Genomic DNA, 130,723 nt, shown 5'->3' on the forward strand with positions numbered 1-130,723 from the left:
GTTTTTTCTCTCTCTCTCTCTCTCTCTCTCATTTTAATCATGAGCAGATTTCTTTTCTTTTTTTTTACGATTAGAAATGAAAACGCTTTCTGGGATAGCGGGTGAGGGAATGCAGCGGCAGCGTCACTATTCCTCTTGCAGAGCATTCAACCACTAGATGGGGTGCTTGTCTCTTCACACTTGCAGCACGTCACTGCAGAAAAGCCAAGAACACATTACTGTTGTCTGCATGTCAACATGAAGAACTGCAATCTTGCCGGGTTTGGGTTTGTTGTTTTTTTTCTTTCTCATAAGCCATTCTCAAATAATGCACTGCCATCCAGCTGTGAATACAAAGCATATGAGACCGCTGAGCAGCTCCTGGTGACAGGGAAATAGACTTTGCACTGTCTGGAGCTCCTTTCTGACAGGGAGCTCATCCAGACTGCAAATGTACCCGGGGAGCGAGAAAAAAAGAAATAAAACTCAATCCTTAAAGTCTTTATCCAGGCTCTGACTCATTCATATTTGTCTGGCGCTCTTCCTTACTAATAAAATGCTGCGTAGAAGCAGAATAAATACGACGCAGGGGGCTTTGGGAGTGTTCTGAGTTCTGAAGGTTCACAATTCACAGACAAAAGCCAACCTAACTGACCAGCACTGCAGCGCAAAGATCTGGTTTTGACGAAATGTCAGCGCAAAAATGGTGGTCTTTGGGAATATTTGGGAGTAATTATTATTTATTTATTGCCCCGTCACTTTTGCAAAAACATTTATTCATTAATTAACATATTTGACAGTGTTTATTTCCCTGTGTCCAGATTCAAATGAGCTTTTAAATGAGAGTACAGCCGTTAATCACAGGGAGATATTCGGCAGCCAGCTGGTATTAGGCTAAGTGCTTTGTGCCAACATAAATTTGGGAGCAGTTATTACTTTTTTTTTTTTTTTTTTTTTTTTTTTGAAAAGTCCCATGCCATAACCACTTTTAGACTTACTTTTAATCCTGTACTTGGACCAGTCTCTTTGCATTATCATTATAATTATTATTATTATTATTATTATTATAATTATTATTTTCATTATTATTATTAATTATTATTATCATTATTATTATGCAGTGGCAGCTGGTGCTGAATGTGATCATCTTCATGTTCGGAAGAGGACCAAACAAGGCTTCATCACTGTCATGAAAGCCATAATGGTGAGCTATCAGTGTTTTGTATGACATCACAAAGGGCTGAATGGCAGAACTGCAGCACCCGCTTCCTGAAAAGTGAAACCGGAAGTGAAGTGACAGTCAGACTTTCCTTATTTCTAACATATAGTTCTTCTACAACATTGGCAATTGTATTTATTTAACTTCATTCTTAATCTAAATCGTTTATTGTTTTGGTTGTCTTATGTGCAGATGAACACCAGGCCCCTTTTGTTTCTCCACCCTCCAGCACGACGGGCACATGCTGTCGCTGTCAACTCACTTGCGTCAAGGAGAGATTGGAGCTGACGTGCGGCGCCGCCGTTTCATTTCTTCCCGTTTTCTTTCTCTCCGCCGCAGCAGATGGCAAAGGGGAAATCACCCTCTGCCGGCGCGCGGTGCACCGGGGTCAGGCTTTAAGCTTCGAGGTCCGCTCCGGAACCTGGATGATTTGACGGCACTATTTTTGCATGCTGTGCGGGTCTAATCAAATATATGCAGGGGAGGAAGACGAGGGCGGGATTTGCAAAGCGGCTTGATACGACGATCCAGATTAGATGGGGGGATTTTCCCCAACAGCAGGCCGGAGCCGCACAGTCCACTCAGTCCACAACAGAGCCGCGTTCAGGGGAAGATTTAAAACCGCGCCGCCGAACGGGAGGAGGAACGGGCGACATGTTGATGTTGTACGGCCTCCTCGCTCTGACGAGGCGCGCGGCTTCCACGCGGGGTGACAACAAGCAGACAGCAGACGAAGGGGAAAAAATAATTGTTTTTGTTCCGAGCAAATACTGCAGGTGCGCACGAGAGCCTCATTCCGCCATGTTTGCGCTCCGCTTCAATTGATCGGCGCGCGGCGGATGACAAATGACTGCACTTGAAAATGACACTCGCCGAGTGTGCGAGAGTCGACGCCGGAAGGAACGCGCCGCTGAAATGCTCGGGTTGTGTCAACTGCAGCGGCGGCGGCGGCGGCAGCAAAAAAAAAAGGGAAAGAGAGAGAAGAAGAACACGATCCCCACGCAGCGCGGCCGCGTGCAGCTAAAAACAAACGCGGCCGCCCCGACGAGATGCCGCGCTCTCATCGAAATGCCTCCCGAAGCTGCCCAGATTGTGCCGAGCGCCCCGCAGCATGAATCATTAGCAGATTATGCAGATGAACGCGTTGGGTCCTATATGGCGTCGTCGTCGTCGCCGCTGATCCGTTTACAACCACCGTGCAAGGATCCGTTCGAACAAATGCCGAGGTTACATAATATCCCAAAACAATCGATGCGACATGAATAATTTAAAAGATGTGCCGGCGCAGGTTGTCCTCTACAGTAGGACAAGGTTCAAAGGAAATTACTGGGGGCCAATTTAAGCCGAGATACGAAACCACCTACACCTCCGAGGAACAAGAGCGGGGCCTCCTCGGTTCCTTTTCTGACATCTCTGAGATGTGCATGTGTGGGTGGGTTTTTTTTTTTTTTTTCTTCCTTTTTTTTTTTTACACAATCCAGCCTTGGGACAGGATTGTGTGTCATGCCACAATTGCGACTTCTGCGTTTCTCCAACACCAACACGTTACATACAAATGTGTTTTCGTTGCCACCGCACCTCCGCAGCATTCAGAGCCAGACTTGACCTCCGGCTAAATCGGGACGTTCATCAGTCTTCCTCCCGCTCCCGTCTCGCAGCGGCATGATCTTTATCTCCTCGCATTTGCCCTCTGCAGGTTGGGCCACCAGAGCAGGGGAGTCAAGTCGGAAAAAAAAACCCCGGCCACTTCCACGCCGTGTGTGTGTGTGTGTGTGTGTGTGTGTGTGAGTGTAGCAGAGAGGAGGTGGCTGCTTGGAGGCAGAGCTAATTCACTGTGACAGAAATCAGAGCAGTCAGGACCACCATGACCAAGCGGCGGGGACAGCGCACATCCAGTCAAAGCCAGGCGCCGTGGGGGACGAAGGGATGTTGGCAGCCAGTGAAGAAATGAGCGACGGAACTGATTATGAGGCATCTCAGAGGGCGGCTGTATGTTTGTGTGCCTGTTTGCAAAGGGAGGGCAGAGTGGGGGCCAAGCGATCCGTCCAGGTGAAAGTCCCGCAGGGGAGGGAAGGGAGAGTTTGAGGAGGCGTTCACAGTCAGAGGGGAATTTTACCAAAACGCACCGAGAAATGAGGCGCGGGGAAGGGGGGGGGGAGGAGGCGGGGGCGGCCTCGCCCAAAAACTCCGGAAAAAGTGGCACATTTACGTAACGTGCACCTTCCAACGGGGAGGGGGGGGGAAGCACAATAGCAACAGCGAAAAGTTCAGTCCCCCCCGGGATTGTTGGGGAAAGGTTACCGGATGACACGTGTAATATTGATGAGGAAAAGCTCCAAGGTTCTATTAATCCGCCACGCTGGAAAACACTGAAAGTTTAATGGGATGTTGTATTAATAGAATACTGCGAGAAACCTGATATTGGATATTGTTGGGAGGGGGGGAGGTGGTGGAGGAGGGGGTGGCGGGTGGGATGGGAAGCAGGGAAGGGCAGCCGCCGGCGTCATTACTTAATGATGAGAGAGAGGGAGACGCGGATGCCGGTCTCTAAATGACACATGGAAGGAGGAGGGGATTGTGGGAGATTAAGGGAGCTCTGCGCCGTTTGCCGTACACTGCAAAGCTCTGCGGGACGCTCGTCGAGCGGCGCTCTCATCCGAGGTGAGCGGGGAGGGAGAGAGACAGTAGGGGCACCTCAAACTTGCCTATAAGGAGCAGAGTGAGGGAGTGTGTACGCGTGTGTGTTTGAGTTTTGTGGGCTTTTTTTCCCTCAAGCACCCCAGGACGAGGATCTGAGGAGAAGATAAAGATTAGACTGGTGCGCGGGATCCATTGACGGGATGCGACTTCAAAGGGAGGAGGAGGAGGAGGAGGCGAGAAAAAAATAGAGCGGCAGGGTTGGAGTTTGACGGCGGCGGCGCCGAAGAAGCACTTTGCTCTTGGATTCCCGGCCCTCCGAGTTCTGCTTTTCTACTTCTGGAAAGGGCCGAAGATTAACTAAGTGAGACAAATTGCTCTCTTGTCTGGACGTGGCGTGAAATCTCTCCCACTGTCTACCCTCAAATTGGTCCCGAGCTCGCCGCAGGAAATCCTTGTGACCTGATCTCCGTCACCTGACGCCAACTGTGGCCAGAGGGACCCGCTTTTCAAGGTGAATCATGTCCCTCCCGTTCTCCCTTTATTGTGTCTTCTTGCTGGAAAGTCTTTAAAAAAAAAAAAAAAAAAAAAAAAAACCCGTGTGGTCGCTCAATTGCTTTACGCTTGTTTTCATATTAAAATGAGTCCTCTCTTTATCTCCACCTCCGGGCCACACAGTCTCAGATGAGATCATCGGCGGACGGCTTGTTAGGGGGGTAAAAAAAAAAAAAAAAAAAAAAAGGAAAAGGTATTTTAAGACCCTCGCTGTAAAATCATATTTCGTCGCAGCCTTGCATGATCGCCGCAATAAAATGCTGAATTTAATGCCACTGTTGCCAGTGAGAAATACACCCGGAACACTTGCGAGATCAATTCTGTTAACGGCGGTGGATTTCTAGTGGCGATATTCTGCCTTTTAGCATGACATCAAGTCACGAGTTCATGTTTCCAATTAACCCTGTCATCGTATTACGTCTCTGTTGCCCGACTCCGGGTGAGGGTTTAGGTGGATCTAAATAGAATTGATTTTTTTTTTTTTCTTTAATATTGCAGGACTGTTTCTCATCTGATTCTTATCTGACCACAGACAGCTGCAGGGATTTAAAATCCTTGAAGGATCTGACACCCGCAAGCATGACCTGCCAACTAAATCCAGGCTCCCTCCTCCTCCTGCTGCCGCCGCTGCTGCTGCTCTGCCTCGTCCGCGGCTCCCAGCAAACCTGCCTGTCCATGTGCCTCTGCGTGTCTGACACGGTGAGCTGCAGCTCAAGCGGCCTGTCCAAGGTTCCGCTGTCGCTGCCCTCGTTCTCCGTCACCCTCGACCTCGGACACAACCACATCACCTGGATCGCCGCCGGCAGTTTCAGGAGGATGCCCCGATTGGAAAACCTCAGGATGGCCCACAACCAAGTCAGCTCCCTGGGACCCGGGGCGTTTAATAACGCATCTGGCCTCCGGCTCCTCGACCTGTCCTCCAACAAGCTCCAAGTGGTGGAGCAGCACTATTTCCAGGGTCTGTGGAGGCTGGAGGAGCTGCTTCTCTTCAACAACAAAATCGTCCAGGTGGAGGCCAGCACGCTGATGGGCCTCAGCAGCCTGAAGAAGGCCTATTTCAGCCACAACCAGATCACCGACTTCCCCTTCTTCTCTATCCAAGACCACAGCCACCCTTTCCTCACCATGCTGGACCTGTCGTCCAACCGCATGGCTCGTCTCCAGTGGGAGGACGTGAAGGCCCTGCCCGGCCTGGTGCAGCGGGGGCTCTACCTGCACAACAACTCCCTCATCTGCGACTGCGCCATGTACAGCGTCTTCTGGCACTGGGATTTCCGGGGCTACGACCCGCTCAGGGACTTCGCCGACGAGCACACCTGCAGCATCTCCGGCGACCCGCGGGCGTCCATACGGTTCCTGCGGCAGAGCCGCTTCTTCTCCAACTGCTCGGTGGAGAAGGCCATCTCGCAGCCGGTGACCGTGCTGCTCTCCAACGTGCTGGTCTCCGAGGGGGAGCTGCTGCATCTGGACTGCCAGACGTCCCTGAGCGGCGAGGACCTCTCGTTCACGTGGCTCTCGCCCGGCAAGGGGTTCATCGCCCAGAGCGGCGTGAATGACACCCTCATTAGCGTGTTTGCTAATGGTACCTTGGAGATCCGAGACGCCAAGGTCAACGACACGGGCATGTACGTGTGCACGGCCCTGGATACTAAGCAGGCGCTGAACGCCACCCGTGAGGTGAATGTGACAGTCATTCCGCCGGCGCCGGAGTCCTTCAACACGGGCTACACGACGCTGCTGGGCTGCGTGGTCACCATGGTGGTCATCCTCATGTACCTCTACCTGACGCCGTGTCGCTGCAGCTGCTGCAAGCAGCCCAAGCCCCCCGCCATCCCCATCGCGACATACGACCACAGCACGCTGGCCTCGGTCTTCTCGCCCAGGGACGAGCACAAGATGCAGATGAACAAGCACGTGGCGTTCGTGGAGGACGGGACGGAGTGGACGCCCGAGGGCTGACGCCCAACACGTCCGTCTCGGTGATTCTGAAGGGGTTCGGGCGAAAGAAACGGGATGCGAGAAAACAGGAGAGAAAACTCAGACATTAGCTGTGGCGGGGTGGGGGGGCTGTAATGTGAGTTGTTACGGCAGAAAAGAACAGCGTGTCTCTTTCAAGACTGTCAGCTGCGGGGGGAAAAAACAGGACCTCTGAACAGACAAAAAAACAGCAATGTCTTCGCTCGCAATTCATGTCTTCTCTATCATCTGGCCGTGCTGCCGAAATGAAAGTCTCAAGTCCGGTTTGTTGCTCCCGATGTACCGACGCCTCTGAAATACAGCAAAGGCACTATCGGCTGAAAACTTTCTCCACGCTCTGCAGTGGAGGCGGAAGCGGGCCAGGAGACTCTTTCTAAGCCACTGGGCAGTTTATCCGAATCACTTTTTGCGGAAAACGTTTAAGGAGAATTGAAAGCCCCGGGATGATGCTGGTGCAAATTTATGGTTTTAACAGAGAGTGGAATGTGATGTCAGCGTGAGTTGAGTTACTGACTGGCTCTTTTGTCACAATAGCTGAAGCTTACTTTAGATATATTGCCCCTGTCTATTTTAATATTTAGCATAAAACTCTTTTCATCCCCTGAAAACTTCTGTCCCTTTTGTCTCCAAATAAAGGACGTAATCTTCCTTATCAGCCACCTGGTTTGATGATACAGTTATGTTTTAGCATCTTACCTAAAACAGCTGGAATTAAGATACAGTCGCAGTCAATGCTTTTGCGCGGACACCGTCGCTTTCAGCAAACACATTCACCGGCTCTTATCTTGCACGAAACAGAGGCGTAACCCGCAGTGATCCATCACACAAAGGCATATCTCATATACCTGTTGCATTAATCTGCCAGCTGAAAACAATGACTCTCTGTCCGCACGGCTGCTTATCTGGCAAATAGCGAAGTGCAGAAATCAGGAGTGTCAACAGATGGAAAACAAACAGCGATTGGACGGCTCTTCAAAGGCGCCATCGCTTTGATCAAACGCCGCCGAGCACTTTGAGTGCCGCTGAACAAACAGGAGCACAAAATTTGAGCAGGAGTGACAGAAATCTCGGAGCAGCGCTGACTCAAAACCCCAGGGGAAGTATTACTTTGCACAGCTTTGTTTTTTCAAAGTATTTGCGATTCAGCATGACAAGCCTGGAACGGCAAAAATTTCATACTTCATAAGCTCCCGGTGCCGCGTCGAGGAATAGGAGCCGTTTGCTCTCTTCCAGGAAGGGACATGTGTTGAACATCGAGTCGATAGCGTAAAAGACCAGAGAGAACATATGGATTTTCAGGGATGGTGGGGTGGGACTTTAAACCTGATGAGTCAAGCAGTTCCTTCAAAAGAAACAAATCAATTTCTTTAAGCCCCGGCATCCATAATGTTTTTGAATTCACGCCTTAATCTCGACACAAACACTTGTGATTGCATCGAGGTTGAATGGGATTAGGCGTAATCCCGCGTATAATGTCAAAGGGAAGCAGCGAGTAGAACCGCGTATCTCGCAAGTGAACTTTGATTATTCCAAAATCCTTGATTAAAAGCCGACTCCTCCGCAGGCCCCCCGAGGACTCCATTGTTAAGCGAGTTGAATGTCAATTTAAGGCCAAAATAGGGTGGAAATCGAAAATCAAACGGGCACCCATGCGTGAAATTGGGACAGCTCGCTCTTTGACAGAGTTTTATCACTATTAGACTCTCAGGGATTAGGAAAGGGAAGAAAAAAAATTCTCCTAGATTAAGAGAGGGCTGTATTGTGATGCAGCGCTCTGTTTAATCACACCGGGAAAGACTCGACATTTAGCGAATTTCAAAAACGCTTTCGCACGGGTAAGCAGTTCTCCAAATTCCGGAAGATTACGCAACGCGCGGCTCATGTGGCCCGCGTGATGTAACGCGGTGTGTCGGCGGGGAGGGCACGGGGGGTGGGGGGGTGGGAGTTACTGTCATGACCCGTCGTGCTCCAGAGACGGCGTACTAGAGTGCATTACACGGCGTGATGGCTTGAGGTTGAGGAGGTTTTAGGAGATTACCACAAGGATAAAAACCAGGTGCTTAGTCAATTCTGCTGTGTTTTTTTTTCTCTTTTCTTTAAATCCCCTCTCATCTGGTTGTGTTCCCTGACACACAGCTGGTTGAGGATTTATTGTTTCAGATATGATGAGAAGACAAAGTTAGGAAGTGATAAGCGTGCGACGTGAGAGTTTGATGAAGGGCTTTCTAATTTCGCAGCCTGTCCACGGGCGACCCTGGCGATGTGAGCAAACTGCTGATGTAGGGAATCGGTTCCCGGAGTCGCCCGCGTGTCAGCACCAAAATGACTGTATTTAGTTTGGGGATCCGGCGCTTTGATTTTAACCTTGTGACAGCAAATACTCGACTGATAATGGAAATCCTCAACAATGCCCCCCCCCCACCCTATACGCCCCTGCGCTCCCCCCCTCCACTTCGCCGTGTAAAAGGCACCATTCTGAGCGATGATTTCGCTCTGTCAAAAGCGTTGCACAGGCTGCCGCCCATTTGAAACGGCAGAGGTGCCGTAGCTCAAGAGGAGGGGGAAAAAGGAACGCACTCCCCTGCCTTTCGTTTGTTCTGACAATTTTCACAATAACACACAGCTCAACGGCTGCGTTTTGAAAATATCACCAGACTTTCCAGGCGATGCGGAGCTTCGTGCCTCAGCCCCACAGCGCCACATTATTCCGCACCGCTCCAACAAATTACCCAGATGTAAAGAAAAGGAACCCTTGATGCCTAAAAAAAAACAAAAAACGCCCCTCTTCAAAGCAAAACACTCCATCAGGCTTCAATTAAAGCGTGCACTTCCCTTTCCAGATTAATTGTTTTCCCGTGTACGGCTGAGCTCCGAGGGATTCGAAATGATCTTATTCAAGAATCTAATTACCGCAAACAGGGAGTTTTACTTTGAATCGCGCCGACTCGGCTGTCAACGCAGGCTATTAATGAACTGTCGAAAACATCGGCAGCCCGGAGAGGAGGCATCCAGCTGCACGTATCTGCCGCAGCACCTGCGCGCGGCTGCCTGTGCGGCACAACCGAGGAGGCCGCAATCTCTGCAAACCGACAAGGGTCCCTTTTTCATTCTAACCAGCCACTCCATTTGGAATATGCGCTTGAAAAAAAAACAGAGAAGGCTTTACTCTTTTAAGAGATAGGATGGTTGCTCCCTCAGAAAAAAAAAAAAGAAAAAAAAAGAAAAGGGCTGAAATAAATGTGGAGCGCCGCACAGCAGACAACAGACCGTTCATCATGCCTCTGCAGCGGAAAGAAAAAGAAACGCGGCGGCGCAAATTCTGTTTTCCAGACAGAGCGAAGCAGCTGGAATCCCAGCCTCAGCCTGATCGCCGGCGCGCACATTGCCCGCAAACGCTTCATTAATCAAATACGGCGCTTGATCACATTTCACCGCAAACAAGCAAAGGATGCGTTTGTGAGCTGATGCAGCGTGAGGAGGCAGTTAGGCTACCGCTGAGATTAATAAGAGATTCCATAAGAATGGTGTGTGTGGGGGGGGAGGGGAGGGTCCACAGTTTCTCATTTTCTTTCTCCTCAACGTTTTCTTCACTTTTTTTATGTCACCCCTGCGTCCGGCTTGTCATTTCTACGACCAGCTTTATTGTGTCACCGCCCCTGTTATTACGTGTCACAGTTGTCCAGTAAAAGACAGGATGACAAGATGGTTTATTATAGACATTAAACAGGGAGTGTTACCGTCAAAGACGCTACGTATCGTAGCATCGGTGTCTTGTGATGCCGGCGGTGCTTGGTACTCTAGCCTACTTACGCAGAATTGTGAATTATGAGCTGCGAAAGCTTCACATGGACATGAGTTGGCTAACTGACAGGTCAGTTAGTTCAGTCAGGACTGAAGACACTGAAAGATCGCAAAAGAAAGAACAGGAAGAACAGGGGTTTTCAGCATGATCTGATTTCTACACCATCACCATGTTAATTAAAATTAGCATACATGAGAAAAATGTTTTGGCCTTTTTTTGTAACCATTGGCAAAGGAGCTGCGTACAACCATAAATTTGATTTCCGATGGGATGAGTGCACTGGTCATGGCTAAGGTAACAGCTTCAAGGTAAATTTGAAAAAAGAAAAAAAAATCACACTTCCGAAGCGAGTATTTGCTGTCATGCTGTTACTGCCTCAAGTGCTACTCAAGGAAATGCACTATACATCAAACAGATGTTGACTTCATGATATTAGCATGCAGAGTAAACTCATCAGGAGGACTCAAACTGTTCTGTTCAGTGAGCAGTCACTTCAACCTTTGTGTGACAATATATTTGAGAAATCAGGGGGAGCTACGAAGGGGTGGGGGGGTTTAGATGTTGGTCCATTGATGTGGACAAAATTCATCCCATCCACAGCTGGATGGAAGAGGCTCCAAATACATCTTTAAAAGTATTGCTCACTCTCCAAAAATGTCAAGGGGATTCTTTCATTTTGTTTAGTCTTGAGTTGCTTTTCTGTTTTCTGTTTTCTGTTTGTTTGGTTTTTTTAAAAAAAAAGGAAAAAAAGAATAGGACCAAACCAAATATTAACCTGGCAGCAGCACAATTCAAATAGATGATGGAGGGGGGGAGCCAATTCGCCTCTTCTTTTTTTTTCAATGAATATTTGATGCTTATGTTTTTTTCCTTTTTTGAGTTGATGCCGGTGTATGTGAATTCTTTATCTATATGGCCTACCTGTCTATATCTGTCCTTTCTACCTCTATTCTTTATTATTACATTTCTGTATTCTGAGCATGACGTGACAGCATCCAGAAAACTTGCAAACCCTTGAGGCCCCTTTTTCCTCCCTGTTTCAAAAACTGTTGCTAATTCTCAAAGGCCAGTTAATCTGTTCCATTGGACATGAACTAAGTTGCGTGGCTGGAAAACATTGTGTTGTGGTTAGCACAAAAATGAAGTGCAACAATAAACAGCAGGTTGACCTACGGGTAGTGGAGTTCATCGTGTTTATCGTGTCTGTCAATATAAGGAAGGAAAACAAAGACGAAGTGTTGAATTCAATGAAAAAAAAATGTGGCAAAGAAATTGCTATGGGTACTTCAGTTCCACTGTTGATACCACTAGGCGGAACTGGTGGAATAGAGGTGGCAGGCAGGGACAGCAGGTGCAAAGACAAAATACAAAAACAAATACATTTGTGCTTTGTTGCATAATAGCACCAGTTTCAAAAACAAAGAAAAAAAAGCAAACAACTAAACATAAATTTGATCAGAACGAGGAGCCAGTTTCTCATGCGTGCTTGACTGAGGGCTGTATCGGCCAATCACGGCTGAGATGTTAACTGGTGTGGTCTGGACACAGCTGCCACATAGAAAATATTCAGTGTCTGAAGTCACTGTTCTTGAACACAGCCTTGCTGCTGTTCCGTTGTTGCAGATGATGCATAAAGGCCAAAAAAATCATGGGGGAAGAATACACCAGTAGAGCAAATGTGCTGAATCGGGCCTGATTGTGGGTCGCATCCGGTTCGACCTGCTTCCTTCACCACTTCCAGTTTCCTACCAGTGGCCGAAACATTTATGAGCCACTTTCCCTTTGTGTTGCTGAATGAAACCCAAGCCGATCCGGGCAGCTGGTGGATTCAGGAAGCTTTGCTGTGATCATGTATATCGCCCTCTGGAGCTCATCCTATCTTCCACCTGACAGGATGTTCCAGAGCAGTGACTCCCTTGGCTTCGCCGCGCCTCGCTGAGGTCAGATACATGCTCCAGTTCTTCTGTCCGTCCGGGAGGTTGGGACCAGCGCTTGACGCGCTTCGAGGCAGTGGCGAGCGTGGCTGCACTCTGCAGCTTCACAAGCGATCAGGGCAGGTCTGTACAAAACTCATCAGAGTGGCAAGCTTCTGTGACCTCCAATGATCGTGGAGAGAACCGCCTTCGTCTGCGCAGCACAAAGGATGAAGGTTGCGCTGAAAGAATGCCAAAATAATCACAGAGAGAAGCCCAGAGCTTAGTAATTAAAATGAAAAAAAAGTCCTCCAGCTGAAATTATTCTCCAAATAATAACAATAATAAACAAACTGGATGTTTCCTCATCTACCCAATAATTTTGTGTGTAAACTTCAAATGTGCACGCTTTGGTAGCTGGTGGGGGAGGTCAGCCACACTGGACCACACTGTGGCCATCAGATTTTATGTTACAGCACAAGCTTCAGACAAGTAATTTATATAGCCTATAGAATTTTAAGACTCTGAGGTCAGTGCGAGTCATTTGGTCAAGTTCTGTTTCGCTTAAACTGCTATTGCCTCCAGAGATTGAGCCCATTAATGAATGACCATAAACCAGGTCCTGAAACACTGATGAGCCAGCGAAGCGCAGAAAGAAACAAAAGAGCAAACAAGTAAAACGGTTCATCTCCTTTCAAAGGCCGCCAATTAACTCTGCTTTATGTATGAAAATGAAAACTGATAACAGGGCGGTGAGGGTTGAGTTTGCTGTCAGAAGGCAGGGAGAGGCACTCTCCATTTGAAACGATAAACTTTTAAAAAAGATACGTAGTGTTCAGTTACCGCGTAATAGCATGCACTTTCCATCTGCTCCTGCTTTCCATCCTCGCTCGTGGTGGTGAGCCAAACAATTATCAGTCAATTTTGTGGTTCATTTAGTGTTGTGGATCACTGCAGCATTTGCGGCATATTGTTTTAGCATAATTGCTGCAATTTAAAAAACGAAAAAATGAAATTGCTTTGGTTCACAGTCACTGTTCTTGTCAGCCTGTGTTCCTGTTCCCTCTTTTCAGCTCTAAACTAGCAAGTTCTTGCTAGCTAGCGTGAAGAGGGCAAAGGATTTAGCCTCATCTCTGACAGAATGATACATTTCCGTTAGTTAGAATGGTACTAACTAAATAACGTTGAAAAGACAGTTAGGTCGTTACTTAACTTGTTTACTCATACATTTTCCTCCAACTGTTCCCATCGTTTGTTTAAATGGGCAACTGTAAAACTGGTTGTCTGCGCCATTCTGTCAGTGCTGAACCAGGTGGGTTCTGCTGCCCTCTAGTGGCTAAAAAGTATACAAATTCACCGGCAAAAGCTGCTTATTCCCTGCCTTCAACAATCGCACTGATTATATAAAACTCATCATGTTATTTCTTCAGCGGCTTGTTTACATTCTTTCAGTGTTTTTTTTTATTTATTTAAAATTCCGTCAATATCATTAAACAAATGTGATTTCAAACATTATTTAGGTAAGGTTCTTTTGAGATAGCCCTTCACACATGTCGTATGGTTGGTATCCCAGTTGTAAACATATTGGCAAGGTGAAATACGAAGAGGATGCTGGAGACAAAGTAAACCCTTTGCTCTGGGGATCTACACTGCGATAAGATTTATACAGAAACAAATTTCAAAGACACCAAGGCACACGAAATCAATTGCACAAGTGGAATAGCTCTCTGGAGATTGCTAACCTATTTACAGCATTCAGAGGGGAAATGGCGCCCTCTGGTGTTTACGTACGTTGACGCTGATTATTTGATACCTTTCTGTTGCTGCCAGAAAATAGTCATTGAAAATGTACAACACATCCACATACAGGATATAATTTGACCTATTCATTCATGTCAGAAAATATAGATTTTTCTTTTTTTAAAATATATATATACTTTGATTTGGTACATTCCACGTTTAGACTATTAAATATGAGATACTTTGGATGTTAAAATAAAAAGTATTAAATTAAAGTAAACTGTGTGTACTTGAGTGCGGACTGTGCTCTCACATACCCTGTATATACCCTCCCCAGGTAGGGTATGTGAGACCACAGTCCGCACTCAAGCACATTGATCATGTTGCCTCAAATTGAGTCAATGTGAGTTTGACTTGGAGAAAGTCAAAGTCACATTTGTCAGAATGCCAGCCCTGTAACCTGATTGGGTGGAGTCATAGCAGTCTGAGAGGAAACCTCCTGGGTTGAAAGTGCTGATGCCCATCTAGTTTGTGGGATTTGAACAGAGAGATGGATGTTTTTCCAGAATGTTGGGCTGCGGTTTGCGGTGGCCTGCTGCTCCGGAAGCGGAGGACGAAACTATCTTTGGTGGAGGCAGCTACCGAGGTTTCCTCTCCTCCACTTCATGGTTCTGCCTGGAGGCGGGTGGCTCACCGTCAGAGAGTCTAGAGACATGTCTTCCTCCTCCACACACTCATCTTTCAGTACCAGGAGTGCAGGGGAGGACACCAAGAGGAACGTAAGGGAGAAAAGGTATAATCTATTCCAACTAATGGAAATATGTGCATTCGCATGCATATAATTGACTGTGCACAGTCATGCACAGTCAATTCTGATTTCTGCTAACAGAGATTAACAATCTTTGACCCTTGAAATAATGCTGCGTAGTAGAATCATACTGCAAGAAAAGCTTTTGTTGTTGTGTCCTACGATTGACATTAGAAGAAGAAGAAGAAGAAGAAGAAGAAGAAGAAGAAGAAGAACTTTATTGATCCCACAATGGGGAAATTTGCATTTGCATTACTCACCTACAGAGGGCGGTGTAGGAAGCTTATAAACTGATGGGCAGACAGATGGATCTACTCTGAGGTGGATAAGGTAGGTAGGTTCAGAGAAAGGTTCAGAGGCCCCATGGTGTTGGTGTCCGACCTTTGAAAGAAGAAATCCCCATCATCCTCAGGCATTTACGACAGCAGCGAAAATGCCAGGTTTTTGATTTTTGATTTTAGGATAACGTGTGAGTTGTAACTGCAACACTTTTTGCATCTCTGGTTCTCAGCTTTGTCCAGAGAGTCTCGCAGATTGGAACTTCTTCAAGGACACCAGAGCTGGAATCTGCAAGATCACAAGGTTTTACAAAGTAAATTCCCTGTGTCAACCTTTCATAAAAATGAAACATTAATCATGAGTCACTGTTTAAAATTCATGATTCCGTTCACCCTACGAACAGATTGGAACATGAGCAATGTGAAGCAAGGGGTCTGCACCCTGTGTGTGTGTGCATGCCGTGCAGGCTGTACTCACTGCTGCCGAGACTTTTCAAGCACTACTTTTGTGACAGACAGGAGAAAACGTTGTCAGAGACAAGCAGATGAATGTGTCCTTCGCCTTTACACTTACAAGTGCTGACTGACTGACAGATACAGGAGGAGCCGAGCACCGACATGGAACAAACGGTGACAGAAAGGAGCTTGTGTAGTCTTTCGCATTCAAACAGCGCAGTTGTATTTTTACCTTGGCGTGCCGGTGAAATACACATCTTTAAATGCAATGCAGGGACTTTTGGTCCAAACAGGAATTAAAACAGAAACAAGTAGATGTTTATTAGTGTTATGTTAATCCTAATGAACTTTACTTGCTTTTGCGAGCTATTTTGGAATCCTTTTTGAACCAATGTACATATGCCATTTTTGGCAAATTAGTCAATTTTCACCAATAAATTAAATATTGATTATTTATATAAATTAAATAATTTATTCTATGTGAATAATAATAATAATAATAACAATAATAATAATAATAATAATAATAATAATAATAATAATAATAATAATAATAATGGATACATTATATTCATTGACAACTGGCTTTGCTTCTCTAGTGCTGTAACATCATTTCGTCTTTGGACAAGCAATAGTTGGATCATAAAAACAAACTTACATGCTGTGTATGAATACATGGCTACTTCACAATCTTGGGACATTCCTTCACCTTGATCTGCCTGCAGATGGTTCTCTCCTGCTCATTACTCTGGGGGAGTCTTTAAAGATCTCCACCAGACTGCTGAACACCCTCCGGCTTTAACTGGCTAATGGGGAACGGCAGCCAGCAGGCCCAACTCCCATGCTGGGTTCTGAGACAAGGAGGATTAAGTTTTGGCATTGGACTCCTGTGCAGGAGTGGTGATGTGAGATTAGCTGCTGTCACCTGAAGAGGTGAAGAGGCGACTTGTGCAGTTGAGGGCGAGGATGGGATCACCACGGGTATGGTGGAGATGCTGGGTGTGACGAACATTGAGAAGCAGCTACTGGGAAACCATAGTAGAGATTAAAAATTCATTCAAATTAAAGCTGCAAGCAGCGTTAGCCGAGGCGGTAGAAACTGAAAATTTTCATCAAATGAAGAGAAAATTGCAACTTCCGACCTAAGGACCCAGCCTACGAATGACGCATCCTACGAATGACGCATCCTTTGAAGGACCCATCCTACGAACAACGCATCCGTTGAAGGACCCATCCTACGAACAACGCATCTTTTGAAAGACCCATCCTATGAACGATGCATCCTTTGAAGGACACATCCTGTGATTTATTCAGCGCTAATTTGGCCCTCTGAACATGCTCCAAAACTCACCAATTTTTGCATGGCTGTAGAAAGTGGTGAAAACTTTCATCAATTGAAGAGGAATTTGAAACATTTTACCGAAGGACCCATCACACATCCTACGACGGACCCATTCCACAACGGATGCATCCTTTGAAGGACACATCCTACGAAGGACGCATCCTTTGAAGAACACATCCTACGAAGAGCGCGTCCCACGAAGGACGCATCCTTTGAAGGACGCATCCTATAAAGGACACGCCCTACAAAAAAATGCAATAATAAAAATAATAAGAAGGAACGGAGGCCGGGTCCTTTGTAGCCCGATTCCTTCATAAGACAAAAACACCTTCTGTTTTTTTCATGTGTGCAGAGTTATTAACAAGAGCCGATTAGACTGTGTTGTGAAACTAATATATTCATTGTGACTCTGGAGGCAACGGGTGTATAATTTGAAATGGCAGAAAAATTCAATTACTCCAGAGACAGCTGCAGTCCCCCTCACCTCTGCTGGGCTCCCCGTTGCTGAGTGCATCTGTGTGCCGGTGCTTGTTAACGCCGCCCTTCTCGTCTCCCTCAAACTTCCTCTTCAGGTTTTATTTGTCCCAGGCCCCGTCCTGCCCACACTCCTTCCCGGGATTCTTCACGAGCACCTTCTTGTGAAGATGAATCATCTCCAGCAACCGTTTCATCTTGTCCTTGACGTGCTCATTTTGGGAAACCCGCAGCTCCTGAAGGGGCTGCAGCTGCAGCCTCTCCTGCTGCCTTCTCTCCAGGAGTTTCACTACTCCAGGAGTATGTATATATGTATATATATATATATATGTATATGTATATATGTATATATATATATATATATATATATATATATATATATATAAATATATATACATATACACACCGGATATATATATATATATATATATATATATATATATATATATACATATATACATATACACACCGGTAAACATCCAGGGAGCGGACATTGAGATTGTGGAATCTTACAAGTACCTGGGTATCCACTTGAACAATAAACTGGACTGGTCACTCAACTCTACTGCACTCTACAAGAAGGGACAAAGCAGACTCTTTCTGCTCAGGAGACTCAGGTCTTTTGGAGTGCAGGGGGCTCTTCTTAAGTCCTTCTTTGACTCTATATATATATATATGTATATATATATATATATATCCGGTGTGTATATATATATATATATATATATATATATATATATATATATATATATACATATATATATATACATATACATATATATATATATATACATATATATATATACATATACATATATATATATATACATATATATATATACATATACATATATATATATACATATATATATATACATATACATATATATATATATATATATATATATATATATATATATATATATATATATATATATATGTACATACATATACACATATATATACAGTGTGTCGAATGATGGGGGGAGTGGCCTCGCATGGTTTTGGTGTAGATAAACCTTTTCGCCAGCAGATGGAGCCCTTGTATTACAAATGGGTGAACACGCTCTCAAAACAACGGAGCACAAGTTTCATGACTCTCAGATCTTGACTATACCACCTACGTATCTCGTTTCCTATGTTACTTGGCAGAAACGGAGCCGTAAAGCGCTGAAAAAACTATTTCACATCATTTTAATTTCAAAAATGTTCACAATGTTCAGATCAAAGCATTGTTGAACTCTTTGAATTGTTCTTTGCCATTTTAGATTCAAATAGAACTTTGTGTTGAAAAGTTTATAGTTTATTTTGATGATCATAGGTTGCATATAAAAATCTGTAGATTTTAATGACATTTAATAAAGTATGGGGGCTACGCTCAAAGAATAGTGGGCGCAGTAGATACGGACTGAATTTTTATAGTGTGGATATCATGGTTAAAGTGCATCAACCTGATGATGCTGATAAACATTTAAATAAACTTGACTATACACAAACAACTCAATAATATACAGAATATTTAACAGACTTATTAAATGAAATAAATATTCTATAATAAATTATATAAACAGGAGATAAAAAACAAAAAACAAAAAAAAATAACTGAATTAATGCAGGAGTCATCTTGAATTCATGCATTAGTTACCATTGATGTCCACATTAGTCACTGCGAATTCAAGTATTAGCTACTTAAACTTTGTTAAAAATGCATAGTGTGCGTAGCATGTGCAGTGTTCATTTTAGAAACAGTTCATCTTCAGAGCATTCAGTTATTTGAATGCAACGAAGATCACAGTAAAACTTGTAAAAAAAAAAAAAACATGCATTTTAAAGTTAAAGAGGCATAAGTGTTGTAAGACTCCCAAGGTTATTGCCCATCTGTTCAAAGTGTTTCACTTTCTATTGCCTACCAAGATGTGTCCCATGATAGAACGCACTTAAAACAAGTCTTCAAATCACTGAAACAATCAGTCAAGCACTGCTTTACCTGCTAACAATTTACACTGCTGGAGAGAATCATTTATCTTTGTGCCACGGAACCAAGCAGGCGCCCAACTTTCACATCAATCAACAGGACAGACGTCTACTGTATGTGGATGCGTTGTAGATTTTGACATCACAGCAAGATGAAAATCTAGTACACACCCCCATATAGCAGATATGAGTCGTGTGGATTCACGTGAGCGCATTTAAGGTTCATCATTGAACTTGGTATAATAAATGTTTTAGACCGTTACAATTGGAGGAAAGTCTGTGGCTCGTGTTTTTAAAGTAATCAAACTGATCACACGATCAAGAGTTCAACTGTTTTTTTGTTTTATTTTAATAGAATTTAGGACAACCAAATATGTCAAATAATAAAAAAAAAGAAAAACAAACAGCAAAATGTCTTTCACTTTTTTCTCTTTAAAAAAATATCAGCCTTTTCCCCCTCGTTCACAAACCGCTTTGTAATGAGGCAAACAGAACTAACGAGATAAATTCCATGAAGCTGGAAGGCCATTAACATTTGTTGGCAAATATAAATATAGTGGTTTGAACGGGGTCGCAAGGAGCTCACATGGAAAGAGTGTACATACAGTTTGCACAACAGTAGGACACTCGGCACTGCTGTAATCAATTAAATTTTTATTAATGTAGAAAACCACCATCCTTATTTACTCATTTAAATCAATGTGTTTCAACAAGGAAATATGTACATTCAGTCCCTGGAGTCATGGCGCTGCGTTGACCCGTCCATTGCGTTGATTGTCTACTCTGGGGCGTAACCGTGAGAATATGAATAGTCCGAGTAGTAATCGTGTGGCCCGCCCCTCCCTCCTTGGAAGCCCCACGTGCAGGGCCCGCCTCCGGTCCCGCCCCCCCGATCGTGTCCCCGTCCCGGCCGGGGCCAAGGTCCTACTGGTGGGGGTAGCCCTCTTCCCCGGTAGGCCCCCAAAGAACTGGGGCCCATGCCGCGAAGGGGCGGCGGGCCGTGATTCATCTGTCCCGGGACGGCGCCCATGTTACAAAATCCGACGGAGCTCATCGGAGGCGGCGGCAGAGTGGGTCGGAGGGCCGAGCCCCCCCTGGGGGCCGCCGCCGTCATCCCGCCGGCGGCTCCGAAGTTGTCAGTGCAATCCAGCTGAGTCCTGCCTCCCTGGCAAACAGGGGTGCTGCCTCCACTAGCGGCGAGTCCACCTGGGTTGCAGGGGCCGGGCGGGACCCCACACTGGCTGCCAGCAGTCTCGCAGGTGGCGGCCCCTGCCGCCCCCCACTGACCCTCCCCAGGTCCACTTAGTGTCCTGTCGGGCTGTGCGGGGGAGGGGACGGGAACGCCGCCGGCCTTGAAGGCCGGCTGGGCCGAGTCATTGTGGTCCGCGTAGGGCAGAGAGGTGGCGGGGAGGGGCGAGTTCCCGGCGGGCGCCGACCCGCCGGCGTCTGAGCCGTACGTGTGGCCCAGCATCATGAGGTGAGGCGGGGGGGGAGGTTTGACCTCGATGGGGAGGGCTTGGCTAACCAGGTTGGCCAGAGGTCCCGGAGTCGCCCGGATGGGCACGTTGGGGACGGCGGGGGAGGCCGTGGCGGGGGGCCGGTAGTCCTGTTCGTGGGTGCTGCTGCACGGCGAGGCCGGGTAGGCCGGCGAGGCCGTGTAGCTGGAGGAGCCAGTGTAAGAGGACCACGGGGTGGAGGGACACAGGAAGCTTTGGTGGGGGTTCACGGGGAAACCTCCCGGCGACAAGCTGCCAATGTCTGAGGTGCCGGCGGCCATCTGGTTGGAGGCTTTGAACTGCGAGATGGCCGTCTTCAGGGCGCCGTAGTCGGGGAGTGTCGGGATGCAGTTGGCCGAGGCCTGCTGCTCCGGAAGCGGAGGGCGGAACTCCTCCGTCTTTGGCGGAGGCGGCAGCGGTTGTTTTCTCTCCTCCGCTTCCTGGTTGTGCTCGGAGGCGGGCGGCTCGCCGTCGTCCGAGTCCAGCGACATGTCTTCCTCCTCCACACACTCGTCATTCACTACTAGGAGTGCAGGGGAGGACGCAGAGAGGAACGGACGGGAGAAAATGCATCGTGAAACAAGCGCTGAACGCACATTAGGATGAAGTCAGTTTTGAGTTCCACAACAGAGGAAAACGATGTTTGACCACTGAAGTGACGCCGCAGAGTAGAATCATAGTGCAAGACGAAGCTTTTGCCGTCGCATCTTACGATTGACGTTACTCACCTGTAGAGGGCGGCGTAGGAAGCTCATTCTGATTAATGGAGCCGATGAGACTATGAAAACCAGTCATGATGTCATCGATGCTTCCGATTACGATTCCGTTTCGGGAGTACTGAAGGAACATCTCGAATGGCCTCTCTGGTTAGAACACAGTGACATAAGCCATCGTCAAAATTACGTCAATTAATAAAAAGTTTTTTTTTTTACCATGATATCTATCAATAAAATTCAACGGATACATTGAACAGAATAATATTCAAAGGCCCACATTGTGCAATATTCACATACTTCATATTTAATCAGTGCTTAAAATAAGACCTCTGTGTAATCTGTCAGCGAAGCAGGAATTAGAAAAGTTCATCCATCGCTTCTTTTAATTGCACTTTTTGCAATGTATGCAAACACACCCTTTGTCCTGGAGTTCAGTGTGATCTCACCAAGGGCAAAGGTAACTCACAACAATGTGCTGGTACTAGAAGCATCAGTTTTAGCAATGGCAGTGATGGCTGAAATGTGCGTTTCAAGGAGCTCTACAGTACACAACCGCCAGATAATTAATCAGGTCAAGCTGCTCTACTCAAGTCCAGGATGTCAACAGAACCAGTCAGAGAACACAGAAACACACACCTGACGGCGACGCCTCAAGTGTCTAGACCAGGGGTGTCAAACATACGGCCCGCGGGCCGGATCAGGCCCGCAAAGTGTTTTTTTCCGGCCCGCGAGATGATTTTGCAAAATATAAAAACTGCAATTTTTCAATGAAAGAAAGTGCCGTTCTAAATGTGTCCACTTGGTGTCGCAATATCGTTTCTGCTTCGCAAACAAACTCAATACTGGGGCTGAGCAAATCGGCACAAGGACAATCACTCATGTCTCCTATTGGCTGCCCTCATTGCCCCAGAACGTCTCCTATTGGCTACCGTCATTGCCCCAAAATGCCTCTGTCGAAACAGACAAAGCTGATGCAGAGCAGTGTTGCCATCATGGCGACTTTCTCCCCCAAAAAAGTCGCGATAATCTCCCCATAGCGACTTTTTTTTTTTTTTCAAACTAGCGACAAATCTAGCGACTTTTCCTGGTGTTGTTACCTAAAGTGCAAATTGTCAATTATGCAAATTAGACGAGGACGTCATTTGGTGATTTCTAGTGACTTTCATGACAGCCAATAGCGACTTTCCTTACTGAGGAGTTGGCAACACTGATGCAGAGTGCAGCTCAAAGAACACGAACGAAGTAAAACAAAGAAAACAACTGGAAGTTGTTGTAATCTTTTTTTTACGTTATTATTGCCATACCATGATTTTACCGGTCCGGCCCACTTGGGAATAGATTTTCCTCTATGTGGCCCGTGAACCAAAATGAGTTTGACACCCCTGGTCTAAGCTGACGGACAGACTGACGGGTCTACCTGTGAGGAAGATGAGGTGCCGCTGCTGTGTGTGCTGAGCCTGGAGCTTGATCAGACATTCCAGGTCCGGGGCCTGACGCGACTGGGTGTCGCACTCGTGGTAGGGGAGGAACTCCACAAGGTGCTTCTTCTGGTAGGCGGTGAGGAGGTTCAGGAGCCCCATGGCGTTGGTGTTCAACCTTTGGAGGGACAGAGAGAGGAAAGACGTCGTCTTCAGACATTGAGTGCAGTGGAAATGCCAGGCTTAAAGGCGCAGTCTGTAATATTTGGTCTGACTTAAGATTTTTATATTGGTAAAAGCTTAATATATAACCCTTAAAAACATCAATCGAGAAAAAGAGTAGACTCTAAACCAACCAAGAAAAAGGTGAGCGAGGTGTCCAGGTTCGTGCACGTAGCTCACTGGCAAACTTGGGAGAGGCAGGGTGAGTGAAAGAGCGCTGCAATCTAAAATCTAACCACTCGATGTCGCCGTTTCCTCCCAAACTCTCCAAATATTACACACTTGACTTGTAATTTCTGACGTCAGGATGAAGTGCCAGTCGTAACCGCTCCCCTTCTTACCTCCCCAGTTCCTTCAGCTTCTTCTGGGACTTGCAGTGCACTTTCCACTGCCAGGGGTGCTCCGGGGTGCTCTGCTCCTCCAGGAACTGCAGCAGCCCCTGCAAACGCTCTGCACACGCACGGCAAGCAGTGACATTAGTCACCCATCTTTACATTGATGTGACCTCGCTCTCGATCAGACGGCGTCCGGGCGGTCCAAACCTTGTGTGATGAGGTCGGGGTTGAGGACAAATTCATCGGAGACGATGAAGCCCCCGGAAACAAAGAGCTCGTTGTAAGTGTGGTTCTTGACGTCGTCCAGAGAGTCGACGCCGGCGAAGTTCACCGACGGTAACTTCTTCAAGGACACCAGGGCTGGAATCTACAACATCACCAGAATTAAGACACAACTTCCCCTGCAACGCTCTCAGAACAACAGAACATTGCACTTCCTCATGCAGCAGACACATCCAGCAAACGGTTTCAGTTTGGGAATTACTACTCCTTGATAGAAAATGTTGAAAATGAAGGTTTCCATTCACCCTTCCTGCGGACTGGAACATGAGCAGAGTGAGGTGAGGTGAGGTGAGGTCAGGTGACTCTACCTTGTGCACGTGCGCCGCGATGTCCTCATTCTGGATGATGATGAGGAGCTTATCTAAATTGCTGCTGTTTTCCAGAAAGGTCTGCGGGCTGCACTCGCTGTTGCCGAGACTTTTCAAGTACTCCTTTTGTGACAGACAGGAGGAAGCGTGAGTCACAGACGAGCAGATGAGTGTTTCCTTCTCCTTCACACTTTCAAGAGCTCGCTGACTGACGGACGGACTGACGGACTGCCTGCCTGACAGATGCAGGAGGAGCTGGCGACACATGGCGAGAGAAAGTGTAGCCTTTCACATTCTAAAAGTGCAGTGGTATTTTTACTTGAGCACGTCATGCAGGCACGTTTACTGCAGACATGGTTTCAACATAAATCAAAGTGTCCTGAATGATTCCCAGGAACCGGTGAGTGGTGCTACAGTCCGGGTTTAACCAGGAAATTAAACTTTTCTTGCATTTTTAGCAATTGGTGTCGAGCCGTTTTGCTAAAACTTACTGCTATGATTAGGGATGCAAATTATCGGTTGATTCATTAATCGTTACTTAGTTGAATCGATTCACGATTAATTGATAAGCCACCTTTTTTCCTGAGAACCTAAATTTCAATATGAATAAAATGCGCAAGGACAACATTAAGGAAAACCCAGCGTAAAAAAATTCAATTGATTGTGACTGATTCGATTTAATCAATTAAATATACAATTCAACGATAATCGATTAATTGTCAACATCCCCAGTTCTGATTGAGCATTTCCATCATGTTTTAACTTGTAAATTTTGTCACTTATTTTTAATTGCCCACTTGTTTTACTTTTCCAACATTCCTGTACGTACCAGAAAAGCTTTGGTCTAAAAATGAACAGTCTGTTCTTCGGCCTCTTCACAATGCTGGAACGTCTCCTCACCTTGATCTGCCTGCAGACGGCGCTCTCCTCCCCGTCCTCGCTGGAGTAGATGTAGAACTTGACCGTGTTCCTGGTGACGTCCTTGAAGATCTCCACCAGGCTGCTGAACATCTCGGGCTTCAGCTGGCCGATGAGGCCGCCGCCCAGCAGGGCCGGCTCCTTGCCAGAGGGGGCGTGGCCCGGGTTCGAAGGGTTCGAGAGGTTCGGGGGGTTGCTGGGCTCGGCGGAGGGCTCGGCCGCTGAGGGCTGAGAGGGAGAATAGACCTCTCCCCCCGGCTCTGCCACCGCCGCCGCCTCCGCTCTGGCCCTGGCGGGCGTGGCCTCCGGGGTGCCGGCGTCCTTCGTGCTCTGGGTGGCGCTCTTTGACGTGGGGGGCTCCGCTCTGACGGCGGGGGTCTGCGCGGGGGTGGCGGGCGGCGTCGGCAACACCTGAGGAGGCGGCGAGGCCACGAGCGGTGCGACGGTGGGGGGCGGGGTTGGCGGGACCACCGGGACCAGCTTCTCCATGGTGTCCCACAGCGCCCTCACGTGGGCGTGCGTGGCCACCGGGGACACGTAGGGCGCCACGAACTTGGAGAAGCAGCGGTTGGGCGACCAGCTGTGCGAGGAGGGCTGCAGCCGCGGCGGGAGCCGCGACGCGTAGGCCACGTGGTGAGTCTGCATGATGCTCTTGATGTCCGAGGCCAGACAGTGCACTTCCTGGTTCAGGATGGTGTCCAGGCTGATGGAGGGCCTGGAGGGGGATTCCTCCAGCAGCGCTAACGTGGGCGCCGCCGCCGCCGCCACAGGCGCCATATCGACTTCTGAGCCCGTGGGCGTTTTCAGTTCTATGTGGCTGTCCGTTACCGTCTCAGGCACCGGTACCGGCGCCGGTTCTGGTTCCTGTGCGGGCTCCAGTTCCTGTGCGGGCTCCAGCTTTGGCTCAGGGAAAGGCTGTGCTTTTTCTGGAGGAGGCGGGAGGAGGACAGGACACAGTGAGTTACGCTTGGATCCAAACATGCCTTTGAAAAACACATTTGCGAGAGGCTTCGCAGTACCTTCACTGGTGGAGTTGACCCACGTCGAGTCGACTGCTGGACGGACGTGTTCTGGCGGTGAGCCTGGACTGAGTGGACTCCCGGGGCTGCAGTCCATGTCCTCCTAAACAAAGTCAACAGTTGTGTTTAAAAAAATGTTTACAATCCATGAACAAACTGTCTCATGGTAAAGCTCCTGTATCATATCAGCTTCCAACCACACAACAGGTTTATAGTAGCGAGTGTATTTAGCCACAAAACTGCCGGTCTTTAAGAACTGAATGAGGTTCATTGTGTCTTCATAAGATACATACGATTATCAGTATTGTTCTTTTACAACAGAGAAGTGGCTATTTTGAGATTTCAAGGTATGAAAATAACATCAAAATAGTCTCAAAGTGTCTGTAATAAAAAGAATCAACGATCGTATGCTTGGCTTTAGTTTCGTGCCATCGTTGAAAATCAATAAGTGTGAGGTGGATTCAGGGGCAGAGCGGCCGAGCTGAGGCTGCCGCCACCGACCTGGGAGCGGCACTGAGCGGCCGTGCAAAAGGTCCCACCTCCGTGTAGTTGGTGTGCGAGGTCAACTCGTTCTGATGGCGGGGCTCTGGCTCGGGTTCCAGCGCGGCCGGGGCGGACGGTTCGCCGTGGTTGGACTGCGCGGGCAGCGAGCCCTGGTGCACCGCTTTGTTCAGGGTGGCCAGCAGGATCTTGAGGAGCCGCTGCGTCTCGTTGACCGCCGAGGCGTTGGCCCGGGTGGCGTCGTGGGCGCGGGCCCGCAGGTCGGTGTCGTAGATGCCCATGCTCTCCATCACCGCCGTCAGATTGTCGCCGTGCCCTCCGTCCTCGCCGCCGTCCGACGGAGCTCCTGGCCGGACGCGCCGAGTTCACGCAGGTTAGATGACGACTTAATATAACAGGTAGTAGAAACAGAGAGTAGAACCCCCCCCCCCCGCCCCCCCCCAAAAAAAAGACACACCCATACTGCAAGTGAACACTAGAGCTTGAAGCAAAGCTAGCTGGAGAAGCTGCAATAAAACCTGTACACAGGCAGTGTGAGTCACTCCATGTTTGATGGCAGCAAACTTTCTTGCAGCTTGTTTTTATGTGTGTGTGTGTGTGTGTGTGTGTGTGTGTGTTTTCCTGTGTGCAGAGGCGTTACCATGAGCCGATTAAAGGTACAGTGTGTAAAATCTGCTAGCAAGCCAGCCTGACAGTGCGTTTCGTATTCACACACACACACACACACATATCTATATATAAACCCTAACCCTACTTTTTTGGTATTGCGAGCATACAAATTTATAAATGCACTTTTGGACAGTCTGTCCACTACTTACTACACTACTTACTAACTTTAAACTGTCATGTGAAATTAATATATGTATTCATTGTGACTCTGGAGGCAGCGGGTGTCTAATTTGAAATGGCAGAAAGAGACACCTGCACTGCAGTCCCCCTCACCTCTGCTGGGCTCCCCGTTGCTGAGCGCATCAGTGCGCAGGTGCTTGTTGACGCCGCCCTTCTCGTCTCCCTCAAACTTCCTCTTCAGGTTGTTGTTGTCCCAGGCGCCGTCCTCGCCGCGCTCCTTCCCGGGATCCTTCACGAACGCCTTCTTGTGAAGCTGGATCAGCTTGAGCAACTGTGTCATCTTGTCCTTGTCGTACTCGTTCTGCGAAGGCCGCAACTTCTGAGGAGGTGGCGGCTGCGGCTGCGGCTGCGGCTGCGGCTGAGGCTGAGGCTGAGGCTGCGGCTGCTGTTGCGGCTGCAGCTGCGGCTCGGCCCCGTTGGAATGGGCCACTCCCGCTTTCCGCTTGCTGCTGTCCGTGGTCGGCAGCTCCGGCGCTGGCTTCACCTGAGGCAGCCTCTCCGGGAGGGGCCTCTCCTGCGGCGGCCGTTTCTCCAGTCTGTCCGGGGCGCCCCAGTCGGAGACGGGGCTGTACTCCACCGGAGCCGCGGCGGGCTGCGGCATGGGCGCAGGGTTCCTTATTCGCTCCATGACGTCCTTCGCCTTGTGAAGAGGTAATATGTAGTTGCTGTGATTGTGCACATACGTCCGCAGCACCGAGTCCATGTTGAACTTGGGCCTCGGCGCCGGCACCGCCTGCGGCCTGTCGTCCATAGTTTGTTTGTAGTCGGGAAGGATGAACGGCCGCACCGTGCACGAGTCCATACGAGTCAAGTACTCCGCGGCCATGCGTTCCACGCCGGCGCTCAGGTCCTTCCCGGGGTTTGGCCGCAGCTTGAACAAGGCGTAGTGCAGAGCGGGGACGAAGGTGCGCACGGAGGAAAAGCTCGCCCGCTGGGGGTCTGGTGAGGACGGCTCCGGCTCGCACTGTCGTGACGCTGCCGTGGGAGAGGGGAGACGCGAGTTAACACGACCTGTCTCAGTCACAAAGACAAGAAGAGCTTTCGGGTCGTCACGTCAAGTGGGCAAAACTGCTTATGAAGCTGCGACCCAATCAACACAGCTCCACGCCCCACTTTTGGGTCACGACCCACCAGTTGAGAAACGCCGCTCTAGGCTGCTGGCAGAGGCTGCAGCACCTCCCACCACCCTGAGCAGTGGTGATAGAAAAGGGCTGGAGGAGTGTTTCGGGTTTAGGGGGCTAAATATTTGTCTACTCCAAACTTTCTCCGTTTGAGAGCGTCACGCAAAACAGAGGCCATCAGGAAACACAGTGAGTAATACTTACAGTACTTGACAACAATCCTTGACTCCTGAAAGATGAATAATGCTTGCAAGTTCTTCTCCAGCCGCCCCCGCTTCTCTAAAACACAAACAGCAGAGGGCTTTTGTTGTTTTTTTTTTTTGTTGCTAAACGTTCGCCCAGGGGAGCAAGTAGGTGTTCGACTGACACAACAGAGAATTGAGTGAACAAAAGAGCAGAAAAAGCTTCTCGGTACCTTTGGACTCAACCATCTGAGATGAGGACAGGAGGAAGAGAACCCCTCGGTCAAACAAGGTCTTCACCAGTACCTGAGTGGGGAGCGCAAACTGCAGTGAGGACTAACAGGGTGTGAACAATTATCACATCCCAACCTGATGATGAACAGGTTTGGTTTCCTCTTGTGTGCCTTGTAAACAGTGGCATAAATGTTGGATAAATGTTCCCTCTCAGTCTTCTGTGGATTGTATTTAACATGCACAATGTATTGACTGTGTATTGACGCATAAGACTTAATCAAATAAAATAAAAAAAATATGGTTCAGTCACACTAGGATTCGGTCGGCCAAATTTCCAGCCTGTGGAGATTTGGAAGCTACACACTGACTCACCATTCGGTCCCTCTCCAGCTTGTTGACTAGCGCTGCCAAGCTGCCGCTGGTCGGTTTGCCTTTTCCGTCCACCACCTCAAACAGGCTGCAGGACATCCCGCACTTCATCACTGCAGAGAGGGGAAAAAAAAAACAAAAAAACACCAAGTTGAGACAAACACTTTAAAAAGCTTGTGTGCCGTTTTCGAGAACCCGAGCGGCTCAAACCAACCTTCCCGCGATGCGCTGTAGGTGTCCCACGAAAAGAGCACGGAGGGGATTTTTCGCTTCACCTGCTCCAGCTGCATTCCGTGACTCACCTCCAGTTTGTCGGGCCTGCGGAGGAAATCTCGAAATTTAGCCGAAGCAAATCAGCACACCTTCTGAACAGCTGCACACCGAACGAGGTCTTCGTCTTGAATGATTAGCAGGGGAATCAGTGAGGGGATCTGCAGTGCTACAGAGGCTGATGCTTTACTCACAGTTTAAATGGGAGGTAGGGGCGGGAGGAAGATCGCAGACAGACTGGGAACAGCTCCTGGCCTTTGTTCACCAGGGGACCACTCCACACCGTGTAGCAGCTCTTCCCTACAAAACACGCAGCGCAAAGGTGACGCACACAACAAGGAGAAACCTCCGAACCGCCGGTTCATCTAAACACACGGCATCACAACAGCTACTCACACTTGGCTACTTAAAACTGCAGGACATCTTATAAACCGACGCCTCTGTCACAGGTGTGCCGACGCTGAAACTGATGTGAATGCAGTTGCCTGACTGCTGTTCAAGGTACTACTTTACTTGGAATTTGTGGGAAAGACAATGAGAAATGAACGGCCCAATGAATCATTATTTGTCTTCCAAGTCTGACTGCTTTGCTGTGGCACAGAGCAATGCCGATCAAAGTGCAAGGGACACAGTTAATGTGAAATTATTGTGCGTAATCACACTCAGTCTTACCTTTACTTCCTTCTGGAGCAGGTGTGTTAAACCTGGAGAAGACAGAAATATAGAAGAGTGTAGAAAGATTTTAAAACACCGAGCAATTTTTATATATTTTTTTCCATTCAGACTCGATCGCATTCCTGCAAGAATCTGTACCTGTGCGCAGCCATTGGAGACACCGCCGGTTCTTTGCTTTTGTACAGGAAGGAAACTACAGCGTAGGGACACACATGTCTGGGCCGGGCCTTGATCTCCTCAAACGCAAACTCAAAAAAATATTGCTAGGAGAAGAGGAAGAAGAAGTAGAAGATGACATAAGTACAAGAAGGAGATGATTTTTTTTTTTCATAGTGGAAGGCCAGAACCGGGACCAGAACTTACCTGCGTGAGCTCAAAAGCCCGATAAGACAGCAGAGATGTGACCCTATTGGCACTTTTGGACAAGTGGCCGTCGAACTTGGGCGAAGGTTCGATAGCGTTCTTAGGCATGCTCTCATGGATGTGCTTTAGCCGGCCCTGGGAAACAAAACACACTCGGTGAGCTTCACGCCCCGACATCGGTGGTATGGCTGAAAGGTCCAGACGTGGAAAGATATGGAGCCGCACCCTCATGACTTTAAAAACAATCATGTCTCCAGTTGAGCCGGCTTCGAAGGGGTTGATTTGTAATAAATCAGAGTATTTGGAGAGATAAACACCTGCAGTGAGAAAAATAAATAAATAATGAATACATCACAGGAGAAGTATGGCAAGTACGTTTGAAGTTGTTTTGATGAGCAATATGTCCAACGTCCATAAAAGAAAACAGATCAATAGCAGGACTATTATTCATTTTTATATACATTTATATGATCAAAATTAAAACCAGAGGCAATGTGATGGAGGGGAAGACTTACCCATCGATGGATTACCCAGAGTAGTGATTCTCGAGTGTCCGACCGTCAGACCCTTTTCACAGATCCACTGGAGCTGGACGCAAACGTGAACAAATAAGAAGGTCAAGTGTGGTCCAAAGAGGGGGGGAAACATATCATTACTCGTCGATCAATACCTTGGATTTGTCTGGAAAAAGGAAGCAGAACGACTCTGCCACTTCCTGGTCGGTCCTTCCCTCCTGCTTCATCTCCCGACGCTTCTCGATGAACTGGCGGGGAAAAGCGCGGGCGCAGCAATGGTTTAATCCAAGTCAGCTTCACTTGTATCTGACTATACAAGTCTATACCACGCTCCTATGGCGAACTGTCAGCGCAGAGAGCAAGCACTGAGGCGACACAATGCAAGCGACTTTACTTTAACCAACCTCCTTCTCGAGCAGCTCGTTGTGAATGAGCCTGGCCTTGCAGTAGGAGAAGGTTCCCCGCGACGCTTGGTCCAAGAAGCATGAGGACACAGTCTTCACCAGGTCCTCAAACTCCCGACTGTCTGGGGGCAGGAACTGGTACAAGCCTGCGGATGAAGAGGGGATAAATACGACGATCAGCCACAACAATGTTTGAACGAACGAAAATAAAAGCAACCCTGCAACATTAAAACTTGGAAATGCGTGAACACCGAGATTATATTTTGGGAGCTACGGCTATCAAAGCAGCCTAGTGGACTAGACTGATTTCTGGTGTGATGAAGTCTATTCTTTAGAAAGTTCACAAAAAGGGGCTGCGTGAATTATTGGGACATGAAACGAACTGCGTAGCAACCACAAGCAAGAGTCCTTCCCACAAAACCATGGAGTGTTTATCTGACAGCAGCTGCTTCCAGCCTAGATCTGTCTGATCATCACAAGCCCACGTGAAGCAAAAGCCGGCACGCTCTCCGCGAGGGTGGCCTGTTCTTATCATCGTCAGCCTCCGGCAGCGGGCCGATACGCTAGCACGCATTCTTCATCTGAAACACGTTCACTACTGTCTCACTCCTAACCAAGAAACACACACACCGTGTCCAAAGGAAAAAAAAACAAGTGACCCACTATGGGAGAAGCTCATAAAGGAACAAAGGAACTTCAGCCAGACCCTGCATGTGTTTGGGTGACAGGTGTATTCTGACAGACCACCTGCTGTGGCTGTGCAGGGAGAGGAGGGGCAGCACTCTGATCAGGGCAGTGTGGAAACGCTCTGTAATATCAATGACAGGGTCGAGAGGAAGCAGGCCCTGCTCAAACTGCATTCAAATGCCATGGTACTGTAAAGAGATACAACACTGTTGAGACATGCGCATGCCCTTCACTGAGGTCAATGAGACACCCACATGTTGTCAGGTGATGGCTACAGCCCACGTCTGACACCGGCTGCACTATGTCACCAGGCTACGGTTCCCACTGGGAGCTGAAGAGCAACAACAAGGTGGACACTAACTGGGGGGTTGGGGGGGTGGGGGTCCTCAATAAGTGACCGGCTACTAGCTGTCTTCTACTCAAAACATGCTGGCTAACTTTGGACACATTAGCCGGAGTGTGTGTGTGTGTGTGTATGTGTGTGGACGTGTGTACTGAGGCATTCCGCTCCGCTCCGCTCCACGCCGAGCCGAGCCAAGCCGGGCCCGGGCTGTCAGCGTGCTCAAAGCGTGCGACGTTTGTCCCTTTTAAACCTCGAAATGTCAAATGGACTTTGGGGTGAACTCGCCGAACTAGCGAGGCTGCCGAAGACAGCTAGCGCGCTAGCAACATGCAAGTAGCAGGACGTTAAAACAAGACAGGACGAGCTCTGGTTGCAAACGGCAGCGATGTGGCACAACCTTTCCGCTCTCGGGTCTTCCTCGGGATTTGGAAACTGGCTCTCTGGCCTGGCAGGGGAGAGCCGCTATAGCTCCGGGCGTCCCCCTGCACGCTCCTCCGCCGCTCGCTGGCTTCTTGTTCGGGCATTACACTGTCTCCACATCCAGGCTGATCGCCATTTTGGTTGGCTGCGGCCGAGGTGGCGGCTGAATTCTTCGGGGCTTCTCCACCCTCCGGCTGCTGCTCCTCCGCCTCGGCACATTCTGTGGGCCTCCTCCCCGCCGCGCTGGGGTTCGCGGCCATTTTCGGGGCACCGTGCGCGTACTACGGGCAAGGTAATTCTAATGATTACGGCGCCGCTCCTCACACACTCTCTCCTCCTCACCCAGCCTCCGCCATTGTGAAAATGACGTACACGTTCTTCTCCACCACTGCAAAACGCTGCCGTCACTATGTTTACATTCGTGAAGATCCGCGCCCCCTGGCGCCGGATGGGTGTACTGCGAGGCATAGCCGCCACTGGGTGCTGGTAGGAGGTTCTCAGTCACTGGCTTTAATTTTGGCCGTTTCTTTGAAAGAGACCGTTACAGACAATTCCATGTTATGATTCTTTTATTTTTAAAATTCTGATTGGATTTTTTTTTTTTTTATTAATTTAGACCGATGTAACGACAATACAAGTACGGTTTATATGACACTTTCTTTTTTACAAACACTACATATAAAGTTATTTGTCTTTTCCATGTGGTTATTTACTGCATTTAAAAACAAATGTGTTATTGACTTCGATTTCAAGAATGGTTTTCCCCTAACCAGTATCTAGAGCAACGATTTTCTGCAGACGGCAGATCGGCCCCACTCTTGTAATAACTCTCTCTGCCACTAGATGGCAACAAAGTGAAACAATAAGCAATATTACGTTTTCAAAAGGTAAGTTTTGGCTTGAAAGTCAATTTTATGCATTAATACACCATCCACTTTAATTTGTAATCATTTGTAAAAAATAAAAAAAATTTAAAAAGAAAATTGAAATTTGCCATCAGAGAGAGTGAAAGCTGGAACAAATGCACTGACAGAACATTGTGATCATATACGTTAAAGAACATTTTATTGCCATTTGATTGACGACTCATACAGAATAAACAAAGAAAAAATATCACATTCGGACTTTCTTTAAAATTTACCTTATTGGTGTGAACTACAGCTGAACACATATTTTCCTTGCAGGTTAAACAATGCTTCCCCTGCCGTAGACATCAAACTCCTTGTAGCGTAAATAATCTTGGAGTCTGGGAGGAAGAGGAAGGTAGCTGATGAATACTGGCGCTCTCAAGCGCAAATGAGTGAGATGCTCCCTTATCCGCAAGCGACACAGGTGCTTCAGACTCCTTGCATTACCTGAAGCCGAAGAAAGTCGGATTAAGAACTGCACATACAGATCACTGTGAACCTCGGCTATAACTTCACTGGTTTTCAAATAGGACTTACTCTGAACATGGCAGATATCTGACCACTGCCTGTGCTCCCGCAAGGTCTCCTTCAGCTTGGTGCAAAAGGAGACATGGTCCGTGTAGTCGAGCATGATGCGGACCACCTGCGCTGACAGATGTTTCAGCCAGGATACCGTGATCACCTCACAGAACTAGAGAGAGACGAAGACAGTCAAAGCTTGCAACGGTGTGCTACTCTACAGGCTCCCATTGTGTAATGCAATCACATCTTTCAAAGCATTTAAGCATCTCTCACGCCGACGGTTTCTGTCTCACCACCATGTCTTTTATCACGGACGACGTCCAAGGGGCGTAGTCATGGGCGCCGTCACCGTAGGGACAGTCGAAGCAACGCTTCACGTCGTATCCATGGTTAAGGATCATTCTCAGCATGACCTCGTCTTTCAGGGCATATTGCAGGGCCGAGGGGAAGTGTGTGGCGTTGACACGAGAGTAGTAATTCACTTTGGCCCCGGCCTTCAGCAGCGTGTTGATCAGTTCATAGTTGCCCTGTCTGAGAGCCACCTGCAGACAGTTGATGGGATCCTGGTTCACCATTGCCCCGGCCTCCAGCAGCAGGCGGGCGCTCTGAAGATCGTTGTTTGCCACGGCGAAGAAGAGGGCGGACCTGCGCTCGTCGTCGTAGCTGCGGCGCACCCTCGGGTGTAGCATGAAGTTTGGGTCGAAGCCAGCTTTGAGCAGCATCTCGAGACAATGGGCGTGTCCGCCAGCTGCTGCGGAATGAAGAGGACTCATCCCACTGGCTTTAATTGAATCCAGATCAGTCACAGGGATGAGCTGCTCGAGCGCCCTGGAAGAAAAAAAAGAAGGAAGTCTCTCTAAAGAACTCGACAGGGAGTTCACTTGCATTAATCAGGCCTTAGATTTTCTGCCACTCACAGTATGTGCCCGTGGTAGGCCACTCGATGAATTGGCAGGTGTCCACTGTAAAGAGGCTGGTTTGGATCTGCTCCATTTTCAAGAAGCAAGGAGATCACATCAGGGTTTCCTGAAGCTGCTGCCTCAAACAGGATGGAGCCCGATTCGGATTCGTACCACACGTTTGCTCCTGGAATAAAATGTGGATATTTACATGAATAAAAGGTTGCACGAAAACAGCTTTAAAATATTATAAGACTCAGATAGGTATCCACTGAGTCGTCATACTCATACACATAATACACACATAATAACTAAATTAGTGGTTTTCAAACCCCATGTGAGGCTTTTCTCACAGACCTTTCTCCAACAGGATCTCCACTATGTTCAGGTGTCCATTCTGTGCAGCCAGCGCCAGTGGAGTCTTCTGTTTGCTGTCACTTGCATTTGGATTGGCGCCGGATGTCAGGAGCAAGTAAACAAAGTTCTCCAGGCCTAAAAAGGCGGACTCATGTAGGGCCGTCCTGTTCAGTGGTCCCACTTGGTCCACTTTGGCATTGTAGCGTATCAACAGTGTGGCCAAGTCGTACTGGTCATTCAGAATGGCTAAGATCGGGAAAGGGAAAATAAGGCTCACAAGTGTGTTCAACTCAGTATTTTCAATGCAGTCATTTCCGCATCCACACGGTTGCTGACCTGCCACTAACGGAGAATCCTGCTCGTCATTCTGCATATCAGGACTGGAGCCGTTCTGCAACAGAAATGTCGCGTTGTCTCGGAGCCCGTGAAGCACCGCCACAAACAGCGGCGTCTCACCCTTAAGAGTGCGACACTGGACAGTGCCGGGAGGTGACGCTGAAACCCAAATTCAGCACAATAAATCAGCACACGTGGGTTTGAAAGCGTATAAAACATTCAAGTGGCACTTTGAATAACCTGAGAAGATAATCTCCAGTATCTTTTTATCGTCTTGAATTGCAGCCTCGTGCAGAGGGATCCATCCTCGTTCATCGACCCGGGAAAGACTCTCAGGTTGAACTAAGAGTCTATTCAGAGAATCTTCGTCACCTAAATATGAAGACGGCGAATCAAAAAATGTTTTTGCAAGATCGATGACTATCTACGTCCATTTTGACAGGTGGAGAATCATCTTACCCACTTTGATCGCTTTGAAAATCTCATCTGGGTCGTCACTTTGAATCAGGTCGCTGTCAAAGAAAGAATACGTTCGAAATAAAGTTAAAATGTACACATTTAATTGTCTGCACTCGGCGACTAACCTTGGATTCAGTCCTTTGAGCTTTCTGTACTGAATCAGACTTTGTTCGATTATGTATTGCGTTGCCTCATCTTCATCCAGGTCATCCTCTGACGGATAAAGGTCATCGTCTGTGTCTTTGCTCATCTGTTTGTCCAGGTGGGATCAGTATCAGGGGAACTGCTCCAGGGAGACACATGCAGCACAAACAAGACAGTGAGACACAGTGGCTCGGCTCTCCAATTCACAGTGCACAGCTGAACTTTTTTTTCAAAGTCAAAATGAGTTCACTGTAAAATGTTTTTGACAAACTGACTCTATTTTAGTTTTTGTTGCTCAGATTTTTCTGATTCTGTGAGAAAGCTAGAGGATAGCCAAAACTTAGATTTCTTCAAAAGCAGATTATAATGATCACGTGTTTTCTACAATACCAATCTAGAAATTGACATACATTACATACACAACTATGTAAACCATCTGAACAGTATCTTAAGTCACAAACCAACAGGTCAAACAGACAGCACCTTTGTAATCAGTAATCAGCGTTGTTTACCTTTGGTCAAAACGCTGTGCACCCTCGGTAGCTGTCACAGAGAAGAAACAGGAGGCTCCTCAGTAGCCGCAGACAGTTTGGCTATTTATATCACCGCCACTATAAATACCTGATCACGGGGTCTCTGCAGCGAGCTCACAGTTTTGACCTACTGAGCCCTACGCAGAAAAAGTGGCTCTCATGCACCTGCTCTCATGTCAAAACACGTTTTTAAAAAAGAGCTTTTTTTTTTGTATTTTGGAAACGCCACAGACATCATGATGACTTGCCAATTTGAATTGGGTTGCACTGATTAAAATAATTAAGTCCACGTCCATGTAAAAAGGCCAAATTCAATTGTTATACTGTATAAGCGTAATTTATAGTCTGTTTTATGATTTTATGACCAGCAAACCCTGCATGCTTAAAAAAAAATAGCACAGGATCTAGTTCAGCTTTTCTGCTACTGCAGCAACTGCTCCCTGTTATTCTCAGTTTGAAAAATAAAATCAAATACTTTTATATATAAATAAAAAAGTGTTATGGAAATGAAAGAACAACGCACTGGTCACATTTACTTTTACACAAGCTTTATTTTAGATTTTGCCAGCGATGATTTGGAACACGCCGTCCAATCAAATAAGAACTTAATCAAATGTGACTTGGCCTGGATTAAACAAGCACAACGCCGGCAGTTGTTCAATTCCGACCCATGGCTTTCTATTGGAATTCACAGCTCCTTCTTGTCCCAGTGTTTGTCTCTCGGAATAACGACTTTCCACAATCCGGAGACATGCCAGTTGGATAAACTGGCCAATCTATATCGTCCATTTGTCCATGCGTAGCAGCCCTGAAATGAACTCTGTTTATATCCCGCCTTCGTCCCATGAGATCTGGAATAAGTTCTTGTGACCCCCCGTGTGGGATCAACAGTAGGCGTGGATGTAAGTGCTACGGATTTAAAACACTTCACTCCATAGTATGTTAAAGAAATGTAGGTATTTCACTATTGCATTGTGATGGAGCTTTAAAAAAAAAAGGGGGGGGGGTCCAAGTATTTCATTTCTCAGTGCTTGAGTCTTTAAAATGATTTAGTCATCGAGTTGGCAGAGCATGGCGACACCACGTTTGATCCAGTGCTGTGGGGGCCTGTTAGTGACCAGAGTTAAAGAAATCACATAGTTGGTGGAGTGGCCCGTCGTGGACAGGGTGCCCTTCCTCTCACTGGTCTTGTAAAGCGGGCAAACATACAGTGTGTCGTTTAGAATAATCCTCTTCTTTTCAGCTGTGTTGAAAAAAAGAGAAAAGCAAACAGATCAAACATTTGTTGATAGTGCTTTAACAAATTAAATATGCTCAAGAGGGAGTCAAAGTAATGGCTTGAGTGTTGAATTATGGGTTGTTAATGTACTCACTGGGTTTTATCCACATAATGGGCACCAAGTCAAACAGGATTTTGGGGTTTTGCTCACTCAGGCAACCACTGATGAAAAATAGCAAAGCAATCGTTACAACAAGGGCCCGAAGACTTCCGCCATGAATTAGTATCAATATATTATGTAAAGTTCAAACAACAACAACAAAAAAATCTCACCTTTCTTTACACCAACGGGCTCCATCCAGAAACAACCCGTGAATGTAAACACCATCCTCAGGACACACGTCAGAGTCATCGATAGGGAGAACCTGAGAAATAAACGACGGCACAATCTTGAGGTCTCAGCAACCGAGACAGAGGGGACTTAAGAATGTGAATGTTGTCTGACCTCAAAAGCAAAGCCCAGCAGGTCAATGGGAACTCTGTATTTCCTGGCAAAGTTCTGCAATGCCCCCGTGAGGAAGGCTTGGGTGAAGAAGAAGCCAGAGAGCCAGAACACTTTGGGCTTATTCTTGTCATACCAGTCCTGCAAGCGCACAGAATAAAGCAGAGTCAGATGGCCGTGTGATCATATTGCGATGGCCAGCCGTTTCAATTCTGAAGGATTCTTCTTTTATTTTTTTTTAAAACAGTCACCTGCAAGAACTTGAGCTTCGCAAGAAAGTCCACAATGTAACTGCCCAGAGGTTTGAGGCTGGGATAAGAGCGCTTGGCCCATCTTTCAGGGACCCTGCCCACCAATAAACTATTAGCCACGCTCTCCAACTCCGCGTCCATCACCACTAAACCCTTGATGGCCTTCAGAAGGTTCTGCAGGCTCACTCGGATTGTAGTACATAACCTGAGGGACGACATGACATAATGGTCGCGAAAGCGGGATTGGCTGCACCTGCGTCTGAAAGGCTGCGTGCACTCCCTTACGTGTTGTAGCGCTCCATCTCTTGGACAAGCACCGTGTTCATGCTCTCCTCATAGAGGACAGGATACTTTTCAAGAGCTGCTTCTGTGTCAAAATTAGGCGGAAGCTGGAAAAAAAGTAAAGTCAACATGGTGAAAAAAAATACAGTTCATAGTGCAAAAATGCAGATTATAGCCAAAGTTAAACCCGCACAATGGACTTTCTAATAATTTAACTACATTTTACAAGCCTTTCTTGCAGTTATTTTCATTCTGCATGCACAGTAAAATGTCATGAGGTCAAATCAACCTTAATGGATTTTTCAGGTGTGCATTAATATTGACATGAAAATAAAAACTAAGGGATAATCAAGAAATCCCAACATCACATCCGCCCTCTTGTCATTATGAACTTCATTTAGTTGTACAAAAGATGGTGCACCCTCTAAATGTGAAACCATCTAAAAATATATATATATTAAGAGGTTGAATAGTTATTTATTTATTTATTTATTTATTTATTTATTTATTTTACCTTGTTAAGGACGTCACTGGCTATTTCGTACAGTGCGTTGTCACTGCCTGAGCTGCCTCCTCCCTTACCGCCTCCACCCTGAGTGAGCAGCAGTGAGTCGAACAGCAGCTTTGTCTGCTGCAGGTCCTTTGAGATGTCCACGTTTTCATGCATCCCAAACACCTCTGGATGCTGCGTGATGGGCAGGTCCTGGAACACCACACAGACGTTCCTTACTAAATTCAAGAACTATGCAGCTGTGTGTGTGTGTGTGTGTGTGTGTGTGTGTGTGTGTGTGTGTGTGTGAGAGAGATGGGAGCATCATCCTTTACCTCGATGAATTCTAGGTAGCCCTCATAATTTGATTTTGGCGGTGAAAAGTAGTCGCTGCTTTCCGAGAAATTGTACGAGGTCTTCTCGATGAAGTCCCTGTTGTAGAAGTCGGCCAAGATGGTCAACAGGAGGCGTCTGTCCCAGTCATCCGTCACGCGGCCGCCGTAGTTGCACTCGCCAGTTAAGTACGATATGGCCTCGAAGGGCACATCGTCGTATTCTTTGATGAACAGCTAAAAAGGAACAATGGTTCTTGTGAACTAGGATAGCCACTCAACGCATGCTGTCAGGTCGTCATTCAAATAAAAAATAAAGCTTATGGTGTCCTTGGGACTTGTCCTGACAGCATTACCTGCAGCTGTCTGATGCTGATGTGTAGGTCAGACTCATTAAACCCATATGGAATGTTCCAACCCAGAGGACCAAACTTCTTCCTCTCCTGAACGAGAGCGTGGAAGAAACACAGACCATAGAGGAGCTTCTCCCAAATCTAGTGAAGAAATCCAGAAGCAGAGAATTTTTTAAAAACTCAACAAAAAGCAAAAAAGAAAATGGAAATTTCACTCTTCACATCCCAGTGGGCAGTGGGGGCACTGGTGGCTTACCAGGTCCTTGTCGGGACAGTTGTGGAAGAAGTCTTGGTCAGAAACAGGGTCCGTCAAATATGACTGTAGCAGGTTGAGTCGCAGCCCTGTGGGAGGCTCGTTTGTCATTTTCACACCGTTCTGTAGGATGCTCACTGGAAACTGCAATGAAGTTTGGATTCAAGTTTGACCATAGTAAGCTTGAAGGACCTCAACGTTCCCACATTGCAAAGCCTCACCTTGCCCGAGGGGTAGCTTGTGAGCCAGAGCCGGAAGTCTGGGTGGCAATTTGATGGATTTAGGTCCTCACATATTTTCTCCAAGGTGGACATCCATGACACAGCCAGGTGACAGTTCTGAAGACATACCCATGTGCCATTCTCCCTGGCTGTAGTTATCATTTTGGCAGCAATGGGCCCCTGGCCTTGCCCCAGGGAGATACACTGGAACTTGTTGCTGGACATGTGTTTGTCAGAGGCGAACTTTAGCAAGCCTGCAGGCAGAAAGTGTTATTGCGACGTTAGTGACGCGCCACGTGTTGGAAGGCAGATGCTGCTACAGCTGCGGACTTACTAGCCATGGGATCGGCTCCGGGTGACAGCACAAATACAAGAGGGATGGTGGCGTTCGAATCCATGTAGCTCTTATTCAGGTCAAAAGGCGGGGGTTGGACGTAATTCTTCCCCAGTTTGGAAGTCACAAATTTGGTAACGGCTGGTTCTATTTTGTCGGGTCTGAGGCAACGAACGATGACCATCTTGTGCAGCTCGTTCAGTTTTTCGCACCAGGGTTCAGGCACAGGAACGTTGCTGGGCTCTTTGCTGTCATAAATAGGCCTAAAGTCTCCGCCTTTGCTGATAAAACCCTCCCTTATGTCATGAGGAAAAAAGAAAATGGTTAAAAGAAATCTGAAACGATACATAGGTGCCATGGATAGTAAGGAAGAAAAGGATTTATTTGTTCACCTTATTCCATTCATACCAGGAAGCTCATTCGCTCTACAAATCTCATCCCAGCTCTTCTCCTGAAGCCAGCTGGGCTGAGGGTTGGGAACAGTGTTTTGCAGTCCCACCCCTCCAGTCAGCAGAAACATAAAGTCGCCGTATTCAATCTCTCCCTTTGCTCTGCGTGAATAAAGGTTACATGAGACACTGGCTGCTTTCAGCCATTAAAATAGCTTGACTCAATGCTGAAGACGTGTATGAAAACCAAACGATAAGCAGCAGCTATGACACCTACAGAAGTATGTTGCAGCAGAGGAGGAACGAGAACACAAGTTTGTCCTTCTCAAACAGCGAGCGGCAGACATTGGAATACAAGTTATAGGTGAAGTGATTGATGAGGAATTGAAGCCTCCTTTTAAGGACCTTGGACTTGTTACTGGTGAAGAGAAAAAAGATTGACATTAAACAAAAGTTTAACAAGGAGAAGAAGAAGAAGAAGAAGACCTTAAAAGTTTAGGGGAGGGTTCAAAGTTCGGTTACTTATCATGTACAAAACTACTACTAAAAACTAGTGTAGACTATTGCTTGCAGCTGAAAACACTTAGCTGATCTGCGGAAAAGCACTTTGCTCTTTACCGTACCGTTTCTGGCGTTAAGCCTGAAATTTTAATACAGTTGCCAATCACACCTGCTAAAAAGCGTTCCCACACTTTGGAATCACTCACCTGTCTTGGATAGAGTTGATGTAGAGGTTGACAAACCAATTGAGAGAGTACTGGTACATTGGATCTATGTTGGTCAGATCAGCGATGCTGAAGAACAGGATGGAGGAGTGCTTGGCGATGTCTCTGTAACCCTCTCGAGACTCTGCGATCTTTTTCTCTGTCTTTTCTGCGACCTGTGAGAAACACAAGCAAGAGGATGTTAAATCACTCGTTCTCAAACTGATCGTGACCACAATCGGGACTCAAAATTTTCAAAGACAACATTTTTCACATGCATCGATAATGTCTTGCGAATTGTGACAAAACAGAATGTGCTAATATGACAATGCAGGAGGAGTTTAGTCATGGTGGTGTTTACTTAAAGTTTAGAGCAATCTGAAAGTTCTCAAATTGTTCCATACACACCTCCTGCTTCTTAGCAATCTCATCAGACATGATCTTGGCAGAGTCTAAAATTTTGATTCCAGTTTCATCTTCCAGGATGTTTCCCTCAGAGGATGACAATGTCTCCAGGATCTTGTCTTCAGTTTCCTTCAGCTGCCTCTTGTTGGCAGCTGACTGCAGAATGAGTGCGTTCCTCTCCTCTTCTAGCTCAGGCCTGTACAGCAGACGCACAAACAGCTCAAAGCAAGTCATGTGTAGCGGCTCAGTGGTACATCCACTGAACATCTAGTGAGCAGTACCTCTCCTTTGCCACCACAATTCCCAGCAGCTGATCCTCCAAGCCTTCCGGGGTGATCATGAAATTGAGCAGGGACACCTTGGTGGCCAGCTCTGGTAAGTAGTGTGGGTTCCTCAGCTTCGTGGTGATGTAGAAACCAAACTCAGAAGAGTACTCAATCACGCTCTCGCCCAGCCTGATGCAATTCATACCACCTGAAAGAACCCCCAAAAATCTGACATTAGATTTTTTTTTTTTTTTTTGGTAGCTTCATATCACTCACAGCACTCCAGTGGTAACGGTCTCACATTCACAGCACCTTGTTTGAAGATCTGCTTGAGCAGCAGCGGCTCCAGAGATGGGTCCAGTTCTTCTCCTACATTCTCCAGCAGCAGCGGCGTTCCAAACTGAATGCAATTTTCCAATGTCCTCATGTAGTCCCCATCTGTTAGCTTGATGACACTCAGCTTGTTCTCTTTCTCCAAATTCTTAACCCATTTGTTGGCCTGACCCTGAGGGTCAATCATCAGGGGCCTGTGAGAAGACATCAAATTCTGTAATTCTGTGTGTGTGCATATATAAACACACACACACACACATATATATATATATATATATATATATATATATATATATATATATATATATATATATATATATATATATATATATAAATACATACATGTATAAATAAATACATGTATGTATACATATATAATTTTTTTGATAAATGCAATTTAGAAAAGGAGAATAATTAAGTTAAATGTGGTATCACTTCACAGTTATTTTTCCCCACTGTATGTATACCAAAACAAACCCTGACCCTGAACTGTGGGTATGTCTTATGCAAATTGATATTCATGCGACCATTTTAGCAGGATATGCTATTGCTAGAATAGTGAGGGATGAAAACAAACATGACCGCCTGGCCATGGCCGCTTCTGCCAGTAATTAAAGGAGAAGGAGTCAACACAGTCTAAAGAGCTGAATTTTAAATGCACTGTCTTTCACATTTAAGCGTTACAAACTCACCATCTGCGCGAATTGCTGACAATGACACCATTGTCAATGGAGAAAGAGTCACTAGGAAGGCCAGCAATGTTCCAGGCTCTGATCTTAATGGGATCTCCCAGCGTCTTGCTCAGAGAGAAGTCATCTGATGACGGAATGTTCTTGTTCTACATACATGCAGTAAGGTGAAAATAAGGTGATAGTAAGAAATCAACTTTGAAAAAGGTTTTACTAAAGCGGTGAAACACAGGTAAATGCCAGTGTTACTTTGCAGAGCTCCGTCCATGACTTGGTGCAGTCCTGTCTGAAGCCAGCAGTAAACGCGCCCAGGTAGGCGATAACACCGGCCGAGATGAGGACATCACCAGTCAAGTTGTCATATGTGTTCTGCAGGTCTTCCGCCTCCTTTAACCATCTGAAAAAAATAATAACAATAATCAGCCTGTGACACGCTGGAGCAAATCTTAATGAAAAAAAAAGAATTTCTGTGCATCAACCCAACCTGTCCTTCTCGCCGCCCAGTCCACCAATCATTTTCTCAGCCCTCTCCAACTTCCTGGCGCACATTTCCACCTGGTTCTCCAGAGAGACCTGCTCCTCAATCTTGTCGTCTAAATCTTTCTTAAGTTTTGCCAAGCGGTCTTCCACCTCCTTCAGCTCGGCTCTCTTCATGTTCAGCAGCTCCGTAGTGGAGGCGTAGGAGGCCTCCGCCTCTGCCAGCTTTTCTTTCTTGGGGGCCACAACCTATAACGGAGGGGTTGAAATGAATGTGACGAAATGTACAATCATGGGAAGCCAACAGGGAAACCAATCCGGTCAGAGTAGATAACACAGCACCTTTGCCACCCGATCATACATCTCCATGGCTTGGATCCACTTGCACAGGCCCTCGGCTGCAGAGGAAGCCTTTGCCACAATGCTCGGGTCAAAGTCAGGATTTGTCATGTACTCAGCACGTATTTTTTGCATGACAGGGACCTGTGGTTTGAGAACAGAGAGCAAGTGACAGCATATTACACTGTAGGGAGTGGATGATAAAATCAAAATGTGGTTTTTGATGGACACGCACTGGAATGTTGTCTTTGTCATATTCCTTGAGATCCTTTAAAAAGTTCAAGTCACCCAGTAATTTCTTGCTGGGACCCCAGTAATCCAAAACCTAGATAGTGGTAAAAAAAAAAAAAAAAAAACAAACATGTTTGATATTTCAATCGCTGCAAGTTGAAATGTTTTCAGCAGGTATGCATGGCCAAGCAACTACTCATTAACCACAGACTCACTTTTTTTCCAGTCCCGGCTGGGTCGGCTATCCTGTCTGGCTTTATCTCCTTCATAACGCACACAGCCGACATCACCAGCTTCACACCAGCGGGAGGGTTTTTCATAGACTTCACAATGGTGACGTCAGAAGGCTGATGAGGAGAAGAAAGTGCAACTTATTGTGACGTCCGAAGGGTTCTCACGGTGTGGTCCGAACCTTTAAGACACGCTTACCTTTAAGGTGTCCAGAGCTGATACAGCAGCCTCCAGAGCGGGGATGGCCTCAGCCAAATCACTCTCGCACTCATCCTTCAGCGCCTGAGCCTCACTCGCTTGAATGGTTGCTGCCTCCTCATCAACGCGGACGATTTTACTCTTGGCTTCGACCTCTACGGACTCCACCGCAATCACCTGGAAGGCACCGAGTCATATTGGGTGCGCGCGTTAACCTTGAATGTCACGCACACTCCAGACCACAAGGGTGCTGAAGGACGATGGAAAACGCATTTTACCTTCATCATTTTAGTGTTGTCAATCTTTGACTGCTCCAACTGAGGCTGCAGATCCACTAATTCTATTTTCATCTCACCAACCTACAGAAATAAAAACTCAAAAATGGAAATGTTGTTTGTTGAAGAAAAACACAAAATATTGTAGTGAGACTGTTGGGAAGCATACCTGTGACTCAGCAAAAGCTAATTTATCCAGACCGTTGGTGTACCTCTTTTTTGCTTTCATGACTGTGTCTCGTTTCTGCGACAACAGTAGGCGGAAAGCAGCCATCAGCTCCAGATAGGAAGTGGGTGTCACATAATTGTGACGTCCAAGTTCAGAGAGGAATCTGCAGAAACACATTTTATCTCAAGAGTTCACTTAAGGCCATGAAATCTTGTGTACTTGAGACGTACAACTTCGATATGTTGTACCTCTGTGAGAGCGTGTTGGCAGAGGTGTGAAAAGTTTTGCAAATGGGTATGACATCCTGCCTCTCGCTTTCACTCATGTCCAGTGACAGCAGGAAGGTGTCGGCTACTCGCTCGAGAGCCTCCTCCGGCCATGGCTGCGGGACACAGGGAAGAAAGTAAGCCAAGCATAATATATAGCTAACCCATACCTGCGAACGCAGACAGGCACCTGGAACCAGTCGACAGTACAGCAGTTGATGAGAGACGGAAACTGGCGCAGGCGATTTCTGAAGGCGTCTCCGATGGGACTGAAGGCCACAACAATGTGAAGGTTTTCTTTGCAGCGATTCACAAAGAAGGCAAAGAGAGTCAAAGGACTCAACTCCAAATTCTTATTTCCACCTTGGGCAATGGGACGTACTGTCTGGGGGACGAGAGACAATCACAGTCTGTGAATTCAGTCCACACGAGGTCTGCTCTGTGAAGTTGTGGAAGCCCACCTCTGTGATCTCTTGCTTCTCGTCCATGGCAAAAAGATTGGGCACCTCCCCTGTGTTCAGGACGCTGTCCAAGTCCTCCAGAAAAGCTTCATCCTTGATCTGAGTGTCGGTTAGCAGGAACACCGTCTTCTGACCTTTCAAACCGGCATTTTTTAACAGCATCTGCGTCGCAACCAATCAAAACAAAAACCGTGTGAGAAACACAGGGCATCTGAAGAGCAAGGGGGAAATAGTGTCTGCATAACTACAACAGACCCTGAGATCATCTCTCCACTCAGTCATGCCGTAGGTCTTAGAGATCTCCGGCTGGAACATGGTCATGTGACCCATGGACGTTGCCAGACGGGTGATGGACTGGCGGCCACTGCCTCCGACTCCCACTAGAAGAGCGTTCCCTCCTGGTTGCTTCAGCACGCGGCTGATACGGGACAGGTGCTCTAGGACATAGCTGATGGGTGCAGAGTTTTTTTCTCAGCTAAGATTTCCACAGAGTTGTAAGTTTCTCACTTCACAAGTGAAGGTTTTGTCAAAAATGTAAACAGTTGAGAGATGGGAACTGTATGTCAGTAGTAGTGAGCTTGCCACTGCAGTGGTTGCAGTTGACCGGTTCTACTAAGGCCACAGTACAAGAGCTGCTTACCGGAAGATGACGAGATCCATGCGGTTCTTGTTCATCTGGTTGTATTCCTGGAGACAAGACTCCACCACTTCACAAAAGCTGTCTACTGACGGAACCTCGGCGTACAAGCGCTCGTCGTCCTCCAAATCCGGGTTCATGTAGTCACCAAACAGAAGATTCCGCAGGTCTTCCTCCACCAGCTACAGGATGACAATGTGTAACAAAAATAAATGCCAATTCTTTTCTTCCAAGTGCACGTCTTACGTCATGCGCCGGTTGCTACAAAACGAAGACGGAAGCAAAAGCAGCCAAATCTCGACTCACTTTGCTGCCTTGCTTCAGGTGTTCAAACACCTTCTCGAACGACTCGTCAAAACTGTTTTTGACGATGGTGTGCATCAGCTCGAAGAGCCACTCCCGATCTTTGTCGTCCACGAGGCGATCGTAGAAGACTCGGAAGACCTCATGAACAAACAAGCGGATCAGAGTGTGCTTGTTTTCCAATGACTGCTTCTTCAGCAGCAGGCAGCCTTGGATGACACGCGAGAAGTCGCGCAGATTAAAGGTGTAGTGAGACTTGGCGGGCGTCGGAAGCAGGTTCATCATCGCCTGCTTGTACACCTTGAAGGAAAAAAAAAAAGACTCAAGGACCTTAAGAGAAACAATGCAATTCAATCTCAGTTTTGTTGCATTAGATCGTTGATGGCAACTCACCTCCATGGTGGCAGACACTATTTCGTTCCCCACAGTGAAATACTGTGTTGGGAATTCGTTGATTTTGAGACAAAACAACATTATGCTGGAGAATATGCTGACCATCGTGTCATCGCTGAAGGCGTTAATGCTAAAAATATTGAAATGCCGGAGGAAGCGTGATGTCACGGCATTTCTCCCACCACCAGGCGGGCCCATAGCTGTGAGGAGCTGAATGTCGATGAGGGAAATCTTTACCGTAGTCTTCAGGTCGTACCTGCCGGAGCAAGTAGAGGTAAAGTTTGTGAACAGGGCAAAGCTGAGTTCTCTTGTGCAGTAAACTGTCTCCCTGTGGGACTTAGAACATAGCATCTAAAACTTAATGGATCATACCAGTTCTTATGGTCCATAAACTGGCGAAGAAGCTCAATGGGAGGTTGTGCACCAAACTGTTCCAGCGCTGGCATGTTCAAGTCATCAACAAAGAGGATACACTTCTTTCCCATAGGAGGCCCAAACACTCCCTTCCTTCTTTTGTCCAACCTGGACATGATGATATTCTAGGGATTCAGCAGAAACACAATTCGCTTAACATTGAACATTGAAAGAATGATGACTTTATTGATTTTTTTTGTGAATTACGACTGTTTTTAACAACATAATCCAAATAAGCATGTTGCCTTTCTGCTGACCTGAGTTTGGTTGGCGCTAGTGCGAGCAGAGAAGTTCATGAAGAAAGGTAGGTAGCGGTTTTTATCCAGATCATTCATCAGCTTCTCCTTCACATACACCGACTTTCCAGTTCCAGTCGGACCAACAAAAAGCAAAGGCCTGAGTGAAGGAAACAAGAGGTTTTTGTTTTCAAACAAAATAGGCTATTTGTTTTGTCAGGTAAACTGCCAAATAACTTACATGTTAATATTGGATCAAATTACAGCTTTATGATAGATTTTCTGCAATTACATTATTAGTGACTCTTAAATACTTACACTTCATAGTTGATACAAAGATCCATGAGGTAGCTATAGCGAACAGTGTCTATGGTGGGGACGATGATGTCTTGGATTTTGGTGTTTTTATCCCCCAGGCTGACCCGCTCGATGGAATCATTCCAGTGAACCCAGCGCCCCTTTCCTTCAATCTGAGCAAGGCAGCTGAATGTAAATGACACGATCAAAGCAAAGTGCCCGCACTTGAAGCAATGGTGGGATTGACGCAATACCTCGTAGCAATAGTCGTACACCAGTCCCGCTTCATGCATCGGACAGTCCCATCTCCCCACGCTCTCAGGCGGTGGATAGTCTTCTGACTTCCCTGACAAGAGTTCCCTCACACACTCACTAAACTTCTCTCTGCTGTCTGTATCACAGGAGCCGCCTACTGACCACACCAGGGAGAAGGCAAAAGCTGCCTACAGTTAAAAAAAAAAAAAAAAAAAATGTAGAAAAAGAGGTGTAAAACACTATAGGCACAATATCATCTCAAATGATGTGTAAAAACCAATTCATGTACCATGATCCAAGTGCGAATATTCCTGTCCTTTGGATTTTGCTTCACAGGTTCGGCGAGGAGCATCTCAAACAGTCGGCACAAGGACATCACCGTGTTGCTGTTGCTGGTGGGAACAACTTCCTGTAAAACAAAAATAATTGGAGTGAACATACAAGGAGCAACAACAGTCACTTTAATCTGAATTGTGACGTTGTTAACAATTTTCACGAAAGAAAATAATAAAAAATTACTTTGCAGTTCTTGCGCAGCACCCTGAGGGTTGGAGGCAGGAGCCAGTGGAAGAGGTCCAGCAGAAGGGTGCGATATTCTGAGCCTTGGAGAGGTTTGGGAAGAGTGTTTATCCAGGAGATTACCAAAGGTTCCCATCCCAGCTGAGATGGTTCCATGAAGATCATACCGCAGCGACTGACTGTGGCAGGCTGCAATTGGTGGGAGGGAAAGGAATCCAAACAATCAGGGATATAAAGATAAAAAACAAATGTTTTGTTTTGTTGTTTTTAACAATCCAGTGTAAGAAATAATTGAACTAGAAAGTCACCGAGGCCTGTGATAAGTCCATGGCTTCGAAAATTAGACTCATCTGGTTGGACATCTGGATGATCTCACCACTCATCAAGCACAACTGTGGTGAAAAAGCAACCAAAAACTGAGAACCAAAAAAATGCGAAAGGAGCGTAAGATGAAACAATTTTAACTTCATGTTCTGTACCTTTTTGTTGTCATCTAGTACAGTATTCATGCTCTCAATCCACAGCGTGTCAATGGGACCATCAAACACCACCCACTTTCGGTCCGGTGTTTCGGCTGATGCAAACTCTCGAAATGTGTTTGCCACAATCCCATCGGTCCACTAAGAATGGCAAGTAAATACATAAATAGATAAACAAACAAGCACAATAAACACTCAGATCTGTGGTAAATTTAAGAAAAAGTTGCAAGGTGCTGGCCTACCTCATGGGAAACAAGGTCAAACTGTCCAAAGAGTTGCCCCATTGTGATGGACTTTGGGTTCAGTGTCATGAAGATGACCCTCTCCTCTTCACCAAAGCCTTTACTGTGCATCAGAGTGAGTGTGTCGGCGAGAACGTGAAGCACTTTGGTCTTCCCAGCAAAGGGTTCTCCTACCAGCATGAACCTTGGAGGAAAAAAAGCAATACAAATAGGCAATCATTTTTTTTACGAGTCATATAGTTTCATCTTGTGACATCACAAAGGCATGATATCTAGAAACTGTTTCAGCACACACTTTATTTAAGCCAAAAAAGAAGTTCATTGGAAGTCAAGAGACACGTGTGACTGCCAAAGAATAGGGACTGTTTTTTTTTGTTTTTTTTCTTAAATATGGAACTTATGAATGTGAACATACCCGTGTCTGACGATCATCATCTCATATGTCTGGATGATTTTCTGGAGGAAGATGTCTGTTGCCTGTACGTTGTGATTTTTGCAGATCTCTTTAGTAACCTTGAGGAATTGCTGCGCAGAGTAGGGAAAAGTAGTGTTACTGGCAAGAGAATAAATGCTGCAGTCAATTTGTATTTCATTTTTTTCACCTCATAGTCGGCCTCAGGAAGGGAGATTCCTGGGAATAAATCGCTGGTGATTCCGTTGAAGAGCGGAATATCATGAGAGAGAAACTTTGGCTCATTCACATCCTTTATAGATCTCAGAAGCTTTATGTGATAAGAGTTGGAGAGTAAGAAAGGTTAATTCAGTAAGTAAGGTAAAAGTCAATGTTAAAAAAAAAAAAAAAGATCAAGTGCCCTTATTTAGCAGTTTACCAGTATGTCCTCATTCTCATCAGGATACTTGAGCTTGAGGTTTCCTGCAGCCACTAGCACGGCTTTGACGGCCCTCATGCCATAGTCATAATGGAACTGGGAGGAAAGCTGCTCTGAGCAGAGCCTGTAGGTCATCACAATCTTCACCGACAGAGGCTTTGCATTGAGGAAGCCATAAGAATACAGCGAGATCTCAGCGATGAGCGCGTAGTTGGGGACCATCATGGCAACTGTGCGAAACAGCACCTGCTCAGAGACAGAGAGAGAAAGAGGAAAACGTTGCAGTTTCAAAGAGCATCAAACTGTATCTCGGGTTGATTGGATTTCTTTGGAATGACCCGTAAAATAAATTGGATTCAACTTTTGATTGTGGGTTAAAGACCTTCAGGTTGTCAGGGAGCTCGGATCGTCCAGCGTAGCCAGGGTTCATGGTGATGGACACGAAGCAGTTGGGGTTTAGTTTGAGCATGGTCCCTTCAAAGTCAAAGTACTCCAGATGTTGCTCGACGGCTCGCTGAATGCACAGAACCTGCTGAGCCACGACGGACAGCACCTCCAGCTCGATACGGTTGAACTCGTCAAAGCAGGCCCAGGCGCCAGAAGAAGCCAGACCTTTAAAAAACTACAAATATGGCACAGAAGTCACAGGGTGCTTTTAAACCCTTGGATGTAGGGTGGTTTTATACAGAATGGTGGGCTGTGGCTCGATGGTTGAATGGATTGAAAGGTGCATTATCTCTATTTTCAAGTCATATTTGATGCTTGATGGTGGTTGTTTGCAGACATTTGTTGAATTTTTTTTGTAGGTTTTGTAGGCACATGTGTTTGTGCGTGTGTTTTTTCTGTACATGCATACATTAACACACACGGTGTCGACTTTGTCAATCCAATCTAACTAAAACTAACTTGTATTCCGGCAACTACCACTTTGTAAAGAGATGTGATCTGTGCCTATTTAAGATGACGCACTCTGGTTTCTGTTTTCAGTCGCAGTACTTGAAATTCCGCTTACTTTGGTTGCGGATCAACAAATGAAAAGAAAGCATTATAGAGTGTGAGCTGTTGCTTAATCTTGGTCCCTTTTTGAACCTGCAACTATAACATCAGAAGTGATATTGTGATCGCCGCTGGCTTTACCTTGCCCATGGCGAGGTAATCCAAACCATCAGAGCAGTTGAAGACCACACACTGCACTGCTAGAGCTTTGGCCAGATCCTTGGTGGTCTCAGTCTTTCCTGTTCCTGCTGGACCTTCGGGTGCACCACCCAAGTTCAGGTAAAAAGCGCCGATCTAAAAGCCAAAGCGGTGGACAGAAGAATTCACAACAATCTGCCTTTCTGATCATATGAACAAGTAACAAAGTTAAGGCAGTCTGCTCGTTTCACCAGGGTTCTGTAGCATCTGTCGGTCAGTGGCGTGATGACCAGGCGCGGCGAGTTCCCTAGGTACTCATAGGCGTATTTCACGTCGCAGTTGATGATGCGCACGCGGACATTGTCATTGGCCCAGTAGTAACGAAGCTGCGCCAGCCACTGGAAGTCCGTTTCCTTTGACACACCTGGACATGTGACATCCTATTAAATACGTATATGGTCGTGGTTCCATTTTAAATGACGGCGAGACATTCACAATCAACACCGTGTACCCTTTTCTATAAGATCCATGACCACGTCCCTGGCATGGACGTCAATTGTGACCAGTGCTCCCAGAGTTATTCGCGTTTGCTTGGGTAATTTTCCTCTCACCATCTCCACAATGTCATTCAGCTGACACTGGAGTTGGTCGTAGTAGTTGGTCAGACCCTGCGGAAAACAAAGTCAGATCAAGTTCAAGTTTGTTTTTTTAAACTGTTGTTAGAAACTGAGCAGAAGTAAGACTAATATTAGTTGAGTATTTAGTTTTTACTGATAGACTAAGTTGGGATTTTGTTTTAAATATTATATTATACTCGACTGCATTGCATTGTATAATATATTATAAAACGAAAAACAAAGTAATGATGAAAAGACCTACATTTGGCCCTGCCTGGATGGCTTCATGAACCTCCAAGGTCCAGTATATCTGAGAGGTGCAGAGCACCACCTGGCCAGGCCATTCCTTCACCCACTGCCTCCGTGACGTCTCAGCGTAGGCCTGTCAGCACAATATGTTTGTCAGAGAGTCTAAGGCAGGGCACACACTTCCAGAATTGTGATCCAGCAGGTGAAGGTGAAAAATACAAAACAGATGTGCACTAATGCAACCACAACTCAAGTCAAATCAATGCAACATCATTTACTTTCCCAGTTACATTTATAAGTGAACAATAAAATGTTAACAACGGTATAAATTGACATGGATCATTTCCTCTGCATCTTCCATCATGCAGGGCTGGACTTTATAATGTACAGCTAAACGTACCAAAGATGTTGGCAGAAGATATTGACATTAGATTCTTTCACCTCTAATGTTAGTGTCCACTCTAAATGTTGAGTAAGGCACTGGCTCTACTTAATAGCAGACAAGAAATGTGATCTCACCAGCCTGGAACGAGCAACCACATCTCTGACACTACGGAGCATCACGTCCTCCACCTGCACCAGCCACTTCTCCACAGCCCCCTTGGCTTCAGCGGTGGAGATGTTCTGGATGAGCTGGACACGTTCCCCCTCACTGCTGTACATGGCCTGTTCAAGGACAGAGTGCAACCAAGTTAAAGTTCACCGACGACGATGGCCAGCCAGCTCCATTGCATTTTTGAGTCACGTTAAGATGCAGCTGCTGTACTTGCCACCTTGAAACAGTGTTTTTCCAAGCATGTCTGAGGGTGTCTGTGGGTCAATTAAAGGTCCTACTTGGCAAATCTCCGAAATGCGAGCTCAGAGAAGTGTGACTAACTTACCTGGATATCCATATTGGCCAGAAAGTCCAGCTTGGAGATACCCTCAAAACACTTTTTAAGATGGGGCTGAACTCGCAGCGGGTCTTTGGTCTCTGACAGAATCTCCAGCATTTCATCGTTGGACAAGAAGAAGAACCTGGCAGGCAGAATTTGAGCCATTAATCTGGCATGTCAAAAAAAATAAAAAAATAAAAGATTTTAAATAAAAAGCAATGTTTTAGAAGAGTTTCCGGTTACCGTGGGAAAAACAGACGCTTCTTCTCCAAATATGCGTTCAGTCCTTTCATGATGGTGTCCAGGAGGTTATTAGAATCCTGCAGTTTCTCCAGCAGACCGGGCAGAGAGGTAGCAGGCAGAACCTACAAATTCAGATCATCAGTTACCAATAACTTTCATCCTTCATTTTTTTTTCATTATTGTCATTGTATCATAATAATGTATATATATACATATATGTATATATATGTATATATATATACATACATGTATATATATATATATATGTATATACATTTATATATATACATATTATTTACCCTCGGGTCCTTAACGCAGTGTCTCATGATCTCTTTCCAGTGTTTGTCAACAGTTTTAAAGAGTCGCCCTTCTTCGGGGATCTGCTTCATGATGTCCTCTGAGGAGAAGATGGGTTCAAGGTACAGCCACTGGGCCTGCACCTTCAGCCATTCATCGATGGTCTCCTGGATGCGAAGCAGACGCTCTTCCCATTCCTAAAGCCACATAACAGGCAATGAAGTCTCTGCCGGACTACAGATGTTGACAAGACTGACGCTGATCATCGCCAAGTGAACTCAAAGAACTTGGCGCAAACCTTGATCTCATTTTCAAGGGGTTTGATGAACGGCGAGCCCCTCATGGTCTGAGTCTTGACAATCTGGTCATCAAGCAGCGTCTGAATTTCATCCAAGGTGGTGAGGATGGAAACATCGCTTTCCCTGTAGCTCTGGTGATGGAATGTAATGTCATCCCAAGACTCGAACATAGTCCGCATCGCCTTCTCCAAGGAAAACTCCTGCAGACACAGACAGCGTATGCTTAAAAAAACAGCAGCAATACGAGTTACGTTTTCTGAACTCCAAAAACAACTTTTCCCCTTTAGAAATTCTTTCTTACAATAGTATTTTAAGACATTTTTGTCCATTTTAAAAACGATGTTAGTAGCAAGCTAAAACTTAGCATTATTGAAAACAAAGGGCAAAATATCATGTCATCAGAGGATATTTACTTTTATGAATTTAATGAATCCCGCAAAGCTGCTCCACTGCAGTCCATGATAATGTAAATACATGAAATTTGTAAAATGTGAGGATTTAAAAGAAAAAACGACAGGGGTTCTTACTTTACTAGCAGCAACACTGATGGACTCAAACTGGTCCAAGTAAGAAGTCAAATTCTGCTTTAGAACTTTGCGTAGGGTCGTGCCAGAGTCAGGAGTGAGGTCGTATCCAACTATGTCAGACATCTGCCCCCAGTGACGGGTGCTGATGCCTGGGTTGCATAAGATGGTGACGACAGGGATGTGCTCCTGTGGAAACGAAAAACATTTGAGATGGTTTTTAAACTCGACACTGTAATAAAACAGGTCTGGACGAGTTTGAATTGAAAGCCGTGTCCTGTACCTTGAAGTCTTTGACCTGCTCCATAACAATATTACACAACTGTGTTGTTGGGCTGTCCTGCTTCTTCGGCGCCTCATCCTTGGTCTCACTTCGGCCTGCAGCCTTCTCCTTCTCTTGCTCAGCCTTAATCTGCTTCTGCTGGAAGTACTTGAGCATCTTGAAGATCTCCCTGAAAAATTCATCAACTTTGACCTCCATGCTCTCGCCGTCCAGCGTCTGGAAGCAGCCGTCCATCCACCTGGTCACAGGGAAGTCAAAGTAGTCGTGGTGAGTAAGAAAACTGGCTGTCTGAAACAGGGCACACGTCAAAGTGAAATCAGACCTGCTCTCCGTGCGCCGCCAGTTCAGCACAAGGTTAAACAGCTTCTGGTAGGGCTCAATTATCTCCCTGAGCTCATCAATTTCTGGGTAACTTGTGTTTTCCATATTGTAAAAGTCTTCTTCTTGGTTGATGATGTCGATTGTCTGCTCAGTCTCCTGGAGAAGCTTCTGAACTGTTCGGATGTCTGCTACATACTGTTCAGAAGATGGTGACACAACAATTAAAAAAATAATAATACAAAGTCTGTTAAGAAAAAGAGGGCTGAGGTAACAGTTATCAGCTATTTTGGACAAACACACAGTTTAAAGGCCTGCTTAAAACATAATCAAAATTGAATATTATCCATTTTCACATCATACAAATCACGGTTCTAATTATTAAGAACACAAAAACATACTTGTTTAAATACTTAAGCTTTCTAAAAAAAAAAAAAGGCCATAAGTAACATTACATTTTCCAGAGATTCAAGGAAAAAGTTGTGGCAATCATTGAATACAAGGCTGAGCGAGTTTACTCGGTTAGCCAGACCCTGTCCAAATGTAGTATTATCCCCTCCAATGCAATAGGAGTACAATATATACAGAACTTTAAAAAGTAACTTCACATTTTTCTTGTCAAATGCATTTTTGACTGAGTGACAGACACAGTGTTGGCACTCAAATATTTTACTATACATTATATGTTCTCATCTAAACTTTGCTAATACTGTACCTGCTGTATCATGTCCAGCTCAGAGTAATGTGGGAACTCATCTGTCCTGCGCCGCAACTTCTCCAACTCCAGCTTCAGTCTTTCTCTCTTAGCCAGCAGCTCCTGCTCCCCTCTCCTCTTGGCACCCACCAGTATCTGCAGAATGACGCACCATTTGGTGAACAGGTCTGCAGCTCTGCTTTTAGGATTAAAAAGTACTTCGCAAAGCGCCGGGAGCCTTACCTCATCACTGAGGTCGAAGATGTCAACGATCTTCTGCGGCCAAAGGAAAACTGTCAAGTTGAGCTCCAGGTCCCGCTTGTCGATACTGTGGACATCCAGCAGGTTGCTCAGTCGGGAGTAGGTGTCCTGTCAGAGGAAAGCGCATAGGTTAAGATCATTTGTTCCGCTCTGCGGTAGAATCAAGTAGAACCGTCAAAATCGGTCATCTGTCTCACTTTTATTTTCCCATTAAGCTCTTCGATGCCCTTGGTCCTCGCTTGTTCGAGGAAACTCATGGTTTGCTTGATTTCATCCGTGTTCTCGGGCACCCGCAGCGCCGTTTCTCTGATGCTTTCAAATTCAGAGCAGATCCTTGAAAGGGGCGATCAACAGTTCAGTAAGTGAGGAGATCTTAAACACAAGGAGGCAGATCTGGTAGGAGAACGACAATCGAAGTGACTGACTGCTTATTGTCCTCTCTGAGGCTCGTGATCATCTTCTCCAGGAGCATCTCGGCGTAGCTCTTGGCTTTGCGGACCAGTCCCCGTTTCAGCTCTTCGCAGTCCAGATGGACCATTTGGAAGAAGGCTTTCGACGGGAGGCTGACAATCTCTTTTGACACAGCCTTGAACTCCTCGGCACGCTGCATGACACAGCGAAGGACACGCGTTTGACAGACAGTTTTCGGAAAACGAGACGGAAACGTATGCGTGTAGCGTGTGGAACACAGCGAACAGCCGTGCGTCACCTTGATGTACTCGTCAAACGAACGGCCCTCTTCCATAAACTGTTTCAGCTGGGCCTTCGCTGTCCCGTTCACCAGCCAGTTATAGTTGGTGACTGCACGATAAGGAATGGAAGTTGGCTAAAGACGACTGGGAAAGTATTGAAACAGGAAGATACAGTCCTCTCACGCCACTGCGGAAACTTACTGTGGTGCTGAAAGTGCTGTTCAGGTCCCTCAAGGTTCTTGCGCAGCGTGGCCTTCACGCTGGAAGTGGCCCAGACACGCAGGTCATCCGTCACCTTTGCGTCCACATACGAGGTCCTGCCTTGGCCCAGCCAACACTGGATGGTCTGCACTTTCTGTGGTTTAACATCACAGCCTTCAAGACAAGCTCAGAATATAATGCCCAGTCACAAAGTTTATTAAAGGTAGTGAATCACTGGGCAAGCGTGACCTCACCTGCAATGTGCTAGTGATGGTGATGAGAATCTCTAAAACGGCTGCTTCCAGATCTTGCAGAGTTGGGTAAATTTCGATCTTTTCATCATCAAACGTCAAAGCCATTTGGAAAAGGGGCACGCGGTGGTATTCGACCGGATCAAATATACTGACAAACTCCTCGACACTTGACTGCAGCAGGGATTTCAACTGGGGAAGAAAGAAGTGAGGAGGAAACGGCTGCCGTTTTAGAAAAATACGCATGGGGAAAATGTAAAATATGCGTCAGGATGTAGTTTGCGACTTTTGAGTTTGTTGCTGAGTTTGAATGCATGCGCTAATCAAGCTGACAAAAATGAAATGAAACCAGCAAAACCACCACTTTTGACTTAAAGTAAAATGATCATTAAACACTCATTTCAGTCCTAGTCAAGTCAAATGTCCGATCACACTGACAAAGACCTTGTTGTCCCACCTGATTAGACATGAGGGTGGATGCACAGTTGAAAAAAGACTCCATTTTCTCCTCTTTAATGTTGCTCAGTGTCTCTTTACTGGTCAGTAAGTTAATGACTTTGGGAAACCAGGTGTTCATGATGCTGTCTTCCATCTTTATACACTCCATGGTCATTTTGTTCCGTAAATTCTTACAGTCCACTGGCCCTAAAGCCCTTAAAACCAAAAAGAAAAGATTAAAAATTATATACAAGAAAGGAAACAGGAGGAATTCTTGATATGAAATAATGTTACCAATTCATAGGAGCAGTGCCGTGTTAGGTTTATGCTCTTTATTTCTTGTTTTACCTGCACTCTGACAAATCAGCCAGGACCAGTGGAGAAAACGTCACATAGCCAATATCCGCCACTGTTTGCATGACTGGATGGAGAATATGCAAATTTTTTTGTATAACCTTGCTGTTTTTCTTAAAGTTATCATGCAGAGTTTTGGAGAAATCTAAATACCTATAAAAGAAACAAAATATGTGTTATCATTGACATGTTAGGGAGAAACACCATTGATAGGGGACACTGTGAGTGTTAATTTTACAAAATACTGGAACTTGACATTCAATATAATGAATGTTTTTTTTGTTGTTGTTCCTTTTGGTGATTATTAGTAGTAGGGGTCCTGAAAACATGTCAGTTTGCACTCACTTTGGCTGAGCAGCAGCAAGTTTTTCAGCAAAATCTTCCGCTTCTTCTTCTTCTGGACTCTTTAATATTGTTTCCACTGCATTGGATGTAGTGATGCAAGGTTAACACAAATCTGTGAGGGCACTGACACTTACACGTACACACACGCTCACAAAAGACCTTACCTGTGTGCTTAATTATCACTTCGCGGAAGTTGTCGCTGATTTCCTTGTTCAGCTCCTCCAGCATTTCCTGTGTCTCTGGGCTTTCCTTCAGTTTTGACGGGACTCGAGAACCAATGGAGTCCAAACATTTTTGTTGAATTGGCGTGAATGGACTGTTTTCTACACGCTCCCTCAGGAACACGTAGTTCATCTAGAATTGAAGCAGTTTTTCAAAACGTCAGTACGAGTTCACCCCTTTGTCTACACGCGTGCCACACTTAATACAATAGTCGGAAAAACCCACCTTGCTTTTCCGCTTATTACTAAGCATCTGCAAAGCAAGGGGACAGTATTATCTCATGCCGTGAAGTTGTAATTGTGAAATTTGATTACATTTTCCATAAGTAAATAAATTCTATACAGAAGCTGGGAACTGCGGCTCTGGCGGCATGTTGAATTTTATGCTCTCTGCTTTGTTGCTCTCAAAGCAATCCATTGCTTGGGTCTGCCTGTAATAAATCACAAAGGATCACGTATCAGAAAACTCAGTTGCCTGCGTAATCATTTATTGGCATTCTGGACCTATAGTCAGTGGGGTCATCATAAAGAACCAGACAGGAAGGCCAGTGCTGAAGACGTACAGCAGGGACTGGAGTTGCTGTTGTTGCACTTTACTCCGCTTAAGCTTCATCAGTTTCTTCTGGATCTTTGTCAGCCTTGCCACCTCCACATTAGCTGCAGCGATCTGCGCGTCCTCAGTCGATCTTCCCAACATGAGGTCTATTGGAGGCAGGGGCGGAAACGCAGACGTTCCTGGCTCCATGGCGTTGAAAAGTGCAGGTGAAGCAGCCAGCACAGGTAACGTGCAACTAAAAAGACATACGGGAGAAGAGATGGACTGAAGATAAACTTTGTTATTTACAGAAAAGGGCAAAAAGAGTAGTTTTGAGAGCCCATTTCTCCCCTCAGAATCAGACCCAACAGAATTCTGTGATTCTGAAATCACAGAATTCAGACTTTTTCCCCCTTATCTTCTGGCTTTGAAATTGCCCAACTTTGATCTGATTGCCGAGACATCAAACTTTGTACAGACTTTGATGTTCCTCTCTGACATCTCATGCCATCAGTCAGGTTTGTATGATTTCATGTAAGAAACATACTTTTTAAAAATAATAATAATAATAATAATAATAATAATAATAATAATAATAATAATAATAATAATCATTTAACCCCCAGACTACCTGCCTAAACCATTATGTGAAATATAATCCTTCTTTTAAAACCACATTGTCTGATAAAAAAAAAAGAAAAAAAAGAAAGAAAACTATTGGTTGTGGTTATTTTTAACTCAAGGGGAAAAAATAAATTCCCTTTATTAAAAGGTTGTTAAATGGGCCTATTTTCTTTTTAATAGAATGAGATTATCTGACAAAATGCTGTTTTGCTTTATATATTGAATGTATTTTAGTGGTATTTTTTTTTTTTTTTTTTTTTTTAGTTCTTGTATTCTGTACACCTTTTATACACTTTTTGTTTAAGACTGCTGGTTTATGAAGGTCCCAAATATAACATCCCATATAATTACATAACTAATTTAGCACACACATGCCATGACACACAACGACATCAAACTCACGCCCTAGTGATACTGTTTTTCTTCCCCTATTCACATGACACCGGCTACTGAATGAGTTTCGTGTTTAACCTGCGCTCCATGTCAAAACTCTCCAAGCAGCTCCCGCGCAGACTTTCAGTCGTCCGTCTCAAGGTAGCTGGTTAATGGGGGTCTTCAGAGATCCCTCAGATAATCCAAAGCACCCAAGCATTCACATTTGAACTAGTTTTTGAGTAGTAATTTCTCCAGTGCGGTACCAGCGATGTCGCATGTTTCAGCGATCCACCGCATTCGCTACCTAGGAAACCGTAAACATGGTAAGCGAGCAGGAAGGCCGGGTGTTTTTTCCCGGAAGGAGAGCGAAGCCACGGCTAAAACAATCGAAAGGACTGCATAACGCTGACCAAACAAATTATCGTATTTTCAGTGAGGTGTGCCAGCTCATTAAATATGTCATGCTTGTCACCTCACGGCAAGGAGAGTCAAACGTGACACTAGGTCTCTGCTATGCTTCCTATGTACTGTAGAGGGCAGCATTACATATTGTGCACCATGCGTTACCGGAAACAGGCGTCCGAAAGCAAAACAGGAGAAGAAGTCTCCGCTCGCTAGCTTGCAAATGCTGATCGTACCGACACAATTTCCCAGGTATTCTGATTTAAACTGACATTATATCTAAAATGGCGTTTGAACACTTGTCGCAATAAGCTATAGAGTTTTGTATCGTTCGTGTGCGTCTATTTAAAAGCTCTAAACACTGGTAGTTGTCTTTGTTTTGGTTTCGGTTGCGAGAAAGCAGGCTTCAGTGTTGTGTGTTTACGGAAGGCCCAGGCTGTTGTGATGTACTGCTATCTCGCAGTCCGTCGGATGATTATGAGAATCTTTATAACCTGTCATATAATTTTTTGTGCATTTATGTAATTTGTCCTTTAACAAAATAATCCTTTGGTTGTTTTTTTTTTTTTTTTTTTTTAAGGATATCATAATGAGTTATTCAGAGAAGCCGGATGACATAACGCGGGAGGAATGGATGGATAAACTCAACAATGTTCACATTCAACGAGCTGACATGAACCGGCTCATTATGAATTACCTGGTCACAGGTACTGTTACCATTTATTTTTACATCTCAAGTTTATATTTCTTTAAAAAAAAAGTTCTTAAAATCAAAAGCATTAACAAAATATGCTCTGCTTGACAGAGGGCTTCAAGGAGGCAGCAGAGAAATTCAGGATGGAGTCTGGAATTGAACCCAGCGTCGACTTGGACTCCCTAGATGAAAGAATTAAAATCCGGGAGATGATCTTGAAGGGGCAGATCCAGGAGGCTATTGCACTGATTAATGGTCTGCACCCAGAATTACTGGATACCAACCGGTACCTCTACTTCCACTTACAGGTACCTCTGGGTCTTTTGCAACAGTGAAGTTTTGCTGCCGGATTGCCCCCTACTTACCCAATGTGTGTCGTTTTGCAGCAGCAGCATCTGATCGAGCTAATTCGGTTGAGGGAGACGGAAGCTGCCCTTGAATTTGCCCAGTCCCAGCTCGCAGAGCAGGGGGAAGAGAGTCGAGAATGTCTGACTGAAATGGAAAGGACGCTGGCCCTGCTGGCATTCGATAACCCTGAGGAGTCCCCCTTTGGAGATCTGCTCAACATGATGCAGAGGCAAAAGGTATGGTCTATACCAGGGGTGGGCAAACATTTTGACTGGTGGGGCCACGATGGCTTCTAAAATGTGACAGAGGGGCAGGACCAGGAGCAGATGGAGTGTTTTGGTGAAAAAAAAAAATTATTATGGGAATGGGATATGTAGAAAACATGTGCTTTAATGTCAATTGAAAATGAACAAAAGCATTACAACAAAATAAGTCTTTGAAGCCTCACTTTATTTACCTCTTTCTTGAAATTACTTAAAACACTGAAAAATTTATGAAGTACAGCTATTTTATTATTCGTTGATTATTAATATAATTTCCTCAAGTTCTGCAGGCCAGAGTTAAAAGCTTGACGGGTCGCAAATGGTCCTCGGGCCATAGTTTGCCCATGCCTGGTCCATGCACTCATCCTGTCATGGAATGTTTCTGTTTGTTTCTTCTGTTTGACAAGTACAATAGTGAAACTGTTATTTGTCTTTTTTCACTGTCTGGTACCAAATGAAAACAGTTGGGACTTTAATCAAGTTTATGTATTTCGTCTTTCAGGTTTGGAGTGAAGTGAACCAGTGTGTGCTTGACTATGAAAACAGAGAGTCCATGCCTAAGCTGGCCAAGCTCCTCAAGCTACTGCTTTGGGTCCAAAATGAACTTGATCAAAAGAAAGTCAAGTATCCCAAGATGACAGACCTCAGCAAGGGAACCATTGAAGAACCAAAATGAGGACCCAGATTCAAAATATACCACAGCATTACAAAATGGACACATTTCCTTTATCTATTTATACCCCCCAGAATGGACTCATAGAGTACATTTTCTTTTTGTAAAGGTTGGTTTTGATACTTTGATAACTTAGAACAGGTAAACATGCTTGATGACGTAAAATAATCCTCTCACTATAGATACACATAAACCAATACCAAACTTGGTATTGTTTGCATATGGATTATGTAAGATTGTTATGCTAGTTTTTTTTTCTGTCTGCAGGCAGGGAAAGTTGTTGGAGTTAGAGGGTGTGAATAAAGCCTAAATTAGGCTTTCACTTCCTGTGTGAGACCAATTAGGAGGGGCTGGATTTGATGTTAAGGGTAATTAGTGTGTATGCACTGTCTCAAACACTTTTCTCATTTTTTTTTTTTTTTTTTTTGTAACTACTCATGCTCATGGCACCCTGTGATAACAACTGCTAAAGCTGAAGGCTTTGACATTCAGAATACTGTGACTTAAAGTCAGTCATCTTCAACTCATGTTCCATTATTGCTTGAGATAACACAAAAGTTGATATAGGCGGTATCTACATAAATTAATCTATAAATCATTGTATCAAGTAACAAGCAGTAGATGTTCAGGTTTAAAGATGGGTCAAAGGTTATTTTTATTATTTTTAAGATGACAGTTATATGGAAAGATATGAATATTCAAATATGGAGGAGCTTTTACAAATGGACTATTAACATTTATCAAACAAGTAGTTCTTTTTTTGCAAAATTTGTTGTGTTATTTGTTTGCTGGGATGTTAATTTGCAATTAAAGTGAATTTTTAAACTGTGCATATTGTAAAGAAGTCTTTTTAAAATACATATTAGACATGAGACATGATTATAAAAATCCACTGAATTCGAATTTAAAATAGAGTTAAGGCGCTCTAATTTAAAGTACATTTAATAATGCATACTGTTATGCATTATTACTTAATGCATAGTACCATACTGAATACTTAGCATTTCAGAACAAAGATTCATAATCGGCACTACTGAATGTGGCGCATCCTTGCAGCTCGAGTTGAGTCCCATGCTGTTCACTTGTAAATATGTCTGTGACAGTAATTACATATTCAGTGACGGGAAATGACTAAATTCTTCCAGTCTGGAGCGGTGAGTAAAATTGTGACATATTGTGGTCAGACTTTGCAATTGCAACATTCACCCTCCTCACTCACCCAAGCTCAGCGGTAAACTACGGTGGCCTTCGCATGCCTAAATTTATGTCAGCGACAAACACGGAGACTAATTTATGGAAAACGTGGGCTCGATTAGTTCACCTCATTCAACCCATTGTTTGCCTGGTTGGTAAAACTTTAGGTCATCGTCACACAAGCCAATAAGGCATTTTGACAAATAAGTTAACCCTGCGGGCGGCGCATGCGTAAAGCTACAAAATACAATTGTACAGTTCATTTCGAATGCCACTTTGCAGTCGTGCTCAATTACTCCCCTCGCAGTTTGACTGCATGTTGCAGTTATGTCTAGTTCTCTCTAAAAATAGTATAACCCATTAGCCCAGGAAAGGAATATTGTTCTCGACATGTAAACACATGGAACAATCCAGGTTGACGTTCCGGTTTGAATGAAATGAAAGTGAAAGCGTGCTTGGTATGACAACAGGAACGTGGGGGGCGGGACTTATTGAAAGGTGAATTGGAAATGTAAGTTATAGATTTCAATCAATTCCAGTTTGTATGCCTACGTGCATAAAAGGTTTCACTGTATTTCAGTGAATGACATTTATTCTTAACATGCTGTGGACATAGTGGTGTAAGACCCTTGCCATATGTGTTACAGAAACTGTTCAGATATTTTACACTAGCACAAATATGTGTAGAATATTAAGTTCATGCCAAGAAATCATGCACATTTTGCACAGCAATAATAAGTTCCCAGATTTTTTTTTTAATAGTAGGAATTCTGTACTGTATTGTTCTTACAGTACATGACTTCTCTTCAAGGAAATGCATTGTTGATTAGTTTATTAAATTTAAATAAATAGCATTCTCAATTGTATGCAGTGTTTGTGATGATTTGCTTCACACTATAACTCAAAACTTGTGACACCATTTGTGCTCCAGGGGGGAATGTCCAATGTTTGTGTTTGTTCTAATTATTTGGACTGTTTAATCTTCTGCAAACTCTTGTTGTTTGACAGAGACAGGAAACATGTTTTTTTTTAAGCTCAATTTGAAGTGCTGTCTCGTGACTGTCAGTGTGCTTGTGATATTCAAACAGGTGAGTGTGAAATCAAATCTTCATTTACTTATAACTAAGGTTCAAAAGAATTGTATATATAAAATCAGTTGCTATAATGGAAGTAATATGCTAAATTTGAGGTAATTAAATAACAGCCATGTTTCACACCAGCCAGCAATTTATTTGGACTACTAAACTGACAGTAAAGTTAAAGTTTAAATTTCCAACTATGGAGAAAATGTAGAACTTCAGGTTGATCATGTTGAAAGGCTTCCAGCACACAACACATTCAGGAAGTTTAGGCTTTGTGAAAAAACTGAGGAAAAGCTGTTAAAGGCTGCCTTGAGAAATACTTGTAAATGATCCCTTAAACACATAAGAACTTGGTTATCATGAAAAGGTTTATTCCAAAAATATATATATGCTCAGAAAGATTGCATTGGTGTTTGTTCTACACTCTGCTTGGTGTTCACAATGTCACAGACCAACAAGTAAAACAAAATGAAGTGATTTAATCATTAACAATATCAATGGGGAAGTGCAGTGTTTCCCCGAAATGACTGAGTGACACATAAAGTAACCGGCTTCCTTCAAAACATTGATCATAAAAGTAATATACCATGCCTCAGTCAACCACTATGAGATTTTGACTTCAATATGCTCATTTATGCTCATGCGAGTTTGTCCAAATGTATCAATATACAATTAGAATTTCGATCTGTGTTTGAATTTTATTCACTTGTTTAATTTATATTTTAGAAATGGCAATTGCATACCTCTTTGAATAGCTTTGAAAAAAAAAAAAAAAAAAAAAAAAAAAAGAGTTCCTATGACCCTATATTCCCACTTCAGGACAGTCCACTGTTGTTTCAACTAAGTAGATACAATGTAAACACTGTGCTCATACTTGTTTCGATTCCATGCATATTTGTAGGATGTGTTTTTAAATACTAATAATTTGACATTTCATACTTACTCTTCATCGAATAGTTCACGTGGTGGCAGCTCGGTCATATTCTTAGAGACCTATGGGACGTTCGGGGGCTACCTTGTGATGCTCTTTTAGGGCTGCAGCGGGCCAATGAAATGCCTCTATACCTCCACAGCGTGAGAGGGCTGCTCAAAGTTTTTGCTGAATGCAGAATATTATATAACGATTGGCTGCCAAGTCACAGAGACCTGAAGGGGAGCACGACGGAGAGAGACTGTGTATTGGTAAAATAATAATAACAATAATAATAATAATAAAAAAAATACATAGAATGTCCGCATGTCCTTTAATATTAATAATAGTATAATTGTTTTAAATCCACTGCCACAGCTGCTCGGCTGGGGGGCGGGGGGGGGACGACACCATCGCGACCTCGACGGACGGAAGGAAGGACGAGATCTTCCTCATGCGGGACATAAGGTGTTCCGATGGGCGACCCGGTTCGATATCCATTAGGATTATGCTGCACGATCGTGCTTCACAGTGATTATTTAAAAAATAATAGCAACAACACGGGATGACTAGACACTCGTGCGAAACCACTTCCTGGCTACCCCCTAGCGGTCAGACGGGGCAGTGCGCGTCTCGGCGGGAGGAGGCTGGAGAGAAAAACTGACACGTGGATTACTCCTCCTCAGGGCATCAGGAAAAACAGTCCTCCCCCCTCCGGTTGCAGCTTGGTGACCGTCGGCCGCCTATTACCGCCTGTGCTCGGCTCGGCAGCTCTTACAATCGCGTCCGCGATGTGAGTTGCGCGGACACGAGAGGTTTTATTTCCTGCGTTGACTTTTCTCGCCTTTCTCAGCCTCCTCGCCTGCAACTCACCGACCGGAAAGAGAGACGGAAAGTCGGCGAAACAAGCCCGAAACCAGCCCCCTTCTCTTCCCTTCCTTTCCCTCTGACGAACGCCCCACAGGAGAGGCTGCCATTAGTTCGCGTTGAATGGCAGTTCTTCAAAAATATGGAACGAACTATGCTCCAGATTCGGTCTGCCACAAGGAGAGCCATCCGTCGGACAAGCTCGGAGCCCCTGGCTGTCACAAGAAACGGCCCGAGCACAGCAGCACCAACTGGCCCAGGTAGGCGAGTCCGAGGCTCCTCTCTGCCTCTCATTTACCGGCGTTTATTACTCCACTGTGTCGAGTGAAGAAATTGTAATTAAATGAATAAAAGAAGAAAGTAGTAAAGTTACCCCCAGGCTGCTAATGCAAATCCAGGAAGTGTGTTTGTCTCACGTCAGAACTGAAACTTTTGGGTAACTTCTGATTTGTCCCCCTCCTCCTCCTCCTCCTCCTCCTCCTCCTCCTCGTGTAGCCAAAAGTGCCTTTTACATCTTGTGCTTGACACGTAACTCAAGTCAACTACGGTGACGTTTCTCAAAGTTTTTTCGCAAGGAGGTGAATTATGCCCGGCTAATAAAACGCATCACGCAACAAAACCCGGGCTTTTATTGTGACTAAATAGGAACGCTGATGTATTATTCAAAATGAACTTTATGTGTTTTCCTAACTGTGAATCTACAGTAAACTTCTGAAAAGGGGGGGCGGGGGGGCATTCTGTTCTGTTTGCTTTACGTCTCAGAAAGTGTTGCGCTTAAACACACAGTTCTGGACAATGACCCCTTGTGATGTCACAAGGCGGGCACTATACTGTGCCTACGCTACACTCTGTATTCCAGCTCATCCCCTGACAGCTGCCTTGCCTTCCAAACCTGCAATATGGGAAGACCTGAATAGTTATTTATTATATATTATAATCATTACAAATACTGAAAAGGAATATAATTTAAGAATATATAAGAACATGTAATAAAACAACTTAACAGAAGCCATACTTCTGTTATGTAACTTTGAGACAATCTTACTTTTTATCCACTTCTTTATAAATCAAATGCTCTTCATTCTGATGCATTCAAAGCCACATTAGACCTAAAACCGGGGCCCCAGTCAGTTGACGTGTCTCCACCCAACCTTGCAGGCCGGTGGCGAGGGTTTGGACAGTGGTGCTCCTTCTCGGGACCTGCCTCCTGTACTGCGCCAGGGTTGCCATGCCCATCTGTGCCGTCAGCATGGCGGAGAAGTTCAAGTGGAGCAAGAGGGAGTCTGGCATGGTGCTGGGCAGCTTCTTCTGGGGCTACTGCTTCACCCAAGTGTTCGGAGGCTACGTGAGTGACCGGTAAGAAACGACGGGAGCTCCTGTGGCTCAGTCACGAGACACCCATCAGGATAACCAAAATCCACACATCCCTCTCTTAAGCACGAAGATGTTTGCAGTCAGATTTGAACTGACGCAGTTCACCTGGAAGTAGGGCGGGACAATTTTGGACAAACAAACAAAAAAAAGAAAAATCCAGATTTATTTATTTTTTCTTCTGAAAACTCAATTTTTGATTTCAATTTCTTTGGTAGAACTACAAAAGACAATGGAATAAAGTATTTCAAATATTTTGTCTTTATTTTCAAAGAAAAATAGCAAAGTGCAAACTGAAAGATACTGTAAATCCTCCTTTTTAAACATCGTCTTGGCTAATAAATCTGATTTCAATTTAAAATCGATTACTTGTAAGCAGTCAGAGCTTTTGTTCTTTTGTGGTGTCATTAAGTAGATTATTTCCGAAAATGTGTTTGCCGTCATTGGATGTGTTTGAATATCCACACATTGGTCAAACAAAGTTTGTGACAAAGATAATATTATCTTAGGACATTGTTGACCCCTGATAGCCCTCAGGTGTCCTTAGCGTTTGAAGCTACATCAGGATGTCTATGCTGTGTCCACAGCGTGGGAGGTGAGAAGGTCCTCCTGTTGTCTGCGGCAGCCTGGGGCTCCATGACGGCCTTCACCCCCATCCTGGCCCACTTCTGCTCGCAGCCCATCCTCTCCATGACGCTGTCGCGCTTCCTCATGGGCTTGTTGCAAGGTGAGACAAGTGGCTTTCAAAAAAAAACAACCCAAAAAACGAGTGGAACTGGAATGCGTTCAAGACTAGTGGTCTGTTCAGGAGGGTTGAAACGGCCTGAGGGTTCAGTGTCACAGGCCGCTTTCCTTCCGTGTGTGCCGAGTCCATAACATGATGCCTGCCTTCGACATCTTTCACAGACTGAATGTGAATTTTGAACGTATCTAAAAAGGAAGCTATAAAATTGTATAAATAGTCCTCTTTTTTCACACTTTCTGAACACAGCTGGAAGTTTCAAAATGATCCCCCTTTGATTTGTCAGGTGCAGCTGGGTGTCGCTTCAGTGGAGGAGCAAGTAAATATTTAACCCTTCAGCGCAGTGGTTCTCCGACTTTCTCTGTCAACATTTAAAAAAAAAAAAAAAAAAATCCCTCTCCCCTGTTTTAGTCATTTCTGTTGTGCAAACAAACAACAGCAAACGCCACCTCATGTTTGGCCCCTCCCCCGACGTGACTCTGCGCCCCCCCCCCCCAACTTTGAGAAACACTACTGCTTTAGCGTTAGCCACATAAACCTGCACTTTATGCTAAGAGAAAAGACCGGTCCATTATGTAAGCACACAGGCCTCGGTATTGACCAGCTCATAGACTATTATTGATTACGTGATGTTGTATTTGCCTTGAGAACAGCGAGCCATTTTGCCGGGTGTTTGTTACAGACACTCCTGTAATTTGCATACTTTCCACATTAGCTTTTCACTTATTGAGGACTTCCGTGGCGTATGCTTTCTGTTGCTGTGTGTTTAGGTTGTCAAAAAAGGGGTAAAACCCCCCCCCCCTCCCCAAAAAAACACGGTCACTTCCTGTTTCTCCAGTGAACCATAAAGTTTGTGTTGCTTTGCTTCCTGATTGTAGGGGTCCATTACCCTTCGCTGGCCAGTCTGTGCTCCCAGAAGGTTGTGGAGAGCGAGAGGGGCTTCCTGATGAGCACCGTGTCCAGCGGCTCCTACCTGGGGTGAGTCACCTGTTGGCTAGAAGATTTGGGAGGAGCGACACAATAAAACGAAAGGCGTGAAAATGAAAGATTTACACATTTGGTATCAAAAATAGAAATTCTTACAAGGTAAAAAAGAGCCGGCTGTACCGGTGTCTCCAGAACAGAGATTGGTATCTGATGGAACTACACTCGATGTGGGTTAAGCTGTTAATTATTTGATTTTCTGCGGCATCAACACATAAATCTATACATAATGTTTCTGAGCACCGCTTTAAAGGTGTTGACGTGAGCAGGTACAGGTTGCTTGCACTCAGCCATCGAGGTGTTTTTTTTTAAATAAAATCCGTAATGCATCGTAAAATACACAACCTGTTTTCACGCTTTTGCTTTCTTGTACTTAACCCGCGGGCGTGCTGCGTACAAAGGTGCACCGTACGCTGTGAGCACAGACATTCCTGAGCACGCGGATGTTATGACAAGGACGCGTTCCGCCGCTCATTAAGCTTCTAAGTTTGACAGGGATTTAAAAAAACATTAATCCTGTTAGCATGTGGACCATAAAGCAGAGATTATTGTAATATGCACTTATGACACGTCTCTGGCAAATGCTGCTTTGTTTTCAGTGCTTTAAACTGAAAGCTACAAATATACACTTTAAGGAAAATATGCATTTGCGTGTGATTCTAAATGAGATGCTTCAAATCTCCAATTCTTTTCTCATATTTGATTATTATTATTATTTTGTAACCGCCACCTAGTAGTCCAGTTTTTTTTGTAGCTCAACAAAGATTGACAACAGATGCGCTTCTATGTAGCTCAGTCTGTTTTTGGTACGCATGGATCGCAGCTTTATTAGCTTCATGGAGCCGTTTGCGCAACATCCGGGGCCTGCTTGCATGACTTCTCCTGACTGACTTTTTTTGTTCTTGTCCACCCCCCCACCCCCCAGCACGCTGGTGATCGGAGGGGCCGGCTCTCTCATGTTGGACCTGTACGGCTGGGAGAGCGTCTTCTACGTGTCGGGCATCCTCTCCGTCCTGTGGGCCTACTGCATGTGGAAGTATTTACTGAAGGGAGAAGGCAAGTACAGTTACCGTGCCTTTGGAAGTGATGAGTGGCAAAAAAGGGAAGTTGTTTTGCATCATCATGACCAGTCGGTTGTAACGAATAAAACTCTGCCCGTGTGTTGTTTTCACATCATTTCACTGCTCTTCTGTTGCGGATTCCTTTTTTGTGTAAGAAGCAAACACACGCACTTGCAGAGCCACTGCGTGAGGCAACGGCCTCTGCCGCGTCCCCGCTCGCTCCACTCGGGCGCTGCCAGCCGCCTATTTGTGCACTCGGGAGTTGGTGTCCTCTTGTTTTGCGGCGCCTTGCCTGACTTCCTCTGTGTCCACAGGGCCTATAATCACGCTGGAGTCGCTGGGAAGCAGCGGGACGCCGTCCAAACTGTCCAAGAGACATTGGCTACGGCTCCTCAAACAGCCCGCAGTCTGGTAAGATTCAAATAAACAAGATGTGTGTGTGTGTGTGTGTGTGTGTGCGTGTGTTGCCGACTCCCTTTGCGCCCATTGCCTTGTTAGCCCGTAGCCTCTCGGCCTTGTCGCAGTTTCCTCCAGCTCCTTATTTCCCGACGGGCCGAACAGCTTTGATTCCGTGACCTCGCGCCAGCAGCCGCGTTGCTCCGAGTTCACCTCTATAATCTCCCTCGCCCGTGTTGCCAACCTCCGGTTAAAAGCGTTTTCCAGCTTCCGGCTTCAGGTTGTCGGACTGAAAGGCGACAGCGACTTCACAGACGTGAAAAGATGAAGCAACTTGTTTTCAAACCAGTGGTGCCTCCACGCCCTGCCTGGTCTTTGGCGAGGGTTTAGCTCGGCACCGCAGCGCAGCGCCACGCTCCGCGGGCAGGTGACGCACCGCTGATGTCACACCTTGCAGCAACAACAGGCTCCCCCCCCCCCCTCTCACCCCCTCCAATTCTACCCCCGGTGATATAAGCTGACTGTTTTTATATGAGGTCTGTTTGGGTGGAAACAAAAGGTGGATTTTAAAGGCAGGTATTTACGGATGAAACATTTGCAGGCTCCAACTCAGAGTTGCTAAGCCCCGAGGATCAAGTCTTGCTTTGATCCCTTATCAGATGGTTTTATTGCTCGAGCCAGGTTGCTTTGTCAAGAAAAAGCATTGTTTGCTTATGTTAAAGAGGGCGACCCGACAGATTTCATACATGTGAAGAGACTGGAGCTGCAACTTTGGAGATGCTCATATGGGCTTTGAGAGCTCCCTCAGGTCGACCAGTGCCCGAAGGACTCTAGACTTCTGCCTTGCAATAACAGTTCTCCTCTGCAATCAAGTCAGTGTCAGCAGAGATTCCTTCATCATACAGACATCATAAGAAACCACAAGAGCTTTGCCGCACCCTTTGCAAACACTTTGTCTTGTCTTCTTACCAGCTCGCTGGAGGATTTAGGCAGCGTTTCAACTCGCGTGTCAGCCACAGTGCTGCAGGTTTTTTTTTAACCCGAGTGACTCCCAAACTTGAGCATCTTGTTTATTGCGTTTGCCCTGGACTTGCGAGGGAAGAAGGGGCGAGTCTCAATCAATTCCGACCGACCAATAAATCCAGGCGGGGGACGACACAAATGTTCACCACGTGGCATTGCAAAATATCCTTCTGAAGGAGCCTTTGTGTAGCGCGGCCGCCTCTGTGACGTGGCCGCCAGGTTGCGTCAGGTCAGACAATCTCTTCCTGATGATCGAATCACAGCGGAGCGGCTCCAAAACACATGTTTGAGTCATTTTTTTTTTTTTTATTATTACTAGAATTTGTTCTGGAATCGCTCAGTCCACATTTGTCAGCCGCTTTCAACCGCTTTTCCGCCCTCCCCAACTGCTCTCAATCCCAAAAAAAGGTTCCTGGCGGCCGCAGCGTGTCGTAAACAGCTTTTGGGAGACCACACCCACGACCCGATTCTCGTCTGGTCGTCACCGCTGCGGTTGCCTGCCAGTTGCTCCGGGGGCCCAGACGTTTTCAACTTCTGGAGAAGGAAAAAAAAAAAAAGAAATCCACACCACTTCACAGTGACTGCGCCGATGGTCAGATTTTCCAAAGCTGCTCCTGTATTCTTTAAAAATGTCGGCACAGCAGAGTGGTCGCAGTGCACGTGCGGCGTTCCAGTGTGTGTTTGTAGGGAAAGTGACGGCTGGTCAGCGAGGGGTCGGGCACGTGCACGTGCAGGGACACGCTTGTCAAATGTCCTCCGCGACCCGCCCGGCTCTGAGTTCTGAGTCCGTCTGTCACGGCTTCACACGGGGCGCGGCGGCGCAGAGCGGCTCCAAGGTTTCACCTTTTGTAGCCGCTAACAAGATGTCGGGCAGCGCTGAGGTGTTGTGGTTCAGACCGCACCAACCGAGACCAAGACATTCTCAAGAGTAGACAGTATCCGCATTGAGACAAGACCAAGACTTTACATGCCAAAGAAAAATAACAACAAAACTTAAATTCAAGTTTGCTTTTAAATCGAACAGCAACAACTCTTTCAGCGAGCTATCTTTTCAGAATTTCATTTAACATCTTGCAGCTTTGCCAACTATTTTGAACCAGTTTCAAAATAGCAACTTTGCTTCATGAAATAAAAAAAAAAAAAAAAAAAAAAAAAACTAGGAAAGAGAGGCTGCATCACTCTGGGTGTCACAAACAGAGCGTAAAAACGGCAGCAGCTGGATTCTTTTCCGTTATTATCGTGTTGTTACAGTGTTGGCTGAGTCTCGAGCGGTCTTGATCAAAAATCCCGAGTCCGTCCAAGACCGAGTAAAAAAAGCCTTTGAGGCTGAGACCCTGAAAAAGAGACCAAGACCAATCTCCAGTGCTGCAACATTTAAAGTGCTGAAGTGCTTTCATGACCAGAACAATGTGACACTGTCTCCTCTGTCACCATGTCTCCTCCTCCTTGTATTCATAACCTCCTGTATGCATTGATGTACTTTAAACTCCCTCTCTCCCTTCCCCACACACAACAGTGCCGTGATCGTGACGCACCTCTGCACGGCCAGCACCTTCTTCACCCTCCTGTCGTGGCTGCCCACGTTTTTTAAGGACTCCTTCCCGGAGGCCAAGGTGCGAGTACTTCCACTTCCTGTCCGTCCGCATTTCTTTTTCTTGCCCTTGCGTCATTTGCACGTCACTTTGGAGCTGGACGGTATTTATGACGGCCAGAATGTGTAGAAGAAGAAGAAGAGACACTTCAACCATTCAGATGACGTGTTTGACAAGACTTTTCTTTGTTTGGTTCCTAAATTGTATGTCATTAGTTCCTTGTCGAGCTTAGCTTTGACACCTCTGTTGCTGCATTTAGAATCCGTGTTGTTATTTTTTATTTTTTTATTTTTAAATATTTATTTCCTTTTTTGTTGAGTTTTGCTCAGACTGTCCCTTTGCGCACAACGGGCAAACAAAAATCTATAAATAGATATTAATAAACATATTTCACCCCTCAGAAACAGGGAACGTGGCTCTGAAAAAGAAAATACTGTGGATTGAAACTGGAAAATAAAGCAGGACAAACATTTAGCATCTGGAGAAAAACTAAACTAAACAAAAATCACTTGTATTCACCCAAGTTAAATATACACATTGATATTTGTTTCCCTTCAGGGTTGGGTGTTTAACGTCATTCCCTGGTTGGTGGCCATTCCCTCGTCCCTCTTCAGCGGCTGCCTCTCCGATCATCTGATCAGTCAAGGTTGGCAAACACAGCTACATATACTCTAATACACATTCACTACCAGTCAAAGGTTTGCACACACCCTATGAATTCAATGGCTTTTCTTTCATTCTCATGACTGTTGACATTGCAGTGTCTCACTGAAGCCATCAGAACTACGTGTGAACACACATGGAATTATATAGAAAACAATGAAAGTGTAAAATAACCCAAACCCGTTTTATATTGAAATTCTTCCAAATAGCCACCTTTCATAAAAAAACATATTGAGAGTTATTTAACATGTTTTTCTGTGCTGCAGAATTACACATATCTCGCTCATACATTTGATGTCTTCAGTATCTATCTGCGGTGTGGAAAAGTTGAAATGATAAATACAAATTGCATGAGAAGGTGTGTCCAAACTTTTGATTGGTATTGTATATAAATATATATACACACACAACATTCTCTTCTAGAATGTTCTTTTCTAACGAGTGAGTCTCTGCTGTTTGCCTCCACAGGCTACGACATCGCCTCAGTGAGGAAGTTCATGCAGGTACTTTCTCCTCACTCTTTCTTTCTGACCTGTTTTTGTGTCGTCAATGTTCCCCGTTGGGTCCGACCCCTCAGTCCCGCCGTGCGTGCGACCGACCTGACCGTGTGGATTTGACTGTGTGCGTTCATTCCTTTGTCAGTTTTTCTCCATGGGTGTGTCCAGTGTGTTCACCCTCCTCCTGTGTGGAAACACCACCTTCACCCTGGCTGTAGCATTTGTGTCTGCCACCATGGGCCTCACCACCTTCAGCCACAGGTATCGGCACCCAGTTTGCCCACATCGCACCATTTGTCTCCTCCTTCCTCTCCTCCTCCGGAGGCATTTAATGTAGCGCGTCGCCGCCTCGGTGTAATTTAATGGAAAATTCGCTAGCATGGCCGCAGCGGCTCATTTAGCGATGCCGGCTGTTTAAGCTGTAGATTTTAGGCGGCAGTCCCAAGCGTCATTATCAAAGGGGAGCCGTTCCTTTAAGCGTGGCACAGCGGGCGATTGCAGCGACATCAGTTGTGTAATCTGGCACATCCATCTCGCCGCGGTCCGAACAGATTGATGCTGCAAATTATTACGGAGGGAGCGAAAATAATCAACTCAGCGACACAGATACAAGACGCGGCAGCTGACCACATTTCTTTTCCCGCAGCGGCGTGTCCGTCAATGTCCAAGACCTGGCGCCTTCATGTGCGGGGGCTTTATTCGGTGAGTTGTCCAAAAAAAAAAAAAAAACGCACAGAATTTTGCAGAACTTTCCACTTTCAGCTCTGCTGTTTTATCAAAAAACAGGCGAAAAACAGAATGAATTTTACATGTGTGCTTTTTCCCTTTTTTTTTTTTTTTTTTCCAACAGGTGTTATGAACACTTGCGGTGCTTTCTCAGGTGAGCGTCCACAGTCACAAACACCTGTGATGAATCTTTCACTCGCCTGCTGCCCGCCGCCTCACAACAGCCCCATTAGCTGTAATAATTCATCCGCTCGTCTGAATTCAAACCTTCAGCCGACGGCGCGTCTCCCCGTCAGTCACGCCGGCCCGCATGCGCCATGCATATTGCATCAAAGGCGAGCGTCAGATGAATAATACAGCGGGCGGGAAGGATGACAGTTTGCGGTCCTGCGGGGGATTTAAAAAAAAAAAAACAAGAAAAAAAAAAAAAAGAAACGGGGCTGTTTGTCTTTGTGAAGGCGAACAATCGCGTCGACAAAACTGCTGCCCTTTGTCTGCTGTGATTGGTGACTTTCTCGTCCTCCCTCCCCTCCCCCTCGCAGGCGTCCTGATGGTTTACTTCTCGGGGTATCTCATCGAGACCACCGGCTCGTGGGCGACCGTGTTCGCCCTCATCACCACCGTCAACCTGCTGGGCCTCTGCACCTTCCTGGCCTTCGCCGAGGCCCGCCGGGTCGACATCGTCTCCACCAAAGTCCGCCACAACATCCACATATAAGAAAAAACCAGCCGCCGCCGCCGGACTGCGGTTTCCTTTAGGGGGCAGCGTGGGGGAGGGTTTTGGGTTCGGAGAGTGACCAGAAACTCCGAGCGATATCTGTGTGCGTCTGTGGGAGGAGGAGGCAGTTCTGCTGCTGCTGCTGCTGCTGCTGCTGCTGATAAAAAAAAAAAAAAAAAAAAAAAAAAAAAAACACAGCAGAGTCGGCACAGTGTTACGGAAAGATTCTGTTGGAAGCCCAAAGCTTCGAATGCAGGGGAAACGGGTGATCTGCTGTTTCGGGGCTGACTGGTGGAGGCCCGCACCACCTCTGGGTCCCGGTTAAAGGCGGATGGGGCGGTGGAGGACACATTCCGGGTGGGGACGCTGCCTCAGATGACCGTCGCGGAATGATTCGGCGGGAACGATGGAAGATCACGGAAGTCGCAGTCCGTCCCGTTTGAGGAGGAGGAGGAGGAGGAGGAGGAGAGTGATGGATGTGTTAGTCTCAGGAGCTTTCTGGCAGCAGCCCGGGGAGGAGGGGGCGGGGGGGAGGGGTGGGGGGAGGAAGGGGAGACACAAGGAGAGACCGGCCTCCTGCACCTGAAGTCTTTTATTAGTACGCTCGGTGCACCCGTCGCCGAGCGAGCCGTCTGAGTGACACCTCGTTAGCGCCGCTAATTGCTGGGCGAGGCTCCTCGGCGTCCTGCGCCATCCAGTCAACGTCCCACCGTCGGCTCTGCGCTTACGAGCTCTTTCCTCGGCGACCTCGGCGCAGAGGAGGACGAGGCGAACGAGGGGAGAGAAATAACTTAATTATTCTAAGTTCTTATATATTTATTAGGCTTTATTTTCTTCCAATTTCATTTTCTTTCCTCTTGTTTTAAAAGGTCCCATATGATATTTAAATGACCCATATTATATTTTTATTTTATTTCCTGTTTTTTTTTTGTTCCAGACTCTAGGAAGCAGCATATTGAGCCCTCTGTTTACAACCTCGTGTGAAAAAAAAAAAAAAAAAAACCTGCGGCTTTGGTTGGACCTTGCGCGTGTTTGGAACGGGTCGGCAACAAGCAGATTCACAAAGGCCATCGAGCTGCCCTTTGTGACATCACCGGCCCACTGAAACAGAAAACGCAAGCACGGGGGTGGGGGTGGGGGGGGGGGAGTTTTGACAGTGACGGGCTCCAGAAACACGTCGCTGTCGGAAAGTCGTAGCATTTAGCACAATGTGGCACCTTTTAAATACGAATCTCTCGGCCAGATATTTATTTGTCACCGTGACGGAAAGGACATAGCGAGTTACTTTAAGGGGCAGTGCAGCCCTTTCTTTTCTTCTCTTCGCAGTGAATGGATTGCCTTTGCGTAGCGCCGCTCTGATGTGCACTTCCTGTTGGCAGAAATGGCTGTTATGGGTGGGGGGGGGAGAGAAAGGCGTTATCTCCAGCACAGACAGCGTCCCAGACAAACATGGCAATTGCTGTGTTTTTTATCTGGTACGCAGACTGGCGCCTCCCTCATTATCATTTGTGTGTGTGTGTGTGTGAGAGAGAGAGAGAGTGAGTGAGTGAGTGAGCCGAGGGGAAAATGTTTACTTGAGTGTCATTGCCGAGACGACGACAGGGGGCGCTGCAAGCGTCCGGGGGGGAAACCTTGCGTAGCACTTCACCTCCACCTTCTGCTTTGCGTCCACGCACTCCAGACGCTGACTCACTCCAGTGGGGTCCCTTAAATCTATGCATTGGTGCCGTGCCTGATTTAAGCGACGAGACTTGGAACTGTGGGCCGCGCAGTCAGCGTCGCTCGTTGAGAGTTGGACGTCGCTTTCTTTTGGGTTTTTTTTTTTCCTTTTCTCTCTCCAGCCTTTTTTTTTTTTTTTTTTTTTTGCTGTTCTGGGATTTGTTACTCAATTGTTAGTCTTCACAGTAATTTGATCAAACACTATGGTCTTTTGGTTGAATATGTTGTCTTTTTATCATTATTATTATTATTATTATTATTTTAATTCCAGCCGTTACGGAAATGTCCATAGAGAATGAAATGAATTTACCATCACTCTTTCTTTGGTCCATAGAGCTATATTTTTCCGTGCCTCCAACAACATAGGAATATTTGGTTTTGTGCCGAGACAAAAAAAAAAAAAAAAAAAAAAAAAATTAATATAAAGAGTAATTTATTTTGATATGTTGTGTCTATATCGCTGTTTGCTGCAGTGTTTGCAAGAGACAAACGACGCAAACACAACACCGCCACACCGACGACCTCCATGTGTTATAGATGTCTGTTATTTTTCTGACTTCACTGCATATTTGTGACATTTGTTTCTGGTGACGTGCTCCAAAATGTTGTCTGTGACATAACACAACGTTCTGTTCACCGACACCCGAGGCTCCTCAAAGGCCTTTTGCTTTTTTTTTTTTTTTTTTTTTTTTTTTTGATAAGGAACAAAAAAAAAAAAAAAAAAAAAAAAAGTAAGACGTGTTATGATGCAATATGAGAGCGGTGCGAGACAATGCAGTATTGTAATGCTTTTGAGATGTGTCATATTTAAAAGCATATATTAAAGCTATATTTTGTCAGCATTGGCATGTTGTTTTGAAGCGTGGTACGTATTTTTTTCTCCATTGCCACCGGGTGGCAGCAGTGCACCGTCATCGGCAGTGTGGTGACGAGGCTTCTGGTTCTTTTGAGCGCGGCTCTCCAAGAAGAGTCGGCTCTTCTCTTCCGACTCCCAAAACAGCTTTACGATTCAGCCACGTTTGGGGCTGCTGTGACGCTTTGCTTGATTTACACACCCACCTCATTTCATACATTATTTGCACTGTAGTATATTCAAAGGGGGAAAAGAAACAGATTTTTGTATCAATATACTTGTTTCCCCCCCCCCTTTCCCTTTTCCCTGTCCATCAATACTTGCTGAGGGCAGGTTTTTTCTTTTTTTTTTTTGCATTCACAATCCGCTGTAACTCTGAAATAACCCAATTAATGCAATGACTCCCTTGTTCAACCACAGTGCCACACAAGGCAGACAGAAATTTAAATGGCTGAATAAATGCTGACCACAGTAGTACAAAGACCAAACCTGAAAAAGGTCGGACTTTTCTCTTTTCTGATGGGACAAAGTCACTTCCAATTGGCTGAAAATGGCAGGAGGGCGTTCTGCTGAACACAGGGCCTTTAAAATGCCCTCGTTTAATGTGTTTGGGAGAGGTTTCCCACCCTGATGTGTTTTTACAGGTCTAGTTGGTGAGTGCAGCCACATTGACTTTTGCCCCGGTAAAGACATCATAGAACCAGTTTGGTTTATAAGGGGGATTCAGTGCATGGCTGCTTGTATCCATCCGTTCCTCCCAAATCTTCTTGGGTTTTAATCGGCAACACGATTGCTGTTCACAATGCTGTGAACTCGGAGCACACGGAAAACGAGCCGTCAAGCGGAGGGAAAATCAACACAAACAAGTCTTTTGCTCTGTCGAGAACAGTCGCAAGCTCTGAGCAGCGGAGCCAAACGGGGCCCCCTGCGAGTCACAGCCTTTAAGCACGCTTGCTGGTGATGAGCTGCAGCTGCGTGATGAGCAGTTCACCTGCCACCTGGAGATCCATGGCCAACTTCTGCCACTGAAGCAAATTACGGGGAAAAACACAACCCCACTACCGAGTCAAACCAGCGCACTTTCTGCTCTTAAAGCAACGCTGTTGTTTGCACCGAAATGTTACACCTCATGTGACCTGTACAGAGAATTTTAAAAGGCTCATTTTGACTGGCCAGTTCATGTTGCCAGTGAAAAAACTAAAAAGTTTTCAGCTTTTGTTTTTCAGTGAACCTCACACAACATAAAAAAGAAAGTAAAACCCACTATGGCAGTAACATTTTTCAATCCCAATTTTTTTTTTTTTCCTAGAAGGTAACAATTCCCCTCTGAGTGAATTCTTTGGGTTGACATTTTAACCAAATCTGATTTTTTTGATTTTAAAACACAAAAGGTCTCCTTATCGATAATATTGTTCCATCCAAAAGTGATGAAGATCTCTCTTGAAATGGTGACTTTAGCAGTATGTTTTTAGGCAATATATCCATCACCACTACCGTGTTCATGTTGGCCCCAGTCGCATGGAAAGATACTCATACATACATACATACATAAGTATGGGGGAGGAGACAATAGGTTTATTTGGAGATTACAATTTTGATTGTCCTTTCACGGCATTTGGTTCCGCTGGTGTCATTATTGGCAAACAGAGGATCAATGACTGTGTGTTACCTCGCCGTTAGTAGCATCATGTCCTGCCTGTCTAATTTTCAGACATGTTGCAACAATTGAATACTTAAACTATCCTGCGTGACATTTAAAGGTCCCCGTGAGGTAACCACGTTGGCGCTTCGGAAAGAGAGTCAACCTATTGTCACTTTGACGCCGAGGCTCAAAGGCGTAAAGCTTTTTCCCAAAGACGAAGCCGGTAACAGCTGTCCGTCTAATTTTAACCCTTCCGCGCCCCATAATGCACCTGGGCGATTCCCCCACCCTACGTAAAGTCAAGCTGTCCGCTGCGCGAGCAGCCCGCCCGGCAGCGTGGATCAGCTGCTGATGGTGTCTGTCCCGTTCACACCAGCGGCTCACGACAGGCCCGGATCCCCAGTCCGGGCTAGCGGGACGTATGTGATGGCACCATATGGCAGGATGCTGCGTGCCATGTTGGGCGAGCTGGCAGTGCCCACGTGTGAACGGCCAGACGCTAGTCAACCCGGCCCACTCCCCTTCTCCTGGGACCGAGCGGCTCAGGTTGCCATGGAGACGGGTGGCTTGTGGCTGCTGCATGGCAGCGAAAAAAAGGGATGGGAAGGGAGGATGATGAGGGGGGGGGGGGTCACGATTGATTGAACGTAACAAGTCAGATAGAAGTCAGCGGAGTGAGTTGGCACCGAGTTTGTCTTTTGATGTGGGGTGAGTCCAAAAAAGGGGGCGTTGGGGGGGCGTGGGGTGGGGGGTGGGGGGGTGAAAAAAGAAAAACAGGCGCGGTGTTAAAGAGGTGGCGGGACGTGTGGCGGTGGAGCGCTCCTCCCGCCCACTGAAAATGGTGTTGTAAAAAGCAGACATAATCACGGTGAGTGGCCCACTATTTAATTAGCGGAGATGAGGCTCTGCGAGGGGGAGTAACGGAGGAGAGGGGGAGATAAACCCTCCCCCAACTTGTCGGCCGGTCGGAGAGCCGCCCGGTGGAGGCGGGCGCCGACGGAGCGCCGCGGATACATGTAAATGAAATAGCCCCATTAATTAGTAATTAACATCAAGTTAATGACATTTCACTGTGTCGCCGTCTCATCCTATGTCCTTACTCTCTGGTGGAGGGGCCGTCTCTCCGCCGCCTGATCTGAATGCTAATTTGCGCCGGGCTAAACTGCCATATAGGGGCCCGGCTAATGATATGGAGGCCCAGTTTAAGAAATGGCCATTGTGCGGGGAGGATTAATCACTTTGTAGTAGTAGATCAGGAGGCTTTTATAAGTCTGTCACTCCTTGGAGGGCTGTGATAGCCGCGGCCATTGACAGGTTTTATGTGCTAATTGCGTTGCGCCTGTTAGCCTAATGTTGGGTTATCCCTCATGACTTGGAACTACTTTTACCCGCTCCTTCGCTTTTTTTTTTTTTGAAAATGTTTTCGGATTTGTTACGTCGCTTCCTATCGCCTGTCCGGGTCGATTGAGTTTTGAGGGGCCGGCGGTGGGACGCTCTCTAATTTGTGTTGGGTCCCCCCCTGAGCCCGAATCAGCTCGGTGACATTGGTAATTTGGTGTGATTTGACTGCAGCCAGGGCCGCCGCCTCTGTGGGGCCGGATGAAGCATGAATCCGACACAGCGGTGTTCCCAGGTTGGACGAGAATGTCAGCTCCGAAACAAAGGAATCATTTTTTTTTTTTATTATTTCGGGCTTGGCAGAGAGAGAAAGAGGGAGAGAGTGAGAGAGAGAGAGAGAAAGAGAGAGAGCCGCTCTCTGTCCCCCCCTTTGAGTTTCTCTGTCGACATTCTGAATTCCTCTTGTTCCCATCATCAGCCAGCAGCCTCTCGCTGCCTGTCTGCCTGCCTGTCTTTCATTATCTTCTTCTTTTGTCCCCTGCTTTCCTTCCTCTCCAAACTTGTTGTCCTAATGTGCGGTCTGATGTATAATTGACCCTTTAGAAAAGGGGGATCCCCTGATGCCCGCATGAACACATCCACCAAAAACACATCGCCGCCCTCTTTCTCTCCCTCACACACACACGCACACACACACACACACGCACGCACGCACGCACGCACGCACGCACGTCCAAATATGTTGATTTCTGTCAATTAAACCCCATCAGCTGTTTGCCTCCTGCTAGACATATGGCCCGTGTTGAATCTTAAGAGGAAATTGAGCCGCCGTCGAGCGGGGGAACGGTTTTAATGGAACCCTCAGGGACGGGACCCACACCTGCGCGGTGATAATAACATTAAACCGTGCACAGTCCACTGGCCAGATGAGGACGCCCCAAGTTGTGGGTGCTGAACTTGGAAATATCAGTCAAGTTTCAGAACACACACACAAAAAGAGAGACTTCTCTTTCCGGGGCTCCACAGGTATGTTTTCAGCCAGAATCTTGAGCCGTGTTTGCTTTTTCGGAGCTGCACAAAGAGAGCAGCGGCTCAGCCTGCGCTTTTGTATTTGCTAATATAAAAGCCAAAAAGAAACAAAGGCAGGAACGCAGTCCTTCAATTTAGACTATTTCCCCCTGCAGTTCATCTTTTTTTTTTTTTTTTTTTTTTTTTTGTATTTCCACATGAATGCTTTCAAAGTTCACAGGTCCTTAGTTAGAAACTGTGGCAGGCAACAAATGATCATTTGTTAATATATATATATTTATATATAATTAAAAAAAAATAATAATAACGAAACTGAAAAATTTAAACAATATGTTGCTTTGCTTTTAGCGTCGAGCATCTGAGCAATCTTTCCAGATCGTCGACAGCAGCGGCAACTGTTGTCTGTTTGATGTGACGTCCCCTTTCCCTGACCGCACATCAATTGTCTGTTGCATATTTACACCATCGTTACGAATTAATATTGTTAAAGCGGCTGCGTTAAAGTAGCCGCCACAAAATGTACATGAACAAAATTTGAAATCAATCTTCCAATCTGTGTGGCAGAGAGTGTTTGTGGAATCAGTGTGTGGCAGGTTTGTTGCACAATTAAGTTAATTTTGTCCGGTCCAGTTATAGATGGAAGGTATTCCTCTTAATCGTAAAAATGTCAAGGTAAACATTACAACTCTGTTTAAAAGGAATTCCTGACATCCAGGACCTGTTCTATGTTCTTAGTCCCGACTCGCGAACCTGGTTGTCATTATTGCTTATTACTAAAATATTGAGGTACGTCTGTGGATTCAAGATTTAAAATGACAGCGAATCCCCTTTCATTAAAAAAATGGTCTGAATTTAAATTAAATTTTTTTTGATGGAATATAAAAATAGGGAATCCTGCAGCTGATAACAGACACCATCCAGTAGAGTGGTAGTGAATAATATTATTAATGAATACATTTCCTTTTTAATTTATTTGAATAACTTGGCAAAAAAGGAATCACAGCTGAAGTGATTATTTTTCTTTTCTTTTCGCAAATGTGAACTGCACAGAAAAAAAAAAAACAACCCAATAACAACCCAGCAGCACAGTTTCGGGGAGACAAACGGAGGGTTTCTTTCCTGCTCGTGGCTCCCCATCGTCTGCAGCGTTGTGTTTGTGCATGCACGTGAGAAGGTTAAATACCCCGGCCCCTCACCGCCCCTCTACTCATCTGCTCCTGCACCGCTCTTACATCTCCAACACCACCAGATCTCCCCCGACCTCTCTCTCTCCCCCCTCCCCCCCCACACTCCCTCCCCCTGCTTGCTCTTCACTAAAGTTTGGCTGTCAATCAGCTGTGGCCTCAGGCAACAGGCACTGATGAAAAGACCCCTGAGAAAAGGAGACCCAAATTAGATTTCAATAAGGATGTTGAATATTCATATCGGGGAAACATCTAAAGGTAAATGCTTTTTGATCTCGGCGTACAAATATCACTTGTGTGCATTTCCCAGGTCCTGGCGCCGTGGTTCGGCAGCGCTGTCTCTCCCCCCCAGCCCGGTCCGGCCCCGGCCTCGGCTCTGTCTCCCTCCTCGGGGGCCGCGCTGGAATAATAATGATGGGATCTACAAAGGAGAAAAAGAGCCATAATGAATGTTTATACTGAAGGGACCCGATAGAAAGGGCATCCGTACTAAGTATTAGGTAATTAGTATTTAGCAGAGGTTGATCGTCGAGCGCACACTATTCAAACACACACACACACACACACAGACACACACAGACAGATACATATTCGGGGGCAGAATCACTGAAGCAGAACCATTTGCTGTGTAAACTTTGGATTGGGGTGTGTGTGTGTGTGTGTGTGTGTGTGTGTGTGTGTGTGTTGGGGGGGGTGGGGTGGGGTTGCAGCTCCCCTGACAGCCGCAGTCAAAACACACTTTCATTGCTCCTGTCAACATGCTTCCTTCATTTCTATAATTGAGACCACTTAGGTTCAGCCCCCGCTAAATGTAAAATAAACAAAACACACTCACACACACACACACACAATTATTTTCCACTTTTTCTCAACATATTAATACGCTTGCGGCTCGTCAACTCGCTGCAGGCTCATGATGGACAGCACCAGCGTCTCCTGAAACCAGGCCTTAATCTCAACCCAACGCGCCTTCAGCGACCAAACTGCACTCATTACCAGGATCTTTTAAATGGAGGAGCACAATCCTCCTGACACTCGGGGAGAAAATCACCATCGCTTCCATCTAAGTGACGAGTTGAACCGGGGGGAGGAGTGGTTGGGTGGATGTGCAGGGAGGGGGGGGAGGGCAGGGGGGGTAGGGTGGGACGGTGATGCAGGGGGACGCTCGCTTTTGGTCGGGAGGTCGGAACAGCCCCGGGCTCTTCTCTCCGCCGCGCTCGGCGGCTCAGCATCCAAGTCCCCGAAAAAAAGGAGAGTGAGAGAAGAGAGCGGAGGACGTGGACGAAGCTTCCTGACGCGACCATCCAGCTAATAGCCCTCATCAGCGCTCCATCGCGCGTCAGGACCAAACCGGGCGAACCCGGCTCGCCGGTGATGCGGGGAGACAAGGCCGGGGGGGGGGGGTGACGACGAAGAACGAGAGCGCTTCTCCTCCTCTTCCTCCTCTTCTTGCATTAGACTTTCTTCCCTCTTGTTATTTCTCTCTCCGCCGTGCGTGTTCCTCTCAACCTCCCTTCCCTCCACCACCCCTTCCCTCCCGTCCCTCCACCGCCCCTTCCTTACAGCATGATGGTCAGTCTATTGCCAGGCAATCTGCTCTGTGATGTTGTTCACACTTCCGTCGAGCCAAAAAGCAAAAAAAAAAAAAAAAAAAAGCAAAAAAAAAAGAAAGAAAGAAGACAAAATCTTAGACGAGATATGATGACTTACCCAGGTGGTGTGTTTCGCTGCTCCCTCTGTCCTGTGGGTGAGGGCAGCCAACCAGGGTGTGTGTGTGTGTGTGTGTGTGTGTGCATCAGCCTACAGTATACGGCGGTCTGCTCACCCCAGGCCCTGTGCTGTGTTGCTGTGATGCCGAGTGTCACCCTGCTCCGGCCTGAGCCCCGCAGCGGGAGAAACCAGCTGTGAAACTGACAGGTTTGTCTCCCGCACTCACCTACACTCCTCTCTTCTCCCCTCGCAGACACACGCGCACGTGCATACACATCATGGCACGCGCACGCACAACACGCAGGGATTCATGGCCCCAGGTTTAAGTACACATGCACACACCAGTACCTCCCCCGACCACCACCACCCACCTCCACCACCCCCCTACATCCACACATATCCAGAGAGCATCACACAAGCTGCAGGCGGTCTCTCTCTCATGCCAGCTACAAACGCGGTGCGAGAGCAGGATGCTAACGGAGCGCCGATATGTGGAAGTTACTCATGAGCCGAGACACATTTGGTGGATTTTGGTGAACACGAGCGCGTGTTTGTTTTTGGTCGGTGCCGTTCGAGCACGACCTAATCCATTAGGCTGCGAGAGAGGAGGTATAATAACGAGGTGTTATTAGAGATGTGTTTTCCTTTTGTGTAAGCAAAGTTACGATGAAGTGAAACCTGCACGAACAAATAAGGAAACATAAAAAGTGCACTTTCATGTGTTCATGACTGTTTTCCTCAAGCATTATAATGTTATTTTTAAAATAGCCAGACGAATTTGACTGAGTATTTGCAGTTTTCAGCCGTTCTTGCGAAAACAACTGAATTTTAAACTCCCAGGGAAAACATTTCCCCAGTCCCTCGGTTCTCTATATGTGTTGCAAGCATTTTGCCAGCAGGCCCATGTTGTACGATGCCGTCTCCTGTCCTTTTCAATTCCCCTGGAAACCAAAACTCCCGGAGCAGAGCCGGCGTTTAATTAAACATTTAGGGGGGGGGGGGAAAAGGAAGAAATATCTTCATCCTTCTTGGTCCTTGTTTGCCTTAAACAACCAATTCGCGTGGTCGCATTCGACTTTGCTCCCCTCCCCCCGACGAGTGTCGACTGCATCTCGTGTCTCCACCTGCGGGTGCGTTGCTTTTCTGTCGTGCAGGTCAACGGCGACGTCCAACATTGCCCACGAGCATCTGAACCTCGACGGTCCGTCCAGGAAGAGCTGATGAGAGATACCCTCAGGACACGTTGCCTTCTGTGGCACCGCCCCACCATCCCCCCCCCGCCGTCCTCCGCCTGCCGCACACACACACACACACACACACACACACACCCATCCACACACTCCCTGAAACCACACGCGAGCCTTGACACGGAGTAGTGAAGGATGCCATGTGTATCCAGGTGTCTGGCTGCGCTGCGACACCCTTCACATGTCACAACGGCAGCAATCACTTCCTTCCTGCCGAGCGACCAGGAGAGTCTGCGGGCAGCATGTGGGCCTTAAAGGTCCAGTGTGTCAAATCTGGTTGATTTATGATTTTTATTGTGGTAAAAGCTCAACATACAGCATGTAAATACATTAACAAAAGTGTATACTCAAAGTACAATGGAAGTAATTTCGTTTTTTTGTTTTTTTTTTCAGTTCACAAATATAGATATACAATATATATATATACGCATATACAAAGAGCTTTAAAGGTCTTGCCTATGGATGTATTATAAGAACTGGATTGCGGACTGGCAACATGGTGGCGCGCAGATCTTTCCCAGTGGCCACTCGAGGTACTACAGCAAAAAATCCCATTGTCCCAAAGAGTATTTTTCCGATAGAGCGCCTTTAAAACAGCTGACAGGACGACTGCGACCTGAAACGTGATTCATAGCAAATCTTTCTATTGTAGATTTTTCAGTTATGGTCTTTTAGTCGTTTAAAAAAATGAAAAAGGCCAGAAAATTACCAGAAAGGACTGGGGGGCTGGTCTTGCTCTTAGCTAGCTTAGCTATCTTAGCTAGCTGCCATCTTGCTCAGCCATTTTTTAAGGAAACCGCCTGACAGTTACCCTAAATACCAAGCACGCTGTCAGACGGGCTTCCTTAAAAATTTTACCCGCTGGACCTTTAACCACTGCTGCGTCTGGGGGCGCTGGGCACCTGAGTGCACGCTTGCGAGCGTCTACCCGCGTTTCATTTGTTCCTAGAGTGTGGAGGGGTGAGAAAAACAAGCGTGAAAAAAATCCCCCAGCAAAACAAGTTACGAGATGATGAAGGAAGCAACGCTGGCACCTGTTTCCCACTCGGCGTGCGGGGCCGGGGATCACGCCGCACGCCGTCCTGACGGACGGGCGGGCGGGTCGAACCGCTGGATATTCAAGCTCGGCGCCGTGCACTCCATCACCTCAGCTCGCCTCCGAAAAAACCCTCTCCTCCTCCTCCCCTTCCTCACACACGCAAGCACACACTTTTTCTTTTTTTTTTCGGTGGGTTCGGGGGGGCATGGAGGGGGTTCAGTTATGTGGCCAGATGTCCAAGTTGACACAGCGCTTAAGGCGTTTGACTGGATGAAACAGTGCATTGGCTGTGGGTAAAGAGGGATTAAAACAGGGCCCGAGGCACTTGTGTTATATTGAAAACATCCTGGGCTGCTTTGTATTGAGATTTGCATACATTGGGGTCTGTTCGGCGGCGGCCCATCTGCTTGGAGTGCATTGTCCCCAAACAACAAAGTGTGTTTTAAATATTTCACATCTACATCTACGGGGACGGTAGGTAAATAGAAAATGAGAGGGGAGCGAGTGAGTGTGCAAGAGAGGGAGAGAGAGAGAGAGAGAGCGAGAGAGAGAGAGGGATTGAGTGTGATAGAAATAAAGGGGGGGTGGGGTGGGGGGGTTGAAAAAAAAAAAACAGACAAATAAAGGAACAAGTAGATTGGCACAGCTTTGAATTTGAACTGCTCCCAAATGTGCCTCAGTGAGAGCCACAGTTTATAACACAAACGTGGGCCAGGATGTGGTAGAAAGAGGAGAATCTAAATATAATATTTTGGAAATTTGAGTTGAAAATATAGCAGAAAAGAATCAGGTTTGAAAATTGTGGTTTCGATTTTTGTCTTAGTGGTTTGACGGCAGTGTGTGACGGCTCAAGGTGCGGAGGCATGTTGCAAACAGTGATGATTAATATTTTTTTTATCAGATCTCACATGTCGCACATCAGGATAAAAAAAAAATAAATCACAAAACTCCGAGCAGAACCAGGTTCTGGAGGAATGTGGGGACGCCTCCTTTAACCAGCCCTTCATTTAAATATAAGTGTTACTAGTGTGTTATAATGTTAAACAGCTATTTATCATCGTTAGTGACATTGTGTTGCAAAAAAAAAGAAAAGAAAACACACTGATATTTTGGTTCAATTTCATGCTTTGTGAGATTTCACAATGTGGCCCTGAAATATGAATTCAAGTTTGAGACGTGACAAAGTTTAACAGAACCTTCTACCCTGTACTTGTAAAAAAAAAAAAAACAAAAAAAGAAGAAGAAGAAAAAAAAGGTGGTGTTTTACTGTGACACTGGACAGACACTGTCACCCAGTAATAATAGATTTATTTTATCATGACTCCGGTGTCAAATTAACTATGAAAGACACCGACTCCGTCCGTGAAGGGGGGGCGGGGGGGAGAAAAAAAAGAAGGATCCGCGGCGGTAGGCAGTTTGTAACACACTGTCCGGTATTAAGTTATCATCCCTCTGGCCTAAACCCTCTTTATTGTATTAATGTCATAACTCTGCATTTCTGTGACATTTAATGGCACAGTAAAATTAGATAATTACTGTAATATATCTGTGTACTCATGCCCGTTTCCGAGGTCAGAAACATAAAAATTAATAAGGAACAAGTGGGAGAAAGGGGACAGAGTGGGGAGATTAAATGAGTGTGTGTGTGTGTGTGTGTGTGTGTGTGCGGTGAGGGATGGAAGAGATAGTTGGAGGTGACAAAGATGGCCAAAGTTAGTTTTATTAACGCAAAGTGAACACAGTCTGAAGTTACCTTACCATCCACTGCTTAAGCATCCTGCTGTTAGCAGCCCTGCTGCTTTTTGTTATTATTATTATTATTATTATTATTATTATTATTATTATTGATATCATTATTATTATTATTGTTATTATTATAAATTTCAATTTATTTTCACTTCCCTTTCCCTTTCACGGCCATCAAACGAGAAGCTCGCTCGGGGGGGGCAAGTGAACGGCGGATGGAGCGCGAAGGTAATTTGACGACGGGACGGTTTGTGTGTAGGCTGGACAGCCTGGTGCTGCCTCCGTCTTTACAGGCGAGCGCGCGCACGCACGCGCACGCACGGGGCCGCACGCTCCGTTTACACGTACGCACGCACGCACGCGCGCGCACACAGACACACTGACACCAAATATCTGAAAAAACAGCCAAGATGGACGTGAGGAACATGTTGCCTGCACGGGGGAGGATTTTTTGGAGAGGAGAGCGTGGTCAATCTGTTTGTTTCCCTGCCACATCCAAGAGGAGTGATAATTTCATTTTCTTTCATTATTTCCTCCCTTTCATTGTACTGCGAGTGTCACATCGCGAAAGCTGCTGAGGTTTTGCGGCGGAGGGAAGGAGCACGGCAGACAATGCCTTTTATTTATCTTGGACGGCGGAAGCAGGTCGCTCTCCTCCGTCTCTCCCGGTTTCCCACGTAATGAGACATAAAGACGGCAAATACAGACAGACCCACAGACACTACCTGCACGCGTTCGGCCCGCGCCGCGCTCTCGCCGGCCAGTGCCGCCCGCGCTGGTGGGGGGGGGGGTGGGTGGTGGGGGACGGGGGACGGGGGGGGGGGCAAGGTCACGCTCGGCGGGGCCTGTGAAAAAAGTAAAACAGACACACATTAACCCCCATTTAATCAGGATTACAGAGAACAAGCGGGCATTATTTAACACACATCAACGGAGCACGACAGCAGACGCACACGCACGCACGCACGCACGCACGCACGCACGCACGCACGCACACTGACACACAAAATCCAGCACAATCAATCTAATGGTGTGCATTAGTTAACTGCCAAATGTTGGGCTTTTTATGGCAGGATCACCCGTCCCTTGAAAAGATAAATACGGTGCACAGATCCCAGTAATTACAGCAATCCCCTTACAACACACAGAGAGCGTCCTCACTTAGCGGCCTCTCCGCCGCGCCCTGACCCCCCCCACCCACCCTGGCGAGATTAAGTCATTTAGGACAGTTTCGGGGCAGCAGCAGCCAGGCAGGCTGACTGACGGACTGACGGACTGACTGACTGACTGACTGACTGACTGACTGGCTGGCTGGATGGCTGGCTGGCTGACGGACGGATAGCAGCGATGCTGGGCGAAGAGGAGAACAAAGGGGCGGCGCCCAGAGTGGCGTTTCGTCTTCGCTGCCCTTTGACGGAGGCGCCAAAAAACACCCCCAAAAGATCGCTGTGCAGCCATTTTGAAAAGACATTGTTGAGCAGAGGAGACCTGCACACCTGCAGCGTGGCGCTACAGTGTGAACAGGAAGTCCGGCGTTTCTCTCGCAGCTTTCTGTAACCACAGGTGGCACCGTTTGCTTGGCTTGAGGTGGTTGAACATGTTTTTTGTTGCGCTTCTTTCTTCTCATTTTGGACCATTTAGCAATGCTTCAGCATATTTTTGGGATGGGATGGGTTGGGTTGGGTTGGGCGGGTAAAACTCCTTTGTCTCCATATTTCATTACGTGCAGAAAAACAGCTCACGTCACACAGAGGCTTCATGTAAAATGTTTAAAACACATTTTCCAACTGTGATATTGGTCTCCGTCTGCCAGCGAACGCCTCACAAATGCCTCAAAGGTCCAGCCTGCCTTCTTCATCTTTTCCTTGATAATGAAAATAATAATAACAATAACGATAATAAGAATAAAAATAAGAATAATAAGAAAAATAAACCTTTTAAAATGTGATGTAAATATTCAGTGTAATCCGCATCAAAATGTCAGTGTTAAAAACTGATGGATTTAGATTTGTGCTTCTCCCTGCTGCATTTGCTCCACGTCTTCGTGCATCACACCGTCTCGCTCCCCTCCACCGGTGTGGAGTGCGAGGACACGGCAGCCGCTCCTGAAGAGCTCGCTGCTGACATTCCTCCAGGTCAAAGTCCTCGCACGCCGCCTTCCCTTCCACCTGCATGAGTTAAACACGCCTCCTCTCTCGCGAGCTTTCAGAGTTTTTTCCGTCCATCTCTCGCCTCCCAGAAATTTTACGATACATTTTCATCCGCCTGTCGGAGGAGCGCGGGGAGCCCACGGGAGCTGTTTCGCTCCTTCCCGGCTGCTTTCAGGGGGCGAAGAACCGAGCGAGAAAAAAGAAAGAAGAAAAGAAAAAAGAAAAAGGGGCTCGGGGGGCGGGGGGGGATTGATACCCTGAGGGCGGCGGAGCAACATTAACTCACTGCTACTCTGACTTGCATCTAAAACTCTCATTAGTTTAAGTGTGCGTGTGAGTTCTCTGCCAGTCTGAAGCCTTCGGACCACCAAGAGAGGCTGACAGCCAAAAAAAAACCCTCCTCGCACTACGTTCACTATGGAGGCGCATCTGCAAGATAAATAATAAAAAAAAAAAAGAAAGACTTTGACGCAATCCCCCCCCCCCCCCCCCCCCCCCCCCCCACACGCTGACGAGGGCCTTCTTCTGCAACCAACGCGTCTGCTTGCTAACCCTCGGCATTTATCTCAACAGCAGGGACAGATGTGGATTAATGTTCATCTTTTCTTCAAACCGCAGATTAAACCTGATTTGCCGCCCAACAGGTTTTCTTTTTTTTTTAGATTCCCGACTTGATTACAGAGAGATGGGAATAAACACAGCATGTAAATTAGACACAGAGGGAAAGTGGAGGGGGGTGGGGGTGGTGGCGGCGGTAGGGGGGTAACACAAAGGAGGAAAAAGGAGTGAGAGTTGCCAGAAGAAGCCAGACAGTGAAAGTGGAAGGAACAAAGATAGAGAGAGAGAGAGGAAAAAAAAAACCCTAGCAGGATCGGTTGGGAGGGGGAGTCTGATGTTCCCGGGTTCCTGTTGTGGGCTGCTGAAGAGAGGGGAGGAGGTGGAGGAGGAGAAATTTTGAGTCATGGAGACGGAATCAGAAATGTCAACAGATTGAGTCAGAGCAGAGCTGGGACCGTCTGCGAGCGGAGAGGCCGAGAGCCGACGCCGACCGAGGAGCACGCAAGAGTTTTTGTTTGGTTTTTTTTGGTGGGGAGTGCCACTGAGCTAATGGCAAAATGACTGGACATTTTGCCTGTGTGTGTGTGTGTGTGTGTGTGTGTGCGCGTGCACGTGTTGCATGGGGGGGGGGGGGGGTAAGGGGGGGTAAGGGGATGTGGGATTGGCTTAGTCTGTTGTCTATAATGAATGGTTAATGTTAGTCGGGGGAGAAAAAAAATGAATACGGTCACCATCTGCTCGATCTAAGTCTGCGTTCAGTACATGCGTGTGCACGCGCACGTTGGTGTGTGTGTGTGTGTGACACTCGCGCAGACACACACAATGTGCTGTTGGAGAGGGGATTTGGAAATATGGAATGGAGGAAAGATGGAGGGAGGAGGTAGGGAGGGAAAAGAGGTAGTAAGCAGCTGACAGAGGAGACATGCAACAGAGACGTAATGATGAAAGAGACAATGGAAGAAGAAGAAGAAGAAGAAGAAGAAGAAGAAGAAGAAGAAGAAGAGATTCCGTTTAGCGTCAGAGGAGCAGGCGTGGACTCAGGTTGGAAGGTCAGGTGGATGCAGCACAGGATTTTTTTTCACAAGAAATAATAATAATAATAATAATAATAATAATAATAATAATAATAATAATAATAATAATAATAATGAACTTGCAGCTGGCAAATGTCCATGCTGCAGCATTTACGCAACTCCTTTTTTTTTTTTTTTGTTTAAATCTTCCGACCCGTCCCGACACATGAATCACTCCCCGCCATGTTAATGCACTCGAATCATTTTTGCTCAAGTGAAACTTTGGACACATTATGATTGAAAAAGACTCGCAAAGCACTTCCTTGAGTAGCGCTCATTATGTGTAATGGCTCCTTTCATTATTGCGCCGGGTCACACTTAAAAGAGAATTACAACCGACGGAGGATCAGCGACTCGCTCGGCCAATCTCCACCTTCGCAGTTTATTAATACCTGCAAAGTGGCAACAACAATTTGCCCTTAAAATGCAATATGGTTGACTGATACGTTAAATTTGACTTCATGTTATAATGACTTTGAATCTTCATTGCACAAACAAAAAATGTCAAGTCTCTTTGGCTGAATTATTCTGGAATTAGCGCCTAATTTGAGATAAAGGTCAAAGCATAACAAAAAAAATAAATAAATAGCGGAACTCCCGCACAAAAACACTGTTGCCACTCTAGTTGGATTCATTTTGTTTCCTCAGACACACTTCTCTGTTCATTACCATTTCACTATTCTTTCTCCCAGGTAAAACAAATTCGTGCATAAGACTTGTTTTGCTGCTGTAAAAAAAGAGAGAAAAAAAAAAGCATTCTATTCCAACTTGGTGAGCCACGGCGTATCTACAGAGTTCCCCTTTGGTTGCGGTGTTTAAAGCTTTAGGGGGGATTACAAGTGTTGCAGACACGGCAGCGCTATCATCTCGTGGTTGTGCTCACGCAGCTCAAACCGTCTCTCGCCCACTCCCACACTAACGCAGGACAAACGCGTGTCCGTTAGCTCATCTCGCTCCCTCTCTGTCTTTTTTTTTTTTTTTTTTTTTTTTTTGGAGACTGTGAGGACATTTGAAAAAAAAAGAAGAAGAAAAAAGTTGAAAAAAAAAGCCCCCACAGTTTTCATGTCCTTGGAAGCCACGACAGAGAGCTGCAGCACTAATAAAGCATTTGTGATACATCTCTGAACACTGCTCTGATAAGTAAATACAGCCTACATCGATAATCCTCATGTCACTATGCGCTGTGTATTATGCCCAGAGTCGCGTGCACACACACACACACACACACACACACATGCAGGCATGCACTCACACACACACACACACACACACTGCCAGGTTGTGATTAAATTCTCCGTGGCCTATGATCCGCCTTCTAAATCTTTGCAATTTTCATTTTATGCAGCTTTAATATGGATCATAGTTGCTCTCAGAGTGCCCCATTTCCTAATCTGGAGCAATCTGAGCTGAGCCTGGCTGGGCCAACAGCTGACGCTAAGCCCAGCCGTCACACTCAAACCAGCCAGCAAAGTCACAAAGCCCGCGTGCAGCCGGGGGAGGCCGCAGGATGCCAGCGGGAGTGGGGAAGGTGGAGAGTTTTTCTTATCCATTTTATTATCTTTTTAAGAAGAATTCCAGCCATTGAAAATAGCATCTGCAGATGATGAGATAAGACAGGACTGAATTCTGCAAACAGAATTGGCGGCAAGCGTTTTTTTGCGGGACGCAACAACTTCAGTTTCGCTCTATTTTTTTTTCTGAATGAAAGAGGCGTCGGTGGGGATGCCGCCCTCAGCTGTCGCTCTTGATGTGATCACGGTGATCATGATCTGATGGAGCCAGATGAGGGTGGTGGGGGAGGGGCCGGGAGTTGGGGTGGAGAAGGGTGGGGGGGGTGGGGTGGGGGGCTACGGTGACCGAGCTCTGGCATGTTTGAAGGGGGCGACTCATGTCAGGGGGCATTAGGGCAGCACGCACGCGCACACGCACACGCTAGAGTTTCACATGATATTCGGGAGAGGAGGGGCCACCCGCACATGCACGCACACACACACACACACACACACACACACACACACACACACAGGTTGACCCTGTTTTTGGGCGCTTGCAAGGGTAGAAGGGGCTTAAGAGGATCAAGTAATTAAGCGTGCACTGTTAAAAAATGTATATTAAAAGCGTAATGCTAAGATCCAGGAAATCCCGGCCCTGGCGATAATGTCCCCCAACTGCAGCAAGTTGTGGAGCGAGCGGCTCTGCGTCCACCGCACTTCCTCTTGGCGGCCCGGTAAGGCCGGCCGCAGGAGTTTTTTTTTGCACGTCTGCGTCTTGTTCCTCTGGAAGCAGATTAAACCGTCGTGTCAAAGAGGCGGCGAGGCCGAGCAGCTGACAGGTTGGATCGGGAGCGGAGTGCCCCGCTGGGACTCATGTAAATAATACTGCTGCTAATGGGGAGGGGGGAGGCAGCCACAGAGAGGATCGAGCTAGCGCTAGCGCTAGCTGAAACTCTCTCTCTCCCTCTCTCTCTCTCTCTCTCTCTCACACACACACACACACACACAGGCACAAATATAAGCATCACTCGCTGCTTGCATTACATCACATGAGAGCGAGTTCCTCCTGGCTGTGTGACTGCTGCCACTTGAGAGAATGTGAGAGAGGGAGAGTGAACATCAGGAGCGCCCACCTCCCCCACTAATCCCTCGGAGGAGCAGACGGCCAAAGCAGTCAGACATCAGGAGGCTCCTCATGGGCACGTCTGACGCCGGGGCCCCGGTCACGTCGTCCAGCTCAGGCAAAGGTGGCGCTGTGGAGCTTCTGTTAGCCACTATTGAATTACAACTGGTGTAAAATTGTTTGGTTTAGTTACTAGACCAGGTTATGTTTGCAATGCTATGGACGAAAAGGGCAGATCTAACAGGCGCTTGCTTCTTTCTGGTCCCTTTTCCTGTTATAAATACTTTGGTCTAAATGAAGAATTATTATTCTATTGATAAATGAACTCAAGAAAGAAAGAACAGCGACGCTTTCGCCTCTCAGTAAAGTCAGTGTGATCATGGTTCATTTGCTGCACATTCCTTCGCTGGTCGTAATACATTTCTAATCAGAGCAACTTTCTCTGACGCACTCTCTGTCATTTCACGACTATTTTAGTGGCTGCAGTGCTCGAACCCATGTGAGAAAGCAGGCTGGAAAACCATTTATGACCAGAGGTCTGCTGTTAGAGTCGGCACTTTAGAGTCAACATTGAAAAAAAAAAAAGAAGCCATTTAGCAGATACCCAACACCAAGGCTGCAGGTGACATGTCTGTTATTTAAGTGAAGAAAAGGTCTGTTTCTCTCTGTGCTGGTTTTGCCGGAACCACATTCACTCTCTCCTGCGGCAGCGAAGGCTCCGCGAGCACACCGAGTCCAAACGCTGAAAATAGACCCACGCAGATGCACTGTGAAGAACTGTTTGATTTGCATTTACTAAAAACTACAATGCCCTGTTTGTTTTTGTTTTTTTTTTCCCTCTTTCCAAAATCACTTTTCAGGCTTTTGTTAAAGACAAATTTAAAGTTCCTCTGCAGTCTGTCCAATTTGAGAGCTGCTGTTGGAAGCATCCAGGATGATTCGCAATGAATCTTTATTTTCCTTTAACATTTTCGACAATAAATGCAATGCAATTATGTAATTGCCTCAATGCAAATGCTTATTTGTTGATTCGAATGTCTACATTTACCATTCCCTATTTTTTTTTTTTCAGTTTGTCCTCTCCTCTCTCTTGACACAGTGCACCTGCACTGCACTCACATTTGTTTCGATTTATGCCGACTGTGACGTAATGAATCTGAAGCGCAACTGCAGTCACTGTGAATACGTCTAGTTGTACGTTCTTACACAAAGTTTGCGGTTGCTTGTCGTGAGCGGAGATCCAGAGTACATCCTAAAACACGTCTGGCGGTGAATGATTGGCTCCACCTCCGAGCGGCACACCTCCGCCGTCGGGGTCTCGGCTCCAGCAGACCCGTCCCAGCCCAGAGGCTGAGAGCTGGGGTCTGCCTGCGGGGAAAGCAGAGGGAGCCCAGGTTCACCTCAGAGAGCAGAGATTAAATCACACAATAACCTCCTTCCTCTTATCAAATCCTCTTAAGCAGGCTGCATTACATATCTGCCAAACAAAGAAAACTCAATCAGAACAATCAAGCGAGCCAGGCCGAGGCCTGCCCACCAGCTTGTCTGATCCCATTGCCGTGATTAAAATGAAAGCGGAGCCGGAACATTACCAGAAATCCCGTGTTTACCTTATAAGGAAGATCACAAGTACACACACACACACACATGAAAGCGCGCGCATGCACACACACACACACACACACACACACACGCGCGCGCGCGCGCGCACACACAGCCGCGTGTGTGTGTATGAAAAGGGGATAATACAAATGTGTCCAGTGTAATTCCCCGGCTTGGATGACAAACACTGTTTTCTATTGTTTGCAATATTAATAGAACAACGATTACAAGAGATGGGATTGGATTATTCATATTTAGCCATTCCATTCCCCCAAAAGTAATAAATTAATGTGTTTATGGGTCTTTTGAGGAAAACATGTTTATTTTATTGATAACAGCGACATGAAAGCACCTGTGACGTTGATGCTTAATTTCAGTTTTTTTTGGTTGTGGGGAATTGCTGTCTCAGACTGTTACTGCATAAACCAGCCAGGAGCCTTATTCTTTATGTTGTCCAAGAGCAACCAAAGCTAATTTCATACATTTTAAATGGCGCTTTTAATTTTCATTGCTGCTCAGTCAACTATTTAGTTTGCTTATTAATAATGATATTCAAATGACAAAACAATTAAAATATTTAATTGCCAATTTACTGCATCTTAATAATTTCATTAACACTGTGAACACAGCAAACGTGGTTTATTTAAAGGCCCAGTGTGGAGCGCTTGGTAATATGTGCTTGTAGAAAAGCAGATTGCAAACAAATGCTTCCTTACTTACCATTTACTGTAAAACAGCTGTGCTATCAACTGAGCTCTGCGGCCAGCAAAAGTAGCATCAAGGCCGAGTCACCTGCCCTGCAGAAAGCAGGCGACCGGTCGTACGTTTTCCTACATGTAAATTCTTACTGTGAACAAATACAAACAAAACATAAATGTGTTTCTGGTGACCAGAGTGAAAGTTGTGCACTGCTTCATTAACCTGAGCAATTCAAACAAACAAAAAAAATGTAAATGCAATATGTATATATTAAAACCACAACAACATGATCAAGCTGTGTGGTTATGCAGTTATGCAATGACAATAAATCTGCCTTTGTGGACACTTAATGACTTTAGCATGTTATATATACACTAATCATGTGTGTGTGTGTGTGTGTGTGCGTGTGTGAGACGGGTAAGAGGCAACCTTCACATTACTGTTGCTCCAGTTCACTTCCTGGGATAATCCTTAGCACAACAGAGGGAGCGGCAGGTGACCTGGACCAACAAAGATACAGTATGGGGCGTCTCCGTCAACACACACACACACACACACACACACACTGGCGACACAGACTCAGCCATTCATAAATAATATCACAATGACCCTCCCTTCACCCTCTTCCCTCTGCCGCGGCTCCGCTCCTCCATCCGACTTGCTCGTCTTCACCTCCTCTCCTCCTCAACTCTTAGCGAAACATATTGTGCCTCACCGCGGCTGCCTTCCGCCGTGATGGAGTGCCGTCCATCCGCGGGCCCAAAGTCATCACCTCCATTAACGGCGCTCCCTAATTAAACCCCGCAAATGACAAACACGTGGGTCGAAAAAAAAAAAAAAACACACAGGCCACGAGGTTCTAATGGCCGTCTCGTGGCGGTGAGACTGATGGGCAGCTGTCTCCCGTCCACCCTCCTCCTCCTCCGCCACTGCGGATCAACCTTGAGACGCCGGACGTTGGGAGACATCTGTCGGGCCGCCGAGGCGCCGCTGCAAGGTTAGCCGAGCATCGATAATGAACGATTTACACGCGGCGGCCTCGCCTTTACCGAGGAGGTAATTGATTCATTAATGAGGGACAATATTGTGCTTTACAGTGAGGTGGCGTTTACGTTGCAGCGCACGGCGGCGCGCACGTGGGGCGAGGTGTCGCCGGAAACGCTCGTACCAGCAAAACAAAAACAGCGGGAGCCGGATGAGGTGGAAGACAAACAAGAGGTGTTTTTCTGTTGTTTGAGCCCGGCGCCAGGAAAAAACAATGGGACAACAATAACTGTCCCCGCGGATCATATTCTGGGTTATTATCCTCTTATTCGCGCTGCATGAAGAGGGAACAACAAGGTAGCGGAGCCGCGGGCTTATGGATCCCCTGCATTGTTGTGGCATTAGCGTTAGCGCCGCGCAGCTAGCGCGGCCCCGCAGCCGACCGACGACAGCGGCGGCCAGTAGTCCGAAGCGCCGAGAGTGAGTACAGAGGACGCCGCGTCGCCGTTCTCTTCCCTCTCCCTCTCTCCCTCCCTTGCAGTCACCCTCTTTTTTTGGCGCCGCGTCCTGAAGAAACCTCGGCGCGGAGGGCAAAACAAAAAAAAAAAAAAAAAAAAGAAGGGGAGAAGCCGAAATCCATTTTCATATTACTATGAAAAAATGTTGGAATAACTCGAAGGAATTATCCCTGGCACAAAACAGAATAAACCCCCTCTTATTCCCCGCTAATCCCTCAAACACGGCGATATTACCTGATAGGATGGTGTACAGTATGAATACTATCAACCAAACATGGCGGAAAATAATGTAAGCAGGTCCCCACTGTGAAGATTAGAGTCGGCATGTCTCTTGCCCAATTTATCTCTTTCACGACATGTAACGCCTCATTTTTCTCGGCGTGTCCACGTCTCTCCAGTGATCTGTCCTCCTTTTCTGTCCTCAGATTCCACATCGAATTATGGCCAGACTGCGAGCGGCTGCTTTGTAATTGTGCAGGACGAAGAGGTTAAAAAAAAAGAAATGAAATCTTGAACATTGTGAACATCGCGAATCGTGAACCTGAGCATCTTTTTTTTTTTTCTTTTTAGGCACACAGTGTTCAAACCAGCATGAAAATGAACCAAAAAATATCAAACAGTATGCGAGTGCAAGTGTAAAAAATGTGCTGCTATTTTTGGCAGTATTGTTATACTTTGTTTTAGCTGCCATTCATTTATTTGATTTGGGACATGAATAAAATATGAATTATTCTCAACTAAAATTGCGAACAAATTGATTGTGAATTGATGATGATGAATTTCTTTGATGACTTGCGAATACTTCTTGTGCATTTTGAAACTGTGATTCCCGTCACTGTCAGTCTCTCTGTGGTGAATGTTTGTCCAAAGCATTTTTGACCGATTCGGGCACCTCCACACTCACCAGATGTTTAGAATGAACTCACTAAAAGCACCGGCCGTCTGATCCGAGTTGTGTGGTCGGATCGAGATCAGCGTAAGTTTCTGCGTTAGCTTGCAGTGTTTTCTGTTGTTCTGTTTCCTCGTGACATCACAAATATTTGTCCAGCACAGCAGCGTAAAATAACTTCGCAGGGCTCCTATAAACAACTCAAATGACGGATGTCCTCAAGACCCCATCCTGCTGAAGGAGTTTCATTCCATCAGGCCGAGAGTCCAGGGTGTTTGTCTGTGGTAATTGGTCCTGGACGGAGGGAAATCCAAGTGGCTGAGCCGAGGGAGACTTAAAGCCCCACAAGTCCGGCTCTTTTCTGCTCTTTACATATTGAACAGTGGAGTCCGGGCGGGGGGAGGCGGGGGGGGCTAAGGAGATTATCACAATGGGATGAAGAGGCCGTAAGAGCCTTTGTATCCGCGATGTTGTTGGCCGCACAGTGAAAGTTGTTGCAGTGGCCGCGCTCGAGTCCCAAGCCCTTAAACTGCTTGACCCTAAAAGCTCCGTTTATGAGCTCTCGACGAGGGGAAATAAAAGAAAACAGAGCAAACAATGCAGGAAATGGAAAAACAATGTGCTAAACGGAGTGTGTCAGCACTGCGCAACCGCACACAAACACGCACAAGAACGGTGAAAGATATAAATTAAGTGCCACCAAAACGCCGGTAAAAAATTCTTGTTGCTCCTTTTTTTTTTTTTTTTTTTTAACAGACTGAGGGATATATTGCATGTGCGTTTGCGCGTGTGTGTGTGTGTGTGTGTGCGTGCGAGCACTCGCGCGAGCGAGCGAGTGTGCCCGTGCAGCCAGAGCGACTGAAGCAACGAGACGACATGAAGAGTTATTTGGGCCGTAATGAAGCTGCTTAATGAAATCAGTGCCCTTGAAAGTTCTTCATCAATTTTAGCCGCGCCGCTCGACGGCTAGCTCGCTCGCTCGCTCGCGCCTTCCCTGCCTGTCAGCTAATCCGCGCGCGCGCGTGGCGCGATATTAATTAAACACAGCGTTTCCTGGAGTACTTAAGTGAAGCGCTATCATTGGTAATGAGCAGGTTTAAAGGAGCCACATCCCTCCAAAATTACTTTTTAAACCGGCCTTATTAAGCAGAAAATGAGGCCCAAATCAGCCTACAAGCTCCTCATTAAAAGCCACTGATCCTTGGCCGGGCGCATGTTCCAACGGTTTTAATTAGGCGAGCGCTAGATCGTCGGCGACAGGAAGTGCCATTAATCTTGTCTCTTTATTCGGGGCGGGGGGAGAAGCGGCGCGTCGCGGGGGCCCCCCCACCCCCAACTTCCACAACGGTGGCCGAGGGTCGAGAAAGTCGCGAGCGTCGTGTTGGCCGCCGGCCTTCGTCGGCGAGGACCCGGCGTTGGCGGGGGAAAAAAAGCACTACGGGGAAGAGAATGCTTCTTTTTGACCCGCGCAATGCAAAAGCGTGTCTTCATTTGGTCTCTTGTGTTTGCGAGCCGCGCTCGCGAGCAGAGGACGGCCCCGGCTCCGCCTGTCACACCTTCTCCGCTCGGAGGATTATGGATGGCCAATTACATCGCTTTTGTCATTAATTAATGAGGATAACGAGCTCCCCCTGCTCCCCGTGAAGCCGCAGTGCTCCTCAGCTGGTGCCGAGGAGGGAGAGGGGTGCTGGGCCGTGTGTGTGTGTGTGCGTGTGTGTGTCGGGGAGACGGGGTAAATTGAAGACGGGGGGTTGGAGATACACGGAGGAGTCAGCGTGAGCGAAGGAGGTTACGCTGTTTACAAAAGGCTGAGCACTGGGATGATTGCTGACCCCCCCACACCCCCTCCCTCCCATCTCCCCCTCGGGGGGTTTATGGCCCTTCGTCTTGTACATTTGTCCGGCACACCGGTCGCTGAGTGTGTGCGAGTGTTTGCCCACCACCACCACCAGCAGCAGTCGCAGCAGCAGCAGCAGCGCTGGATCTGTGGGGCCATTACAGAGATTAGGCAGGGCCACGGTAACGGATGCCCCCGATTGTCAGCTCGCATCCTTTGACAAGACGACGACGAGCCTGTATAGGGGGAAAAGGGTCGAGACACTGGTAGGAGGAAGAAGGGGCGGAGCAGGGGGGCGGAGGGGCGGGGTGGGACCAGGAAGGGGCGGAGCTCAACTCCACTTGCAGCCTCGGAGTTTCGGGCCTCGGACGGTCGGCCTCCACTTAGACCCCCACTTATGGAATTAAAGCGATGTAAGTATCGCCTTCGCTTGGTGTCTGACTCGGGGGAGGGGAGGGGGGAAGTTGCACTTTCAAGCAATTTGAGGAGCTTTAAATCAAATACTTGCACTGTCGGTAGCTTACATTTGGCAAGTAGCACTGACTGAATTGGCCGAGGTGACGCTGTCAGCAGGAGTCTACGCAGCAATTACGTTATCGACCAGACTGGAAGAGCAGTGTTGTACTGAAGACCGAGACCCTTACAACCAAACCAAGAGTCAGACCACCCTGGTGCTTCCTCGTTAGCCAATCCGAGGCCTGAACTGAACCAGAGGCTGAAGACAGTGAAACTGGAGACTCATCGAACAGAACGCCGTATTCAACGGCGGCGCGGCTCACGCTCTTGCCATTCAGCGCCAGACACCCACCACCACCAACACCACCAACACCACCAACACCACCAACACCACCAACAACACCAACACCACCAGGCCCAATTTGGCCCCTGCCACACGGTCTGCTTGTGCCACCGTCAGGTGCCTCGTGGCGATGGGCGAAAAAAAACGCTTTTTGCCTGACTGCCATGTTTCGAGGGGTATTTGCCCGGGCATGTGAGCTGACAACACACACACACACACACACACACACACACACACATATTGGATGCACAAAAGACACAGAACACCCCCCGCCCCCACCAACCCCTGGGCCTCCAACCCTTTATACATCTGATTAACTAACGAAGGGCCCCGGCTCCGGCGACGTCGCCCCCGATCACATGGGCACCCGGGAAGCGACTGACTCAGCCGCTCATCGCCCCCGACAGGGCGGAGCCTGCGAGGGAGCGCTTGAAGTGTGATGTCATTGTCGGAGCTGTGAAGTTGCGGGAGGGTTTACATCCTTCCAGGACCACCAGTGGCCTTTAAAACCACCACCGAGCACCGACTACCCTCCCCACCACCACCTCACCCCTCCTCGTTGCCTCTGTAACTTCCCCAACCAAACACGCTGTGCACACACTCAACTCAACTGTTTGTCTCAACCCGCCCACCACGAATCTTCCAGAACCGCTCAATCCCCGCCGCCACCTGGCCCCTTAAAGCTGCGGCTCAATTCTCTTCTTTTTCTTTTTTTTTACGACGCAAAAACAAACGAAAAAAAATAAATGAATTTAAATACGAAACAAAAACAACCCCAAACAGCCCACCACCATGTTCTTCACTTAGGAGCGTAATCGTTGTTGAAGCGTTTTCATTTTTCCTCCGGAGTGCCACAATGTGCGCGAGGCGCACGGGCTCGCGCGAAGGGAGGAGAACTTAATTAGAGAAAGCAGCGCTGTCAGATGCATTAGGCCGAGGTACGCACTTAAGGGCATATGGTTTTAGTACTATACCATCGGGTTGGGGAAAAAGCCCACAAACATACCTCAGAGCTCCCAGCCATGCTAATGAAATCACTCCCCTCTCCATCCCGCTGGGAGCAAACACAAATGTTTACAGACATGGCACAGTCTGCGCGTAGTGCTGCGCCACGCTGGGCCGTCACGTGAGCCGCCGCGCTGCAGCAGCAGCGGCAGCAGCAGCAGCAGCGGCACCGCTACCGATGACTGACTGTAGCCCCTCCGCCCCCCCTCGGGCGTGCACGGAGGGAAAAAAAAAATACACACAATAGGTGAGGGAGGAGGAGTGGCGGCGAGATGTTCATTTGAAAGCAGCCCCGGCGTCGCGCTATTAGAGGAAATTAACATCATCGCATCCTCTTTAGTGGCTGTTTGAGCCTTGAGTATCACTCTGACCCCCCCACCCCCCACCCTCTCTCTCTCTCTCACACACACACACACACACACACACACACACACACACTTAGCTTTACAACGGCATAAACGTTAAAGCGATGCCGCAGTGTCAATACAGTATGTGTTAATTAATTTGTCAACAGCTCAGACTCCTCCCACTGGTGCAAATTAGCAGCGATAACAACAGTAGGAAACGGCGTCGCGGTGCACGTCCCCGTGGGAGAAGTCGTGCAAGTCATCGACAATTACTCCTCGTGAATCCTTTTTTTAATATATATATAAAAAAAGGAATTGCCGTGTGCAAGAAACTCTTTTTAAATTCAGCAGTTTGTAGATGCTAGACAGGGAAAGGGAAGGTGACACAACGCTGGGACTATCTCCATTATATTAAACAACCGGAAAACCTCTTTTATGTGCTGCAGTAATCGCCCGTGCAGATGACATAGTGTCGTGACTACAAATCAATTCAATGCCATTTAAAATTCTTCAAAAAATAAAAATAGAATGACTAAATATACTCTGCTGTTTCCCAAGCAGACAATTAATTTTGATTTCTACAAATTTTACACACTCACCAGGGAGCCTTCCTGCAGGTGCATGCCCGCGGCACATTGAGCCAACAATTTGTTTCCACCCGAAAAGAAACGTTAAATTCTATTTGTTTCGCTCAAATCAGTTGCTTTAAATACATAATACATAATATGTAAACATCAATTTAATTTTCAGGGCTTTCAGAATAAAATTCACCTTTGAAATTGACTCTTTCTTGATCAATTTATCGAGCAGGAATTAAATGTGAGCTGTTCTTCTGCACCACTCCCTCTAATATCACATTAAGCTTATTCTTCAATAATATTGCTTAATAAACTGCACTAGGTGTGGTCGGCGGGCGCCCGAGCCGCAGAATTATCTCCTAACAGGAAAAGATGACGATAATTGGGGATTTTATGTACACACTAGCACTTGCTGGTAGACTAAAGGGCCAGTAAACGTGACCCTTGCACCCCGCAATCTTCTTTAATGTATAAATGTAGCCTACATGCCAAGTGACACGCGGCCACCCTGCGCACTGATGGCCATTAAGATAATAAGGTGACACGGGGGAACATATATCGCAGCAGCTCGACATTAAAGGCCTATGGGGAGGAGGAAGTGACCACCCGGCCCATCCGCGCAGAAAGAAGAGGAAGAAGAAGAAGAAAAAAAAAAAAGGCAACCATCTCATTTGTGACAATTAGTCGGTATGAGGAGTGACGGAGCGCCGGGTCCCCGAGTTCCTCACATCATCTGCAGCATTTGTCACATTTCATCCCCGCCGCCGCCGCCGTCTCGTGGGGGTCCCTGACGAGACGCGTGTCATCAGAGGGCCAATTTAAGATGCCATGGGTGGCCCCGATGTTGTGACACGCCGCTAAATTGTGAGAGCAGGAAGTGACTCGGCTGGATCGCTCTCAGGGTAAATAGACTGGAACGTCTAAATGGCTGCCCTGATGTACATGGAATTACGCGGCTCGGATTGTGTTGAACAAGCAGTTAAACAAGCAAAATCGTTTTGTTTTTTTTTATATAATGTGTTCGTAAAATGTGTTTGCAGTGAGCACCTGTGTCTTTTAAATTTAGAGGGAAAAAATAAAGTGTTTTTGACATGAATGCATCTATTTGACTTAGTGGGCAGGCACATTTTTACCAGTGTGGCAATAAATCTTTCAAAAATGATCTTCATAATTTAATATTCTATAATATCACAAACATTTGCCTTTTGATTTGCAGGTTCCAAACATAATAATAAAAGTAATATGCTGATATTAAGACAGGTGACTTTTATTTGCTCTTAAAATAACCAGACAACAACAAAAAGAGAAGTGTCAGTAAAGCCATGTGACCCTCTTTGTGACTGAAGCAGGTTGCAAACATCTTAACGTCGACCTGTGTCCCGGCGCATCTACTCACGCGGCGAAACCTGTGACAGTTGAACAGGCCCCGTAACGCTCGGCGCATTAAGTCCAACAAGGAGACAGGGGCTGAAATCGTGTTAATAGCCGTCCAGAGAGTAAGAGCGGGGCCAAGGAAGCCTGCAATCACCCAAATACCCAGAGACAGGTCCTGGGTGCCCCAGGCGGCTCCTGCGCCCTTCCCCAGAGCGCCACCGACCCCGCTGTGCCGCCACGCAGGCCCCACCAGCGCCTCGGAGCTCGCTCAGACCCAGCAACCCCCTCTTGCACCCTCTGTCACAGGCTTCTCGTACAAGGAAAGAAAGTTGCCAACTCATTTCAGGGGAGTGAAGGCAGGAAAATATTCCTCAACCCTCTGCAACACCCCCATTTTGGTTCATTTCTGCCTTAAATTGAATTTACATTTTAAGTTTGGGTTGGGATTTTTTTTTTTTTTTTTTTTTTTAAATCCTAAATATACGGAAAAACAGACAATTTTAAAGATTTGGAATGAGAATTTACATGCTATAGATTTTCAGTTGTGCCATTCCGCTTTGTATTTTTCTTGTGTGTTTAATTCAGTCGGAGCATTTAACTACTGAAATGAAGCACACAGGTTCAACGCATAGATATGTGTTTTAATTATAAAGACATATAAACAATATATGAAATCCATGTTGCAACACAACCAAAAAAAAAACAAAAACAAAACAAAACAAATGCTCGCTCAATGTATAGGCTGATGACTGTACGTTATTACAACCGGGCCAGGGCTGGTTATTGTCCCCCTCTTTCCCACAGATGTACAATACAATCATAAAATATTTTTGCAATAACCAAACAAAGTTAATGCAAGAAACAAGACAAACTCAGAATCTCAGCCAACATCACATTTCCTTTTTTTTCCTTCTTCTCTTTTGCCACACGGCATCCGCACAGTCAGTCGAGGGGAAATCCTATCAGGATTGCTGGATGTTATTTTAAAAGTCTAGACCAGCTCTTTTTGTGTTGTTGTTGTTGTTGTTGTTGTTGTTGAATGTTGCATAGTTTTCAAATAAGACTTTTTTTTTTTTTTCTCTCAACTTAAATGAACCCAAACTTAAAATTTGGACTACCTGTGAAGCACACGAGCGACAAAGTGACAGGGTTTCTATTCTTTTCTTCTTTTTTTTTTTTTTTTTTTTGAGTTCATCTTAAGAAGGCCTAAACAGCGAATCTCCTACACAGCGTTTGTCAAAACCTGGATGAAACATCGCGATAAAATGACTTAACCATACTTTAAGATTAATGCGTCAAGACTTAACTTGTTTCATTTTTTTTTTTTTTTTTCTCCACAGAATGCTTTAAAATAACTAGAGTGGGAGAGAGGAAGAGATAAAGAGACCGACATGGGCGCAGTTAAGGTAAAAGTTCGGGTAGGCGGCTCGGCGGGGCGGAGGGGAGGCGAAAAAGAGAATTGAAAAAGCAAATCAAGGCTTGTCGTTACAGTGTTTGAAGATAGTCGACGGTGTCCCGGAGTAAGTGGTGCACTTTTCGGCACAGGTGGCGAGCGCGGAGCCCGAGAACGGGTAGACGGCAGCCTGTCCGAAGGGCGCCAGCGCGGTGGGGATGGGCGAGGTTATGGTCTGTCCCTGGTTCAGATAGGCCACCAGCCGCCTCATCTCTTCCAGAGCCTGCGCCTGCATGAGGATGTAGTTCTTGGCCAGCAGGAGGGTGGCTATTTTGGAGAGTTTTCTCACCGACGGGCTGTGGGCGTAAGGGATTACGGAGCGCAGGCCGTCCAGCGCGTCGTTCAGGTCGTGCATCCTCCTCCGCTCTCGAGCGTTGATGCTGAGCCGCAGGGAGCGCTGCTCCTTGGACTTCTTGGTCAGTGGCCCCCCGGGCTTGTCGTCCACAAACGACGAGCCCCTCTTCCGGGAGTCCAGAGAGTCGAAGGCGTCGTCGTCATCGCTCGTGTGCTCCCCGCCGCTCTCGTTGGACTTGCCCGTCTGTCCCGAGAGGAAGTCGGTGGCCGGCGCGAGCGGGAAGCGGCCGGGGCTCCCGGCGCCGTGGCTGGGGCCAAAGCCGAAGGCTGACTGGCCGTAGCGCTGCGTCAGGTCCAGCAGCGCATCGTTACTGATGGACTTGAGCAGGTTCTCGTCGCTGGCATTCATCGCTTTTCTCCCCCCTTCTTCTTCTTCTTCTTCAGGTTTTCTCGTGAGGAACAAAGTGCGCGGTTCCGCCGATCTCCCCCCTTGTCCTTTTCCCAAAGTGCGCTCTCTGCTCTCGGAACTCTCGCAAAGACTGGCTGGCTGTGTTTCCTGGAGTCCCCCCCCCGCTTGTCTCCTGCCTCGCTCCTTGCCTACTGTCAGAGCAGTGACTCTTCAAGAAAAGTGTCTGCGAATGTGCAAGCCGAGTCTCTACGCGCGCTTCACCTCCTCTGTTGCGCTCTGCTCCCCCCTTGTTGCGCGCATAGCCCACGACGTCGGACGACACTTGTCTAATTGCGCCGACTTCGAAGCGCTCGTTACGCGCGGCTTCCTCCCCGTGCGCTCTATTTTTTTTTTTCTTCCCCCCCTTCCTCTTCTTCCTTCTTCCTTTTCCTCGTGCCCTCCCTCGCCTTGGGCAGAGTTAGACTCGCGCACTGTCCCGCGCGCAAATTGGTAAGAGCACAGGGGCCCCGCCGGGATTATCCTGCCGTCCAATCAGGGGGGCGTTTTAATTAAAGACGGGAGGGAGCGAGCGAGCGAGTGAGTCTCATTTTCAATCAGAACGCGATAATTGCATCTCGGACTGACACGTGGCCAACACCGCGCCGTCCACTGTTAGGTATTTGAATGTTTTATTCATTCATTTATTTATTTTTTAAAATAGAAAAACACATTTATGGAAACATTTCGTGGATAAAACACACCTGCTGAGAAGCGCTGAGAGAAAACAGGTTGCACAAGGACACGACATGGACACGAGGTTTGAACATCACACCTATTTATGCTCTCACTTGTGAAGCAAAAATACAAATAGATATGTGTAACAAGAATAATTTGATTATTTTGTGTTATCAGTGATATTGGCGCAGTTTATGTTCAAATGCACAGATCCCAGGCTATTAATTAAGCGATTCCTGACATCAGAGGTTACACTGCCATCAACGAGCTTCAATCTTGTTGCAGTGACTGATTCACCTCCAATGAATAATAGCTACTATATAGTATTACTCACGTGCAGTCATCGTGTAGCTATGTAGTTGCAATTAACCTTAAAAAAAATATACATGCGATTTTGATTGTACTATTAGAGCGATAATAGAAATAAAATTTAAAAAAAAACTGCGTGTAATGTTGCCACAGATGAAAAACAAAGTCATCACTTGGTGGCGAAGAATTCAGAAGGTATTAATATAAAAATAACAAAATGAGGATGCTACCATCTAGTGGCCATAATGTGGAATTACACAATGATGGGGTTCCACCTTTGATGAACTACTACTGTGGCTCGACTTGAAGCCTCGAAAGAAATTTCATATTACTACAACTTGTGTTTAAGCTTTTACGAAATAGGTTTGTGCCAGACACAAATCTGCTCATATTTCCCCAAATACCGATTGTAGAAACAGGGATGATTGAACTCCGATTAAAGCAGAGACAATTAACTTTGTTCCCCTCATAAAGTGTTAAGTAATTTGTAATCAGGAAATTGATGCATTTCTGAATGAAGATTTTGTCTCAGACGGCAGCAGCCATCACCATGAGGTATTATGATAAAAAGAAGAAGAAGAAAAAAAGTGGCAAATGGAGCACTGGCTAGTTGACGCGCAACTCTATGACCAGCAGATGGCAGAAAAGTCCATAGATTAAAAAACAGAACAATTCCAAGCACTTCGCAAACAGCGGCCCAATGCTGTCACGTGACCTGTTTCTTCAACCTGCTCTTGATAATTCAAAAAGCTCCAAGTTTAAATGTTCAAGTATCAGCTTCAAAGTCTGACTGATCTTGACATAAGGAAATCAACGGGCAGGATGAGTAAGTGGCAGGAAAGGCCACTTCCATCTTTTTTGCCTTTCGAAAAAAAAAAGATGGAAGTGTCCTTTGGGAAACATTTTTATGAGCGGGAGCAACCAGCACTAACGCTCGGTCCTCAACCCCTTTAAAAAGAGCAGGGATGTCTTACCGCTGTACACCTGAATGGACAGAACAGAGGAGCAGGCCCTCGTGGTACATTAAGAACCACTTTACCAAAGAAATTAACTGAAAATAAGATTTCTTGAAATGTTTTACTTATCTTATTTTTATTTTATTTATTTTTTTATGTTAAAAACGGACACAGGAAATGTGCCGTTGTCTTACACATATCTAAAGAAATCGGGGTGAGTGTGATCAAAAGCACCCTGGCTAGGCAGCTATGCTTCAGCACTAACTCCCTGCCCCCCACCCACCACCTACTTGACTATGACGAAATCCCCTAGTGTTCACTTCGAGGGACTGCACAGAGTCGTCACCTCGTCTTCAAGGGGTCGAGGTTGGGGGGGACGCAGCGCTAAAAGCGTCTGGATCACAGTGAATGGAAGAAAATGCCAAAGTGTCAACACACCAACTAATAATACATGATGCTTTTAAGGCCTGCGCCGCAGCTCGGGCACGTCGCCATGGCAACTGCAGAGTTAGCCGCCACGCAGCGGCGGCCGGTGCGCTTTGGGCTGCGACTCTGCCTGCGCTCGCAGAGAGAGGCAGGCATCACGTCTGCAGTGACGAGGGGTAGGGGTGTGTGTGTGTGTGGGGGGGTCACCGCCACCACCACAGGGAGCATGATTTCTTCCTGCTGAAGACACACCGTCTTTTTTTTTTTGTCGTGTGAGGGCAGTTGGAAAAGCGGTGAGCAAACGATGCAGCGTTGAGAGCAGCAGAGTGAGCCTTTATTTTGAAAGGGGCAGAGAAAAAAATAAATAAATAAATAGTTTTTGGTGTCGAGTGGGGTTTTTGCATTTAAAGTTGAGCGAGGTTTCGATTTTGGGGGTTGGAGAGAGGGCGTGGGGGGGTGGGGTGGATGCGGTGAGTGCCGAGTCGCAGCAGGATCCACACACAAGGGTCTTTCTCTCCAGGCTGCCTCTCATCTCCTAATTTTCAGCCTGGCTCTCTGTGTGTCTGACTTACACCCCTTTTTCTCACACAGACCCTCTCTCTCTCTCTCTCTCTCTCTCTCTCCCTCTCTCTCTCTCTCTCTCTCTCTCTCTCCCTCTCTCTCTCTCTCTCACACACGCACGCGCGCCCCGCGCACGCTCACACATCAAAGTGCAGCTCTGAGTAAAGATGGAACAGGCTCCTTTGATCTCTCCCTGCCGGCTCTGATTAATGTGTGGATTTACAGTGCAGACCTACAGGGACCTGGCAGCCATGACACCCCTCTGCTGCACTGGAATCTAGTTTTTTTTTTTTCTCTCTCACTCTCTCTCTCTCTCCTCCCGCACCAATCACAGCCTTTGATTCCCTTCATTGCTCCAATCACCGTGCCACATAAGCGCCTCACAAAAGAACAAAACAAATCCGAGCCCTCAGCTCGCATTCAACCTCGAGCGCCCGAGAGAAAGAAAGAAAGAAAAAAAAAAAACCCAGAGGCTCTAAAATCCCAGGGCTGTCAAAGGAGATGCACTTCCTGTCAAATCTCACGCCGGTGGACGCATCACCTGCCCAATAAGCAGGAATTCAGAAGTGTGAAACCCCCCCCCGTCCCCCCACCCCACACACCCACACCTTTATTCCAACTCTTTTGCTTCTTCTTAGAGAAGAGACAGAAATTGCAAGACGGTGCGTAGCCGAGTGGTTAATGTTTAATTCAGCCAGCCTTGGCAGTCATTTGCGCTGGTGGGTACAGTGTTGGTGTTTGGTGGGAGGCTTGCTGACGACGGCAGAGCAAACGTTGGAGAGAGAGCGCGAGAGAGGGAAAGGGAGGGAGAGAGAAAAAAAAAAAAATTGCATCCAGCATCAAAGGAAGTGTTTGCACAGCACACATTGCAGAATGTACTCTGTGCATGGCACCCACACTTCATGGTGAGCCAAGGCAAAATAAGTAAACAATGTTCCTGCTCTTCTCTCTCTGTGTTTTTTTTTGCTCCTCACGCCCCGAGACTCTCTTCTAAACGCTCCTTCTTTTATTTTATTGCCTCTCCCCACAGCTGCAGTGCGATGCTGATTCCCCCCCCTCTCCCTCGCAGAGTGGAGGTATGGTTGGAGATAGGCGGAGTACCATGAATAATTGTTGAAGATATTTTTTGCTCTGACCCACTTTGGAGTCCCTTTCGCCCCCCCCTTAAAGGTGCCGCAGCCGGCTCGGTCTTGAGTCAACGTGGGACGCCTCAGCAAGTGAAGTGAAGGCACTGGTGGCATCTCGTCTGAAGGAAGCATCTCGGCGGCGAGATACAAATGATAGATTCCCTTTTAACCAGTTTTATCACTGAGCGGCATTGTCTGTCATAGGCAAACAGGCACCATACTTTGCAGTATTTTAGACTGAACTATGGTGCATCTCCTCAGGTCTGTTTCTGGTGATGTGATATATGATACGTGAGAACAGAGGCTTTAGCTGATTAGTGAACCTGGGGTCGTGGGAGTCATGAGGGCCAACCAGGAAGTGCTTTCAGCAACAAATGAATTACGATTATAGTAAATTGCGATTACGAAAAGCTCATAACATTTGGCAGGAATACTCCAATTAAAGTTGCAGGCTGTTGGTGGGGTAGATTAAAGGACAAGTATGTATGTCTTGAGCAATAGAAACAATACACATATGTGGATTACATGTATTGGATGCAAATTCATCCAACCATTTCTCACTCAGCCTGCATTGAGGACTGATCATCGCAGGACTGACAAAGACATTCAAAGTCATTAAGGAACACACACCCACATACACATACCATGTCTCATACCATGTATTCCACCTAGTACCACTTCATGTACATCATCAAAACAGACAAAAGCATTCCAACTTCCAAGCTGCTTCCTGATAAATACTCTGATAAATACGACTGATTGCAGGTATTTCCATCAGTCGGTCGCTATTTTATACCAATCATTGTGAAAGCTCATGAGCTAAGCTTGGCTAACATATTTGGTATGCATGAGTAGGTCAATGGTGAGAGTCAAACATTAAAACACAAGTATAAACAAATGATTCAATGGATTTGTATGAGAGTAACCGTTGCATTGGGAAATGTCTAAACATTGACATGATGACATCGAGTCAAAAACATCAAGAGAGTTTTCGACAAACCTGAATATGAGATTTTTTTTTTCTGCCTTCAATATTGAACTGCAAAAAAAAAAAAAAAAAAATTAAGAACATTCCCCATAAGCCCCAGACTGACATTAAACATCTGAACGCGACAGAAGTCATCAGGCAATCACGGGAAGAGCATGGCACAGCCGTTAAACCTCGAGATGGCGGAGATTACGGCTTAAAAATGGATAAAAAGAAATGGAGTGTTCGTAAATTTGATGGCAAACGACTAAAACAAAGTCACGATGACCCAAGTGGTTTAAAGTGTCCGTGTTACAGCTTTGTTTCCCAAAGTTGTCAAGAGTGACAGAAGAGATAAGGGACACAGCACTGTCATAACAGCTCCTGAGATTGTGGTATTAGAAGAAAAATGAACATTTAAAAAAAAAAAAAAAAATCAAATTTGGTTTAAGACTAAAAAAAATAAGACGACTGTCGACTGAATATTCTCTCTTTCCTGCTCAATCCTCAGTTTTGTATGCTGCAGGGAGTGGATGGGAAAGTCTTGCATATTCTCTCGGTGAGAGGTGTTGCAGGGAGAATAGCAAGACAGCAGGATTCCAGGTGACGCACGATTTCCTCCTGGACCCCCCGCTGACTGGCTGCTACAGATTCTCCGTTCTTTGAAGGTGCGTGAAAGTGGGGAAACCCCAAAGCAACCTAATAACACTTTTTTATTGTGTGTCATACTTCTTCTCGCCGCAGCCTGTGGCCACACCTGACACCCCGATACACCCCCCACCCCCCCACCCCCCACTTCCAATCCTTCCAAGTTAAACTTCATCTGCACCAACAACAAGTAATAAGACTTCCTGTGGAGGGTTGCTAAAGATAAGCTGCTTCTCTTTAACACCCTTAGATTCTGAGATGTCTCGTCTCGCCGCCGAGGAATAAACGTCTCAGTTTGTCACGATCCTCCCATAATTCCCCGCTGCTTCTGCGTCTTCTTCTCCTTCTCCTCCTTCTTCTTCTTCTTCTTCGTGCTGCCTTTGCTCGACCTCCACCTCTGCTTTCCCTCCCAGCAGTAGGCAACCTGCCGCAATAACACCATCTGATGCGTAATGAAAACACAACGGCGGGTCGCGGCTCGTTCTCCGTTTCACCGCCGCAGATCGTGCCTTCCCCTCCCCTGCCCCCGCAGCAGCGTAAGGCTCCTCACCAGGGATGATGCGCACATCTTTACTCATGCCCTTTCATCCTCGCGCCGGGTTTTCTGTGATGTGCCACAGCCGAGGTTTCAAGATACCGCAGCCTGACGCAGAAAACTTCACCACCAGACTGCCACGATTTCAACCTCTTCTTGTTCGCCGTGAACTTCCTGTTTGTGTCAGATCAAACTTCCAGGTGCTCGGTGCGAGTTAAGAAATGGCCATAACTGCTATACTGTTATGTCCTAAACCATGCATCATGTGTGAGCCTGGTGCTTTAGTCTCACAGACTATATCAATTACTGCTCTGATTTCCACAAAAACCCACCCGGCTGCCTTTTCCACCTTCTTTTGATAACGTCTCCAGAGGTGGCAAAAGAATTAGCATTTTGCACTTGCATACTTATCCAGATATATAGTCTGGTAAAAGTACAGATTCTGAAATGTACTGAAGTAAAAAGTAAAAATGATTTTTTTTTTTTTCCAACCAAGGCCTTCGCCCTATGACAGCTGGGAGACACCAGCAGACACCCATGACCGTGAACTCGGGAAGAAGCGGGTATGGACAATGGACGGATGGATGGAAAAAAACTAATTTAATGATACACACAAGTTGACACTTTTAATGACATTAACCAATGTTGTTTTCTGCATTTTTATTTTTCTCTGTACTATAAAATACCTAAAAACGTACCGAACTGTGATGCCAAAGTCGAGGCGCTCTAAAATCTCCCTCTAAAATATGATCCACTTTTAGATTGAACTACATGACAGCGTAGTTCAAATAGCTGCACTTCAAGCAACAACAACTATAATGAATAATAAGTTAATTGTGTCTTTGAAAGAGATTTAAACACAAAAGTAACGAGCACATTTTCCCAATGTGAGTAGAAGTTACAAATATTTGCGTGCAACTGTAGAGAGTAAAACAGTCGTCAGGAAAAGAAATGCTCGAGTAATGTACAGACACAGGAGTATTTGTACTTTGTTACTTCCCCCGTCTCAAACAATCACTCTTAGCTTCACGCTGCTCTTTTTCCGTTCAGGTGGCTCGTGGTTGGTTTCGAAGGACGCCGCTAAAGCTTGTGCTACTTATAGTCTGCAGTCTGCCTTTGTTCCGTCAGAAGAGAACTTAACACCTAAAGTTAAAAAAAAAAAATTGTAATGAAAGATGGAATACAAGCGAGTATTCAAGCGGCAACATTTCATACTGAAGTCACTCTTTGAAACCTAACGGCCGCTTGATGTTTGAGAGGGCCGGAGAGTCGGAGACGTGCAGAACTTCCCCGTGAGAAATTTTCCAGCGTCTGCCGTTGAACCGTATTTATTCGCAAAAACAGCGAAACTTTCAGCGACGGATTTTCTGCCTTTGATCCGTTTGGATTTGACGACTTGCCGGGGTGTCTCCGGTGTCGGGACGACGATATATATTCTCTTTAAAACGTGGCTCCGTTTGAACGCAAACACGAGCGTTTATGACAGTGGCTTTATTTTTTAATGCAAGGGTGCGCGGAACCCAGACATCCAGGCTCTGAAAAAAGCTGGCCGTGATCAAGTCCACGGATCTGTCATTTTCAAATTTTACATAACTTGAAAAATATTTCACCCCCCCCCCACAAAAAACCAAAACAAAACGGCGTCATGCCAATCAGATTGCAAGATTGTGACTCTTGAATTCAAATTCAGCTCGCTTCCCACGCAGGGTTTTTCTTCTTTACTTACGGCTTTGCCATGTTGCTATGACATTTTGCTTTCTTTCACAGTGGGGGAAAAAAAATTGCAAGAAAAAAAACGAAGGGAGAAGAAGGAGGAGGGGGAGGAGGCCGGGCGAGTGCGGCGCTGACCTGATGTGATGCTCTGTTCTCTGCTAATTAAGTGAGATCTAAAAAGGTCTAATTTCCAGCCCGCTGCTTCTGTTATTTCACCTTGCTTCCCCCCTCGGCTTTACTGTACTCCTCTCCCTTTGTCTCCCCGCGCAATAATTTCTCCTTCCACCGCCGTCTCAAGTGCAACCCCCCGCCCCCATCCTCCACCTCCACGCTCCCCACCCACCCCCATATTTCACCATGTGAAAAGTCACCCACAGTTTCCCTTCTGGGGTTTTTCCCTTTTTCTTTTTTCTTTTTTTTTTTTTTCTTTTTGCGGACAGGAAGTCCATATTTAATGAAGTGACTCTCTTGTTAAAATGCTTTTAAGTGCTCCTGTTCAAGGCTTCAGGGTGGAGCAGCGGAGGGGGCGGGGGGGGGCTCTCTCCTTTATTTATTCATTGGGCGGTTCAGTGCCTCTTCCTCACTCCGGCTCTCTGAAGAAGGGAGAGGATTAGAGCAACGACCCCCCCTCCCCCCTCAGCACTGACACACATGCACACACACACACACACACACACACACACACTTTCTCGCGCTCCCTCGCTGGCAGTGCGCCCTCCCTCGGGGGACACCCCTGCGTCAGTCCACATTAACATCCATCAGAGCACGCTGCTCCGACGGGAGTCGAGCCTGCGTCCCACCGAGTTGCACGTACACGCGCGAGCCCGCGTTACGTGCAAACCGCGCGCACGACGGCACGCAAACACCAACGGCGAAGGTAGAAAGCGCAGACGAAAAAAAGGAGACGGAAACCAGCTTTTCAAGGCCCGCTGTGTAAAATCCAGCAGCATAAACATGCTTATTAATTTTTTTTTTTTTTTTTTTTCTTTTTTTGCGCTGCCATACCAACATGGCCCAGCGGCACGTTGTCACATTAGCTCTAGCTATCAAACCATGAGCTGCAGTCAGACTGGTAGGCTGGCTGCCGGCAACTTCAGTCTGACTTGTTCAGCGACTCCCACTCCGGAAGTCCACCTGCATTATTTTTTTAATCCTTGTTTTTTTTTATTTTTTTTTTTATTTAGCAGGTCCGTGTTTCTGGAGCTCAGGCAGAAATGTGTCGGCACCGTACAGCTGCCTTGGTAGAGCTCAGCTGCATCTGAACTATGTCTAAATATAGACACTTATAATAGCAAGTGACTGATGAACACCATGTACTTATTTTTGGCGATTACATAAAACCCTTTTATTCCACGTTCTGCCTGCGAAGGCGACACGCCGGGCCTTCAAGTCGCCGCGCCGACGTTTTTTCTTGTTTGCGCACCGCGTGCGCGACTAACTCGCTTCCGGGGGAAAAAGGGTCGCGCGGGGGGGTGGGGGTAGGGGCAGGGGAGGGGCTGCGATTGGGCGGCTTCTTTCGCTTGAGTCACACGAGTGCAGATGCGCCCGACGTGATCAGTGGGCGAATTTGAGCAAGTTTGAACAAGCATCTGAGGGGCTGTCTGGGAAAACAGACGGAGGAGAAAAGGAGACGGAGAGAGGAGAAAAGTTTTTCTCTGAGCGGAGGCTGAGCCGGTGCCTCGCGCTGATTCCTCTCTCCCCTTTTGTGTGAAGTTTTTTTTTTTCTTTTTTTTTCTTTTTTTGCGGGGCTGTCTGCTCCCTCGTTATCTCTCTCTCCGCCGGCAGAATGGGAGGGGAGGCGAGAGTCGGCCTCGGATGAGAGAGGCATATCATTAACCAAGAGTGTTTCGACAACAAAGCGCAGACTCTATCAAATCCCACTCATTCCCACACAGCGGTGTCATACTAATCATTCCCCGGCACTGAGCTGCTGTGTGCAGGGGAGGGGAGAGGGGGGCAAAAAAAAAAAAAAAAAAAAATGGCCTCATTTGTTGAAGGCAAATATCATTTTTTTTTTTTTTTTTTTTTCCCAAGCAGGCCTAACAGAAACCCCTTTAATAATAGTTTTGGAGATTCTAATGTTTATACCTAAAATTGGATCAGATGCCGTTGGCCGGGAACCGGCTGTGCACGTGTGCATGCGCGTCCGCGTGCGTGGGCGGGCGTCGCGGGCACGCGGACGCGCTCGTGCGCGGCTCCTCATTGGAGGGCGCCGCTGTAGCCATGCAGAGGAGGATGCAGATTGTTTCTAATTCACGACGCTGACCTAGATTCTAAAATCAGGCACATTAAACCAGAGGGGGGGGTTGCCCCCCCGCCTCCTTCTGCGTTACTGCACACGCACGACTGACAAAAGTTGCCCGGTATCCAGGACCTCATGTGTTCCTCTCTGTCACCCCCCCCCCACTCCCACTCCTTCACACATCGCTAACCTCAAAGTTTCCTCCATCCGTTCACAGCCAGTCACACATCTGTAATTTCCCCGCTTTTTCTCATTTCCGAGCTTCTCCTCCCTCTCATCTTCGGATCTAACATCAAACCCAAAATGTTAAAATGCAAATTCACCCCCGCCGCCGCCGCCGCCGCCGCCCCCCAGCCAGCTCAGCTCCAACAAACTTATAATTGGATTCTGCCCATTAATGTAAAAGCCGCCCTCGTCCCCCATCGTTCGATCTCGTGTTAGCCGCTTCCCCGACGCAAACCGAGCCTACTCGGCGATAAGGCGGGCGGCCGGCGTAGAGGCGCGGGGGGGGGAAGACGACGGAGGGACGAGGGGACGGTCGTCGTCTCATTAGCAGCGAAAAAGTGTCTTATTGTATCACGGTTCGAAAGGTGGCACGGTGTGTGAGAGGGGGAGGCGGGTGAGAAAATTCATTAGCCGTGCGCCCATCAGCCCCGGTTAACGTGCGGTCAGCGAGTTTTCCTCCTACGGCTGCTTGCGTGCCGCCATCCCGTCCCGCCACATGTCTCCTCCGCCGTCGGCACCGGTGCGTTCGAGGGAAGTGGGGAGAGGTAGGAAAAGGCAACGCTCTGGCAGAGGGGAGCGAGGTTTCACCCCGACTCTACCGAGCTCGTACCAAAGCGAAAAAACTGATGGGTCTGATGCCAGCGAATGAGTGGAAGATTGATTTTTTTTCGAAGAAGAAGAAGAAGAAGAAGAAGAAGAAGAAGAAGAAAATCAACGTAGAAGTGCCGGGAAGGAGACAGACGGCCTGGGAGGGAGCACCAGATGCTGTGTGGGAGGGTTATTTAATTGATGATATCACACCTCTCGTTCCCTTTTTCTCTCCTTCTTCTTCACCCTCTCTCCCTCCTCTAGCACACACACACACACACACACACACACACACACACACACACGCATGCGTTAACACTCATGCACACCATATTTGCCCTGTCACCTCCGAATCCTCGAATAACACGCCGCCCAAACACTCCATTCGGCCCAATAGGCCCAAGAATTTTTTTTCCCTTCGTGGACCCCACAAAGTGCCGCCTGAGTCACTCGCCTGCATCATCGGCGTAACGAGGATGACACCGTGCACACTCATGCTGCCGAGGGTCATCGGGGGGGGGGGGGGGGGGGGGGGGGGGGGGGGGGGGCGTGGAGTTATGAAAATGAAGCCAACAAGAAACTTGTGCTGTTTGTTTTTCTTCTGCTCTGTTGGGTCGGTGCCTTCAGGGGCGGCCACAGCCAATCACGTGCCTCCGCCTGACCCACCACCACCACCACCACCACTGCCAACCTTCTGCATCCTCCTCTCACACACCTGCCTGACTTCATGTCGTCCTTCCTCTGGCCCTGGTGGAAAGGACGACATTTTCATTTCACAGATGGGAGTTGTTTTGTTGTTTTTTTTTCCCCTCGCAAAAAAAACTTTTGCATCGTTAACAAATGCATCTACCCACCACAATAACAACAACTACAACTACGACAACAAGATCAACGGCAACAAGGGCTCATTATCTGTGTCTCTCGGCATCAAGCCTCGCTCGACAAAACAGGACACAAGTTCTGAAAAAAACGGGCCAGTTAAATAGCGGCTGCTCTGCTCTGCCTCCTCAGATGAGCCGCCAGCGACTGCGAGAGTGCGTCCAACAGTCCCACCGGGGTCCCAAATGATGGCCGTGGCCTCGGCTCCCCTGGGAGGGGATCAGACCCTCGTCTCCGGAGTTTTCCCCTCTTCTGAGTGTCTTTTCAAAACTTGCAGCCCAAAATTCGAGTTTCTGAAACTCATGTCAGCGTGAGGAGCTCCGATGCAGACAGTTTGCGTCTTGTTTTGTTGTTTATTTGTTACGTACACAAGAGAAATCTCAATGGCGCTTCTGTTTTTTTTCCGCCCCCTCGAGTTTTTGCCGCGACTCCAAAGACATCAATCTGGATTCTCGCTGTATTGTACCGGCTTGCCGTCGCCCATTGTCCTCCTTTTGCCTCTTTGCATGCGGGTCGAAACTGTTCCACTTGCCTCCCGCAAAATTAGAGAAAGCCAGAGAAAAGGAGTCTTGTTAATTAGCTTCTCATTTGTAAATGCAAATGAGCTTAATTAAAAAATAGACTCTCCTTTTTGCGGGCTTCAAAGGGAGACAGTGAGGCCTAATCAGGAGGTTTGTTCAGCTGTGGCACTAATGAGACATATTTGGCCTAACGAGGGAGTGATGCCCTAATTTGTTTATGGTAATGATATGAAACAGCGCTTGTCCTTTTGGTGAATCTGCACAGGGATCAGTCTCACACACACACACACACACACACACACAGGCGCACGCCTTTGTGAGGTGTACCTACAGGCGTTGACAAGGTGTTGCGGCGGCATCGTCGAATAGTTTCGGGAGGTTAATTTGTGCGATTAGCCTAATAGAGATCATTGGTGCGATGACTTCATGTCAGGATTGGAGGCGTTTTGGGGATCGTCCCAGTGGAAGACTGACGATAAAATGTCTGCGCAGCAAAGGCGAGGAGTTTTAGCTCAGGCAGTTTAAAGGTTCGGTGTACAATACTTGGTGATATGGAAGAAGAAACTGCGAGATCAAATGGTTACATTTTAGATTGCAGCATCTTTCACTCTCTCTCCCTCTACTGAGCTTGCCAGTGAGCTACCGTGGCCTGCTAATAATAAGCTTTTCAACTGCGGTCAGCCATGGAAAAGTTGCCAGCCTTTGCTGTCTATTCATCAAGTATAATAAAATAAATAAATAAAAAGTACAAAGAAAAACCAAAAAAAGAAGCGCTCTTATTAACCTTCGAATGAGCAGCAGGAGGCGACGGCTGCTTTCAACAAAAGGCCAGACAGGCGGCTTCAAGAAGCAGACATACAGGCCCAGCAACAGGCTGGTGGTAATAGTGAAACATTTAGCACTTAATACACAAAATAATCCTCTTACATGGTGAACAGAGACTAAATGCAACGCTGTTGTCGGAATTACATGCCTTTAAGTGTAATGACGTAAATCAAAAAAACACATCAAAATTGATAACCTTGCATGGTATGTTCAGAAACAATGTATGTAAATCAACACACGCATGACCAATACCGCAGACAACCAGCAGGATGCGTTTGGGAGTTCATCGTAGGAGTTTATATGGTGTGTAAGATCAAGAAGAAGTAAGTATAATATGAAAAAATGCACGATAAATCTTCTGGAATCCGCAGCATACAAAACAGTTTGCACACTCACCAGTGGTGAGAAAAAAAAAACTCTTTTCAAATCAGAGCTAACGCTCCAAATGTTTTATGGAAGATTTTTGCCAAATGCACTGTCACGTGGCAAGTGTTCAGCGTTTTCTCTCACCGAAAATGCCGTCTTTTTTACATTTGTGACTGAACGGGGTAATTCTAAAGGCAAGTATCTACTTTTTTTGCTGAGTGAAAATGTAGTTTTGTGTGCTTTTTGCGTGTGTGTGCGTGCTGCATTCTTGTGTAAGAGTGAGTGGCAGTGCTCACCAAAGCCATTTTGTCAACTGTTGAACAAGTATGAGGCTGAATGAGATGGTGGCATGGCTGGCCCTCACTGATAACTACACTCTGTGCAAAACGCACTCTCGCTCTCTCTCTCTCTCTCTCTCTCTCTCTCTCTCTCTCTCTCCCTCTCTCTCACACACACACACAGATTATTTAATGAGAAAATGGCGGGCAAATTGAAAAAAAAAAAAAATTCTCACTATTAATTGGACTGACCGCCGTCCAACCATAAAGAGAAAACAAGCTTAATCATTCTCCCCCATCTTGTTGCCTGTTGAATTATTGATAGAATGAGCAAATTGCACAAGAAAACGAAATGGTGGGGAGGGAGAGAGAGAGAGAGAGAGAGAGAAAGCGAGAGAGAGAGTGCGAGCAAGCGTTTGAACGCCGGTGATAAATTTTGATTATTCATGTGTGATGCATGCTGTGCGGATCCTTGTAGCAGAGTGAGGAGGAGTAGCGAGCTACTCCATGGTGACTGTAGAAAAACCTGGATGTGCCAGACAAGCCAGCTGGTAGCTTGTTGTCCAAGTATACAAAGCTCCGGCGAGGAGGGGAAAAAAAAAAAAAAAAAAAACATAAAAGAAAATTAACCAAAGTGGAGGAGGAATTTTTTTTTTTTTTTTCATCACTCAGTCGGATTTGAACCAAAATAAAAAAAAGCAAAAAAAGAAGAAGCTGATTGGCCACCATCCTGGACTGCAGCTACGACCCTTCTCTGTTGTGAACTCTCCACACGTTGTGCAATCAGCTCTCTGTTTCTAAAAGTGTCTGTTTTTTTTTTTTTTCCATCTTTCTTTTTTTTTTTTTGAAGAGGACGACTTTGAGATGTGAATCCTATCACGGCTCAGAGTGACCGGAACCAGCGGCTCCTTTCAGCTCAGCTCTTGAAAAGATCTGAGCGTCGTCTGAGCCCCTTTTGGGATTTTCAACACATAATGCAGGTGATCAGTATTATGCCACCCACACTCTATTATTGGCCATTAATAACCTTTGTGGTCTTTCTTTTTCACTGTCCTTTGACCTAATAGAAAGATGACTGATATTGCATTTTGATACCTCCACCAAATGATTAGAATGGGGGAAATCCCTGAATGGGCCTCTTTGCTCTGACAGTGACAAAACACGCAGGAGCTCAACTTCTGGAGGCCAAATAGAGACCTTGAAATATTCCCCTCATCAATTAATCTCCATTCAGTGACACACTGCTTTACTTAGCCAACCATTCAGCCTCCTCTGGCTGCTATAATTGTCCCAGTTAATTGCTTTTCAACTCTCTTTGATTACAAGGTCGCCTCTGAATGGCTGGTGTACATGACTCAAAGTTCCTCTCCCAACCCCCCCCCCCCCTTCATCCCCCTCCATGGCCTTCCTTCTCCAACAGCCTCCCTGTAACCCTGGTCTCCTTGCAGCGGTCGCAACAGACACCCCTTTATGGAAGTCTGTCACTTCCAATCTGCACAATGACACAACGATCGCGGCGGCGGCGCCGGCACCATCCAGTGGAAGGGTTCAATGAAAATAGAAGGACACGGCGATGGCAGTCATTAACTTCTTCAGGTACCAAACTGGTGCTCTGACAATTGTGAAGACAGAGAGGACGCTAGAAACCAAACGCTAAACCAATAAACCCAGTGAAAACGATGGCACGAGGGAAAGCAAATAGGCACAGCACCTAGGGAGGGCAGAGGCACTTACAAAGAGGTGGGCTCTATTGGACACAGGTGCAGCATAATGAGGTGGGAGCCTGTGATCAGAACAGGGGTGAGAAACCTCCAAAGTGGCAGGTGGTTTAACTGGGGTTGATCGGAAGCAAGTAAACGGAAACAAATAGAGGGAACTCTACTGACTGGAAAAACAAAACACATCGAGGGTCAATTCATGTGTTTCCGTATAGCCTTTTAATGTGCATTTTGAAGAATGGCACATTGTAATTGTTTTATGAGAACAGTGGAATACATATTAAAATATCTCTTCTAATTTCCTTTAAAATAAATTAGGACACTGGCTTGAGGTGATTTTCTGAAGAACGTGTTGGACAGAAGCAGGTCTTCAACGTTGATGACAATTGAAAGACAATTCCTTGTGCCTAAAGTAGCATGATTTATTCAAATCAAATCAATTAATGTTGCCTCGACCCCATGAATCATACATATTTTTTTGTGATTTCCTAACTTCCATGGTTGCTTGTCTTTAGTTTTAGATTAGAGCTGTTATGTGGTGCACATTTTATGGATCCCCGTCAGTACAACATTGCACAGCTGTTCACCTTCATCACCTCCACTGCCGTCTCGGAGGCAGAATTACACCGAATCTCCATTCAACCTACAGATGTCGGAGACGGTTTGCTTTGTTTTACAAACCAACCGCTAATGGAGTGCTCTTCAGTCTCTTCAGTAGCAACGGGCATTAATTCACCCTTAGGTGACAACATCTTAATAAAAGTGGGGGGGAAAACCGTGTCATCTTAAAAAATAAAGAGATAAAGACAAACGACTATTGAGCTGCAGAGAGCCCAGCGCCACAACTGCACGTCCCTGACAATTTATGTTCTGTTGAGGTTGGTTTGAGAATCGGAGGCCGCGATTCTAAAGAGACCCGAGGGTGAGTGTGTGTGTGTGTGTGTGTGTGTGTGTGTGTGTGTGTATATGTATATATATATATATATATATATATATATATATATATATATGTATATATATATATATATATATATATATATATATATATATATATATATATATATATACATATATATATATATATATATATATAGATGCTCTATTACTGTGTGTTTCAGAGAATATTTTTATTGCAAGGACATTTTTGCTGGTCTGCGCAAATTACCATTACATCTTAGGGTGGAGACTGAAGCTTAGAGGAGATGCAGAAACTGAGGGGAGGTTTAGGTTGGGGCTTATGCATATTGTGGTTCGGCTTATTATTTGGCTGGTACAAAAATATGGAAAATAGGCGTAAATCAATTTGAAGGCCTTAGAAAGATAGCAGTTTGCCTTGTGTGTGTGTGTGTGTGTGTGTGTGTGTGTGTATTTTCCTATCAATATAGCATTAAGAGAACTGGAATATATTTTAAACCAACATGTTCAGTGTGAAGACTCTGTGTTTCAGAGGCAACATGTCAGGAATATTGTGGCGAAGGTTCAGGGGTTGGGTATACATAAGGATTGAAAATGGATTGTGTGTGTGTGAGTGTGTGTGTGTGTGTGTGTGTGTGTGTGTGTGTGTGTGTGTGTGTGTTGCCGCTCCTCCCTACTCTCCCTCCACAGCTCACACGGAGGCGACAGAGTCCCTCTCATTACCAAACGGCACAGCCCCCAATCAAAGGCTCCGTGCGCCAACTGTGGTGTGTTCGCCGCAGATAACTAGCGCGGCCTCTCATCTGAATTAGCGCCGTGCGTGGGCCTTGACACACGTGCACGTGCGCGCGCGCACGCGTATCAATCCAAACACACACACACACACACACACAAGAATAAACTACATGCAGTACAGCACATTTAGGCACACCCTTATGTGCCACTGCATAAACACGCATGCACGCACACGCACATGCACACACACACACACACACACACACACACACACACACAGTGCAAACAGTGATTGCAGGATTACTCCTCAGCGACGACTCCAACGTGCGTCCGGGCTTTGCGCCGTCAGCGTTGGATTTGGGAAGACGCACAAAGCGTTCCGACATCAAAGACGCAGGGCAGAAAAAAAAGACAGAAAGACAGAGAAAGAAAAAAAAAGCAAATTGCAAAACAAAAAAACAAACAAACAGAAAGAGGCTAACTGCCGTTCGGAGAGGAAGGCCGCCGGGGAGCCGCGCAGATATAGGCTGGGCGGACGCGGGCGTTATTTCTGCTCCACTTGAACGCTGCTTTCTCCTCATCTGGCCCTCTGCATGTTTCACACCTGGCTGGTTAAATGTGCCACCGGGGGGCCTGGAGATGTCTGCTGAGGCGGGGGGGGGCATTGGGGGAGGGGTGGCAATGAGGTGTAGCACATGCACACGCGAAAACGCACGCACGCACGCAAAGCGCAGCGACCTCTGCTCTTTGGAGTCGGTATCAGTCACCTGCAAATGGCAACATTTTTTTGGGAGGAGCAGCTCATTGCCTGGAATAAAAAAATAAAATAAAAAAAAAAGGACGGAAGGAATAAAAGAAAAATGTTGCCTCCCGTTGCGACTAATGTCTACAATCTTCCCGTCTCTCCGTCACGCTTTTCTCCCCGCTGCCATCGGGGGAGGACCCACGTTGGGATAATATATACTACTACTGCTATACTACTACTGCTATACTACTACTGCTATACTACTACTATAGGTGCGGCGACAGCGGGGAGCAAAACTGGGGTCTCGCAAAGACAAAAAAAAAAAAAAAACCCGCCTAGGTCGTGTCACTGTTGCGGCGCCCCTCCTACACCCGCCCGCCCACCTTCCTCGCTCGTACGCTATCTATATTTCACGCCCCCCCCCCCCCCCTGCTCCCACGCAGGTGGCTGCTGACCCGGTTTAGCAAAATTGAGTCTGGGGCTCGAGGAAAACGGCGGCGGGACGGGCTGATAAGCGGGGCCCGTATCCGGCGGCACCTTTAATGAGGGCGTGAAGAGTGTGTGTGTGAGGGAGAGGGGAAAAAAAGTGAGGAGGAGGAGGAGAGGGAAGCCTAAAATATGCATGTCATGGTGGGTGACTGATAGCTTTCTGTGAACACTCTCTCTTGATGCGTGCGCGCGAGAGAGAGGCCTCTAATTGAGCTCGGCTGCCAATCACAAGCGTTCGCGGGGCGGGCGGGCGGGCGGGCGCACGTGCGTGCGTGCGCGCGAGCTCCCTGCAAAAAGGAAGACTGGCGCTCCGACACGCACGCACGCACGCAAACTCAGTGTCTTTGATCATCTGCGTGAGAGACTGTTCTCCCCATGTTCGACAGTAATTAGCTGGTTGTAAAAATGGAAATACAAGAGAGATCAATGGGCGAAGCCGCCAGATCATTGGCGCGGGGAGAGAATCCGAGTGTCAGCCTTAACCATCGATACGACCGCTTTCCCACTGCAAGTGGACGCAGGGATCGTTTTTTCACAGAATTGGTACAAAGTCCGAAAAAGTGAGCTGGAATTCAAATTCAACGTTAAAGTCCGTTTTCATTTCTTAGCTGGCGCTAAGTTAATCGGCCGCAAAAGCAGGAAGATCTCCAGAAAGTATTTTTGCATATTTAGCCCTCTGTTACTGCCTTCTACAAAAAAAATGACAGACCTCTAACGGATGTCTGACATGTTTAGAAGTGGGCCAAAAAACTCAAGTGTGATTCTGATCAGACGTTGGGACAAAGGGAGCATGGCATTGGTCCCACCTCCCCTAACCCTAACCTAATGGGAGGTCGGACTAATGGGCAGTTCCCGGGTCAAACACCTGGCCGGGCGTGTTGTCGCAGCCGTTACCAGTGAACCCTCGCACGTAACGGCAAGATAGCGTGGAGCAGCACTGTGACGTCAAAGACCTCGCTGCACGTGTGACTCAGTGACCGGGGGTGAAACAAAGGACAGAGTGTATTTACTGCAGGGAGGCAGGCACGACTTCAACCCCTCACTGGTTTATCAAGTGCGTTCCATCTCCCAGGTCAAAGGTCAAACGTCCTCCCCAGCCCAAGGCTGCCTCCCGAACTTCTCTCTTATTTCTGCCTTGCATCACCGTGAGCAAAGAAACCCGGACTTGCTGTGTGTATAAGCCAGGTGGGCACTGCAGCTTCTCTGCAGCCTGCTGAAGTGTCAGGTCTGTGTCAGCGGCTCCTCCTCCTAAGAATAAACTCTCACTGCCTCTCCAATTGTCTGGGCTCATGATGATTTCTCATTAACTTGATGTGACACTTGTGACAGATGTGACGCTACCCTGCGCGTTTTCCGCACGTCTTTTATGAACAAATTATGAACCGTCACAGGCCAGAGACGCACATTCTTCTTGTTTTCTCCACAGCCAATCACCTGCCTCCTCCAACCCTTCTGATCTTCTGCCTCCTCTTCTCTCACGGCAACTCACCTCATGTCCTCTTTCACCTCATCCATAAATCTGCTCTCTGCTCTTCCTCCAGGCCTCCTGCCTGCCAGTTCCACCCTTTTATTCGCTATCACTCCTCTGGACGTCCAAACCACCTCAGTCTGGCCCAAAACATCTAACACGCACCGTCCCTCTGACGTTCTCGCACATTAGAGCATTTTTTGGGGGCGGGTTGGTGGAAATAGTAAAGTGAATTTTGCTTAGTGGGGGACTATAATAGTGAGAAAAAAAAATCATTTCACCTTCCAGTGAAACAGACAGAAAGTGTGGACGATCTTTGCAATTCAAATTAAAACAGTGAAAAGAGATACCTGGGCTTTTTTTTTCCACCCTTAAATGAATGCAGTCGAGGGTGGGGGGTGGGGGGGGGGGAGCCCGTCTCAAGCTCCGCTGAGCGACTTTGGGGGGGGGGGGGGGGGAAGAGAAAGAAGCTGCGAGTGTGTGAAAGTTGTGTCTGTTTTCACTGACCTATAATCCTCTTGGCCTCCATTTGAAAATGATTTCTCAGATGAGCGACACATTTGTGTGCACCTGCAGACCTTTTCTGCTTCCCTCCCTACCGTGTTCTCTCTCACACGCACGCACAACACAGGCACGCGTGCACGCGCGCAAGCGGCAGTAATATCAGCGACTCCCGCCTCCGCCGCCGCCGCCGCCGCCGCCCCTCCGTTCCTTTATTACCCCCCACTTTTTCCCCCCTTACTTTCCGTCTCCTCGCCGCTGCTCCCTCATGAATAAACATCCCCCCCTTACATTCACTCAGCGCTGGCAT

At 46.6% G+C, this 130,723-nt stretch overlaps 7 protein-coding genes across 9 annotated transcripts; 3 read left to right on the top strand and 4 right to left on the bottom strand.

Annotated features, from left to right (window-relative positions):
* Positions 1 to 4,926: 4,926 nt before the first annotated feature.
* Positions 4,927 to 10,248, top strand: LOC142888631 (amphoterin-induced protein 3). The gene has a single exon (XM_076027117.1). The coding sequence runs from the start codon at positions 4,970 to 4,972 to the stop codon at positions 6,347 to 6,349; it is 1,380 nt and encodes a 459-aa protein (XP_075883232.1). The 5' UTR covers positions 4,927 to 4,969; the 3' UTR covers positions 6,350 to 10,248.
* Positions 10,249 to 18,582: 8,334 nt separating this feature from the next.
* Positions 18,583 to 33,178, bottom strand: tasorb (transcription activation suppressor b). 2 transcript variants are annotated; one of them, XM_076027120.1, is made up of 23 exons: positions 32,779 to 33,178; positions 31,352 to 31,497; positions 31,103 to 31,195; positions 30,948 to 31,020; positions 30,658 to 30,749; positions 30,433 to 30,567; positions 30,208 to 30,332; positions 30,067 to 30,098; positions 29,589 to 29,694; positions 29,339 to 29,442; positions 29,128 to 29,237; positions 28,755 to 28,827; positions 28,544 to 28,618; positions 27,312 to 28,193; positions 26,408 to 26,715; positions 25,869 to 25,971; positions 24,832 to 25,775; positions 23,932 to 24,054; positions 23,549 to 23,708; positions 23,348 to 23,456; positions 22,784 to 22,962; positions 21,379 to 21,513; positions 18,583 to 21,170 (listed from the first exon to the last, which is right to left on the bottom strand). In XM_076027120.1, exons 1-23 carry the CDS (start codon positions 33,059 to 33,061, stop codon positions 19,933 to 19,935), a joined length of 5,628 nt encoding a protein of 1,875 aa, XP_075883235.1. In that variant the 5' UTR covers positions 33,062 to 33,178; the 3' UTR covers positions 18,583 to 19,932. The 2 variants fall into 2 exon arrangements, with proteins under 2 accessions (XP_075883235.1, XP_075883233.1); XM_076027118.1 differs by having other exon boundaries at positions 18,583 to 21,173.
* A 660-nt stretch (positions 33,179 to 33,838) lies between these two features.
* asb14b (ankyrin repeat and SOCS box containing 14b) lies at positions 33,839 to 37,019 on the bottom strand. The gene is made up of 10 exons (XM_076026057.1): positions 36,939 to 37,019; positions 36,408 to 36,565; positions 36,283 to 36,335; positions 36,064 to 36,195; positions 35,824 to 35,982; positions 35,488 to 35,733; positions 35,149 to 35,317; positions 34,525 to 35,059; positions 34,247 to 34,400; positions 33,839 to 34,156 (listed from the first exon to the last, which is right to left on the bottom strand). Exons 2-10 carry the CDS (start codon positions 36,530 to 36,532, stop codon positions 33,987 to 33,989), a joined length of 1,743 nt encoding a protein of 580 aa, XP_075882172.1. The 5' UTR covers positions 36,533 to 36,565; positions 36,939 to 37,019; the 3' UTR covers positions 33,839 to 33,986.
* A 962-nt stretch (positions 37,020 to 37,981) lies between these two features.
* On the bottom strand, positions 37,982 to 66,853 carry dnah12 (dynein, axonemal, heavy chain 12). Of its 2 annotated transcripts, none has more exons than XM_076027122.1 (74): positions 66,664 to 66,853; positions 60,094 to 60,321; positions 59,874 to 59,961; positions 59,757 to 59,783; positions 59,474 to 59,663; positions 59,310 to 59,385; positions 58,959 to 59,117; positions 58,630 to 58,825; positions 58,176 to 58,364; positions 57,922 to 58,075; positions 57,738 to 57,829; positions 57,454 to 57,632; positions 57,226 to 57,361; positions 57,011 to 57,136; positions 56,789 to 56,923; positions 56,078 to 56,271; positions 55,756 to 55,993; positions 55,476 to 55,661; positions 54,948 to 55,148; positions 54,652 to 54,846; positions 54,353 to 54,474; positions 54,116 to 54,251; positions 53,754 to 53,900; positions 53,248 to 53,367; positions 52,880 to 53,036; positions 52,620 to 52,792; positions 52,372 to 52,524; positions 51,617 to 51,856; positions 51,235 to 51,480; positions 51,007 to 51,126; positions 50,820 to 50,929; positions 50,405 to 50,588; positions 50,163 to 50,303; positions 49,992 to 50,075; positions 49,684 to 49,872; positions 49,454 to 49,573; positions 49,164 to 49,352; positions 48,931 to 49,082; positions 48,634 to 48,772; positions 48,335 to 48,501; positions 47,963 to 48,218; positions 47,573 to 47,869; positions 47,270 to 47,448; positions 46,885 to 47,077; positions 46,630 to 46,791; positions 46,359 to 46,553; positions 46,151 to 46,284; positions 45,903 to 46,065; positions 45,737 to 45,817; positions 45,459 to 45,635; positions 45,245 to 45,376; positions 45,034 to 45,123; positions 44,802 to 44,942; positions 44,467 to 44,708; positions 44,232 to 44,379; positions 43,986 to 44,131; positions 43,273 to 43,487; positions 42,976 to 43,168; positions 42,698 to 42,890; positions 42,293 to 42,465; positions 41,863 to 42,003; positions 41,589 to 41,747; positions 41,197 to 41,492; positions 40,863 to 41,116; positions 40,645 to 40,785; positions 40,392 to 40,529; positions 40,039 to 40,272; positions 39,728 to 39,916; positions 39,217 to 39,320; positions 38,932 to 39,136; positions 38,684 to 38,821; positions 38,512 to 38,603; positions 38,333 to 38,400; positions 37,982 to 38,202 (listed from the first exon to the last, which is right to left on the bottom strand). In XM_076027122.1, the coding sequence occupies exons 1-74, from the start codon at positions 66,699 to 66,701 to the stop codon at positions 38,009 to 38,011; spliced, it is 11,979 nt and encodes a 3,992-aa protein (XP_075883237.1). In that variant the 5' UTR covers positions 66,702 to 66,853; the 3' UTR covers positions 37,982 to 38,008. The 2 variants fall into 2 exon arrangements, with proteins under 2 accessions (XP_075883237.1, XP_075883238.1); XM_076027123.1 differs by lacking the exon at positions 66,664 to 66,853 and adding an exon at positions 61,161 to 61,495.
* LOC142888633 (glucose-induced degradation protein 8-A homolog) lies at positions 61,578 to 64,274 on the top strand. Its single transcript, XM_076027121.1, has 5 exons — positions 61,578 to 61,718; positions 62,047 to 62,173; positions 62,272 to 62,468; positions 62,547 to 62,744; positions 63,274 to 64,274. Exons 2-5 carry the CDS (start codon positions 62,056 to 62,058, stop codon positions 63,445 to 63,447), a joined length of 687 nt encoding a protein of 228 aa, XP_075883236.1. The 5' UTR covers positions 61,578 to 61,718; positions 62,047 to 62,055; the 3' UTR covers positions 63,448 to 64,274.
* A 388-nt stretch (positions 66,854 to 67,241) lies between the features above and the next one.
* On the top strand, positions 67,242 to 77,412 carry slc17a9b (solute carrier family 17 member 9b). The gene is made up of 13 exons (XM_076027124.1): positions 67,242 to 67,757; positions 68,656 to 68,853; positions 69,456 to 69,595; positions 70,489 to 70,588; positions 71,520 to 71,650; positions 71,970 to 72,066; positions 74,591 to 74,687; positions 75,225 to 75,312; positions 75,798 to 75,832; positions 75,972 to 76,087; positions 76,473 to 76,528; positions 76,677 to 76,706; positions 77,095 to 77,412. Exons 1-13 carry the CDS (start codon positions 67,621 to 67,623, stop codon positions 77,268 to 77,270), a joined length of 1,401 nt encoding a protein of 466 aa, XP_075883239.1. The 5' UTR covers positions 67,242 to 67,620; the 3' UTR covers positions 77,271 to 77,412.
* Positions 77,413 to 108,426: 31,014 nt separating this feature from the next.
* Positions 108,427 to 110,117, bottom strand: bhlhe23 (basic helix-loop-helix family, member e23). The gene has a single exon (XM_076027125.1). It carries the CDS (start codon positions 109,960 to 109,962, stop codon positions 109,279 to 109,281), a length of 684 nt encoding a protein of 227 aa, XP_075883240.1. The 5' UTR covers positions 109,963 to 110,117; the 3' UTR covers positions 108,427 to 109,278.
* Positions 110,118 to 130,723: the final 20,606 nt, after the last annotated feature.

Source organism: Nelusetta ayraudi, unplaced genomic scaffold, assembly GCF_046127955.1.
Source record: "Nelusetta ayraudi isolate G7.1 ecotype Tasmania unplaced genomic scaffold, CSIRO-AGI_Nayr_v1 ptg000019l, whole genome shotgun sequence".
NCBI lineage: Eukaryota > Metazoa > Chordata > Actinopteri > Tetraodontiformes > Monacanthidae > Nelusetta > Nelusetta ayraudi.

Excerpts from the sequence above, each read along its gene's own strand:
- tasorb (XM_076027118.1), bottom strand. The coding sequence starts at position 33,061 with ATGGCCGCGAACCCCAGCGCGGCGGGGAGGAGGCCCACAGAATGTGCC. Across the intron at positions 24,055-24,831 it reads CCGTCTGCAGGCAGATCAAG|GAGTACTTGAAAAGTCTCGG; the intron begins GTGAGGAGACGT and ends CTGTCACAAAAG. Across the intron at positions 23,457-23,548 it reads CCCCGACCTCATCACACAAG|AGCGTTTGCAGGGGCTGCTG; the intron begins GTTTGGACCGCC and ends GTGCGTGTGCAG.
- asb14b (XM_076026057.1), bottom strand. The coding sequence starts at position 36,532 with ATGAGCAAAGACACAGACGATGACCTTTATCCGTCAGAGGATGACCTG. Across the intron at positions 35,983-36,063 it reads ACTGGAGATTATCTTCTCAG|CGTCACCTCCCGGCACTGTC; the intron begins GTTATTCAAAGT and ends TTTGGGTTTCAG. Across the intron at positions 34,401-34,524 it reads CCGTGATAAAAGACATGGTG|TTCTGTGAGGTGATCACGGT; the intron begins GTGAGACAGAAA and ends GTCTCTCTCTAG.
- LOC142888631 (XM_076027117.1), top strand. The coding sequence starts at position 4,970 with ATGACCTGCCAACTAAATCCAGGCTCCCTCCTCCTCCTGCTGCCGCCG.
- bhlhe23 (XM_076027125.1), bottom strand. The coding sequence starts at position 109,962 with ATGAATGCCAGCGACGAGAACCTGCTCAAGTCCATCAGTAACGATGCG.
- slc17a9b (XM_076027124.1), top strand. The coding sequence starts at position 67,621 with ATGGCAGTTCTTCAAAAATATGGAACGAACTATGCTCCAGATTCGGTC. Across the intron at positions 72,067-74,590 it reads CTCAAACAGCCCGCAGTCTG|TGCCGTGATCGTGACGCACC; the intron begins GTAAGATTCAAA and ends CACACACAACAG. Across the intron at positions 75,833-75,971 it reads CAGTGAGGAAGTTCATGCAG|TTTTTCTCCATGGGTGTGTC; the intron begins GTACTTTCTCCT and ends TTCCTTTGTCAG.
- dnah12 (XM_076027122.1), bottom strand. The coding sequence starts at position 66,701 with ATGACCGAGCTGCCACCACGTGAACTATTCGATGAAGA. Across the intron at positions 53,037-53,247 it reads CCATCCAGGCAGGGCCAAAT|GGTCTGACCAACTACTACGA; the intron begins GTAGGTCTTTTC and ends TGTTTTCCGCAG. Across the intron at positions 52,525-52,619 it reads ACAGATGCTACAGAACCCTG|ATCGGCGCTTTTTACCTGAA; the intron begins GTGAAACGAGCA and ends TTTGGCTTTTAG.
- LOC142888633 (XM_076027121.1), top strand. The coding sequence starts at position 62,056 with ATGAGTTATTCAGAGAAGCCGGATGACATAACGCGGGAGGAATGGATG. Across the intron at positions 62,174-62,271 it reads TATGAATTACCTGGTCACAG|AGGGCTTCAAGGAGGCAGCA; the intron begins GTACTGTTACCA and ends TCTGCTTGACAG. Across the intron at positions 62,469-62,546 it reads ACCTCTACTTCCACTTACAG|CAGCAGCATCTGATCGAGCT; the intron begins GTACCTCTGGGT and ends GTCGTTTTGCAG.